The 144,179-nt window shown below is 47.0% G+C and overlaps 5 protein-coding genes and 2 non-coding genes across 7 annotated transcripts; 5 read left to right on the top strand and 2 right to left on the bottom strand.

Annotated features, from left to right (window-relative positions):
• The first annotated feature begins 22,011 nt into the window (after window positions 1-22,011).
• On the top strand, window positions 22,012-32,678 carry LOC135400239 (procathepsin L-like). Its single transcript, XM_064632014.1, has 5 exons — window positions 22,012-22,288; window positions 22,985-23,137; window positions 27,586-27,965; window positions 30,882-30,992; window positions 32,558-32,678. The coding sequence occupies exons 1-5, from the start codon at window positions 22,040-22,042 to the stop codon at window positions 32,655-32,657; spliced, it is 993 nt and encodes a 330-aa protein (XP_064488084.1). The 5' UTR covers window positions 22,012-22,039; the 3' UTR covers window positions 32,658-32,678.
• Window positions 32,679-49,448: 16,770 nt separating this feature from the next.
• On the top strand, window positions 49,449-54,945 carry LOC135400240 (procathepsin L-like). Its single transcript, XM_064632015.1, has 5 exons — window positions 49,449-49,784; window positions 50,446-50,598; window positions 51,916-52,295; window positions 53,359-53,469; window positions 54,818-54,945. The coding sequence occupies exons 1-5, from the start codon at window positions 49,536-49,538 to the stop codon at window positions 54,915-54,917; spliced, it is 993 nt and encodes a 330-aa protein (XP_064488085.1). The 5' UTR covers window positions 49,449-49,535; the 3' UTR covers window positions 54,918-54,945.
• Window positions 54,946-69,888: 14,943 nt separating this feature from the next.
• LOC135399572 (glutamate receptor 2-like) lies at window positions 69,889-91,190 on the bottom strand. The gene is made up of 5 exons (XM_064631304.1): window positions 91,035-91,190; window positions 88,890-89,025; window positions 88,017-88,237; window positions 80,093-80,382; window positions 69,889-72,728 (listed from the first exon to the last, which is right to left on the bottom strand). Exons 1-5 carry the CDS (start codon window positions 91,179-91,181, stop codon window positions 72,341-72,343), a joined length of 1,182 nt encoding a protein of 393 aa, XP_064487374.1. The 5' UTR covers window positions 91,182-91,190; the 3' UTR covers window positions 69,889-72,340.
• Trnal-uag (transfer RNA leucine (anticodon UAG)) lies at window positions 81,830-81,909 on the bottom strand. The gene has a single exon. It is a non-coding gene; the product is annotated as a tRNA-Leu (tRNA).
• Window positions 91,191-96,211: 5,021 nt separating the features above from the next.
• On the top strand, window positions 96,212-101,496 carry LOC135400483 (uncharacterized; the record flags this gene model as incomplete). The annotated part of the gene is made up of 6 exons (XM_064632315.1): window positions 96,212-96,265; window positions 96,344-96,447; window positions 99,007-99,067; window positions 99,143-99,275; window positions 100,284-100,504; window positions 101,290-101,496. Coding segments are annotated over exons 1-6 (780 nt in total), but the record flags the coding sequence as incomplete, so codon positions are not given.
• A 10,852-nt stretch (window positions 101,497-112,348) lies between these two features.
• On the top strand, window positions 112,349-112,440 carry Trnai-uau (transfer RNA isoleucine (anticodon UAU)). Its single transcript is given in 2 exon segments — window positions 112,349-112,386; window positions 112,405-112,440. It is a non-coding gene; the product is annotated as a tRNA-Ile (tRNA).
• A 5,128-nt stretch (window positions 112,441-117,568) lies between these two features.
• On the top strand, window positions 117,569-138,625 carry LOC135399571 (leucine-rich repeat-containing protein egg-6-like). Its single transcript, XM_064631303.1, has 6 exons — window positions 117,569-117,664; window positions 123,640-123,806; window positions 124,336-124,545; window positions 129,259-129,560; window positions 138,133-138,272; window positions 138,345-138,625. The coding sequence occupies exons 1-6, from the start codon at window positions 117,652-117,654 to the stop codon at window positions 138,479-138,481; spliced, it is 969 nt and encodes a 322-aa protein (XP_064487373.1). The 5' UTR covers window positions 117,569-117,651; the 3' UTR covers window positions 138,482-138,625.
• Window positions 138,626-144,179: the final 5,554 nt, after the last annotated feature.

Genomic DNA, 144,179 nt, shown 5'->3' with positions numbered 1-144,179 from the left:
ATCCTCACGTAAAATAAAGCTCTTTCTTTCGCACAAAAGATTTTTGAATGCATGAGACGGTTTCGAACGTCCAGCCTACCTCATTCGACGTATTTTTTTTTAAATTGCCACGAGGGCTAAAACAAAGTATGGGGAATAAGGTACTTTCGAAGCCTGATGTGCGAAGATACCCTCCCTCTATATCTGTAAATAGGCAACATGCTGTGCAATTCCAGCTCCCACCGCACACCATTCGGGATAGCACATCGACACAGCATGGTGTTTGATAGAAGAAGGGATAAATCGATTTCTTGCCCTCTCTTCACAGAACTGACGAAAATCACATTTTCTGTAGGACGCGCGGTCCTCGATGTTGTAACAACCTTCTTTCAATGGATACCTGAACAGGAAGTGCCGGAAGGAATATATGAAGCTTTCATCAACAAAAGATTCAGCGCAGATGACAGGGTAGACAGCGCCGTGGACAAGATCTTACGCATGTACTACGTAATCGAGCGAAAGCAAGGAGTCTCATTTCTATTCAAAATACCACGTAATCTCGATGAAGTCCTAAGGAGGTCGAGCTACAAAGACATTGTACCGGTAGATATTCTTCAAGCTCTCCTTCTGCTACGCATGCTGGTCTATCGGTGGAATCAATGTTGTTGTTGTACGATTTGCCAAGTGAGCGGTCGGTTTATATTCCCAAGAATTGAGTGAAACAGCACGGGCTAATTATCGTTTATTTGCATAAAAAATCTGTGGATGATCTCAATCTATGTAAACAATGAAGATTTCGCGCTGTCACTACATATCTCCTCAATGTGGTCAATACGCCGCGTAGTTCGCGAGGTGGATTTGTTTTACATAATAAAACTATAGTGGTTGCTTCATTCCCGCATTTATTCCGTGCGAACTTTATGTCACAAACAATAAAGTAAAGTAATAAATCATAACAAAGATCATGAAAAAATTGTTTACAGTAAACACGGTATTCACAACACTTTAGCGAGGACGTCTTCTAACGTGGAGACAACACGTTCCTTTCCCTCGACGACGGTAATGTCCAAGCTCGTGTGGTTCTTTTTCCAGTAGTCATGCACCACGGGGATGGAAAACCCGGCATTTATGATTGTCTCGCTGATGGGTTCTGCGTTTCTATGTCGCTCCAACAGTTCCAACTTGTATCTCACAAACTGTCTTATTTTATGAGTACTCCGCACGGGAATAGCTCTCAAAATGTCACTAAAATCACTCTCTTCTCCGTGTCCATTTAAAAAGTTGTGGAGGAATTGTAAATCTGCCAGCATGCGTTTGCAAACGAACCGATCCATCTCACACGACACACTGGGCCTTCGCACTTTTGCGGTTGTCAAGTCGGTGCTCATCACTTTTCTCCTGTCGGAGGATCATCCTCTTGAATCTCTTCAGTGTTTCTTACAAATCTGCACCATCATACGACCACAAAAGCCAGAACTTGTTTGAGCGCGCTGAAACAAGTTATGATATGAAACAAGTTATGATGGCACGCGCGTGGGAGCGGGACTTGTTTGATCGCGCAGAACAGTTTACGTTGTCGCCTGATGCGCTGGAAACACCATGCAGAACCCGCCTGGGAATCCAAAACTACTTCTTTTACTAATAGCCAGAACTTAATTGTTTGAGTACGCGCACGCACCGTGATGCGTGAAACGGTTTTCTTCTTTCCATAATGCTGTTTGATCGCGCAGAACGTTTGGGATATGATATAAAATGACTTTAAAATAGCGTGGCGCTCTCCACAAACTATACTCGCTTAGTCGATGAGTACGTGCTATACAATCCTTCTCCTTATCACCTATCTATATAGCTTCTCCATCACACAACACAGAATTTTCCGTCCTAAAAACAGGAAATACTGCCGAATGAACTGAAAATGAGAACTTTCCTCGTTGTGCGCTTGACCCACAGCCGACTGTCAGACGGAACTCAAATGCGCCCTTGGAGGATGGTGCGATTCTGTTTACACAATCATGCCCGAGCGCTCTCGCCCGAAGGACATTTGGAAACTGCATAAGCGAACCCCTTGTTCTTGGTGCTTGTTTCGGCAATGAGCAGGTGGTCGCATAGCGTGGTGTGATCACTAGTTTTAATACGTGCGGCCTCGGAAAACATGATTTACGAGGTGACCCAGTTTCTCGTTACATCACCTTGACGCAACATTTTTTTTTCCGCTAGGGTCCGCCGCAGAGTTTGGCCATGAAGTGCCTCTTTGATATAAAACAGATGGCTCAAACACATCTTCAAGGTGACCCAATTTCTCGGGCTTGCAACCTTGCGGAAACCAGCGAGCACTGATATAAAAGAGATGGTCCCAACCGGAGGGTTATATTATGCGCCTGTGTTTCGGCTATCAAGTTTTCCGTGCGGCTGGCACGGTAACGGGTGCCTGGAAGGTGCGCGCGACATTTTGGTATGTCATCGCATGTTGTGAGGTGTGCGCGGGCAGGCTGAAATCGTGTGAGCTGTCCACGCGCCCGTGTTTCCCTACCCTGCTGTACCGCGCCGCGCCACAAGAATCTACGTGCGTCATACCGGTGTGATGAGGTGAGTCCATTTTCTTGATGAACTTGTTCATAGTGCGACGATCTTAATATTGCTGCTTCCAGTATAGAGAAGGAACGAGGAGGTGCACGGGGATGTTCGGGGAGAGAGCAATCTGAAATTGTGTTTCTTCATACTCAGTTTGGGTTGAGTGTCCGTTTTTAACATTGAGTACGAGCGAAGCTTCACTGCATAGGATTGTTTAATAAGCGTCACTCACGACATAGCATCACTGTGCTTTGTGCTTGATTTAGTTGATTTCTTATGTTGAAGTCTAAAACCGCATGGGCAGGCTAAAGTCGCGTGAGCTGCCCGCGCGCCGCATGTTTCAGATATTGCTGCATGCCGTCAGCGAAGGTGAGCACATTTTTTTGCGAGATGAACCTGTTCATTGTGCGACCATCCTAATATTTCTAATGGTGCTTCCAGTTGTGCTCTGCGTGCGCTGGCTATGTTTGCACGTAATGTTGTGGGAGAGCAATTGTGTTTCTTCATACTCAGCTTGGGTTGAGTCTGCCTTTTTTTTTTGTTAGCTTCAGTACGTGCGTGCATAGCATTGTTTAATAAGCGTTGGAGTGTCAGTGCGACTTGAGCTTCACCACATAGCGCCACTATGGTGTTGTCATTCTGCTCGATTTGTTTAATTTCGCGTGTTGATTGCGCGCTGTCTAAAATAAAAACAAGCCCAAGCTCTATAGGGTTTATTGATCATACAAGCTGTTTCTCTCTCAAACCAGCTTCTCTGCACAGCATCAACTATCGTTGTTTTCTCGATCATGTGCCTCTTCTTGCTTATTTCGAACGCATGCTGGCTTTCCTGATTAGCACCACGATGAGTTTTTTGCACATTGAAATGTTTTGTTTTGTTTATGTTCTGTCACAAAATTCGTTCTCAAGAATGAACGCGCTCCATTGCATCATTTGCCATTCTGCTTGATTGAAACAATTTTTAGGTTGAACTGCAAAGCACACGCACACACACATCCTAAACGATCCTAAGCTTGGTCTCATGAGGTGGGCTTGACCTAACGCACGCATGCAACCAGGGGAAGCCAACTTTACTCGTGTAGAGTGTGTTTTGAGATGTGTACCCTGAAAAAAAATTTTTTTCCAATTTCCAACTGTGGCTATGTGAATGGCGGGAGGCGGCGGCATGTAAGCTGTTCAGAACGCTGGCTCACTTGAACCAGTTGGATAGAAATGAGTCACCAATGCAATGGCAGCTGTCCATCTTTGCAAAGACAAGCGACGCCATCTCTTGTCTGTGTAGGGCAGAGCATGTGAAAAAGTTTCATTGTGAACCAGTGAGCAGCCAGATGGGACGGGCTTCACCTAACGCAGGCATGCAACCTGGGGAAGTCAACTTTACTTGTGTAGCGCGTGTTTTGAAATGTGTACCCTGAAAATGTTTTTTTTTCGACTACGTCTATGTGAACAGGCGGCGGCATGTAAGCTGTTCAGAATGATGGCTCTCTAGAACTATGACCCAGTTGGATAGAAATGAGTCACCAATGCAATGGCAGCTGTCCATCTTTGCAGAGACACGCGGCGCCATCTCTTGTCTGTGTAGGGCAGAGCATGTGAAAAAGTTTCATTGTGAACCAGTGAGCAGCCGCGGATGGAGGCATGGGCCGATAGTAGTTGGGGCCTGTTAGGGAGCTCTAGACATAAGTGACCAATGAGAGGCTTGTAGTCAGATGGGCCAATGAGCGCTTGCAGTTAGATGAGCCATATGGTGTCTATCGAGGGAGCTGAGTGACCAATGAGCGCAAGAGATGACCGGGATCTCTCTGATGCAGCTGAACCAACCCACAGCTGGACCAGCAGGCTGTTGTACCAAATAAAGGTTGAAATCAACAATTGTCGTGTGTCTTGTCTGAAGCTGCTGCATTGTGGTTTAGGAGCGACAGGCTAGCCAATCACTGTTCAGTAGGCTTAACGTGGACCAATCCAGGCCAGACATCGGTAGACTTTAGTGTGAAGGGACAATCAGTAGGCTTAGCGTGGTTCGGCTTAGAAGTCAGTAGGCTTAGAATGGACCAATCAGCATGAAGTAGGCAGAGCTGGTGAAGAGTTGCGCCATCTGGTGTCAGTGGACTTAGAACGAGGGCCAATTGGTAGCGGCCAATCAGAGCGCTGGTAGAGTGATCAGTAGGCTTAGCGTGGACTGGCTTAGAAGTCAGTAGGCTTAAAATGGACCAATCAATGCGAAGTGGGTGGAGCCATTAAAGAGTTGCGCCACGAAGTAAGTAGCATCAGGGCCAGCCACAGCAGAACCAAGCCGTGCCCTATGACGCAGCTGGACCAATAGCATAATTTCTATTAAATGTGTAGGGAACCTTCTTCGGCGCCGTCAGAGCATGTGCGTTGTGAACCAATGAGCATCAGGGTGGAGGCACGGGCCAATGAGTGGCTTGCAGTTCAATGGATCAATAGCAGTGACCACTTGCTGTTAGATGGACCCATCGGAGTTGGAGCCTATGAGGGAGCTGTGACCAACTAGAACCAATAAGGAGCTGGGTGAGCGGCCACGTGCAGTCAGATGAACCAATAACAGTTGGAATCTAGCGAGGGAGCTGAGTGAGCGTGAGAGATGTCCACATAGAATTATGGACCGATGATCTCTCTGATGCAGCTGAACCTACCCACAGGCTGTTGTACCAAATAAAGGTTGAAATCAACAATTGCCGTGTGTCTTATCTGAAGCTGCTTAGGAGCGACAAATTCAGGTAAGCGTTCATAGGCTTAGCGTGGACCAATCAGGGCCAGCCATCGGTAGGCTTAGAATGGGCCTATCAGCGTGAAGTGGGCGGAGCCAGTAAAGTCCGGTGTCAGTGGGCTTAGAACGGGCCAATCGGCAGGCTTACATTGGAAGGGTGATCAGTAGGCTTAGACGTCTGAATCAGACCAGTCAGCATGAAGTGGGTGCACACCACAAGGTAAGTTTGAACATCTGAGATAAAGCCGCAGTGGAGTCGCCGCCATCTGGCGGGCGCCGGTGAAGGCTATGTTCAGCGGGCCACCCGCTAGCCCGGGCCAATCGGCACGGGTAAGTTCGAACATCTGAGATAGGGCCGCAGCGGGGCTGCTGCCGTCTGGCGGGCGCTAAAGAAGGCTATGTTCAGCGGGCCAATCAGGGGGCTGGGAGAGTGATCAGTAGGCCTACAATGGACCAATCAGCCGAGCCAGTTAGCATAACGGGGGGTGTGCTCAGCGTGCACCAATCAGCGTGAAGAGCCGAGTAATTAGCATAAAGGGGTGGAGCTACAGTCAACCAATCAATGATCAGTAGGCTTGGCACGGGCCATTCAGCACGAACTGGGTGGAGCCAAGCCAATTAATTAGCATAAAGGAGCGGAGCTACGGTCAGCCAATCAAAGATCAGTAGGCTTAGCAGGGGCCAATCAACGTGAAGTGGGCGGAGCTAATGGCGGCCAATCAGATGGCTTTGGATTTGGCTTGTGTTGGATTACAGGTGGATTGTGTTGGCTTATAACTGGATTGTGTTGGCTTAGAACTGGATTTTGGCTTAGAATTAGATTAGAATCGGCCATCTTGGATTAGAAAAAGGATGTCGTTGTACGTAACGATTATTATACCGCTTATATCTATACTACTTGGGCGTAGATGGCTATTTGGGACCTAACGCGGCAGAAAAATGCTTGCTCGCACTGAGGGGATTTAGCGAACAAATCGATAGGCTGAACCGTCTTCCCTCACCATTCGTCATGAGTGTGGTAGACCTTGTTCGACACGAGTGCACGACGCACTGCGAATTTTGCGGGTGCGAATTTAATCGACATACGCGGAAGGTGTCGCATCACGACCACACCCGTTTCCTAGACCCCGGTTCCTCGAATTTTGTTGCGGCGCTGTGTGATACGTGTAACCTTACGTGTCGTAACACCAAAGAACTCGTCGTCTGCGTGCACAACCTGCAATATGATTTGAGCTCCCTTCACCGCCACATGCACGTTCTAAATATGGGAGAACCGTGGATCTTAGCGTCTACCACAGAAAAAATACGAGGCTTCAATAATGGCGAGCTCCATTTTCGTGATACCATGCAGTCTTTTAACCTCTCGTTGTCTAACCTGGTAGAAACGCTCCTCTCCAGCGGTGGCGAGAGTGCGTTTCATTGCACCCGTCAAATGTTTGGTGACCGTTTCCGTCGCCTTCTCGGGAAGGGAATTTACCCGTACACCTTCGTCGACAGTTTCGAAACCTACAATTTGCCCGCACTACCGCCAAAGGAAGCTTTCAAAAGTGACCTGAACGACCAAGAGATCACGGACGATGACTATCAGTACGCCCTCGAGGTTTTCCAATTGTTCGAATGTAAGGACCTAGGAGATTACACGCGTCTCTACGTCACGCTCGACACCTGTCAGCTGTGCGACATCGTGCTGTATTTCAGAAAGATTGTGCTAGAGACGGATGGGATAGATATCTTACGCACCGTGTCCCTCGCCAGTTACGCGTGGTGCAGCGCTCTGAAGCTCACCAATGTCAAACTCGAGCTCATAAGCGACCAAGAGATGTACGAAACGATCGAGAAGGGAATCAGGGGAGGCATTTGTAACAGCTTCCACAGATACTGTCGGGCTAATCACGAGGGGTGTGACGATTACGACTCCCAGAAAGAAAAGACTTTTATCCAGTATCTCGACGTCAACAGTTTGTTCCCGTACGCGATGACTTTCCATTTCCCGACAGGTGCTTTTGAATGGGTCGATCCTTCGAGGTGGAGCGAGATCGATTTTCTCAACATTCCTCACGATTCGGAAGTGCGTTACGTCTACGTAGTAGACTTGTCGTATCCCGAAGAACTGCACGCGCTCACCAGGGATTTTCCCCTGGCACCCGAACACAGGTGCGTGGACGAGAACGAACTGTCCCCCTACCAGCAGCACTTGAAAGATGCGTTGGCGCTGAACACCCCTCCCACAAAAAAAAAACTCTTGCTGACGTGTTACGACAAAGAACGCTACGTCGTTCATTATGCATTTCTCGCACTGTACGTGAGGTTGGGCATGAAAATAAAACGTGTTCACAGCATCATCTCGTTCCGGCAAGACAACTTTTTGCGAACCTTCGTGCAGAGGAACGTCGCGTTGAGGAATGCCGCGTCCACGAAATTCGAGCGACTTCTGTACAAAACCATGTCGGACAGTACGTTCGGTAAGACGATACAAAATGTGAGACGCATGAAAAAGTATGCCCTAGCCTACGACAAAGAAACCGCGCTCCGAAAAGCTAGCTCCGTCGACTGCCAGCATTTTCTCATTCTGAGTGACAAGTACATCTTATACGAGATGAAACAGCGACGCATCAAATGCACGCACCCCCTTTACGTGGGCTTTGCCATTCTAGAAATATCCAAAGTCCGAATGTACAGTTTCATCTACGAGTCTCTCTTTTCTCGCTTGACGTGTCCAGTGCAATTGATCTATAGCGATATGGACAGCATAATTTTTTATCTCACGTGTGAAAGCCTTGAACAGCAGCTGATGAAAATTGAGGGTGAGCTAGATCTGTCCTCCTATCCACCGGACCACCCACTTTTCAACGACGAGCATGCGAACAAGATGGGGTACTTCAAAGACGAGACGGGAGGTGGTGTTATTCAGGAAGTCGTAGCCATCCGAGCGAAAATGTACAGCATTCTCTTGGCTGGGTCACACAAACAGATCGCGAGAGCGAAAGGAGTTAAGAAAGACGTGGTGAGGAAACATATATTGCACGAAGTATACCGAGATTCTCTGTTCAATGAAAAGGCGGTCTCTCAGAAGCAGTGCACCATCCAGAGTATAAAGCAAACAATGTACACCATTTCGAAACTCAAGAAGAGCTTGGTCCCCTACGACGACAAGCGCTATCTCGTGGATGCCGTACATTCCTTCCCTTACGGAGGCTGCGAATACGGTAGGCTGTGATGACGATTTGACGCGTACAGGATTACGATAGTCCTCTTTCTTTGTGCAGCATCGGAAAACCCGGAAGAGAGCCCGAGAGTGTCGTCGTCAGGGATCGAGTGACAGTGGAACAAAGAGCTGCACACGCGTATAATCGAGAATAAACGTTGTAGTCGAGACATGCTTCTCTCTCTCTCTCTCTCTCGCAGACAGGAGAAGCACGGGTCATCGTGGCAGTGTGGTAGCGGAATGGGTGTACGAAAAGAATGACCATTCCGTCATCGTGCTGGTGCAGTGACCCGCGCAATGACGACGCTGCAATGAAGATTCCCCATATCCTTTCTGTTGAGGCAAGTCAGGGAGGGTGCAGGCATCTATCGGCCAACTATTTTGTATGTATTCAATAAACATGTTTCAGTTAAAGAAAACTCACGAGTCTCGTCAAAGTTATTCGGACTGTTTAATGCGTTGCATGTCAATAACCAATCGGTGTTTCAAAAAATCGGTAACAAAGTTGACGATGTAGACTGCTTGCAAATGTCGCTGCCAACGTAGGGCGTGCTTAATATGAGCGATGGCACGAGCGAGAAGGTCCACGATGTCTGCAGCGATGTAGTTGAATTCTGCGTTGGCCAAGCTCACAAATTCGCTCATCAGTCCCAGGGGTCCGTCCGGAACCGTTATGCAGACGTTCTTGTAACGGGCGTAAATTCGACGCACCATCTCCTGCAGCGGCCCCGGCGAGATCTCTCCTATATTGCCAAAGCAATGATGACGAGCTCGTTGCGGCGACTTTCGCTGTTGAAACATTCCTTCTCCACTTCTTCCCAAGAAGCGTGGGTGCGGGAACAATTTTGTAAAGAGTGGTAGCTGAACATCTTCACGTATTGATGGCGCGAGCGCGGTGCGCGCTGCCTTTATACAGATTGTCGGGTTTGGAGATAGTGACTTATCTCGCGGCCGGTGCAGGCGGTTATCGCCCGCTGATATCGTACACGTGCAGTAGTAGGGGGCGCTGAAGGCTGTCATCGATACCCTTAAAAAGGCGGGCGTGTTTGTATTGGGACACTTCCCGGGGGATCCTCGAGCTGGTCACGGATCGTTGGCATCGCAGGGTATGCAAGTATGGTAATAAATTCTTGTTTCTCTGCTATTTGAATGGTTGTTTTGTACTACCTCCGGCGAGGCGAACGGATGCGGAAGGCCCCGAGAGTGGGAGCCCTGTGCCCAGTTGGGCAGGGGCGGTAGTTTTCCCACAAGATAAACGCGCGCGCGCGCGCAAAGCAAGGAGAGTGAAACCGAAACTCAGAAGGCACCCGTCGCCGCTAGGAGCGCGCGCGCGCAGCAGAGAGTCGAAACCGAAAACACCCGCGGGCGGCGCAGAGGGCGCTAGGAGCGAGCGCGCGCATGCGCGGTCGGGTGGAGCAGAGGGCGCGCGCGCATCCATAGCTGCCGCGGCGCGTCGCCTCAGTCAGTTTCTCTCTGGCTGTCGTGGAAAGCAGATGTGCGCTCCTCGCGCTCGCTGAGTTGCTGGCTGTCTGTCTCAGAGAGCAGACGTATGCTCGGGTGGTCCGCGCTCGCTCAGTTTCTGCCTGGCTGATAAGCAGTCGCCGCGGGGGAAAAGGTGAGTGATTTGACGCGCTCCTTTTCTCGCATGTTTGCCGTGTTTAGCGGTGACCAACGAGTGATTTGACCGCGCTCGTGTTAAGCCTTTTCTCGCATGTTTAGACTTGTTTTGCAGTGAGCAAGCCTTTTGATGCATGTTTAGCGATGTGTGCCCAGTGGTTCCCGCCTTGTGTTAGCTGCATAGTGTTGTGACGCTGTGGTTAGGCCTAAGCGATCGCCCCCCCCCCCCCCGTAAGCCTTTTCCCCGGATGTGTACTGTTTTCTCCGTGCTGTTTTAGCAGTAGCGGTTAGACCTTTTCTCTCGCATGCCTAGACTTGTTTAGCAGTGCTGCCATTTTTACCTGCCGCTAGTATCTTGTTCTGTCTTTCTCGTCTAGAGCTATGATGGTGGCGCCATCTGGTGTGATGCCTTGCAACTAAGTGGCCACCTGTCGTCGATCTCTGCAACTGCTGGGTGCCAACTACCAACGTGGCGGGCGCTGGTCACCCCGGAGCCGTTTCTTCGCCGCGGCATCGTTGATTTTCGAATAAATTGTTTATCTCCACTCTATTTCTATCTTTTTATTTTATTTTCTGCCTATGTTTTATTTTTTATCAGCTCAACAGTGGTCTAGACACGTCTTAGATGCACCCCAATTAGTGTAATGACTCCCTGGAGGGTCCTGATTACTGTGGGGGGTCCCAATTAGCTCTAATTGCTAATTAATGGCCTCCAGGCCACTGTGTGAGTTGTGGGTCAGTTGAGCTTGTAATATACTACTGTCGTACCTACACGTTAGATAACATCCAGTATTTTAACTTGTCTCAATTCGAAATTCCCTCAGGGACGATTGCTCTCGCGGACGAAACGGAAAGACGTTTACCGTTGCGGTCCAAAGGTAGAACCAATTTAACGTTGCATTTCAAATATGTACCGTTTTTCCCCCAAAATAATTCCCGTGTACACGGGACCCCTTTTCCAACGAGGGGGCGGTGTGTTGATCAACATATCCAAGTTTATCGTTCCCATCTGGCAGCAAATAAAACCGATCGCCAAGAGACCGTTGAAGCGCTTGGCGCGGAATTTGGCCGAAGGCGAAGGAATATCGCGCGCAGTAAAAAAGACTGCCATAGCAACGGGGAGAGACGTGCTGGATTCCATGGAGGGTTCTGGAAACAACAACAACAATGGAAAGAAACGTCGCAAAAGACAACAAAAGGCGCCTACAGTCGACGCACCTGCAGATATCTTGGTACGCCGAGAAGGTCACACATCCGCTGCGCGCTCCGTCCATCATGACGTCAACGAAAAGAAAAATACAGACGTAACGGTCACCGCATTGTCTTACGAGTGACGTGATGATAGTCGAACCCCCTTCCATTCAATATGGCGTGGAAGATACTTCGTACCAACTCTTTTATCCGGTCAACGGGGTAAATAATTCCGTGATCGAATTTTCTATTCAAAATTTCCAAAGGGCACACTTGGATCTCTACGGTAGCTTCGTGTCTTTGACCGCGCGCATTGTTAGCGACGACGGGGAAGAAATGGACGAGAAAGATGTCATTTTCCCAAAAAAACATCTGTTGAGTGGCATATTTAAGACGGTCACCGTTTATGCGAACAAAAAGCTCGTCAGTTCCTACGAGTTGTACGCCTGCAGGAGTATTTTGGACTTCGTGCTTCATTCCACGCCCCTGGCTCAAGAAACAGTGCACGCGGCTGGACTCTATGTCGAGGACGACGAACATTTAAAGAACGATTATGGCGTCTCGTCTCGCGGTCCGAAGCAACGTTAGAAGAGACGAAGGTTGGAAAATACTTTAACCTGGTCGGACAGATCATTACCGACCTGTTTCAACAGCCGCACCTGATGGTACCTGCCGTCAAAATTCGCGTCGTTTTCCTGTTAAACAACGACGAATTTAAACTCATATCGGTCCAAAACGACAAGAAAATTACGAGGTGGACATTAAAGAAATGACATTACAGGAAGACGAAGGCGAAGACAAAGCTATCGGACGTGTTCTTTTGTTGTTCCTTGTGATATTTGAGTATATCTCAAAACCATCTAAAGAGAAGTTTTCTCCACTTTCCGGCAGGGTAGGCTACAACTTGCAGAGCCAGCTGCCGACTTTGCTTGGACCCACCGCGTCCATGGCGACTCCTCGCCACGGCTCCGAGGTGGACTCCACTATGCTAGACGTGGCCAACATGGACGATTTTTCTGATTCGGATTCCGCAACGGTAATCGACGCGAATGAAGGCTGCTCTGCACCTCCTGAGGCGGATGGGGCGGCTGACTTCATCACTCCTCGTTATCATCGACGGCTCAAGAGGATCCGACACAAAAGCGACGACGGTTGCCCTGCTGTCCACGAAAACCAAACAGTACTTCTCAGGCCCATAAAAGGTTTCACCATTGGACCCCTCAGTCACCTTAAGGTGACTGGCGATGCATCCAAGGTAGCCCAAGACGACACCCTTCAAATCAGGACTAACTGGCGTAAGAACGTCATCGTCGTCGACCTTAGAGGTGCCGCAGGTGTCCAGAAATTACTCGCCGTAACCTCCCTCTGTGGCGTAACTGTAAGGTCCTTCCCACCACTGGACAAGCAAGCCGTGCACGGCATCATTCGCGAGATTGATGTCGACCTCTCTGACGCCATCATACTGAAGAACCGAGTGCTTCGACTCCCATCACAGACGCTCGACGGGTGGGGAAGAACAGCAAGCTAGCGAAGGTGACGTTCGCACGAATGCCTCGGCCGGAAACCCTGCAGTTTGGCCTTGTGAGCATTCCCGTATACGATTTCAGGGAGAGACCAGTTCAATGCCTGAAGTACGGAGGATTTGGACACATCGCTCCTGCCTGTAACATACATACATACATACATACATTCACATTCATTCATTCGTTCGTTCGTTCGTTCGTTCATTCATTCCGTTTACTTATTTCGTTCATACGTAACATGAACGCCGAGTGTCCGACAAAAAGCAGCCTAGCTACCCCAGACAACCATCAACGTCCCGAGGACATCCATGTTTTGTCATAACGTCCAGATCCATGATGGACATTCCATGGATATCCAAAAATATCCATAAATTTCCTACATTCATCCAGGGGGTGACGTTGCAAGAGGGACGTCCCCTGGATGTCCTGTAGATATATATTTCGGACGTGTCGTGAAATTGACAACGAGGCTAACAGTTTTAAGGTGTGGTGCATTCTGGTCACAGCTAATATTAACTACATGCCTGAAATTACATAATGTAACTTTTTGTTGCCCAATATTAGCAACTATGTTCAGTTTGGATTGGCGTCGTGCGAGAAATATTACTCCAGCTTCATTTATTCAATACCTCCATAAACTAATCTGCATATAACTGCGACAGTATTAAATCGGAGTACACGCTAGGTTCGCTGGAATCAAAGAGCAAGAAATGTTGCCTGCTGTCCACTGCTGAGCGTCGTCTGCTACGCTAACTGCACCGCCGCGACCAAGGCAGAAAGCGCCATGGATATCGACAATAGCGCCCACATTCATCATCATCATCCGCTCGCCTGTGCCGGCGTGCTTTCTCCAGTGGCTCTTTCCGTTGTGCTGTTCCAAGTTTGAAGGTGGGCTTATTAAATGTGCACGAAGTTGCCGTGATGCCGAAAGTTAAGGGTAAAAGGTGTCTGTACATGAAGGCACTATACGGGCTGAAAAAAAAAAGGCTCCATGCGATTTCGGCTGGCGCCCTGAATACGCTACGCGAGCAACACGAGTGTCATGCGTCTTGTTCACGGGATCAAGATCAAGACCTTTGTGTACATGTTGATTGAAAGTGATGAGAATTGTGTTCTCAGCAGTCCCTCCAGTCAGCCACCCGTCGCCGAGGAGATTGAGGAAACTTATTCGTCGACGTCAGAGAGTACAACAACTTGATTGTGAGATGATGAATGGCGTCCGAACAGTTTGCTGTTCAACAGTTTGAAACACAAAGTACTCAATGTGATTTCCAAGGCAGAAGAGAATCGAGCCTGGCTGTACATGGTACGTTCACGCCAAATGTAAATGAAAAACCGCATATTTTGACTTCTTTGAGGAAGTGGGCAGTGGGAAGTGTATAGCATATATGCTTTACATTAAGCATATGCTATCAGTGCCATATCAACCCGAATGATATCGTTCTCGCTCGTGACTTGGTGAGAACGGGAGGCGTACGCCTTTTTTGTACCACTTATCAATTGCATAATTGATACAAAAAAGGCCACGCCTCCGGTTTTCAACAAATCAGGGGCGGGAACGCTGTCATTCGGGATTAGCAGGCTATGAGGTAAAGTTCGTTTTTAAGAGTGTGCTGGTAACAATCTTGTGTCAGATTTACTTCAGTCTGCTCAAGACAAATTATTGTTGATATAATATTGTAATCATATATTTTGAGCCGATATTCTGTGAATAGTGGATTGAAATTTTTGACAAAATTTAGTTGGAGCCTGTCTAGGCAAGGGAGCGTGCTATCAAGCGAAGTTTGTACCGTAAAAGTTGATTTGAAAAATTCCTTTGTTACACTCTAAAGACAGAACTTCACCACATAACACGCTCTGCGCCACCCATGGCCACGAACGATAGGGCTAGCCTCTAATTCCAAGAGAGAGGAGGGCGTACGCCTTTTTGTGTCAATTATCATATAACCAAATTGACACAAAAAGGCGTACGTACCGCTCTGTCCTCGAATCAGAAGCGACAACCCTATCATTCGTAGGAATGGTTGGCGCAGAGCGTGCTACGCGGGGAAGAGATGTTTTTCGAGAGCGGCAGGGAATATGTCTACCAAGACGTAGCAAACATAAAATGAAACTCAACAGTGTCCACCCTGTGTTCCTTTCTACTGTGCTTTTTTGTGTGAAATTTTTGATTTGGAGTATTGTTACACGTACCAATAAAAGAGAGAATGCTATCTTGGACTGTAGAGTTTTAGAGAAGCAAATGACGTAGGGTACCGTCATGGGGTGGTGATTTTCTTACACTCTTAGAAATGAACCTCACCGCATAGCACGCTACTAGCCAACCATCATCTCGAACAATATCGTTAACTGCCCTGATTTGTTGAAAACGGGAAGCGTACGCCTTTTCTGTGACAATTATGAACATCATAAGTGTCACAAAAAAGGCGTGCGCCTCCCATTTTCAACAAATCAGGGCAGATAACGATATCATGTGAGAATATGGCTGGCTAGGAGCGTGCTATGCGGCGAAGATCCTTTAAAGTGTATTGTGAGAGCTTTATTCGATAGGTCAGATCGCCAGGGATGCTGATCAGCAAAAGCGAGCGAATCTCGCGCCGCGGGCTACAGGGCACCAGTCGACAATAGCGATGCGTCTGCACCTAATTCATTCTCACAGTATATCTGTAAATGTGTTCTTATATGCTCACATAATTTCAACTTCTTTTTTGTTTTAGCGAGCTCTGATAAACAAGCTACAGTTCAGTCTGCACTATGTTACAATTACTTCATTGAAGTGCTCCTTATGATTACAATCTCTAAGAACTTTATTTATTTATTTATTTCTTCATGTAAGCACAAGCTGTGATATTTACTCACTTCCATGAAGTTTATAGAAGTATGTCACAAGGCTATAGTGACATTCCTAGGAATGTGATGTCATGTGTTTGCTGAATCAATTTGACTACATTCGTTAAAGAGTTTTGGTGTGTCTTGTACTACCAGTTATATTGCGAAACATATATTGCAGACATTACAACATTATACACAGAAACATGATTGTCTGGGAGTATTCTGATCGGCAGTTGTGCATTGTTTCAGGATAAGTGAGCTCGTGTATATAAGGAGTGTAATACTAGAGCATACTTCCTCGAATAACCTAGGTGTACTTCAGTGGAGCCATCATGTAATTTGGCAACATACATAGCTTGATAGTCACTGTAAATCACATTTGTGAGGGTGGGCTAGGATGACCCTACAACATCCTTGAAGCGTCAGTAAGGACATCCACAGGACTGACCTGGGACATCTACGGATGCAACTTTGGCAGTAAATTTGACGTCCACAAGACGTCATAGGGATTTTTGTGGACATCCCTAGGATGTCCAGATGTCCCCAAAACGAACGTTCGCAGGATGTTCCTGGAACGTTGGAACACCCACTTTCACAGAACAGGACTGATCACATGCCGGCAACGACCAGTAATTAATTCTTGGGAAATCATACTTAACAATGGCTTGAATCCTATCTTCGCACCCATTATCAGAGAGTCACGAGTTGCTCGTAGTGATGAATCACCCTTTTGTCCATTATATTTTTCCGTCAACAGGCAATTGATAGCACTGTGTACTCAAGTGCTTAACGTTATCTGGCTTTCAGCAATTGTGGGTTCACGTGAGGTGTGACAAACAGTCACAAGGGTGGCCCGTTCACGTGTCCGCAGAATAATGGACGAAAAATGGGACGATTTCTATGACGACCGGTTTTAAAGTAAAATGCGAGCGTGGGGTGTCCGTTGACCCAGAAAAATCAACTCTCGGTTCATGAACAGGTAACGTTTCTGGAAAATCCGTCATTAATCGAGGTGTGAAATGAGGAAGGGGATTTGTCGGAATGAGGGCACCGTTCATAAAACGAGGGAATTCATAAATTGAGGGTTAATTGAGTGTGCTCCAGAGATCCGCTTCTCAATTTGCTCTTATTCGACTTGAACAAAGTAATGAGACGAACTCGACGAACGATGGTCATTTATTCCATTACATGCCAGTAACCCAGAAACCATGTACGTCCAAAGAATGTCCAGTCCGTATTAGCATATGGGAAGCCAATTACTGCACTTCCACTGCACTTCAATGCAGTTCCACGGGAGAAGCATTTTAACCTTGTTTTGGTATACACTGAAGGAAGGTAAAGCTGGTGGGAACACTTTATTACAATTAAAATGAACAAAGCTTTCGAGCAGAGCCTGCACTTCATCGGGTTAAAGAGTCGCCATATAACAGGACGTATACATACCAGCAGAAAGGGAGGAAAGAAGGGTAATATCCAAGAAATATATTAATGCAAAATACAAATCGAAGACACTCCTCTAGCCAAGGGAGCTGAAAGAACAATAAGTAAAACGCGAAGCAGACCGGACAAGACCCGCAACTGCAACACAGGGCCATGTGTCAGACACGTAACAGGGGAAAATTGACAGCCGAAAAACGCAAGACGATCTTTCCGATGCTCCCCCTGCTCCGGGAGTTTTCGGGGAGGGCACAAGGTCGCTCTGTGGTCCCCAGCCGGCCGCGTTACCCCCACCTCGGTCTCCAGACACGTCCACCCCCAACATCCACACTTCATGAATAACGGGAGGGCGACTTACTTCAAACATAATTTAAAAATGAACAACTGTAACGAGCCAGCGTATATGTTTAGCCCATGTGGCTGCAGGGAACAAAATTTAGAGATCAGGTAGGATTCGCGACTTTTTTCGTTTTATGCCATCTGTATATCCGTATTCAATGAGTACAATTTATAGTTGGGTGTTAAAGTCATGTCCCGATGCATTAAAGTGTATCGATACAGGGGTGGGGCGATTACTGAGTATGTCGGATTTATGGAGATAAAATCTTTCTCGCATGGAGTTTGATGTTTCACCAATATACTGGATGTTGCATATTTTTGGACATATTCAAATAGCAATAATTAAACGCATTGCTACGTAGACAGTGTCGTATCCTAAATGTAAAGGAATTAGCGTTACTAGAGATAGATGTACAGGGGTTTATGAAATGACATGTTTGACAGCGTGTTTTATTGGAAGGAGAGCAACAAATATTAATAATAGTAATAAATAGTAGTAAATAGTAAGAAATAGTAATAAATAAACGTTTTTATGTGGTTACTGAAGCTTTGTGTTCCATTATTCTGACGTGAATCAAATATTCCGTTATGTGTTCCCGTTGGGGAACATTTGGTCAGTGTACATACTTCCTGTGCCAAACCCGTTGAATGGCCAATGTTTCCAATTTGCGCAAATGTCTTCGCAGTCTCAAGCTTTGGAAGAAGAAAGGTAGAAAATCCAGCCAACCGGTAAGGAAGTATGAAAGGAAGTGCCTCAGGAGTAGAGCCGCCGATATTTCGAACAGAGACTGTTCTTCTTTTGGGCACCGTCCTCATCATTGGCACGGTATTTAAAGGGTTAGGGAGGACATGTTAAAGGTTCATGCGAATTGTGGGTCAACAGCACGGGGGAACAAAAGGTCCATTCAGTCTTTTACGACCGAGGTGAATGGGCCGCTTTGTTAGAGTGTGGAGGGGGTTACCTGCAAAGATGCCTCGAGCTTGAGGAGGTGGTAGGGACAGCAACACAAAACGCAAGTAGACAGGGTTAGACCTCGCCTTGTCCCATTAGTGCTCGATGCTCAACTCTCAACAGTATTTGAGTACAGTACTAAATACCCTCAAAAGTAGCTCGTTACTGCAAAGGTAGTACGTTGACAGACAACAACTTCTACACACTCCCAGTATTAACTGGGAAAGAAGAAAAGGAGGCGCCCCAGTGGCACTTCGACAGAAGAGAGAAGCGTTGGGCAAGTGACGTGAGGGCAGGAGGTGAGCTGTAGCTTCTTTGGAGCCACGCTAGGGCCACGTTACCTGAATAGCCCAATGAGGTCGCTCTGCACACGCCACCTTGGGGGCCACTTCGGCGCGCTACCACCACACCTCTCCAAGTACGTATTCCGAAACTATGCGTTGGGGGTTCCCATAGAGATGTACGTAACGGAAACCGGAAGGCGAGCGGTGATGTCATTGGAGTGGAGTCCCCAATCTCGGCTTCACTTCTCAGAGCAATAGGGCTCCTCCTCTCTTTCCTTCCTCCATGAGCCCAACACACCAGCACGCCGCGCTTAAACCTGTGGCGCTTCTCCAAACTACCCATTTCCGTACAAAGAGCCCGGCGCCCATGGGTACCCCGAAATGTATTTAAGCTAGATAGTAGATGCTCACTTTTAAATAATATCTCAAAATAATGGTAGTAATATACCGAGTTAGTTACCGAGTTATACCGAGTTATACACAGTAGTACTTGATGTATAGAGGACCTTGAGTATTCACGAATTCACAGATGTGACTTGACTTGAAGGCGCATCTTAACTTGTGCAAGTCTGCGCAGGGACCTGTCTTCGTTCAAGATGGTCTGCGTGTTTCCTGAATCTTCCCGCTGGCTTACTTCGTCATGTTGCAGCCTGGTAACTCTAACTGCGTCTGGGAGCGAGATTTTCGTATAATGTTGCGCTTAGTTTTGCAGAATAAAAACGCATTTTGTAACAAACTGAATGACGCATCAAGACAAGACAAGATTCTGAGTCTCATGTGGCTTGCCGAAGCTCCTGTACTGGAGCGCTATCCAATTCGGGTTCAAGGCAGCCGTGAGCGCTGGCTTGAAATTTGCATCAGACGTGTCAACTTGAGCTCTCTACGTAAGGACACTTCAAGCCGAGGAGGGTTTCGGAAGTGCACTGGCACTCTTCCAAGGCAGCCTGAAGTCAAGTCGAGATAAAATCACATCTATGAATTCGGGCGTTAATGTGCGTGAAGTGTGCCCGAAAGCGTTTGAATGTCTGATCGAAGAGCCTGTAATGTGGGTACTTCTAACTGTGTAGGCCGGCACCATTGTAACAATGAATTATTAGTTTGAGCGTTACTGAAATTATTACTAACCAAAGATTTGTGATCCCGTGCCCCACGTTGTGGACCTTTCCTTCCTTAATATCAAATCCGCTTCTTGTTCACGCGAAATTATTTCGGTGTTGGTTTAAATCAACTCGAATATTAGTGATTTAAATCGTATTAAAATCCGTCGTTTAAATTGAAATGGTTTCCCTGCAATTTCCGGCTTGTGGCACGCACTGACCGATCATTAGATCTTGAAATTAAATTACCACGCATAACGCTCACTGGAGTATACCACGCACAAGCTCAGCCAGTCTGTCCTTACGCTTCGAAGTCAAGGAAGCATCACGTAGAGATGAATTATCTCGTTAATTCGTGATGGTTCGTGACTTTTTGTCGTAAGACAACTAGGATCATGGGCTACGCCAGTGTTTATCGTTCGTCGAAATCTCGGCACACCGTATTTAACAGCTGCCGCGGAAGACTTCGTGTCTACGTACCTGGTACCCTGCCGTCAACTTATTGGCGTCCGAACCCCCAATCTACGAATCACAGCGTGCGGCCACGACAGAAAGTTCCACGTATAACGCGCACCGCTGCATATCCCGCAGGCAGACTTGTGCGTAACGCGTTACTAGTAATTGCGTTACTTGTAATCAATTACTTTCCTGAATAATCCATTACTCAGTAATTGATTACTTTTCCGGCAGAGATTAACTTATCTTTCAGATGTTCTGCCCAAAGTCAAGCACCCTGTGCGGTCAGCCTTTGTTGGACTGGTCTACTATAGCAAGCGGAGGTGGAATTTCAGGGTCTCTCTCCCCAATCTCTTCCTCAACACCAGTGTGCTGGTAAATGAAGCTTTTGAAGTTTAGTGAGTCATGGGGAAGTTCCAAGCAATGTTCTTCCACGATCGGGTCAACGTCTTCCCGGGCGATAAACACAGTAGACGTATATATCTACTTGTCCTACGCGTGTTTGTTCTTCGTGTTATTTCAGCTGTTCCGCTGTTGAACCTTCTCTGTCTCTCTCTCTCTCTCTCTCTCTTTCTTTTGAGGCACACAAAGACTGGTATAATTTGCGCGTATGCAGAGCAACGACCGGAGTAACGCGTTACTTTTCTACTAGTTACTCAATTACATTTGGAGTCGAGTAATTGGTAACGGTAATCAATAACTTTTTTCCGTAGAAGTAACGGTAACGGTAATCAATTACTTTTTTCGAGTAACGGGCACAAGTCTGCCCGCAGGAAGGGCCCGGACGCCAAATTTGGTGACGCTGACACAACTGAAACGTCTGTCTACTCCGCAACAACAAACAACGTTGGGCTAGTTGGTAAGGATACGGCATGGTAGAAAAGCGCACAGAAGACACGGACAAAAGAGCGCAGGTGGTGTCGTCTTCTTTTGTCCGTGTCTTCTGTGCGCTTTTCTACCAGGCTGTCTACTCGCTACACCATCACCGCCCTTCTACTACCAGAGACACAATAAAGGAAATGAAAATGGAAAGCTGGTATCAATAACGGAAATATGCCTGTTACCCTTCCCTACTTCCCAGACGTTTGAAGGCGATGCACAACTAATTCCCGCTGTTCTCTCTCTCTCTCTCTTTCCACGCCTACTCACCGCTCAATGCCACAGTTGCTTTGTACAAAATAATAGTAATTCGGGGGCGTTACGTCGTGAGACAACTGCGTTCATGAGCGACGCCACAGTGGTCGGGTCTGTGGATTAATTTTGCCCACCTGAGGGCTCTTTCACGTGCGCCGAACTCTCGACACACGGCACACCACATTTACCGTCCCTGGCGGAAGACGGCGTGCCTGAGCATCTTGTACCCTTCCACCAAGTTGCCACGGTCCTGGACCGGGTTTGAACTCGCGAACTTGGGATATCGGCATGTGGGCAAGCTACCGACTGAGCCACCGAGGGCGGCGTTTGTACAAAAGTAAAACAAGTAAAAGTACACGCAGTGAGAGAAACAAGTTTCGCATTAAAGCAAAAGGAACAAGTTGCACTAGCGTTTGTACGTTGCATTTCCATCGCGGTGAAAGTACGCGTAACCCACATTTTTTTCTCACACACAATCAAGCTCTGGAAACAAAGGTTCGTATCATTTGAATTGTTCTCGGAAAGGTCCATTCAAGTCCACGTGGGCTTCGTACTCGACGAACGATAGAACGGTCGATATCGCTGACCACTTAGCCCATTGAATGAACGAGATAAGACTATATCGCGCACTTTGCAGGCGATATAAATCTCGCATCCCGCATTCGTGTTCTGCGTCCTGGTAACTGAGGCAATGTCTTTTCGGGTTCTTGCACTCTCTGCAGTTCTTTGCTGTGCCCTGGCACGGACAGTGCCCAGGCCGCAGTTAGACGAACACTGGGAAATCTACAAGGACATCCACAACAAGAAATATGCCCCGGAAGAAGAGCCCGTCCGAAGACTCATCTGGGAAGACAACTTGGACTTCATCCAGAGGCACAACCTAGAGTATGACCTGGGGCTTTGGACGCACACGGTGGCGGTCAACAGTTTTGCTGATTTGGTGAGGGTTCGTTTGACTTTCGATAGGAACATCGTAACGGGAAGTGAAACGCTGTTATGAAAGCTGTTGGTGCTATTGGAACTATTGAAGCCGTAACCAGTTGTATGGAGGTGGTTCAGAAGTAACCATATAAGGATCACCCTTGCGTAACGTAAGAAATAAGAAGCTAGGAACTAATATATATATGTTATCGCTCGTCTAAACGAGCATTCATGCAATCCTTCCATGTATCCAGGTGCTTTGACATATTGACGCACGATGCGGTATTGGAAGAACCTCTGACGATTTCCTTAGGATTTATTTAAGACTCGCCAAAATATTTCTCTCAGGGCACGCGTTTTGCTTCGCGTGTCGATAGGTGAAGCAGCACAACGGGACGCACCACGAAGCCTCTAGCTTGCGCACTGAAATTGCTGCCTCCGACGTATTTGCGTGTGCGTCGTGGTGGTGCTGGTACTGGTGCTGGTGGGGAGGGGGGACTTTTTAGGCCGCAGCACAAGACGGAGAAGCGGCCGATATACGGGAGCGCATTATTTCAAAATTTATTATTACATTACACGCATTATTTCAACTTTTCAAAAGTTATCAATGCCAACTACGTACGTCAGAGGAGGCGGTGCATATAACTCTGTGGAGCAAGCTAATAAACGTGACACGTAGAGAAACGCGTCCTTCATGATCCCTTATTTGTTGCAGACATCAGAGGAGTACCGCCAGCTTTACCTCGGCTACCGTTCGAACCAGACCAGGAAGACTGCACTGGGTGTACACAACGAAGCTTCATTGTACGACGTTCCGGACGAGGTCGACTGGCGAAAAGAAGGCTATGTAACTCCCGTGAAAAATCAGGTACGTCATTTTCAAGAGTTCTGCTGTTCTTGTGTGGGAGAGATTTACCAAACGAATTTCACATGGGTACTATACAACACGAACAAGCTGTTCTTTCTTCGTCTCTTTCTCTTCAAACTAAGTCACTGCAGCGCTCACAAAACGCGAGAAGGAAAATTAAATTCTCATCACCGAGATGTACTCAACTGCACTAGGGCACAATAATACGTACGACGTTCCCAAAGGAGCGAGGTTTACAGCGAGAGCTGCAAAGCGACGCGAGGACGAGGCATCGCTATCTCTGGCTACGGCTTAGCGACATAGCGTCCGGTGCCTCTCTTCCCAAAGGTGTACTTGCGAGAAACGCTGGAGCAGAAGACTGCATTCATATAATGTTGTCCAAAATGTGTGTAGTTCGTCTAAGTTATCTCACATAATGCCATTATAGATATTTTAAACTTTGTACACAATAAGAAACAGGCGCAAACGTCACTATGAACGAAGAATTGTCTGTCATCAGTGCATGTATCAAGCGCACAAATTTATGCACTGATTTCTGTGTTCTGCAATGACAGGTCCTAATACTCTTTGTGTCTTTTGCACTGGCCCTTGTAACCTCGCACACCACACGCATCCTCACTACGGCGTACGTTTTTCATAGATTTACCCAAGTTTCCTAACATTTTATCTCCGGTTTTGCACTCACAAAGCATCGCATCACAAATTTATTTACACAAACAGTGAAGATGGCTAAAGATTGACCAGGTTGGTTCATGATTAAAACGAATAAAAACGCTCAGTACAAGGGAACAAGTAAGACGAAGAACCGAGCGTGCATTGTTCGTGTCGTTTCGTCCTTCATTCTATTTGTTTCCTTGCGCCGAGGGTTTTTATTCGTTATTTACACAGTTGTTTGTTTGAAATAGCGCCACGCATGTAAAATGGCCTCGATTTTTGTGCTTGATATTATGCTCCCCATGATCGCAATTACTAGCCGTATTACATTTCTATGTGCCATCCTGCGCGTATGTTTTCGTTTTCTTGACCGCCATCTTGCATGCGTGAGCGAATATATCAAGGGGCTGCAGATATTAGCGAGATGGCGATTTTAACGTTCGCGCTACGTGGTTCGCTAGTTTGGGAATACTCGAGCGAGAGCGATACAAAAGTGATATTCTCACGCTCGCGCGTGTCATAATCACTTTTTTTTGGGAACGTAGCATAAGAACGTTAAAAGGACATCACAAAAGATGTCGTGGCCATTCGCATGACAATTGAAGGATCGTTGTAGGCGCGACATTGGTGAGCTGGCCAGCCGATAAGTCTAGGTAAAATATATCCATCGATCTAGTTCTGCCCGAACAGAAGAATAACTTGCAGTTATCAATAGATCAGCGAGGAAAAGTCGTTTCTCTCTCTCTCACTCTTTCGTCTGGAAATGGAAAGTCGTTGCCACATGCTTTACACGTTCCGCATTACACGTGATTTTTGTTTAGCTCCGCCGCATTTGTGTGTGTGTGAAGCAGCGAGAACAGCTAACATCTGGAACATAAAAGTGTCGGAAGAAGTGCAAGGGCGCAGGCGAGCTGGTACGTGATAATACGAAGGGAACCCAGAGACAGGGGAAAGGAAACACGAAACACACACGATCTCAGACACAGCAACCCTTTTACTGAACAAACATAGAAAGTCAAGTTCCCAACAGTCTCCCTATTGGTGGCAAAGGTGAAATAGATTCTGTCAAAAAAGTCTGTATGCAGTGTTTCCCATAGGGATCAGTTTGTCAATTGCAATAATCGCGTGGTATACTCTATCCCGCTCGCTTGCGGTTTTTGTTATGTAGGGCAAACCGGGCGTTATTTAAACACAAGGCTGCTTGAACACAGAAGGAATGCGCTGTCACTTTCCGGGAACTCAGAACTTGTTGCCCATTTGAAGCTGTGTCACAATTGTGAGCCCCTCTTGGAAGAGACGACTGTCCTTGGGAAAGTGCTTGACCCGGTTGGCCGCCTTTTAGCGGAATACAAGCAGATTAAGGCGAGAGGGAATTGTGTTAGTGTTGCATCTATTTCACCTTTGCCACCCATACGGAGACTGTTGGGAACTTGACTTTCTATGTTTGTTCAGTAAAAGGGTTGCTGTGTCTGAGATCGTGTGTGTTTCGTGTTTCCTTTCCCCTGTCTCTGGGTTCCCTTCGTATTAACATATAAGTGTCTTTACCATAACGGAGCTTCTTGACGACGCTCTCGAGCCTTCAGTTAAAGAATGGCAGTTAATGAAAAGGCTCCAGTAGTGGGGTACAAGCGCATGTTTCCATGCCACCCCAAGTAGCACAATGTACTGAAAGTCGAGTGCAATAGGGGTGGACGGTATGTGTCTTATCAATGTTCTTTAGCTTCATGAGTGCGTTCAAGGCCTTCCACCTACCCGTCCATCCCTATTGCACTCGACTTTCAGTACATTGTGCTGCCTGGGACTAGTCCTTCATGACTGTGGACGCGGTGGACGAATGTTGTGTTTTGCTTAGGGTCGTGTGCAGATAATCTTCGCTACTTGGAATCATTCCACCTCAGTTTTATTTATGACTGCGCTATAAGCATCATGGCAGCCTCTAGTTGAAACTGAGCTTCTAGCAACTTGTAACTGTAGCTGGTTACTTATTCAGTAACTGGCTACAGCATAACGAGTTACTTTTCGAGGGAGGTAACTATAGCAACAGCAACTATACCAGTTTCGTTGAAAACAGCTGTCAAACGTAAATGGCGTACAGTTACTCAGGCAGTGGCATATTTTCCCGATGTGTCGGTTTCCAAAGGTCGTTTCGCAGTCCTTCAGAATAATATAGCGAGAAAACACGGGGCGATACTCTACCACCAGAGCTGGTGGGGATGCGGGGAATGAAATAATGAGCCCCTTCACAAGAAGGATCGAAGTCCTATGGCATCCAGAAAGGTGAAGCGAGCGTCAGAGGGCAGAGCGTTGGTGGGCTGGATGTGGCCAGGGACCAAGCGATTTTGCGCGAGAGAGGGAGCGAGAGACCAGCTGATTAAGAAACCCTGAGAGTGCGGTTCGGGAAGGTTGGTAGTGTGGGCAATGAAGAAGAATGGGCTCTAAATCTTCCACAGCTCTGCAGTGACGGGAGCTTGGAGAGTCAACTTGTCGGAAGCGGTAACGCCACTGAGCTGTAAAAGCCACATCTAGTCGCATTCTATGAATTACTGCAGCATTTTGACGATAGGTGTTTCGTGTCATGCGCAAAGCGAGCGTTGGATCAAATCTGCTCAGCATACCGATATTACTATTATACTACTGTTAATACTAGCAGGGCGCTTAATAATATTACCTTCGAAAAACTATCACAGCGTATGTGCAACAAGCATGTGATGTATTTTCTGCTGGCCGCCACATGAGCTGTTATAAAATAGTTGAGAGTCGCATTCACCCAGACGTTGATATGAAATGATAATTGTAAAGTAACGAAATATCGAGGCAGAGGTGTGCAAGGAGCAGCTGTTCTTCCAGTAGAAGAACAGTGTCTGTTCGAAATATCGGTGACTTTCGGCCTAAACCTTCCGGTTCAATTTGCCATCAAAGGATAGCTGAATATTCCACTGTGTAGTGTAACTAAGTCACTCTAGATCGGTAGCTGTAATAAAAAGTAACTATAGCTAAGTTACTGTTTTCGCAAGCCAGCTCTAACTTCGCTGCTCTATAGTAACTTAACGATGACTGGACTATTGTTTGTAATTGGGTATCGCGCCCACCATCCTGACATCGCACTAATTTCCACAAGGAGCAGTCAGTTATTCCCTTTCCTCGTAACGTCAACGTTCATCAGCAGCACGATCGGCTTCATCCACGACTCGCAACCTTTGTTGAAAAAGGAACACATATTTAAAAAAGAAAAGAAAAAAACTGAGTTCACACGATGAATATCATTGAAAATGTTCGACAATACATACCATGCTATGATACGGTATGACCTCTCATCGCTTACCAACGGCCTGCACTAAAGTCGTTGCTAATTCTGGAAAATGTAGGGCTTTAATCCTCATTATGATATTCATCATTGTACTGTATGGGACACGGTTGTCTAAAATCTACAGCCCGTGGCCGAGCAGTCCCCTATCGGCGATGTCGCGCAAGAAGGAACTATACCAACATCCTCCACGAGGGGAGGCCGCGCTCAACTGCTTTCCCCAGCAGACGACGCTGAGTATATGCGATGGCACTCTCTCCCGGCAGGTGTCGCTGCGTGGTCTTACCTCGGACACCGTATTGGTATAGTTCCTTAGTGCCCGACATCGCCGATAGGGGACTGCACGGCCACGTGCTGGAGATTTTAGACAGCCGTGTCCCAAACAGTACTTTTTTACCAAAATAACACCAACATTTGATTATAGTATCGCCTGCAGCGATGAAACTTCTCGTCCTCAGAAATAAGGTGTACTTGTCGACGTGTTACGCAGGGTCAGTGTGGTTCCTGTTGGGCATTCTCAGCGACGGGATCTCTGGAAGGGCAGCATTTCCGGAAGACGGGCAACCTTGTCTCTCTCAGCGAGCAGAACTTGGTGGATTGTGATACAGCGTCAGCAGGCTGCGGAGGAGGAATCATTGACAGCGCTTTTGAATACGTTCAAAACAATGGTGGTATCGACACGGAAGAGTCATATCCGTACACAGCTGTTACTGGAAGTTGCAAGTACGATCCAAGCCATGTAGGAGCTACTGACATAGGATATCATGACGTCGAATCGGGCAGCGAAGATGCTCTAAAGAGTGCCGTGGGCACAGTGGGACCTGTTTCTGTAGCTATCGATGCCTCTCATCAGTCCTTCCAATTTTACAGGTAAGTTGCTCATCGTTCAATGTTTCAAATGATGTTCCTTCAAGGGTCGTGGCTCTGCAAAAGATGTGGCGTGGCATTATGTACCTGCTGCCAAAGTTCCCCACTTGTGAGCAGTGAGTCGCTAAAAATTGTTCTTCGCTCACAATTGTTAAAAAAAGTGTTCCGTGGCAGGCGGAAAGCGATCGTTGGATCAACTCTTCTTGGCATAGATGGGGGGAGAATGTCAGAATACTCCATTGGCCAGGACACGAGCCAGGGGAGGCACGAGGCGTCGAAGTATGGGACGTCGGCCACCTCTCAGGAGCGCAGTACACGTCCGTCTCCGAGACGACAGAGCTGCTTCTGTGGCGCTGTCGGCCTATTCATTCCCCACGACACCACAATGGGCTGGAACCCACTAGGGAACCAGCCTGTGCCCTGCTTTGTAGAAAAGGTGGCAAGCTATTAACACATCCAGGTGCGGATAAGCCTCGCATGCCAGATGCTCAATAGCTTGCAGTGCAGATTTTGAGTCAGTGAACACTGCCCATTCCCGCGGATAAAATCAACCATGTGCTGTAGGAAGAAAAGGATGGCATATAGTTCCGCAGCTGTTGATGAGGTTTGACGGCGCAACGGATGGATGGCGCTGACTGTCTCTATTATGGCGTCATTCTGAAGGCGAAGGTGCCTATGTGAGTTAAGCTACCTGTATAGTCATACCTTTTTTAAAAAACCTATCACCTCGGCAATGCGCCTCGACCTCAAAGGCCTATCTGGGCTTCCGAGTGGGCTTAATCAAGGCAGTTGACTCCCAACCACGCTCGCATCGTCCACATCATGCCCGGTTCACACTGCAACCTCTCCGTTGCGGTTACAGTACGGATCCGGTGCGGAGGCGGTTGTCGTACGACACGCTGTTCAGATATATAGGTTCTTGACGAGGAATACGCTCGTGTTTGACGAAACACGACTCCACTTCCACGCGTGCATTCAGACAGCATTCAGACAGATGTGGTCGACGAAACTATAAGTTGTATTGAAGCGTATCATGCGGCATACGGAGCAATTAGAGCTTCTTGTTTCGCCAACGTGCTTTCAACCAGGGATTTCCCTACACCCCCCTCAGGGGGGTGTACACCTCCCTGCGTTTTTGCAACACCCCCCCTGAAATTTCTCAGGTGACCCCAACCAACTCGGCCACCAGCACGTTCTAGCTGGTAGTGAGTCCGGCGCAGCGAATTACATCATGTACTGTCAAACTTCGGCTGTAGGACCACAGCCATGCAGATGATCGTAGCATGCATTTCTCTAAAATCATTTGAAAGTGACTGTTCAATATGCATATATTGCGCGCATATACGAGCAAAAATGCGTGCGGGCCCGCAAACGCAGTGCCACGATTCTTTCCGTGTCTAAGAAAAATTCCGTAAGCGGAACCTTGACCAAGCGTAATCCCCCACCCCATTGAAAGCTCGGCACCCCCCCCAGCAATGAATTTCTGGGGAAATTACTGCTTTCAACGTAGGCAACCATGTTGGAAAACGAACCGCGACAGCAGAGCAATGAAGAGCTTGCGCGGTGCGCCTCTGCTCATTGGTAAGCTGCATAGCCAAAGGTAACCCGTACCGCATGGAGTTCGGTTGAGCTCAACTCTTGTGGTACGTATGCTTTTCGGTTCGCAGTGTTTCGTTGCCATGACAACCGTGCCGCGCCGCATCCGTAACGCGTGAAAATGCAACAGCGTGAACAACCGAGCACAAGACGTCACAACGATCGGGTACTGCTGTACCTGGCTATCGTTCCTGCCGTCAACAGCGATCAGGAAAACTTCCCGTTTCAGCGCGCTTATCATGCGCTCTTGTGCCATTTTTTGCCATTTCACCGACAACTGCAGCCGTGTTAGCCCGAGCACACGCGTACTGCTTTGGAACGTCGGAAGTCGGATCGGGCTCGGTTGTGGTATCCACGAACGTGCAGAATGCATGATGCTGCTTGAGGAAACACTGTAGATACTGCTTTCGCTTACACATTGCCATGACCGGCGACATCCAAGGCAAAAACACAGCAAAGGCCTACTGCCGCAGTAGCCTTTTGCTGTGTTTTTGCCGTTACCACGAACAGCACTGCCTGCACTCGTCGTCCGGAAACCGTAAACCGATCAGGAACTGATGGCGATGGCAATCAGGCTGAGATTCTATTAAAGTTTACATCTGCGTGGCCAGACCAAAAGCAGGTACTTCGATACATACAGAGGGAAACTGTGTTTCAAGGAAGGTTTATTTCACGATCGTACAACCGTACAAAGGGTCTGAAACCGAAAGGTGTATCAGTGTTCAAGAGGGTGTTGGAAGTTCACGGTCGCACTACAGCAGTGATGGTGATGGTATGATGATGGTGGTATGGTATGGTGGTGATGGTATAGTGATGGTATGATGTATAGTGACGGAACCGCTTGCCGTAGTCGGCCACGCTGGGTCTCGGGCAACGCCACGACTACCTCAGCGGGGGATCGTGCGTGCTGTGCTGGCCTGACAAGGAACCGTGCCGACATTGGTCTCAAAGCGTCTACGGAACCCGCCCAGACAACACAGACAGCGCCCGGATTCGAACGGTTTCGCCTCCAGGCAGGGCCGGTGCTAGGTGTGTGCGGGGCCTGAGGCAGGGGGCGGGGCCTGTTTCACACGATGAAGTGCATACTTGATTTATAAAATAATCCCTTGTTGACGGCTTCGTGCGCGGGGCCTATGCAAGCGAGGGGCTTAAGGCGGTCGCCTTACTCGCCCCCCCCCCCCCCTCTATCGCCGGCCCTGCCTCCAGGTGCACTAGAGCGTGACTCCTCCTGCTCCCGCATAAGCCAGCCACCTGCGATTTCAGATTTATGGGCGGACTTGACATGTCCCGTACTATAGATCGGCACTTCATGTTTGATTGCAGTGGCGGCGTTTACAGCGAACCTGACTGCAGCACTCAAAGCCTCGACCATGGGGTCCTTGCGGTTGGTTACGGTACAGGGAGTGATGGCGACTACTGGATAGTCAAGAACAGGTTAGTGACAGCACTTTTTTTTCTGTTAATGGAAGCTGATACATGACATTCGCATGCGACGTCACGTGCACTCTAAAAACAGAACTTCACCGCATAGCATGCTGTGCGCCACCCATTGCCAAGAATGATAGAGTTATCGCTACTGATTCAAAGAGAGAGGTGGGCGTACGCCTTTTTGTGGCAACTATCATATATCCAAATTGCCACAAAAAGGCGTACGCCCACCTCTCTCTTCGAATCAGAATCGATAACCCTATCATTCTTGGCAATGGTTGGCGCAAAGCGTGCTATGCGGTGAAGTTCTGTTTTTAGAGTGTGCTGAATGTTGTACTGGATCCCTTTGACTGGCCGAGCGTTGAAATGTACGCACCAACGCACGCAATGTACAGGGCGCGTGCGGTTAAGGTATACATTGTGACGACGGTGTGGCTTCATACCACGCGCTACCGCTCTGGTTCGTTTGTTCTATCGGCAAAGTCCTGCCCAGACAACACGGTGACGTCCAAGGAATGTCCTGCGAGCATACGTTTGGGAGATATGCGACTACAGGTTCAGATATGCGAGGTACAGCGCTATCCTATTATCACTCCAGGGACAAAGATAAGCGATATGCGTCGGAGCATTAACCTGCGCGTCCCATCGCAGAAACTGTGCAAAAAATGCATAGGATTTTCCTTCAAAATCTGCTACCAGCTGCTACCAGCTGGACCAGCTAGCATCCTCAGCACACCTCAGTTGCAGCCCATCCTTACCAGTTCCGGCCTACACCGACAGGCACATGGCCGTCAAACAGCTAGTCAAACACCCATTTCTGCTATCAGATAATTATTGCATAATTTCAAATACACAATTGCATTGTCCCTTCGTGAAGAAAGCACAGGACAAGGGTACACAAACCGAATTGGGAAAATCACTTCTACTCGCGCAGCATAATACGATATAAGCTGAATTTTTTTTACGGTGAAAATTGCAATAAGAAGGCGCTGCTATGCAAGTGCAACAACCCTTATTTTTATACCAACATTTCATGCAATGCCAGATAAATTTATCACTCGAGTCGCACGAAAAGGCATACACAAAGCACTTAGTGGTTAAGTGGTGTCACAGCTGCACAAACACAAACACTCACTAACGTTTTTCACACACACAACACAGACACAACGAGCGACAGTGAAAAATAAGAAATTACACGCACTTCTGGTCGAATAGCAAAGTGTCAAGCATGACAAAACACATTTTTTTGCTATAGCCGTGACGATGCCCACCTTGAGTGTGGCCAACAACGGCAAGCCACTCCCCCCCCCCCCCCCCCCCATATAACGGTTCCAAAAAACAAGATAAATCATTCGCCCTATTATTTTAAAGTGGCTGGACAAAACGTTATTGATCTCTGACCTGGGCGCTTCCTTGATCCTATCGATTTCGTAGAGTTTCATTCCGATCTACTAAAACTCCCTCTTACTATGAATTAGAATCTCGTTGCGTCACTGAGTTGAAACACGTGACGTGACATTTAACAGGAGTGGATGCTAAAGTACTTGACATCTTTTTTTTTTTTTTTTCAGCTGGGGAGAAAGCTGGGGAGACAACGGCTACATCCTCATGAGCAGAAACCAGGACAACCAATGCGGCATCGCAACCGCAGCATCTTATCCCCTTGTTTAGTGAAATAAAGGCTGGTATCACTGGTAGAAGGATTGCACGTAACAGTTGACATATAGCGATAAGTTACTTTAATTCCAGTATATCTAATTTCCTTGAAACGGGAAGAATGAACAGTTCACGCATGTCCCAGTGGGTCTTGGATCCGACCCACGCTTGTCATCCAGATCAAGAGAACAGAAACTCCAACTTGTCATGATCACAAGGGTATTCAAAACTCTCCCAACTATCTTCGCGGTGCCTGGGTTCCCAAAGCCCGGGATGGTCTCTTAGACCGAACAGCTCCAACGTGCTTGCTGGGTATCTGAGTAGTACGCGCAGGTCCCCCAAGGTCGCCATTTTCCCATGTATTTGTTCCTATCCCGATGCGTGCAATGCCGGAGGCCGCCCTTAGATACCCCATTGTTACCAGACGTTGGCTTGCGTGGATTGTAGCGCGCTAAAGATCCAGTTGAAGCACAATCCAAGCCGGGCTAAGTCACCGAAGGAGAAATGGACGACTGCAGCGCCTGCGGCGCCCGGTACGACAGGTACGCTATGTGATGCACGCAGCCATGCACTAGATCCTTCCGATCGCTCAACACGTTTAAAAACAGACCAAAAAGTGAAACACGACAGAGAAAGTTGTTATACGCGTTTTATTTGGACATATAAAGACTAGATTCATTCGCAGAAACAACAAAAACATTTTGCCGCTAAACTAAGCGCGCTGCAGTGATCCGGAACGGCAACAGTGGGGTATCTAGTGGCGTCCTTCTTCATTGCACGCTTTTCCGAGGTGAGTTTGGGGGACCTGAGTACGCGTATGTTCGCGCAAGGAATGCATTTCCATATTCTAGTGGCTGTGTATGCTTACGGACGTTGTGTTTCGATGCGCTTGTTATTGCAGTGTACGCAAAAGGGAGGTGATGTTTTAGTGTGTTTGTTAATGTATATTGTGAGCGTTCTGTGGTGTTTAGTGGTGTGGGTCGCGTGCTTTTTGCTGTGTATTGTTGTGCTGCTTTTAATGATGTTGTGTTGTGTGTAGTTTATTGTGACTCTGCCTATAGACGGGGGTTTGGTCCCCTTCTGCAGATCACTAATACATAAAACAAACAAACAAATTCCAGTAAGCCTAGCTAACGTTACAGAAAGTGGGTTCAGTCGTAATTTCAAGCAAAGGGACGCTTCGTCGCGGATCAACACGTACTAGCGCTGGTGAAACTGGCCCTTTGTCAGGCAAATCTTCGTCGCTTTGGGCATGGTCGTGCGATATGTTTTACACCGCAATGTATTTTATGCGAAATAAAATACTGTGTGACCCGTACGTGCACCGCGCACTAGTCTGTCGGATGCCAGTACGCAACGATGGAATGATGTAGCTAAAGTTTGAAGCATAAGAACGACAAAGCACGATTGCCCGTATTCACCAAGCGACTTAAACCATTGTTTAGTGACGTCGGGTTTAAATCGATCACGTGGTCCTTCCGGCTGTGAGGAACGGTTGACCACAGCGCATGCGTATTATTCACATTGTCACGAGATGGTTGAGGGGAGGAAGAAAGTAGCAAACGACAGAAGGATTGCGGAGGGGAGGCCTCCCGGCTCCGTTTCTTTTTTTCTTTTTTTTCTTTTTTTTGTGTGTGTAAGGTTGTTAACGGCAGAAAAGTTCAGGCGGCGCATGCGCTGCTATAGCTACAAGCGGTTGCGTACGGTTAGGGCTACCTCTGTGTTTGTTAGTGAAAAGCTAAGAGAACAATGAACAATGTACATAGAGCGCGTTTGCCATGTTATTATCCTGAGGCCTAAAGAGACAGCAGAACGTATTCTGAGGAGGTGATCGTTGTGCTTTTGTCGGTGTTTGGTCGTCGATTGTGGTTGCGCATAGGGTGTTTTCACATGACGTCAAACGAACCCGTTTGGCCACCATGGTGGTGGTCACTTTTTCGGAGCAGCTGCCGATATTAACTAACTTTTTTTTTATTTATGATTATCTTATTTATTTATTATTATTTGTGTCATACCGAGCAGCAGCACTGATCATTGTCTGCTGGCTTTCTGTATTGATATGTACTGAACAATAAGTGGAAGTTTGCAATGGTCAAATGGATGCGATGCAAATAAGCTCATATAAAGAGAAGACTGCAAGTTGAAATCAGGTGCATCTTAGCTACAATGTGCTGCTATTATTTTTTAGGAAATACAGGATTGTATATCTTTCTTGCACATTTTCATTTATCTCTTGAGCCACTTTGTCAGTTGTCACATTGCAGAAGCCGACATATTCATCCAGCTGTGTAAGCACGAAGCTACACAATCGGACCGTATATTAGTGTAGTGAACACGGTGGTATTGCATCATCAAGGACAAAGTCTGGGAGCAGAAATGTGGAACATATGCAGCAAAATAACATAGATGCCTTTGCATGGCTGACCACCAAACTTCAATCATGAGTGATGAACATGCGATGTCTTCAGGTGGTGCATTCTGGAAATTAAGGGGGTGCAACACCCTCCTGCCCCAATGACATTCCTCATGCATTTTCCAAACCGCATAACTCCGCAAGGAATAGCTCAGTTTGTATAAAAGCAGTCTTGAATGGAATATCTCAATGGGTTCTAGTACTTAATGGTGCCAGAAATTTATCCTTTAGTTTGGAAATTTTTGCGCGGACGTCAGAAATTGCGTTTCGCGCTTCCTTCAATTTTGTGGGCCGGTCACAACATAAATGGACCTGAGGTGAGAATTTTAATCCCATTAAGTACTAGGAAAATGTGTCTAAAACTGATAGGTCCTGATATCGTTTATGTTGAAGCGTAGAGTTCCTACACGCATTCTTATGAGCAGTGGGTAGCTCATGCAGGCCCGCTGGGAATTTGGCTGTGCGCGGTGGTGCCACCTGTCTGCATGCCACAGAAATCTGCGTAAGTGGGCAAAACCAGATAATTGTCACAATCTGTCTTTTTGCATGTGATTATAATTGGAGCGTGGACGGGCAGCTGGCGCTCGTTATCTCGGAATGCTTCGTTCCGTGGTTGTACTGTGCCTTGTCAGTCACGGTTTTTCGCAATGGGTAGCAGGGAACCTGTCTGCAGAAAACGGAACAGACGCAGAGAACAAGGCCCGCTTGCACGAAACGTATTTAGTGTAACACTTAACGAGTGTTCCACTTAATGTAGTGCTGGGGCTATTAAGTGGCTTGCACGAAACTTTTAGAGCACTAAAGTGGCTGCGGTAGCTCCGCGCAAAGTAGGGAGCCGGCCGAAGGTTCTCGGAGCACCCTAAGCTGCCGCACTAAAGCTTAGGACTAACATGTCAGCCGCCATAAGCCATGCAGCGAGGGTTCTTCGTCGGCACCAACTGTATCTCTCATTGTCCCTGTCACGACAGAGAGTGTATCGGGACTGAGAGAACCCGCTGGAGTACCTGGACGACGGTGAACTGCAACGATGGTTTCGATTTACGTCCCTGCTGGAAACTGTCTCATTCAAAATCTTATGAAAATCACATTGAACCTGATGGATATCATGCAATAGATGATTTCGAACAAATATTGTGTTGAAAATGGTGCAGTACTCGATGAGTCCTAATAAGAAATCACAGTAAGTGTTAATGAGACGTAATGAGAAGTGGTGGCTTAAAACCCATTGAATGTCCCCCTCATATCGCATTGAACCAACGAGCCAGAGCAGCATCTTTCTTATCGGAGTGGTCCTCCATTTCCATTTGCTAGTGGGTTTTTTTGTGGTATAGTCACATTAGATGTGCAGTTTCCAATAAGTGTAAATGAATTCCCGCAAAAATGAATGAGACTCAATGTGACTTGGAAATTTATTGGATCAATGCACTACATATGGCAATTTATCACCAGCACATATTCCAGCTGGGGTGTAATATATTCAATTGCACTGTGCCTTCACAGATGCGCAATGTTTAGCTAGTAATAGTGTCTGCATCATATGGTGATAAATAGAAAATCTAAAAGATGTAAGTAGCAGTAGCTGGAAGCGCAAGCCCCTTCACTCCTACTCCTTTTCCGGAGAGCACCTGATGAAGCGCACACTGCAGTGTAAACCGAACACTATAAAGAGGTTGCCACAGGTCACTGCACAGAAGTAAGAGGCAAACAAACTTGAAGGTATCTTGGATGGAGTAAAGTATGAGACATGCACGTTTAAGTTTTTTTAAAAGTGTTCTTAAACGTGCGCGTTTAAGTGTTTCTTAAACATGAACTTGCTTTCGACGATGAATACTTCCCGTTCTGTTATTTCGCTTTTTGTGCGGAATCCGCTAATTAAAGGAGTAATGAATTTTTGGAAATTAGTGACAATGTAGTTGCATGATTTCCTTCCTTCTTTTTCTTCTGTTTCCTTCGAGCGAATGTTCGCTGTACAGGTATCTCGATAGCGTATCTAGAACTGTTAAGATGTACTTGTCTTTGTTAAATTTCTGATATTTACGCGTATCCAAGAGATTTGCCTGGCTACAAATCCCTCACGTGATTTGTCATGATAGATTGTGTTTTGAATTGTCTTCTTCACCTGCTTGTGAAGGATGTAAGCATCTTCTCCTTTCAGCTGTTCAACGGTTTCTCTCCACGTGAGCTTGTGATGACGTTGATACCGATTCACCCCCTCCTAACCCTTTCCCCTTGATCTTTCTATAAGGTCCCATATTTGCTCCAGCGGGCGATTTGAGGTATTCTCAGAGCACTTATAATTTTTACACGTTTTTAATACCAACTGGGTTTCTTGATGAGCATGCTATGCCTCGCTAAGTAGCTCACGAGAGCGACAATGTTTGAGCGCTTTATTCGCTTCCCTCTATAAGAATTGAAGTTTTCACACTAGCACCTTATTGGCCTGCCACATGTGAAAACTTCAATTCTTTCAAATGAGCTTTCACACGTGCGTTGTCAAGCCCGAGGATAGAAGATTAAAATCGAACTGTATTGGGATCGGGCTTATTGGGTTCTGGTTCCAAATCCGGTTCCGGAGGAGGAGGGGAAGGAGGATGATAGTGTGTGCGCTTGAGCAAGTAATATAGCTTCAAGTATTTTGCCCACTTGTATATCTTCTGGATCGCGGGTTTTCAGAACTTCACCTAATTCAATTTGATGAGCCGTGAAAGATGGTTTTTGATATCTCTCGCCCTGCGACGGCCGCTACGCGACTTAACGACCCTAGTGCCGCTATGGGAGTATGGGAATGAGGCCCCTTGTTGTACCCCAATATATTTCTTCAAGCGTTGGGGGTAGTTATAAAGTGACTTGTATGCGAGGAGGCGGATGATTTTTTTTTTCAAGTTTTTATGAAGTTCCCTCGAAAGTTCGATGTTTCCACGTAGTATGTTCAGACAGATTTCTGAAATGATTCAGATGTCGTCGCAGCTGAGCTCTTTAAGCAACTCTGTGTGGTGCGCCGGTTTGCTGGTGGCCAATACATTGAGAAGCGTGAGATGTCTTCTAACATCTATCATTTCGCTGGAATAACCAGGTAGCACCGCTCATGCGGTAAAATACCCGTTCAAAGGCATGCGCGTGTTTACGAGTGAAGATCTACGACTAAATAACCGTGCGCCTTTTTCGTCGCCTGGTTATATCCATCAAGGAAGTAGGAGAGTCGTTGTTTCCTGAAAACTGGATGTCCGAAGGTTTCGATTTGTTCTACGAACCTGGCGTCCCGGAATAATACGATATAACTCGCGTTCAAGGATAGCGTTCTAAAAGCGGAACTGCGATAGAACGAGGCTTGTGTGATCAGGATCACAAACACATTCTTATGGTGGCTAACGCACACAGACGATTGGGCTCTAGTTCTGACAGGACCCCCCTTTCTGTAAGTTGATCGTTAATAACTATGAGGGTGCGATATTGCTCATCACAATCTACAGGTACCCCATCCATAAATTTAAAGTGTTTTCCCATCCAGCTGCATACTTTCACAGATAGAGTATATTCTGTTGTGGAATGCTAAATAATTCTGGGTGTCTCGTTATATTCTGTGTGAGCATTGTCTTGCTGCACATGGACGAACCCGAGATGAGGATTCGAGCAGGATGCTGGAACTGCATGTGCATTCTGTTAGAGTGAATAACTTGACAAGACTGTGTAGTAGCATGTGATGCACTTCATTTTCATCAGGTGGTGTCATATCCTCTAGCACAATTAATGATGTTCTTCAGGACTCTTATTTCTTCCTTACATATTTCCTAAAGCTCACGTAGTGAGTACTCCCTGTAAGCCGACACTTACTCGTCCAGGACTTCATGATGATGTCCATCAACGTGCTTTAGCATAACAGGAACACGATATACGGCAACACATCTCGGTGTAGTTTTCTCGCTTATGACATGTCAGAATGGAAACAAATGGAGTCGGTGTACCATCTGGTGAGTTGCTCCATCTGCTTGTGAACTGTCTAGCAGGGCAAGTTTAGCATATCATGACATATGCGTCCCATCTGAGGTAGTGCCGCAGTAGAGCGTGTGAGAGGAGGAATTTATCAGAAGGCTTAGAAATTGCGAGCTGAAGCCGTTGCCGAGCGGCTCGAGTGCCATCTGGTGAGAGACCAATCAGTGAGCCAAGACCTAGAAATTGTGGAGAAGGGGTCTCTATGGAACCAGAGGGGGAGGTGGTGGAGGGGGAGTTCTGGCCTCTAAGAATGCCTAGAAATGAGTAGAAATTGTGGAGTAGGGTGGCTGACCAATCAGTGATCTTAGAATGGACCAGTTAGGGGTAGAGCCGATCAGCTGGCTTAGAAGGGGCCAATCAGCATAAAATGGGTGGAGTCAACCAGTGAGCGATCAGTTTTTTAAAATGGGTGAATCAGTGTGAAGTGACTAACCAATCAGCGTTAGTTTGGCGGAGCCAATCAGTGATCAATAGGCTTGCAATAGACAATCAGCATGAAGGGGCTGAGCCAATTAGCATAAAGGGGCAGTGCTATGCAAACCAACCAGTAGGCTTAGAATGGACCAATCAGCGTGAAGGGGCAGAGCAAAGCCAGCTAATTAGCAGAAAGGGGTGGAGCCGACAACGATTAGTACGCTTAGAATAGACCAATCAGCATGAAGGGGTGGAGGAAAGCCAGCTAATTAGCATAAAGGGCTTGAGCTACGATTAAATTGGGCTTAGAATTGGCTTGCGTTAGATTAGAACTCGATTGCGTTGGATTAGAAGAACGTTGGAGCAGAACTGGCTTCTATTGGATTAGAAAAATCTGGTTGTAGTATGCGGCGGGATATTACTACTAGTATCAAACATAAGAATAAAAGGAGTCTGTTCCCCCTGAACTTCGAGCTACCAATACAAGGTGTATAGTAGTGTAATCAAACATATGTTAAGTACGGTGAAACGTCTTTATTTCGCGTCGGCGCTTGCCAAATAAGCTGACGATTCCAAACTACGAGGGGCGTTCAAGTCAAACCGGGGCTTTTCACTTTTCGCAAAAGTAAAATGAACTTACAGGCGAGAAATTAGTTTTATTTTTCAACGTAATCTCCAGCTGCACTAATGCCCTTGTCCCAGCGTTTCATGAGTGCTTGGATGTCAGCAGCGTAGAAATCCTTACCGGCACGTAGCAGCCATGATCATAAAGCATTCTTGACTTCATCGTCACAGTTGAAGTGGCGGCCCCCAAGGAACGCCTTCAGTGGCCCGAAGAGAATGAAATCGCTGGAGGCGAGGTCTGGACTCTAAGGGAGATGTGGCAGCCACTCCCAGCCAAGTTACTGTAAGTTGCGCATCGTGAGATGCGCGGTATGTGGGCGTGCATTGTCCTCTAGGAGGAGGACTACTTTGGTGAGGAGGCCCGGCTTTCCGAGACTGGAGGTGTTCATGAATGATAGTGTTCAACGTTCCCACAGAAAGGCCCGTCTTTCGAGCCAGTTCGAGACATGTTATCCGTCGGTCCTTGACGATCAGGCGCTCCACAAGTTGGATGTTTTCAGGAACTCTGACACTGGGCTCTGAGCCGCCCCGGCCGGGATCGTCCTGCACTGATGTACGGCCGTCTCGGAACCGTTTGCATCACTCAAACGCTTTGATGCGGCTAAATGTATCGTGGCCATACTCAGCCTGAAGTCTTCTGGGAATTTCAGATGACTTTACGCCTTCATTCACGAGAAACTTCATGACAATTCGCTGTTCGATGTGCGCGCTCACCTCGTTGTCGGGCATCTTGTCCAGCACGTGTCTTGTCTTTTGCACAAACTTTGGACCACCACGTGGTGAACGCGGAGGCCTGTTGCGTGTGAAAATCACTAAAATGAAGTAGCGCGAGCAATTTGTACACTTAGGAGACAGAAAGTCCCGGTTTCACTTGAACACCCCTCGAACTACGACCAACAAGTATTGAAGCGCTTCCAAGAAATCTTAGTAAGAATACCTGTGGTCCCCGGCTTCTGACGCGAGGTGATGTCCCTGTGACCGCTCGGCAGATATCACACATATGTTTGTTGACTAATTCTGGGACATTCCTAATCTTAATCATCTACCGGATGTCAACCCGACTTCCCTATCTCTTCCGGATAGGAATGCGAGTTCGTTTTTCTTATTTCTACAACGAGTCAAGAGATTGCTTCTGTCATCCAAGCCCTGAAACCGAAACGTTCTTGCGGTTACGACGGCATATCGTCCACTTTCTTAAAACAATATGCTCGTTTCACAGCGGAGCCATTGTCTGAAATAACAAATGACTTTTTTCCTGAATGGGGTCCTTCCCCATGAACTGATGTTAGCCAAGGTAATTCCTGTGCACAAAAAGGAGTCAATATCTGAGATAGGCAATTACAGGTCTCTCTCTGTTACCTTTGGCAGGTAAAATATTTGTATAGTAAGTAACAGATCCCAACGTCGCTGGCTCGATTGAGGGATCCGTGGGGATGCCTTCAGAACTTCTACTTGCTACGTCGACCAACGAGGTCCCAAAAACGTCCCCATGGGAGCATGTCAGAGACCTCTGTACGAGTGGAGGGGGAACTGATTCACGGCAATGAGAGGAGGAGGGCGAGACTGCTGACTGCGCGGTTCAATTTTCAACGGTCTTCGTGCGATCGCATGTGCTCCAGCGAGGCCTTGTCAATGTTGCTGCCAACGGCGTTATGTCAATGAATTGTAAGTATACTTTTGATGTGTTATTCGGAATCGAGAGTGAAGCTTGCTGTTAGTTTGAAAACATGCAAAGCGTTGTAATGCTCAAACGCGTTTTTCTTCGTTTAACTTCGGTTTAGGAACATCGTGAGCTACTCCTCGATCAAAGTGTGTTCATCATGAGACGCAGCAAACGAACATCAAGGCGAACACTTCATCGTCATGTGAGCCAAGCTGTAGAGGGAAGCTTTTGCGTGATAAACTGAAGGAGCATCATATGACTGTCGCAACGATGGTGACGCCGGCAGTGAAACGCGTTCGATGTTTGTGAGCCAGTCAAGCGAACCGCTTTCGATGTTGGTGAACACTCCTAGTGATCATGAGCCACGTCCCGTGTTGGTAGATCAAAGTCTTGGCGACCACGGGAGCAGTAATGTGGATGAGGTTCGTGACATTGACGGTGCGAACTTGACTGAATCGCGGCCTTCCCACCCGGAGGAAGTACTTCCAAAACTGACTGCAATTTTCGTACCTGAAGCATCATGTGTGCTTCAATATGTGGCTACCTACACTTTTTACGTTTTACAAGTCAGTATTTTTTCACCTTTCACCTTTTTTTTTTCACCTTTCACCTTCATGTGTTGTACATGCAGATAAGTGCACAGTGCTTGGAACTTTGATACATTTGAGATTATCTCATTGTCTTATTGGAACCTGCCATCGCCTAAGTACCATCATTTATTCACACTCACACACTGTTGCGAGAAGAACGATACCTGGTCGCCGCATCTCATCAACATGCTCAGGTGAAGTCAGTCTTTGTCATTGGAGTTTGTCTTAGTGTTTGAATGCCAGGGTATTATGAAAGGTCGTATTTTCTGTTTGTTTTTACATATTATTTTGTGGGTACCTTGTAGTGTGTTGCAGTCTTTGGTGCCATGATATTTTTATGGTCATTTTTCATTTTTATTCAACACGGATATCACAAAGTTCATGTGACATAGAGAAAGGAACACTCTCTAGCCAGTTCTTTCATAAGGTGATATGCCCAGCGATTAATTTTTAGGTAATTAGGTTATGTTTTAAGCTTTCTCTTTTGACTGTGCTACATGTTTGATAAACATTTTGGAGCATCTCCCTTCCAGCAGTGCAATCTGTTATTGTAAGGCTGAGTTGAGTAAGGTAAGTTGAGACTTGACTGAGAAAGTACTTGTACAACAAGACAAGACAAAAGTACAACAACAGGAAGGCCACAACAAAGCTGATCTGTGATATACAGTTTATTACTGTGGATTGCTCTTGATGCTGTGATATTGTGATTTACTGTTATGCCAAGTGCTTCAATTCCGCATGCAAATGATGGATGTAGAATTACACTTGCGAGTCTCAATAGTAAGAATAAACTAGTTCTTTTCTGAACTCCCTGCTTGACATTTTCAATCGTCGTTGTGCAAGCGCATTTAGTATTGAGTGCGCATTTTTTGTAACGGGGCCAAGCAACGCAGAAAAATGGAGGGGGTAGGAGAGGAGGAGCGCCCTTCGGGCACATCCCATTTGTGTACCATGCTAATCCCAAAGAAAGCCCCATGGGACCTGCCAGATACGTCCCAGAGGCATATCCGGGTGTGCCATTGTTACGTGACAGGGATCATTTGGGGCTGTATTTCGGATGTTATAGGGATATCGTCGTCTTCCCCAAGTGACGTCTTAGAGATGTTTCTCGGACCTGCTTGTGTTGTCGGGGAGTATACTGAACCGCAACTACAGCACTCTTCCCCAATCAGATAGACTCAAAGAAATCTTTCCGGAACACCCCCGGGGTAACTTATAGGCATGCCCGCAATCTCTACGACTGCTTAGTGCAATCAAAGGTCAGCAAATCAAACATCATTCCAGTAGGATGCCACCCATAGAATGACAGAAGGTGTCAAATACGTTAACGCAGAGTACGCGTACACTAATAAGTTGAAACGATAGTGACTTTTAGTACATCGGAAGGTGTTCATGATTACAGTTCCGAAATCATGATAAGCCAATCTCCCTCTTTATTTGAAGCGAGTGACGTCACATTACTAAGCTTGGGCTTGATAACGTCTTTGATCGTACCGTTTTCGTAGAATTCTTCTGATGCACTAAAAGTCGCTAATAACGGGAATTGAACGGTTGCCATATGTTCCACGTTATACGTAATTAACAATATCGAAATTTTGCTGAGTACGTTTCTTAGCGAAAAAATTCCGAATAATAACAGCAACAATATGTCATGTAAATGTGTATTTTCTTAAATTTTAAATATGTAAATAAATGCAACGTACGCGTAAACTAATAAGCACATACAATAACGGGAATCGAAGGACTCGCTTATGTTCAACTCCGCCGTAAACGTTATATTTAACGATATTCAAATCTTGCTGAATACATTTGTCAGCAATAAAAGTCTGATAATAGTAATAATAATAATGTAAATACACAAATGATTTCATTTTAAATATATAAACAAATGCAACGTGCGTCTACACTAATAACGCAAACAATAACGGGACTCGAACGATTGGGTTATGTCTCCATATGCATAACCGTTGTATTTAACAAGATTCAAATTTTGTTGAGTATATTTGTCAGCAACAAAAACGTAATAATAATATTTCACGTAAATATGTAAATTATTTTATGTTACATATCCAAATAAATGCAAAGTACGCGTACATTAATAAGCACAACAATGATGGGAATCGAACCATCGCCTTATGATGCACTCCACATACACGGTATATTTAAAAGTATTCAAATTTTGCTCAGTACGTTTCTCAACAATAACAACTTAATAATAATGCTACTTTATTTTCTCAACATAGGTGTACAGTTCAATAACGGTCGCTTAAGCCGAAACTTTATTGTGAAGGATACGTTTCTCGTAGGTCATACAATTTTGGAATGTCCGCACCTAACTCAGGACAAGGTTGGTCACATGCAGGCAACGACCAGCCATGCATTCTTGTGAAATCATAGTTAACAATGGCTTGAATCTTATCTTTGCACGCACAGCCAAAGGGTCATGAGTTCGGCATAGTGAATCACCCTTTTGTCCATTATATCTGTCGGTCAACAAGCAGTTGGTAACACTGTGTACTCAAGTATTAACGCTATCTCACTTCAGTCGTGACAACAATGGCCGGGGCACGTGAGGTGGCACAAGCTGTCACGAGGGGAGCTGTGGGCGTGTTCGCGGAACAATGGACGTAAAACAGGACGGTTTCCATGACGACCAGTTAAAGCAGAATGGAGTGTCCGTTGACCCAGTACAATCAACCCTGGATTTACGAATGGGCAACGTTGCTACAAAATTCGTCATACATCGAGGTTTCAAATGAGGAAGGGATTTTTTTCCCGAAAGAGTGCACCATTTAATAAAACGATGAAATTCGTAAATCGAGGGTTGACTACTGTCGAAAGGTCGGCCTTTTATTGGAATTGGAAATCAAGGAAAAATATGGAGATGTTGGTCCCCACTCAGTGAGGACTGGCTTCTCCAAATGGGCCTTTCAGTTTGTTCTTATTCGACTTGAACAGTGCAATGAGATGGACGTCCGCCTTCGCCGAGAATTTATTAGTAAGTAATTTATTTAGAGTATTTAGTAATTTATATATTAATTTATTCTAGCCAGCAATCCATCTACGTCCAAGATATTTTGGACATTAAATTCCGGGTATCTGCATATTCCGTGGAGTTTTGTGAGCATCTGCCTGGCATATACTGGACATCTACAGGATAAGCACTTTAATCCTGTTTCGGTATCGAAGAGATGTTCATGTGATGTATTTCGTAGACATGTGAGCGCACGCTGGATGTTATAAACAGAGCGAACCTGGTGGCCAGTCCCAATCACATTCATGGGCGTACCAAGAGTGGGGCAAGGGGGGCCATGGCCCCACCTGGAGCTCCAAGGTCGCATGTGAAAAAGTGCGCTCTTTAGTCATATGTTGTTGTAGAGGAGGTGGTGTTCCTCTACATGAGTCCCCGACCGGCGATGATGGAATGTCCCAGCGAGCAGATGGACGTGGCCTCACGCTAGGATGGTGCCGGCAGAACTGGCTGCCAGGCGCGGTAGCGCGTGGCAGCAGAGGCGCGTGGTCGTCTTCGAGGCACGAGCCGCCATATCACTCCCCCTCTCAGACGCGGAGCGGTGCATGCGGATGAGGTCCGCGTCGATACCATGAAGAGGAGAATGAGGACGACTCGTGGATGGTGGACGACTGGACACACGGCTTGCGATTGTGGCTGTTGATGCAGCAGCAGCGGAATGGCGGGAACAAGGGCGCTGCGACCCTGCAGGTTCCAGTGAGGAGATGCCAATGTCGAGTGCTTGACTGCATGGATGCTTCAGTGGTTGCTGATTGGGTTGAGCCGTTGTTGAGTGCGTTGAGTGACTGCTGCTGAGCGTTGATTGTTGCTGAGTGGGCGACAGTACCGCGACCGGTACGACAGCGTGAATGCTGGTTGTCGCCACAGAAGTGCCGGGGAGGACCATCATGAAGTTGGTGGAGGCCGGAAAGTGAACCTGCTGTTATCTCCCTGGGGGTCCCCGGAGGAACTGGGGTCCCGGTGCGACTTGCCTGTGGTTCGCTGCTGGTTTGCCGCCGAAAAATTTAGGATGGTAAATGGTCGAATTACGTCTAACATGGTTGTTCGTTGTTCGGGCGACCAGTTCGGGTCGGGTAGAGGAGGTGGTGTTCCTCTACATGAGTCCTGAACGGCGATGATGGAATGTCCCAGCAGGCAGATGGACGAGGCCCTCACGCTAGGATACTGCCGGTAGAACCGGCTGCCAGGCGCAGTAGCGCGCGGCAGCAGAGGCGCGTCGTCGTCGTCGTCCACACTCTTAAAAATGAACTTCACCACATAGCACGCTCCTAGCCAACCATCACCCCGAATGACAACGTTCTTGCCCTAGATATGTTGAAAACGGGAGGAGGAGCCTATTTTGTGCATTATGCACGGCACAAAATAGGCTCCTCCTCCCGTTTTCAACAAATCAGGGGCGAGAACGTTGTCATTCGGGATGGTGGTTGGCTAGGAGCGTGCTATGTGGTGAAGTTCATTTTTAAGAGTGCACGGGCCGCCACATTGTCATGATTATTCTCAGACTGCATAGTGGGAACCTCGAAACACCCGCACGGTCCGCATCGTCTGCCTCCAGAGAAAGAGGTGAATGGTTGCACGATTGCCCCTCCCCTTTGAAAAAAAATCATAGGAACGCCCATGAACACTTTGCTACGTATTTCGCTTTTAACATGACTCCGTACACTGTTGCCATTCCAAACTTTGGTTTTAAGTTTAGGATTAAAACTACGGCAAAATATGAGTCCAGTGTCCGAAGCACGCTGCTGCACACTGCAGCTGATGTGGGTATATGAACCATGAACTGCTACCGTATTCGCTACTTTTTTCAGTAGCGGTAGCGATCGCGCTACATTTCAAATTGGTAACGGAAGAGTATTTCCGCTACAACAATGGGTAGAATTATCATTCGTTTCGAAAAAGAACTTGCGCTAACGACCTCATGGTAATTGTGCGTTGTGATTTTCACGGTAGCTACACACAGACTAGATAAAAAGCGAAGCAAAGTGGAAATTCGCATCAGAAAAACACGGGAAAAAAAGGTGTCAGAACATTACGTCGCGTAGAAACATTTTATTTCGAATTGGATTAAATCCTACTTATGGCGCTTGGTGAAGAGACTTCGGCAGTTAAGATGGAATACAGTAGATTGTCCTGCGGGAGCGCCGTTGCCCTGCTATCTGAGTGTTGTCACCAAGGCCGTATTGCTGGCTGTAGGGCCGTAAAGCTGGATTCGCACATGCGTTTCTTGAGGCGGCGCCGCGCGCTCCGAGACCGCGAGGCAGCTGTCGCGAGGCGTTTCCGGGCGGTTTTCGAGAACCGCTGCGTGCTGCATCTCCGCAGTGCTGCTCCACAAACGCTTTTTCATCCAGCTAATCGGGGCGCTCGGGGTGGATGAAGTAAGTGAGTTGAACAGGTGCGCCTTGCGTTCCCGTTGAAAACACTGTTTATTTATTTATTTATTTTACCAATAAATAAAATACCTACCTACCAACCTAAAAAAAAAGAAGTGGCTCCCTCTTGGCGCCGGCGGGCGACGGCGGGCGTCCCGATACCGCGCTGGGATCTTTTGTCATTTGTGAGTGTGTGTGTGTGTGTTTCGTGTTACCGCGTGAGCAAATTCTTTGCCAACAATAGTTGTTTGGGATCTGCGCTGCTAGCGATACGCTGGGAAATTGCGTAAACTACGGAATCGACGAAGATAAATACGACTTGCGTGTGACCGTGTGTTGGTCGTCGGTAGGTAGACATGTGTCTCGCTTCTTCTGACGTTCTTTCTCTGCTATTGCGTCACGTCTGTCGTTCCAACGATAGCCGATTCCAGCAGAAATGCTTCACAATAATGCTAAAATAGATAACGTGCTTTACAATGTAAATTTTGGAGGAAGAGAGCTGTAAGTGTCGGTACGATCTTGATGTAGCAACAACAGCGAAGCGCGTTTTTTTTTTTTTTTTTGGATGGCGGCTCGGCTATGTGTGACAGGCAACTCCCGGCGGCGCTACGAACGCTGAGGTGGCGCCGCCTTTTGAAACGCATGTGTGAATGAACTTTAAGGCCGTCTTGCAAGAAGTTGATAACAGTGTGCACTAACGGCCGTGATCGTGAAGGCCGTAAGTGCGCTCGTCAGACTGGGGTATAGGTCCTTGGAGCGCCCAGGAGGGAAGTCCTGTCTGGGAACGGATCTCCTGTGTGCATCAGGGTTAACACTTACAAGAGGGACTACGGTTGGCATGTGTCCTGGAGGACGTACTTACACAAAGTATCAGATGACACTTCTATAATTTGACTTTCATGGTAAAAAAATAGAAGTCTCAACATGGGCCCTGTGCAAAAATCGGCGAAATCCTCACAGACGCAGAATATTAAAATTCATTGGGCAAGGGTGCCCTAGATCTATATCCTGTTAGCGCCTTTCATGTTTCCAGGGGTTCTTTATACTGTGTTCTTCCGTGTTATGGGATGACATCTTAAAATTATTATTCTGCTTCGCTGTTAATTGGCATAAACGCAATTAACCGCTGCAAGGCCACTTTCCGGCATAGCAGCGATCGCGCCGACGGGGCGGTTGACCGCGAAAACGAAAATGGGCCTGGAGGCCATGTTCGGGGACGCTATCCGAGTTAAAATGATGTCTATCGCTGTACCATAACAGTCGTAATAGTACTACAAGCAGAAAAGGTAGAAACGGAAGGCTGGCATAAGAAACGGAAATAGTTCAGTAACGAAGAAATACTCGTTGGCCTTCTCTACTTCCCAGGCACATCACCGCGATGCACGTATACTAATCACTCTTTCCTGCTGTGCTCCCTGTCTCTTCCCTTCACGACTGCACACTGCTCATAGCCACGGTTGCTGCGTCGTGTCCGCACAGAATATGCAACGAAATATACAAGTTCCACATTAAAACAAACGCAAAAAGCTGCGCATTTGCACTGCCGCTAGAAGCATGCGTCGCCTACATTTTTTTCTCCCACAAAATCACGTTGGAGACAAAGGTTGGTATCATGTCAATTGTTTTGAGAAAGGTCCATTCAGACCACTTGGGCTTCGTACTGGACGAAAGATAGTACTATCGATATCACTGGCCATTTGCCCGTTGAATGAATGAGATAAAACTACCTCGAGCACTTTGCAGGCGACATAAATCTCGCACCTTGCATTCGTATTCCCATTATCCTGGTAACTGGGGCCATGTCTTTTCGGGTTCTCGCACTCTCTGCAGTTATCTGCTGTGCCCTGGCACGGAGAGTGCCCAGGCCGCAGTTAGACGAACATTGGGAAATCTACAAGGACATCCACAACAAGAAATATGTCCCGGAAGAAGAGCACGTCCGAAGACTCATCTGGGAAGAAAATTTGGACTTCATCCAGAGGCACAATCTAGAGTATGACCTGCGGCTTCGGACGCACACGGTGGCGGTGAACAGTTTTGCTGATTTGGTGAGGGTTCGTTTGACTTTGGGTAGGAACGTTATAACTGGGAGTGGAACGCTGTTATGAAAGTTATTGATGCTATTGGAACTATTGAATCCGTAAACAGTTGTATGGAGGTGGTTCGGAAGTAACGGCCTAAGGTTCAGCCCTTGCGTGACGTTAGAAATATGAAGCTGAAAACAAATATGTACGTTATCGCTTTGTCTAAGCAAGCCCTTAAGAAATCCGTCCATGTATTAAGGTGCGCTAATATATTGATGCACGATGCGGTATCGGAAGCATCTCTGATGCTTTCTAAGGATTTATCATACTACTAGACAAAAAATTTCCCTAAACCACGCGGTTTGTTTCGTATGCCGACAGGTGACATGTGAACGACAAGCATGCCATCTGGCAGGGTCTTAGTCCGAGCGCAACGCAAAGCTTCTAGCGCGTGCACCGGGATGGCTGCCTCTACTTGTTTGGGAGATGGGGCACAGATGTTTTAGGTGCGATCACAAAGTGAACAAGATGGAACCGTTATAGGACGCGCATGATTTCTCGACCTTTTTGAAGCTATTAATGCCAACTGCGTACGACAGGGGAGGCTGTGCATATATCTTTGTTGAGCAAGCTAATAAATGTGATGCGCAAGAAGAGGGATGTTTCACGTTCCATATTTTTGCAGACATCGGAGGAGTACCGCCAGTTTTACCTCGGCTATCGTTCCAACGAGAGAGAGAAGACCGCACTGGTTGGTCACAACGAAGTTTCATTGGACGACGTTCCGAAGGAGGTCGATTGGCGTAAAAAAGGCTATGTCACTCCCGTAAAAAATCAGGTACGTCATCTTCAACTGTTCTGCTGTTCCTGCTTACTCTTCAAAGTAGTCACGTTCTTTACACGTTCCGCATTACACATGTTTTTAGTTCAGCTCTGTCGCATTTCTGTTTGTGAAGAACAGCTAACATCTGAAACCTATAATTGACGTTAACATCGCCTTGAGCTTGAGGGGAAAACACAGAACGAACACAGGAGGAGATGAACAGATAGACCCACGAACCAGCAATGAAGCTTTAATACACAAAGCGCAAGGGAGACAGGGTAAGTGTAAACTTCGGCGTCTCAGCGTAGGTGAATATGAGGCGCGTAATACGAACCTCTTAACGGTCGGTGGTAGCATCGATAACTGCACAAGGGAATGTGAGTGCTCGCGTAGAATGGCAAGGTATTTCAAAGCAGTACAAATTGCAGAAAGGACGATAAAAAGTAAAAATGTTAAAGTAACAGTAAAGCATATAAAAATATAAACATACAAGTAAACCTCAGAAGTGAATAAGGTACAGAATAACATGTGTTTGGGTCTCTCACATGGAATTAGTCAAGATTAAAAAAAGTTATCCGGGGCTAACGGGGCTAAGAAGGGTGACTAAGCCATTTGGGAGGACAATACTAGGTTGGCTCACACATCCTTTTGTGGTTGCTATTAGGGAGGATTCTAGTAGAGTGCGGGACAGTTTGCCATTGCAGGATATTAAACAGTTGGTTCCGGGAAGGTCTGCCGAACAACCTGAACAGGCCTCCAGATGTTTAAAAAGTTCAGAAGCATTTGATTCGTTTTGCACATTATTAGCGTGTTCCCGAAGCCTATCGTTTAGGCAACGGCCACTCTGGCCAACGTAGGAACCCCCACACCGAAGGGCTATATACGGTACACGCACGACGTTTTGCAGTCTACGAACTTTTTTTTGTGTGGGATGTGGTGCATCGCTGGCTTTGACCAGATTTCATGGAGGTTGTGAGGGTGGACAGCTGGTTGTGAACAGAATAGGCTACTCTGATTCCTTGCGAGGTTGCAAAAACTGAGTTCACAAGATGACTATCACTGAACATATTCGTCAATACTTATCATCTTATGATACGGTATGACTTTTCAGCATCACCGATTTTCCGCCCACTGTTAAATTTAGCTTACCGACGTCCTGCCCTGAAGTCGCTGCTCGCCATTTTTGAATAATTGAGGACTTGGGTGTCCATCGTTTTATATATCATTATAATTTTTTTACCAAACTAACTCATTTAATAGGAGATAGTATCGCTGTCACGATGAAACTTCCCGTTCCCAAAGATAAAACATTCTTGTCGACGTGTTATGCAGGGTCAGTGTGGTTCCTGTTGGGCATTCTCAGCGACTGGATCTCTGGAAGGGCAGCACTTCCGGAAGACGGGCAACCTTGTCTCTCTCAGCGAGCAGAACCTGGTGGACTGTGATACGTCATCATTAGGATGCGAAGGAGGATCGATGGACAATGCTTTTGAATACGTCAAACGCAATGATGGTATCGACACGGAAGAATCCTACCCTTACACGGCTCGTGACGGAAGTTGCAAGTACAATCCAAGCACTGAAGGAGCTACTGTTACTGGATATGATGACGTCGAATCGGGCAGTGAAGATGCTCTAAAGAGTGCCGTGGGCACAGTGGGACCTGTCTCTGTTGCTATCGATGCCTCTCATAAGTCCTTCCGATTCTACCAGTAAGTTGCTCATTGTCAGAAGATTTCATGTAATGTAATGTAATGTAATTTCACACGAGAAGTGGCTTGGTATACGCCCAGCGGTTTACCCAGAATTTCGTCCATGGGGGGGGGGGGAGGGTTCGGCTCCGCGAGAAGGTGAATTTACGTGCTTTTGACGAGATATTGTGCAATCTTAAAAAAAACTTAGGAGGGTCTACCCCAGATTTTTTTTTTTTTTTTTTTTGGGGGGGGGGGTGTTAGGTGTGTTCTGGATAAATCAGTGATTATGTCCCTTCTGCCAAAGTTATCGACTTGCGAGCAGTGAGTCGCTCAAAATTGTTGTGGCAAGTACGAAGTTCCTGGTTTACTCCTGGTGAAGTACACTAAAAGCACCATATAGAGCAAATGTACTTAAAGTTGCAACACACTTGATCGGTGCATACATGCTAAGTTGGAGAAACCCGAATTCGGGCGGTTTCAAAACAGGGGCACATGATGATGAGGACGAGGACTGCAGTTTTATGACGCACGAGCAACTAAGGCTATATGCGCCAATACAGAAAACCGCGGCACCCCAGGGTGTGTTACGTTGCAGAGTAATGGACATGATATTTTAAAGAAGGGAAGGACGTCCATTTTCCTTCAATAAACACACAACAACACCAAACTCGCAACACGTTACTGCAAAAGCTTTGTAGCCGCAGACTGTGCCCTTTGCAAAAAGACCTCTGAGTAAGCCTTGCCGAAGAATCTTGTCAGGTATCGGAGGCACGAAACTGCGTTCTTCTTTTCCCAGAGAGCTTAAATAAAACAGTTGGCTCTCTATTCCATTATGTTCACGTCCATGTGGCCAGACCGAAAGCAGGTGTTTTGATAGATACAGAGGGAAATTGCGCTTCCCAGAAGTTTTGTTTCACGATCATAGAACCGTACGAACTGTCTAAAACCGGAAGGTATGTCTGCGTACAAGGAGTTGTTTTAAGTACATGGGAGCACTAAAGCGTGACTCGTCCTGTGCCCGCCCAAGGGTGTGTTTGAGCTGTCCCGTACTGTTAGATCGGCACTTCATGTTTCATTGCAGGAGCGGCGTCTACGACGAGCCTAACTGCAGCACTAAAGATCTCGACCATGGGGTCCTTGTGGTTGGCTATGGTTCTGGACTCAATGGCGACTACTGGATAGTCAAGAACAGGTTGGTGACAACATGTTTTTCTGTTAACGGAGGCTCACATTCGAATGCGACCTCATGCGCTCAGTGTTGTATTGGATCCCTTTGACTGGGCAAGCGTGGGAAAGTACGCACCAACGCACGTATGGTACAGGGTGTGTACTGGTAAAGTATGCATTGCAAAGACCCGCCGATGGGCAACGACGATGTGGCCTTGCTTACAAGCGCTACCTCTTCGGCTCTTTTGTTCTCCTGGCAACGTCCTGCAGAGAAGCCACGGGTCGAGAGGCGCCCCACCACATCCGGCCCTCCGGGACATTTCGTTATCGGTGATCAGTGCTCATGCAGAGGGGCACCATCTCGTCTACGACGTCAACTCGATCCGTACACAGACGTGGGCTTTATCTGCACACGACTTATACATGCTATACATTATTATCCTGGCCCTGTCACATGTTTTTCAAAAGCTTACTTTGTCAGACAACACGATAACAACAATATTGCCGTTTCTATTGAGTTTTCTTTGCAGAATCGAACTCTGTGCGGTTGGGAAGGTGAACAATGTGATCTGCACACTGTTCTGTAAATACCAGAGTTGAAGGGCAACATCGTTTGTGGGTCGCTTGAAACTGTTATTCGTCCCGATTCGTTACGACACATGTGCATAACATCTCAAAAGCACATTTTTATCAATTTCTCCAAAGTATAGGACACCTGAAAACCTGCACACATACTTAGGAAGATATACATACAGGAACACATACTCGTCTTTCAGGAAAAAGTCACTGAGGGACATGATTTACAGGATAAGGGAGTTGTTTTGGCCATTCAAATAAACTGGTCGCTTGTGCAGATGGAGTCGCTTGTCGTGCGGTAATGCACTCTGAGCAGAAGAAAAATAGTAAATGGAGTGTAACTATCGCTTTTACTCTCGGGGTACTCTTTTTTATGATTGTCTTTACTCTGATCACCCCGCCTTAATCTTCCAGGAGTCTCTTTATCATGCCAAGGTTCCAGTTGCACATCAAAGAGCGTAATCTATATTCTCAAGGGATGCAAAGGAACAAAGACAGGAAATGTTCCTCTCTTGCATTACACTTTTACTACCGGATATACGGTTCTCCTGCAGTTCATTGCATAACTTACCCTTCTGTTATTCCCTTTCCAAGTATGCAATTTTGAACATTTGTTTATGGCTTGCAAATCATTTGTTATAGCACCCAAGCAGCAAACACGGTTCATGTAGTAGAAAACGTGGTTAAAAACTCGGTATGATTTTCCCCGTAGATTTTCTGGACAACAGATTGAGTTGGAACCCATAACGTGACACTGCACTAGAGTGTATGCTAACGTACTTGACGTCTTTTTGCAGCTGGGGAGAATCCTGGGGAGACAAGGGCTACATTTTCATGAGCAGGAACCGAGACAACCAATGCGGCATTGCAAGCGAAGCATCTTACCCTGTTGTTTAGTGAAATAAATGCTGGCTATGTAGTAAGAGGGAATATGTTTATTTATATATTTGCATATACTGCGGTCTCGATGGAGACTATTGCAGGAGTGCCTGAAAGAACTGGTTAGAAGGTAGCTCGGGAGCAGTACCTTCTAATCGTCAACACATCTCGAAAAAAAGCTAAACTTAAAGCAATCAACTCTATAACAAAATGGAACGATATTTAACACATGCGCACTTCTTAGAGAGGAAGGACCAGCAAAGGTGAGATAATGATCAGTCGGTATTCTTACGTTCCGATTTACAATAGCGTGAAATGTCCGCATACGAATCGCACGGAATCTAGTCTCGAGTGGACTCAGAGAAAGCCCCGGAAGCGCAGCACTGGGAGAACATGGGATGTGGTTTATTGTAAAGTAAAAGAAAAAAGAGAAGGTAAAGGTTAGCCACGGTTTAGGCTTGCTATTCCCAAAAAGCTATCAAGCAAACAAACGAGGATACAACCAACTGAGACACAGAAAATTATGGAAAAATACAGAATAAACAGCTCCTTCTCTAATCGTTGCACATAGGACGCGTATCAGTGCATGCCCAGGAGTTTAGATTCTCGAAGGAATCGTGTCAGCGCAGAGGTGACTTCAGCGTGCTGAGCAGGGCCAAGTAGCACCGCGAGGAGTCGCGGTAGCCTCGGTAGTCTAGATGAGCAAGGTGGCGCCGGAGACTCGACTGGTGATCTTCATACCGCTGGCAGTCAAGAAGTATGTATGGCACGCCAGCTTCTACTTGGCACGTGGGACAAAGAGGCGATGGATGCTGACTCATCTTAAAGAGGAGGAGTGGGATTCGTGCCACATTCAGCTACAGTCGATGAAGCAACGATAGTAAGGTTTCACAGTAATGTTTAGTTGTACTTGTTTTACGTACAAAAGGGGGCACCCTGATTGTTTCGACATCTCGCAAGCACTCGTCTCGCCGGTCTCGCACATTTTTTAGGGCTTTTTGCTGGGTAGCTATGATGCGCAGATTGCTACAGCTTTGTCCTATAACGTGTTCACACCCTATTGGGGAAAAAAAAAATTGTGAAGGACCGTCAGGCTAATGGTCCTGGTGTCTTACGGGACCCACCAGGTTCATCAGGTCCAGTGGGCCATCAGGTCCAGCAGACCTTCAGGTCCAGTAGGTCCACAAGTCCCATTATAGTCGTGTACATCCACAAGAACCAACAAAAATAGGGACCGCCATTTTGGGTTGGATGGGTGAACAGCGGTAGAGAAAGCATCATCTCATGTCATGCACTCTAACCTTTTTCGTCATGTTTCATCGTTTCTCTCGGTGAACACGATTATAGCTATTATACTTGTGTATAGCCACTATAATACCACTAGAGGATCATCAGCTGAATTTGCAAAACAGACACTGCTCACACTTGTTTTATTCTTATGCAGGCCACACAGCTTCTGCTCAGCACGTGGCAAAAAGGCTTCATGCTTGTTTCGATTTCGCGCGCAGACGAACCTGTGCTGCTGATGCAGCTGATGATGAATCGACCATTTTAAAAAGATGCACGTGCCATCAAGCGAGTGGCGAAAAGCAGCATGGAAACTTTCAGGGACACTGCTCTGTCGTCAGCTTTCGTTATGGTTTGTAGAGGAGGTGGTGTCCCTCTACATGAGTCCTGACCGGCGATGATGGAATGTCCCAGCGGGCAGATGGTCGTGGCCTCACGCTAGGACGGTGCCGGTAGAACTGCCGTGCCAGAGCCGTAGCGCGTGGCAGCAGAGGCACGTCTTCGTCATCACGCACGGGCCGCCACATCACTCCCCCCTCAGACGCGGAGCGGTGTAGAGCTAGCGGTTGGGGTCCGCGTCGATACATGAAGAGGAGGAAGACGGGCGACACGTGGAAGGGACGACTTGTTCAGAAATCGCAGTAGCAGCAGAATGGTTGGTGCGGGCAAGCGCTGACCGGGCGGGTTCCAGGGGCGGTGTGAGGGCAGGTATGCCGAAGTAATTCAGAGAGGGGCGACAGAACCGCGACCGGTTCGTGAGCGCTGGGCTCGTAGTGTTGTCGCAAAGGAGACTGCGGGGAGGACCATCGTGAAGCACGGGGAGACCGGGAGTAAAACTCACTGTGGCCTCCGTGCGTGTCCCCGGTGGAACGTTGGTCCCGGAGCCTCTTGACCGCATCTGGACGAGCTGCCAGTGTCTTGTATGGAAGCCTGGTGGGAAGGCGAGGCGGGCAGGGTTCTTGGACCGCAAGCGTAGCGGATGCGTGTGGGGCGGTCGACAGCGGCGTACCGCGACCGGTACAGGAGCGTGATGCTCGGGAAGGTGCCGCTGGTGGAAGCCAGAAGAGTGCTATCATGAAGCGTGTGGCGACGTGACGTGGAGTGTGGGACCATTGCGACGTGAGCTGGGTAGATGGGTACAACCACGGTGTTTCGCGGCCGGGCGTTGCGATGAGTAGAGCCGCGGTGGATTGGCGTCGTCGCCTAGCGGTTCCTCGGTTGAACGATGCACCGCACCTTCGGAGATGACTTCAGAGGTGGGCTTGCAGGAATTTCGGATGGTATTGGGCCGAATTACGCCGAACATGGTGTTCATAGTTCGGGTCACCAAATGTGGAGGAGGTGGTGTTCCCCTACATGAGTCCTGACCGGCGATGATGGAATGTCCCAGCGGGCAGATGTGCGTGGCCTCACGCTAGGACGGTGCCGGTAGAACTGCCGTGCCAGAGCCGTAGCGCGTGGCAGCAGAGGCACGTCTTCGTCATCACGCACGGGCCGCCACAGGTTTACCCCGGCTGACGCTGCTGCGGCGCACACCGGGAATGTTGTTGTTCTTCTTTTACCTCCGCCTCTGACCGTCTCGTAATGCTGTAAGACGCTCCAAGTTCCCATGAGCCCTTGCGTGCCACAGGTGGCGCTCGCTTTTTTAAAATGTGTATTCTGAAAGACAAGCGAAAAGCTTTTATTATGAATCTGCGCTTCACGGCCATCAAGAGCCCATCAGGATGTCCTGATGTTGTGTGGTGAGACTCAAGACACCTTATGGACTCACTGAAGGAGGAATATAGTTCCATCAGGACCCACCACGGGGTCTTGATGGGTCCATCAGGTACCATCAAAATTTTCTCATGCGCCTTTAGACATTTTTCCAATAGGGTACATCTACACATGTGTGGATAACTTCCTGTTTTTTCATAAAGATGAAGAAAACGTGGATGGTATCGTCAGTGTCTACAGGGAATATATTGCGTGCCTCAACCTCATGTATCAAGTGCAAAACCAAGGAGAGCCCCAGTTTTTGGACATTTGCCTGAGATAGTTGACCAGTAGAGATCTAGGTCTTGTAAGGGCGTTTTGCTTTTCCCCTCGCCCCTATTCGAATTCTCCATAATAGCCCAGACTAAGAGAAACATTTCTAACAACTAGCCTACAAAAGCTTATTGCAGTTTAGTTCTTTGTGCTAGCTGTGTTTCTCGACCAGCTAAGCTAGGGCAGCACCTGACGGTCAGTCTGGATTTCAAGTTTCACACCATCCAGATATAGGACGAACTTGTTGAGTGCGACCATGTAGCTAGGCACTCCTCTTTAGAGGTAGAGTTCCCCTCCGGCGAAGTCAGAATGCAAGCTCCATAAGCTACTCGCCGGAGTTCACCTTGGTTTTGTTGCAACAATGCTGAACTGAGGTCAAAATTGCTGGCCCACCATTGAGGTCCACAGCCTACACGCAATTCCTATAGCAGACGAAGAGAATGGCTACTCCTATGGTTCACCCCAAAACCTGCTTGCACCATTCTGCCAATATGCGCACGTATAGAGATCCGAAGCCCCAGAAAAAAAACAGAAATTTTTGGAAAAAAAGACAGTTTTATTTGCTTTTTTCCTCATCTCCGGAAAAATTGTCCAAAATTTCCAGGCGACAAAATTCAAAAATGTAAATTTTCGTGCCTTCGATGCTTTCCAACCCGACAACGGTGCCTTAGGTGCCTATAATCTGCCAACAACCATCAATTTAGAACTCCGTCTGGCTGCTCCAAACGATCGCCATCGCGTTCACATAATGTTGGATTTCTGGTGGGAGTGGACGGGTTGATGCAATTACCTGTCGCTGAGTAGACAGCAGTCTCATGGGATGCTCTGTCCTGCATTTATGCCTAGAGGGTGAACGCTGCTAAAGTTTCTAGCTCATTTTATGCTGTGGCTTGGCCAGCAATGCTTCGACTCAGCAGTAACTGACTTTGTTTCCATTTTTTCGAAACCCCCCCCTGAAAAAAAACGTTTTTTTTTTGCGATTCAAAATTTCCGGAAATTTTGCATCTCTATGCATGTAGGAGCACTCCGGGTAATGCGCACTGCACTATGTAGGAGAAAGTGAGGCAAGATGAGACAAAAATTGAATATGAATTTTTTAACGTTTAAAAGAAACTAGCCATATGCATATTCTCAGGGGTGTAGAGCTTCTGACCTGTAAATGCATCTGACAGATGTAGCCGGTCTAAAATAAGCAGAGATCAAAACCACAAAATTCTAGGCCCATGGTGAGCACTGCTAAACGTGCTACAGCGCGAAGAAAAGGCCTTCTCCGTGCTGTCGCACGTTTAGCGATGTTCACCCTGCGCCTAGTGTAGTGGAATAATATCTTGCGATATCCCACTCGTTACACAATATATGGATGACACCGTGAAGCTGTCGTTGGCCCGGTAAAAGGGGACCGATAAGAAGACACGTAGCACAAAGACGTCTTTGCTCAGCGAGGTTTATTTTGCAACTAAAAACTAATGCCTTTTCCTGGGGTCCAGAGACCTCCAAGTGCGAACAAGTAAAAAACAAGAAACGCAGTTAAGACACAGGAAAAAAAGGGAGACAGTTTCCCCTCTACTTCCAGGGAAACTGGAGTTCCGTGCCCCCCTTCTCATGCGTCATGACAGCCACTTATCACTCCGTGTCGCAGCCGTCCAGCTGCAGACCCGTTTTTTGGCCGAACACAGTTTTACAACACCTAGCATTTTGTGGTTGTCATCTTGCGTTAGCTGTTGTGCGGTCACGTTACGCGGTGCTTGCACTCCATTGTAGAATAGGTATGAGAGTGACGAAAATTCACCGAATTCTAAAATTTCGCCAGACACCATTCCTGTATCCCTACATCAAGGACCATGTTGCCAGACGCGTTGCGTCGGACACGACATTCGAAAAAAATTTCTATAAACACTCAAACAATGCAGTCTTCGGGAGAACACATTTAAATTAATTTAACATTCGTGATATTCGAGTAGCCTTCGATGAGGAGACGGCGAGTTGTCTTAGGTGTCGGGCAGAATGTGTAAGGATGGAAATTTTGTCCCCGGAGTATGACGTGTACAAAATGCGCAAAAGAAAAGTGCAATGCGATTTTCCTCTCCAGATTGGCTTTACAATTTTAGAACTGAGTAAATTAACCATGTACTCATTCGAACTATGAAACCCTGTTGAGTAAGCTCACTTGTCCAGCGATTATCTGCTACTTTGACACGGATTCTCTTGTCCTCAGCCTGTTCTGTAATAATCACGAAGATCAAATATGTTCGATCACTGACGACCATTTAGACCATGGTCCCGCCGAGAGCATGCGCTGTAGCACCCCGCGTATGCGTTCATGGGGAGTGGAAATCTCCATGACGCCAGCTTCCGCGCGATGGTCACAGTCTATCGCAATCACATCCCGTGGTTCTCGCCGACATGCCTTGGGTGGTTGGTTGTCCTAATTCATGTCAAAATTCGCCGGGCATCCAATGTCACATGCTTCCCAGTGACGAGACGGACAGCTTTTGATGCCACGAAGCAATCGAACCGCCGGAATGGAAAGACGGTGCGGTGCCACCGACTGCTCGTGTTTGTAACGAACATATGCATGATTCCGATTACGAAGGGGACGCTGAATCTCTTTAAGTACTGGATAACGAGCACAGTGTTGTTTGAATCAAGGTGTAGCACCATCACAATGCCTGTCCACACCGGGAAAAAACATCCACCTAAATGGCGAATACTTTTCGTTCTTGGGGCTAACAAAGATCTCTGAGGTCCGTGTGGTCCAAATGGTATCGCAGATTTCGGGATTCCGTAAATGGATTAATTCTCATCTGCGCGACTTGGAACCTTGTGGCCGCTTATGGCACACAAGAGGGAGGAGAGAGTAAGAAAAATACAAATAGAAGTTTCGGAATCTAGTCTCTAAACTCAGGTGGTGCACTGTTGATAAAAGCAGACTTCGTTTAGCATGATCTTAAAAACCATACTTTAACAGAATATTTATGTAATATATTGAACTTATGTATCCGTTCCTTTCTCTTCACTCATCTGCTTTCATGTATGCAGGTAACTTCCTCAGCGGGGCCTGAAACCCCTGAGGTGAGACAGCATGATCACTGCAACCCGCTTTTCAGAGCAGGCAATTGTGCAGCCTCCTTCCAGATTCCTCTTTGCAGCATTGTCTTGCCTACCATTCGGGCTCTGTATATTGTTCACAAGATTGCTTTTCGATGCTTTCGATTGCTTTTCGATGCTTTTCGATTCGATAAGCTTGGATGCCTTTAAGAGGTTCCTTATCTTATAATCATTACTCAGGTGGATTACATCCATTTACATTCACCGGAACTAGAGTTGCATACTGTGTTATTCATTTTCTTCTCTCAAACCAGGGCGACCCATGTGTATGGCAGCTGAAGTCTTTCACCAGGGTAACATGCCAGAAAAACTACAGCAAGTATACTCTACAGTTCACTTCTAACATAAAGGAACCTAAGCTGGATGCGCTATGTCCTCGGGAGAATTTGTTCCTGCTACAACTCTACACTCCGTTTTACATTACAAAAAATAACCTTACCAACCATTACCATACCAGTGGTGTACTGCTGCGTTCAACCAGTTCAGGTTGCTCTGGGCATTCTGTAAAGCCCGTGCAGCTACTTCAGCCTTTATTTTTTCTTACTTTGCATTAAACATATTCCCCCCTTATTTGCTGCTAACGTTGTTGCCAATACAGTTGTAAAATGAGCTGTGTGACAGTGTAAAATAGAATACATACTGTGTTTGCATATGCAGAAAAGTTATGCATGTGTAGCACATAATGTGTATATGTAGATGTTTCAGTTATTATGTCTTAGGTATTTTAGCTCTCGTACTATTTGAGCTAAATGCCGACATTTCAGCTGTTTGCGTCAGGTGCCCTCATCCTTGACGCATGTACAAGTGGGTCTACATCCTCGGTGGAGCCTGCACATCTGAGGACTCTCTGTTCAGGTGGAAAATTGGGGCAGTCAAAAAAACAGTTCTCTTACAAAGAAGGCAGATCTCCGGCAGAAGACCAAAAAGCAGTTTATTTGAAATAGCACCAATTACTGCTCGTTCTTTGTTTGTTGCAAAATCTAGGGCATGTTACGTGACAACTGGGGCTTTTTGCTTCTTTCCAGGTACCTCAACTGTTGACTTAAAGCTCATGTAACACAATAGTATAAGGTGGCAATGAAGCAGGCGAGCTGGTGTCGTTAGTTTGCGTCCTTCAGTCTGGGAGTTATGGATGTATTAATAGTACTGGAAACCTGGTTGAACAATAAATGTGTTAAACAACAAACAGTTATCAGAAATAAATACGATACGCAGAATACCCTTACAGAATACGCTGCATTTGAGTTTCTGTAGGCATGGTTGTTGTTAATGCTAACTGTTGAAATTTACGACATGCTCAACATTCAATATCTAAAAAAAACACAAATCCTTGCGTGAAACATATTCTTAGGAAAGGAAGGAAATACAGCCAGCCCGTCCCATCTGTAGACCGCGAAATGCAGAGTAAATCAGAATCGCTTGAAAGCGCGAAGCTGCTTTGAATAATAATAGTAATGATAAAGAAGAACACGAGTTGAAACAAAGTAAAACAAAAGCATTAGACTACGCAGACTCGTACGATAATTCGTGGAAAGAAATCGAGCAACAAAGGGGGACAGCTTCCAAATATCACAGTCACACTCCACAACGCAGTTGCATTCTTGTCAGATTGCCAACACGTAAATATAACTGCAACTGACGTAAATATAATTGCAACGCCAGGCATCCACCAGGCACTTTCCATTGGTGACGACGACACAACCAATACAACGTTGCGGTGAATCGCTAGAGGCCCACGTAACTCGTCAGCAGAAGCCTCGTAGCTGCGGGGATACTTGGGTTCCTTGTTGTGAACGGCAGCTGAGCAGAAGACGATTACATTCAATGAAAAAGTGCAGCTCACATGTCGTACCGTTTGCTGCAGCAAGTGCAGCAAACGATTCACACACAAAAAGCTGTTCATGATAGCATGCTATCCGAACGCCTCCGACCAAGGGAAACGTAATGCTTCAGCCCTCTGGCGCGAGCAGAGACCTTGTGACCTTCTTTCTAGGTGCGACTGGCAGGCGCCAACGGACTCACGGCTGCCTATGGTGAGCATTGCTTGGCATTGCGCAACACTGGTGACGTAACGCAGGCCAGAAAACAGTCCGTACAGTTACTCAATCTACAGGAGAATGCGCGCGGGAGAGGAGGAATGCAGAAGAGACACTTCAGGGCGCTTCTCTCTTCCACCAGCTCCGGTGGCGCAGCGGTAACGCGTGCGCTTGGAGACTGGGAGGTCCGCGGTTCGAATCCGCGGGCCGGCTGTGCCGTCTGGGGTTTTTCCTGTGTTTCCCTCAGATGTGTAATAGGCGTATGCCGGCGCAGTTCCCCTGAAGTCGGCCCATGGACGCAGCTATCCTCCCCCCGAGCGGATTCCGCTCGGTCTTCCACTTCACCCTTTCCTCTCCTCCTCTCCACCACCTTTCCCTTCCCGAGAAACATGCCGCCTAATCAGGCAGGCGGACCTCTCGGTTCCTCCCAACGACACTCCTCCTCTCCTCCCTCCTCGGCGCGCGCTTCTCACAGAGTGGAGCGATTTCGCCCGAAAAAAAATTTTTTGCCATATTCGTTTCTCGGCGGGAAGAATAGTTTCCAGCAAAAGACATTGTGGGGGGTTCGGGAAATTTCATAGTCCCTTTAAAGAAAGCTGCAACACGATTTTTTATAACACTTGACGTTATCGTGCAAACTATTTCAGTTAATTTCCCCACCAATTATTTCTAATCAAATTTTACAACCACGCCTTTTGCTGCCATGACGTCAGTGTCAGTCGCTTCCGAGTCTTTGTAGTGCCGTGCAATCAGTCGTCCAATTGGATTGAAAGCTTGATGATTACGTTGTACCATATCTCGAACAAGTCCTTGGTCACGTTAATCTCAGTCTCACTCCCATGTGATGACCTCCAACGTGGTTTCCAGCGAGCTTGTTGAGAATAGAACCAGTGATTTATTCAGAACCCCCTACATCCCCAAATGTTCAGTGACACGCCCCCTTAACTTTTTAACGTGTGTACCCCCTGCAGGGGGTGCCCTTGCGATTCCCCCCAATTTTTTTCCAACATCCGTCCATGCTGTAGGGATTTCCTTCCCTCGTCATCCTCTCATATGAACCTCTTTGGAATGGGGTAGGGTCCTGCACTCAACGCAGGGAAACATCCCACATCATCATCATCCATTCATCTATGTTGTTGTTGTTGTTGTTGTGGATTCTGGGTGAACCACTGAATAGCACACAGGACGACTGCTGCAGCAGTGTATCCTATCCTTTCTGTCATTGCTTTGTCTTGCTGCTGTTATACCACCGTGTAACAGTATACATTGGTCTTAGTTTTCACAGAGACAAACGGGTGTGTCCTAATATGTCACTAGTATTATGTGACGTGTATGGAAATTTTACGGCAACATGTACACAATGGCGCTTTGAACACTCCGGCATGCGCCTCCTGTAGGTATCGCACTGTAGATTTCGAAATAAATGGATCTTGTCGTTACAGGAGGCACTTTGGAGATGACGTTCACAGATCAAACATGCCGAAGCTCCGTCCTTTCTTGATGGTAATAAGTCACGGGAAACAATTATCTTTATCGCATTCACCATTTGTCTAATTGATGAACCGCGGTAGTCTTATCTGAACATGCAAAACCGTGTCTACTGTAGCTCGCGTATGCCTTAGCTTTTCAGTCGGTATCAGTCCGTTGTGAAGCGCACAAAACCGTCGCAGACAGAAGTATTGAACACATCCCCCTGTGGTCTCGTCCATAAACTCACAGCGTTGTCATGTACTGTTACACGATACTGGACAACGTTACACTCAGAGCCTCCCCTAGATATGTAAGTCGATGTGACGCCGAAATAAAATGATTTAGAAATAAAACGTTGAAGAATAAAACATGCAAAAGTCCATTTCTCAACATAGGTTTTCCAAAATAAACTCTGTCAATTGAGCTGTTGAGCGGCCGAGCGGCTTGAGAGTCTGTCTGTTGAGCGGCGCTACTAGTCGCGCCGTATTCGCTACTTTTTTCAGCAGCGGAATAGCGATCGCGCTACATTTTAAATTAGTAACAAGAAAAGTACTTCCGCTAGGGTAGCGGCTTCCGCTACACCTCTACTTTTCATAATTTGGAAGACATGCAACACGGAGAGATAAAGTGAGATAACGGTGAAGCAGACTTTTTTCTTTGTTAATCAGGAAGACTGGCTGTGACGATCTCCCGGAATTTCACAAACTTTCCTAAGCTAGGCACAATCGAATAATGGGGAATATAATTTGTGTTATTCTGTACATTTTTTTCTTAAAACTTTCTTAGCCCGCATTTGCGATACCCAAATAGGTGTGTATACCACACCGCATCATATTGGCTAGCTAGTTTCCGTCATACAGTCAGTTGTGTGAGCGTGTTGAAAGCACATTTAAAGCTCCGTTTTGCAACTTTATTTTCCGGAGTAAATAGGCAAAGCATCGCGTCTTTTGGTACAGTACGGCACAAGGATATACTATCGTCATTGCATTCTCAACGTACTTCCGACATGGCTTTAAGGTACTGTGCCCCAGGTGAAGCATTTCTGGCGAGTGGTGAGATATAAGCTTACACGGGTTGTCTAACGGGGTCTACTTATTGTCTCACATTACATGCGTTACATTGTAGGTATATGAGCCACACAAAATGAAGAAATAATAATATTATTCGAAAGTCAGTGTATGCCAACATGCTTACTAATGCTCCTTGCGCACTTGCTTGGTGGCGGTACACGGCAATTGTTGGCAGCCTAATGATAACAGCGTTTGGCTCGTTCAGGCTAAGTTACATGATATTTCGTTCCTCGAAATGCTTCATTGCAGAGGTAATCTCGAACGGGTAGACTCTTCCTCATGGACTCATACTCAGGGAAAAAGATTATTTAAACGCAATTTCTGGTATAGTCAAACGCTTCGTAACATTTTTTTTTAATAATTGGGTGTTTACGTCGCGAGACAACTGAGATCATGAGCGACGCCACAGCGGTCGGTCTGTGGATTGATTTTGCCCACCTGAGGGTTCTTTAACGTGCGATGAAAGGTCATCACACGGCACCCCGTATTTAACGTCCCTCGCGGAAGACGGCGTGTCTAAGCAACTTGTACCCTGCCACCAAGTTGCTGGCGTCCTCGGCCGGGTTCGAACCCGCGATCTCGGGATCAGAAGGCGAACACGCTACCGACTGAGCCACCGAGGCCCGCTTCGTAACAGAAGCCGTCGTGTGGCTGGAAGAATGGAAGCACGGGGTAGGTAACCACAGTAACTCCCAATTCCTATGATACCTAAGCTTTGGTGCAGTATGCCAACAGTACGGCATTGACCCTTGCGAGGACAAACACTATGCAGTTAATTTGACCCTTTCACCCCTTGTAGCCAATAATTGATGGCTCGGTCAGTGGTCGCTTATGATGGTAGTTATGACACATGATCACAGGGAAAACTGATCAATCCGTCGACAGGAAGCACACGGCAGAGCTCTAGGTTGGAGTTAAAGCGAAGATTTGGGCAAGTTGGTACACAACTACGTAGAAATCAGCGCAAAGTCGCTCTGTGTGTGCGCTTGTCTCTTCTTCGTGTCCCTTCTTTGCGCTGTTTTCTACGCATTTAGGTTGGAATCCGCGGATATCCCGGACAAAATGCTGTAACTACATAAAAATCGTCTTGTGTTATAAACATTCTGAGAACTGGTATTAAGGCTGAGACACATGTACGACGAAATGTGCGACCCGTCGTGCGACGCGTCGCAGCGCAAAGCATCCTGGGACTGATTCTGGAGAACTAGGTCGTCGAAGCAGCGCTCTGCGACAAGTCGCAGCGCGACAAAACTGCTCAGATATCTCCGCTCCCGTCGGCGGGTTGTCGTGCGGATGTATGACGTCATGAACCAAGCAGCCAATGATGCTGCCTCTCTGGTAGATGCGACGGATCCAAGAAAAAATGGCGGACAGTGTGTGTTCTGAATGCGAACAGTGGCTGATTTCGTCGTGTTGCGCCTTGACAGACACGTGAAATAAGGAATGAACTGTTCTCGTTTACTGTGAGCACATTTGGTTATGTTAAATAAAGCGTAAGCGAGTGTATCTCTGGCCGCGCTGTTCTAGCAACACGACGGTTCAGAGCGACATGTCGTAAGGATGTCGCCGCCCATGTGTCTGCTCACGCAGCACGTGACAACTCGTGACACGAAACTGTGCGACTCGTCGCGCGACGGGTCGTGCATTTTGTCGTACATGTGTTTCGCCCTTTACGCTGCTGAGAGGAGATCGTCGTGCCGTACTCCAACGCCTCGCGACTCCTCTGGCTTCCCGCCAATGGACCGCTGACATTCTCCCCCCAGCCATGCTGCGCAGAGTTGATCCAGCGCTCGCTTTCCGCATGCCTCGTCATACCTCTCGTCAAGACGCCGCGTAAGTTCGTGGAATGCGCCTCGATGTGGCTTTTGCAGCGCAGTTGCGTTACTGCCTGAGACAAGTTGACTCTCCCCAATTCAGTCACTGCGGTGCTGTAGAAGATCTAGAACACATTCTTCTCCATTGCCCACACTACCAACTTTCCCGAGCCGTACTTTCCGGATCCCTTAACGAGCTGGACTCTCGTCCCCTCTCTCTCACAAAATTGCTTGGTCCCTGGCCACATCAAGCCCACCAACGCTCTGCCCTCCAAAGCTCTCTTACCTTTCTTGTTACCATAGGACTTTGATCCTTATTGTGAAGGGGCTCATTATTTCATTCCTCGCATCACCACCAGCAGGAATGGGGTAGAGTATCGCCCCTGTCGATGAAACTCCCCATTCATCTTCTCGCAATAATGTTGTTGCTGTTGTTCTGACGGGAAAATTAGTAAATGCACAAATCCGCTACGTGCATTAAATTATATCTTAAATGATCATCATCTCAAGGTCAAGATCAGTATGAAATAATATATATTGGCTGTACGTATGGTATACTGTATGCTAGATATATGTGCGGGGACTTAAATATTGTACATTCTTAAGACACATTCGACAACGGGATGCCTACGGTAAGGTGCTGCATAGGGAAGGGTACGGTAGCGGATAAGTAGAGGCATAGCATTTGCGTTACTCTTATTCGGTATGGCGTTACTTTTTCACATTTGTAGCAACGCTAATATTGCGCTACTTTTCTGTGGAGTAGCGGGAATCGGTAGTTCGTTACTTGGATTTGGTAGCGGGTACAACACTGGTCAATATGAATTGCGGCAAAATCAACTCATAGAAATACATCTCATGAACCCTTTCGAAAACTCTCAAAATAAATATTTCGAAGTAAATCCTCTCTGATTGGTGGGCGAACAAAGCTCCCTACCTCCGCCACGGAAAATAGTACGGCTGTCGTACTTGGTATAGACCGAGTAGGCGTTGGGCTGAAAACGAGACTACTTCAGTGTACCAGATATCAGCTTTCTCTACATTATCCACGGCATTGCCATACATGTGAGTGCTGTGACTCCGTACATAGTTGTACATTCGCATTAAGCCTCGTTCACGGCTTAACCGCTCAAGCAGGCTCAAGGGTGCGTGCATCCGGGTGCTTGTTATTCCTGATTTTTTCTTCTGTTATTTCAACGGGGCAATACTGAGAAAAAAAAGTAAATAAATAAACTAGAGCACCCGTGTTGTAGAATGCTGGGCTCCGTAAAACGATGATTACCTTTATAACTGTGTGTGGAACATCTGCCCCGTCTATTTTAGAAAGTCCCTGTTTTCCCCGAATAACGCAGCTATGCGCGAACTACGCATAGTGGCGTAATATTCCCAACAGTCCTGTATTTCATTCATGAGAGAGGTCCTCACGCACGTGCTTTTCTTTCTCGGCCCAGATGCACAGATAGAGAGGTTACCCGTCAAGAAGAACTCGTTACGAGTTAAGTTACCATGTGAAAAATGTAACGAAGTTAATAAAGAAGTTCTTCAGCCTGAAGTGTAACTCGCAGTTACGGAGTTACTTAAAAAAAAAGAACGAGTTACTTCCAAGTTCCTTCGGGCACAAAATAGCACGACACAGGTGCAGCGCGCGTGAGCAGTTGAGTTAGACCATGAGGTGCCTGCGGAGGAGTGACACACGCTTAGATCGTTTTCGTTTATATCCAACAAATCGAACGAGCATCCTACTCTCTGCTGGCACACAATGGTTCAGCTTCACTTCAATGGCAGCGGTTCTAACTTCCTGAATAGAATACAGTAATTGATTGAATATCACGCTCTATGGCATGAAATGCCACAAAAGAACGGAGAGAAAGCACGAAAATATGTGGACGTGAATGAAAAGCGAATTAAATGTAACTTGGAACCTAGCTGAAGTTACTTTGGCAAAATTACCTGCTAAAGAAACGAGTTTCCCTGAAAGTTACCACGGCGCAAAGTTACAAAAAAAGTTTAGTTACAGTACGTTAGTTTTAGTTACTTGTAACGAGTTGCTTCGAACTCTGCTCAGATGACAGACGGCTGTAATGTCATCGCAGAGAGATAGTTCCCACTGAAAGTAATAACAATGACATCATATGTGTAATAAAAAGCTTTATTTTTGTCAAGCAACAGCCAATGATCTATGTTCTTTCACTAGCGACCCATTTAGCCATTCACTGTGTGGGATTTAAAGCGACTTGAAGTGACACTGCGTGTACCTCTTACTGTTTCGGATTGGGGTAACAGATAGGACAACATGTCCATGGAAAGAGAAAAGGCAGACACAGGTGCCCGAGCGTACAGCTAGGTGTAACCAACCATTCGTTGTAGCGGAGTGCTTGAAGCGTGTATGGCGTTTTCAATAATCAAAATGCTGTCCGATATTATTCTGGCAGTGCTTGCTGGCTGTGGCCGTGCTCTGCTGTGAAGTTTTTAGAGTGTATCATTTTTTTTTATAGATTTCCTAAACCGGGGTAATGGCAATTGGAGTAGATTTACGCGTAAGGTGTGTCAGCCCAAATCCATTGGAACAACAGTGAGTTTTAGTGTATTGCACGATGTCGCATTTACGTACGCAAGGAATAATGTAGTGTCTCTGCGCACTGTGCAAAGCTCTGTTTATCTATTGGTCAGTTTCACGTCAGATCAGACAGACAGGCACCGTCAACCTCCCGAAATTTCATTAGTTTTATATATATATATATATATATATATATATATATATATATATATATATATATACAATATTTTGAAGCTCATCGTACATGGTAATCAACAGCGGTAAAGTTAATAACTTCTACTGTATAGTTTTCGTGCAAAAAAAAAAAAAAGAAAGAAAGAAACGAGAAAATCCGGCCCTGAATTCGAGTGTTTCAGTTTTGGCATCTGTGCACTCGTATCTCGTGCGTTCCTCTTCAGCGACTGCCCAACCCCTGTGTTTTAAAAGATATTGTAGTGAAAAACTTAAAAATATATCGTGCATCGTAGGAACTTGCGGCAACCCCGGAAAAAGCAACTCCTAACTCGATACTCATTTGTACAGTATGCGTATCACCGTGTACGCAGCTTGCAAGAGAGAGGTTTTGCCTTTTAGTCCCATTTAGTCCTTGAAATATGGCTTTACGGCAAAGTAGGATTTCATTCAGATGCTTTGGGGGCAATAAGGAACTCTCAGGCGTGGATTCTTTGTCCAGCAGGGCGTCGAAAGTTTGCCGAGGAATACGCTAAGGGCAGACAGCCTTTCCCAAACAAAGGACGCATCGGCAGGAGGCTCGCCATTCCGCGCACCGCCAGCCGGGCTCCGACACGTACGCTCGCAGAGTAGGGCGCCGCGTTTAAACGCGCTAATCGCCAGTGTACGCCGTTCCAAGCAGATTTTTTTTTTTTACGTCAGATGAAAGGTCCAACATCTGGTCATGCCCTGGCAAGATATTAATGAACTCAAACGGGGCCTTTTCTAGAAGCGGACGCGCAAAATCCTTGTTTTTTCGAAATATGCCTAGACATTTACCTGTTTCAGGAGGTATACCCACGATTGACATATCAGATGAAAGAGCATTAAAAGCTGAGAGAACTGATATCAAGTATGGTAAAGGAGGACATCTATAGCCAGAGCAAAAAAACAAAAAACGCTATCCCTTGCGTACGCAATGGCAATAGCGTACGATGTACTAAAGCTCACTAATTTCTTATCGGAATCTGCTTTCTACGTATCTCGGGAACGTACAATCTTCCTATTGCACCAATAGGGTTTATGCACATGACGTCATCCGCAAGAGACCGCCACTGTCGCTTGCAGGCAGATGTGCTGCATCGGCCGCCATATTGTAGGTCCCATCCAAGCCGCTACCCATATTGCACCCACCGTATATTTGGTGTTTCAGAGTTATTGTGCAGTGTGATTTGTAGCATATCCAAGCAATTTCCATGTTTTCGACGTTAATAGTCACCCAAAGAGCATATGGCAGCGAACTAATGAGGGAACATAACTTCGAGGGACCTACAGTACACTCTAAGGAAAAAAGGAGTACTTTTACTCCTTTTGGGGAGTAATTGCATTGCCACAAAAAATAGTCCCTTTCGGGAGTAAATGCACGGGAGCAAATGAATGTCACAGAGTGAAGACCGCATTTCACGCGCTGTTGTAAGAGTCCCAGGTACATAATTGGTGCGCACGCATGAAAATACTTTGAAGCAAACCGTCAACCGTGATAAATCGAGTGATATAAAATCTTGCGCCATACTAGGGCACAATTTGCGAAGAAAGATGCTTACTCTGTGTGGCTGGAAAATTGCTACGTTGTCTGAGTTATACAGCCTTATGTCGTTCAAATTGACCAAGGGCACATATTTACGTAGACTTTTGCATTCAGGAGACCATTCGCGAACTTTAGTGACAATTTGCAGTCCTGGGGAGTATATGTCGGGACTAAATGTTGTGTTAGGGGACCAAAATGGGGAGTAATTGCAGACTAGGGGAGTAGAAGCTGCAATTACTCCCCGTTTTACTCCTTTTTTTCTTAGAGTGTATGGCGGCGAGGTGACGTCAGTGAATAAACCCTATATGATTCTCACAAATGTGTCATGTACTTCTACCTTATTGTTGAATCCGTGCGTCCATTGTTAGTTGGTTGGTCATGTGTCATTGCCATGCGATCTACGTGCCAGTGTGGCGCTATCAACAGGTGTGCCGACACGGTTCCGTGTGACGTGTGCCCAGGGCGCACGGTTCCCCCGTGCATCCAGCGCCGCTCCAAGCGACGAAAGCGCGTCGTAGTATGCCTCGTATAAAGGCACTCGACAACGGCAGCAAGTGAAGCCACGACTGCGCCGATAGCTAAGACGGCAAAAACACCAGAGACGTCTTCAATCGCCAAGGCACGTACACGTTCGTGAGATGCACCGTGATCATCCAGTCCTTTAAGCAGAACGTTCTTGGTGTACAAGTGTGCGAAGCCTCCTTCGAGTATCCAACGTTGTCTGCGTAAGACAAAGAAACACAATGAAAAAATGGCTAGGAAGCAATCGAGCTGGTGAAGATGATGAATAATGTAAAAACGCCGAGACTAGGGAACACGAAGGGACAGACACAAACACGAAGTCTCAAACACAGCTGAAAATTTTACTTCCCATACACAAACGGGGGAAGAGAAACCACCAGTTGAGGACAAAAAAGGGACATCAAGGTGAAAAACCGGGCGTGTTGGTGTTGATCTTGCATGACGAACTAGCACTGGGAATGTTGCCAATAAATTCTTTTGTTGGAAGTCTAGCACCTGTCTTGTCGTCTCCTCTTTCTGTCCCGTTCCCAGTGCTAGTTCGTCATGCAAGACAAAAAAAGGGTCAGTTCGGCAGAAAGAGCAGTCTGCCCAAGGCCGGACCGAGGATTATGGATGGGTTGCAGACACAGTTCCCACAAGAGGTTATGTAAAGGGTCTCTCTCAAAAGCCTTCTGTGAAGGTCCATTTCGGAAGCCTTTACAACTGTTTCTTCCCATAGAGGGAAGCAATCTGAGCATTCTATCAAATGTTTGGCAATTTCGCAGTTTGAAGCTTTATTGTTTACTTTTAACGAGTGCTCTGAAGCGATCATTTAAGCAACGTTTTGTCCGGCCAATATAACAAAAACCACGAGCTAGGGGGATCTGATAAACAACGTTTGATGAACAGGGGACATATTTGTTCCGGTGATTCTTGCAAGTAACTTCAGGTTTGGCGAAAAGCGTGAGGCGGTCAAGGTGGAAGTTGTTCTTGAAAACAAGGTTGACTTGAAATTTATTCGTAACGGCCAACAAGTTGTGAGACACATTGTGGAAGTAAGCTAAAACCACACGTTTGGAGACAGAGGGCTAAGTTCCAGGAGAACCAGGAAGCAAGGTGTTCAACAAAACATTTCGTGTTTGTGTCTGTCCCTTCGTGTTCCCTAGTCTCGGGATTTTACATCATGCAAAGAAACACAGTTAACGCAGCAGCAGGAGGCAAGCGATCCAGTGGTATCCTGAAATAGATAACGTCACTGAAATTGGGGAAGGTAACAAATAAGGGGAAAGGGTGACGTGGGGATTGGAGCGGTCTACCTGCCTAGATTGGCGGCAAGTTGCTCGGGGTAGGGATGAAAAAGGGTAGGGGAAGGACAGCATATTACGACGGTCAAGTAAGAACTTGTCAACTTCCTCTTCGTCACATTCCTCAGACTCAACGAAATTCTCTCAGTTCAAAGAAGTAGATTGCACACTGAAACGATAACACTGCACTCTAAAATACAACTTCACTACATAGCACGTTCAAGGCTACACCATACACTTCCGCCGTTATAACCGGACTTCCTGTTATCTCGGCCACATCCGGAAACCCAAGCAGGGAGCACGAAACCGGTACCACTATGTTCGATAATGGCCGACGATTTACTTGGCTATCTTTTTTTCATCCCTATACAGTACTTCGATATTAAATACACGAATTTTAAATGTCAGCGCCGCTTTCGCAGAGCTCCGGCGGCCTGACGTCACTCTCTATGCGGAGGAGTGAGAAGTCGGCACTCAGACGACGAAGTAACTTTTGGCGAATTCGGATGGTCATTTCCTGGCAACTTGTTTTCCCAGATTTCGCCAGTTCTCACTAGTTTTGCAAGATCTCGCATGTAGGCGCCTTCCGAGCACCACGAATTTGACAGCTAGCACTTTTTCCCCCGGCCTCGAAACGACCGGGCAGAGGATTACTCAACTATATCCTTTGCCCTCACATTCGCACCGCGAGGGTTGCGAGGCCCCTCATATTGGCCCGCACGTCGAAGTTCACGTGTGTTAGCAGACGACGGAACCCAAAGTCGAGTGCCCCTAGCGTGATCCGAGCAACTAAAACCGCTAGGTTCCTGGCACTCATGTTCGGGTGGCAAAGACCACGTGATCCAAGCGGCCGCCGACCGAGCAATTTCCAAGCGCTAGGCCGTGTTGCCATGAAATAGCCACCAGAATTCGCCATCTGCGAGACGCCTGCACGGCCGCGACATTCCTTTCTCAGGGTCGGGCACTGATTGGTTCTGCGGGAGTGACGTCTTCAAGTTTTTTTCAGAGAGGGAATTCCAACATACCCTCAATATCCGTCGTCCGTTCTTGTCACGTGTTCCATGGAATAACAGTCGAACTACGCAACTCTTTCCCGTGGGATGTTCGGTACGGTGGTCAGCAGTCCACGTGGAATAAAACGACACTGTAGTTTCGAAATCGACTATAACGAATGCAACTGTCCCTTTAAAGGGACTGTCATGACCTCATGAGCCCGTGTTTCGAATCGGACCCAAGAATTCGTGACCGACAGTTCTGATGCCTTCTACAAACTGAACCTTTATTCCTCTCTCGCGCTCCTCGTCTTCGTCCACAGCTGAGCCTAAGAGCCCTCTCCTCCTCCTCTTTCTTCCACATCCTCCCGGGCCACGGGTGGTGCGATATCCCCTTCCAAGCGGTGCAGCAACTGCACGGGACGGTGAAGAATGGTCTTGTTGGCCAGCATGACCGCACAGGCACGAACGACACCGTCGCGTCCGGGAATGGTCTGAGTTACGCGGCCGAGCTTCCAGAGTAGCGGCGGTCCTCTTTCGTGGATGATGACCACGTCTCCGACCCTCAGTTGACTCTCCGGGTCCCGTCTCGCCATATGCGCCGATCTCAGCTGGAAGAGGTATTCCTTGCGCCACCTGCTCCAGAACTGCTGGCGAAGACTATCCTGTGCTTTCAAGTAATGCTTGAGTCTCCCAGCGTCCAACGGCTGTGCAACTTCGCCCGGTGTTGGGGTGGCAGTCAAGCGCTTCCCTACGAGGAAGTCTGCAGGAGTCAAAGGGTGCAGGGCAGCGGGATCGGAATCCACATACGTCAGCGGCCGGCAATTCACTATGCATTCTACTTCGCATAAGGCCGTTGTGAGATCTTCATACGTCAAATGGCGCCTTCCTAAGCAACGCCTGAGGAAGTCCTTCACGCATCTGACCATCCTCTCCCACCACCCGCCCCACCAGGGTGCTCTCTCGACAATAAACCTCCATTTGATGCGATTCCTGGAGGCAAAATCTTGCACTTCTGAGGACGCGGTGGAGAGAATCCGTGACGTCTGATGGAAGGTGCGAGCGTTGTCTGGCATGATCAGTGACGGAACCCCGCGTCGGGACGCAAAACGCCTAAATGCGCCGAGGAAGTGTTGAGTGGACATCCCGGTCGCCAATTCGAGGTGGATCGCGCGGGTAACGCCACATGAGAAAAGGACGATGTACGCCTTCCGCTGTTCGTTATTGTCAAATGCATAGAGCGGTCCAGCAAAATCCACCCCTACTACGTCGAAGGGACTCGTGGGTGTGATCCTTTCCCGCGGGAGAGGAGCGACAGGTGCTGTTTCCGGATCCAGTCGTCGTCGTTTGCACTGTAGACATGTATGAAGAGCGCGACGAACCGTCTGTCGACCCCTTACAATCCAATACTTCTGGCGAATTTCACAGAGTGTGTCTTGAACTCCTGTGTGGTGTAGACGACAGTGCATGTCGAGCACGAGCAGCTCTGTGAATCGGTGTCTGGACGGCAGAAGGATGGGGTGCCGTACGCTGTCGCTTTCGTCGGCGTACCTCAGACGACCACCGACGCGGAGTAATGAATTCTCGTCGATATACGGGTTCAATAGCAAAACGGCCGATGAAGAAGAGATGGGGCGTCTCGTCTGTAGGTCCTCGATTTCAGTGGGGAAAGATTCCAACTGAGTCCAACGGACCCAGAGCAGCTCTGCTGAGTGTAGCTCCTCCGCTGAGAGCGAGCCACTGTGTTTCGACTGGGGTCTCCGGGTGTTGTTGATGTACCTGAGCACGTACGCTGTCACACGGAGCACGCGGTTAAGGGAGCTGTGATCTTCGAGTTGAAGAAGGGGGTCCCGATGCTGAACGGCGATGGCGCAACAGGTCTCCTCGATCCGGAAATGCGGAGATGTGTTTTGGGCCGCGACGAGACCATCCACGTTGCCAAATAACCAGGGTGGACCGGTCCACCACAGCTTGCTGTGGAGCAGCTCAGTCGCGGTGATTCCCCTCGTGAGCAAGTCAGCGGGGTTGCTTTTCCCGTCGCAGTGACACCATCTAGCCGGGTCCGTGAGCTGGCGAATCTCTCGTAAGCGCCCCTCGACAAACTGAGGATTCTGCGACTGAGTCATCTTCCCATTCTTTATCCAGTGCAGTGCAATCTGAGAGTCCGTCCACAACGTGACCCGTGACTGCAGGGCAGGCATGACGTCGCAGATGCTCTTGAACAGTCTAGCGGCGAGAAGGCAGCCAAGGAGCTCTAAACGCGGAAGAGTGACCGTCTTCAGTGGTGCAATGCGACCTTTGGCGATGAGCAGGTGGGAGCTGACACCCCCGGGAGCCTTGTGGGTGCGTACGTATGCAACCGCTCCGTAGGCCCGCGGGCTTGCGTCTGCAAAGATGTGAAGGTCTGGGACCGTGCCGGCCGGATTGAAGGGAGATCTCGGTGCTTGCATTGTGGAGAGCGCGGGAAGGCCGCGTACCCATTCGCGCCAAGCTTGGTGTGTCTGGGGGTGCATGGGTTGGTCCCAAGAAACTGCTTCCTTCCACATTGCTTGAAACAAGAGCCTCGCGGTGACCGTAAAGGGAAGGAGCAAACCCAAAGGATCGTACAGTCTAGAAAAGGTCCTGAGCACCGTGCGCTTCGTGGGCTCATTTTTCTGCGCGAATTCGTGAACCGCGGTGACTGGTGCTAGGATGACGTCCGCCTGTCTGTCCCATGGTACACCTAAGATACGAAGCACTGGGTTTGTACAACCGACGTTATCGTAGGCAGTTTCGTCTGCGAGAAATTTCTGTTGAAGTGCGGTGGCGTTCGCTGCCCATTTTCGGATTTCCATCCCTGCGTCCCGCAGGACAGCTCTGGTCTCGGCATATATCGTCTCGGCATCTTGCACGTCGTCGCAGCCAATTACTAGGTCGTCAACATAGAAGCTGGTGCGGAGGCGAGCTGCGGTGGCTGGGTATCACGAAGCGACAGCGTCGAAGTGATGGTGCAGAGTTGCCGCGAGTAGGAAGGGGCTGGACGATGCTCCGAACGGGACTCTGGTCATCCTCCACTCCTGAGTCGCAGGATAAGGGTTGGATGATGACGGTAGCTCCTGGATCCACAGAAAGCGGAGGGCGTCTCGGTCCTCTGGTCGGATCTGAATTTGAAGATACGCCTTGCGAATGTCGGCGGTCAAGACAATGGGAGAAGACCGAAACGTGATGAGGAGATGAAGGAGGTTGCTGTTTAAGTTGGGACCCTTCGACAGAACCTCATTAAGAGACGCTTGGCCGGGAACATGGGACGAGGCGTCGAAGACTATGCGGACCTTGGTCGTGACGGCCTCCATACGTATAACGGCATGGTGGGGCAGGTAGTACACGTTCCTGGTTGGGTCTGGGCCAGAGACTGGTTCGGCATGCCCTTCGACGAAGTATTCGCGCATTGTGGCGTCGTACTGCTTGAGAACGTCGGGTGCCATTCGGAACCGCCGGAGTTGAGCGTTGAGTCTCGTCTCGGCGGTTACCCGATTGTGTGCCTCTGGTGGTAGCCCAGGCGCCTGGATCATGAGGGGAACCTCGTACCGATCTGTCTGCCACTTGATGTTCTCTTGAAACATTTGGAGGTCTGCCGCTCCGGTGGGAGCAGCTACGTCAGAATCCGTGATACCTAATGCATCTAGTCGCCACAGGTTGGTCAGCTCATGCTCGGGCGCGTCGTTCGTGCAGCACAAAAGTGACGTGGTGGCGGGATAGTCTGGTAGCGAGGAACGCAGTGGGGCAACACCTTGGACGATCCACCCAAATACCGTTTCGACGGCTGTGATATTGTTGGGAAGGCGCTCTATTCTGCCAGACACAAATCGCCAGTAGTAGTCCGCGCCTATCAGCACGTCGACGTTCTGCGATAGACAAGTCGTTGTGACCGGAGAGAGACCACGATCGTGTAGCATTTGCAAGATCCGGGCATCCACAGGTGGGCTGAGCGACCTGCAGATCTTTGGTATAGCGATGGCCTCTACTTCCAACGACTGATGTAAGCCATCGATACGCAGGGACACCTTCTGGTATGTGCGATGCGTGGACGGTTGCGTGGAGCCAAACGCAAAGATCGACATGTTTTCGGATGCCAATCCCGGGCATCGAAGCCGCTGAGCGAGTTCCTCGGTGATGAATGTTCTCTGACTTCCGTTGTCGAGAAGAATACATACGGACGCGGATCCGCCAGGGCCGGCAACCTGAACCACAGCGGTCTGCAGAAATGTGACAGTAGACGAGGTTGACGCGGTGGTGGCTTGGATTTCAGGTGTCTGCGCTGGCGATGATGAAGCCGATCCAACGATCCCGGCGGTGCGCTCTCGCGCTTCGCGTTTCGGTTGTATGTCGCAGAGCACAGTCAGATGTTGTCCGTGGCATCTGGTACACGTGAGACTAGCTGAAGAGCGACACTGACGGGCCAAGTGGTTCCGCTTGGCACAGCGGAAGCATCGACGCGCTGACGTGAGGCTTCTCCGTTTTCCCTCGGGTGTGAGCGGCGCTGGACAAGTCGCCGTGCGGTGATCGCACGCCCGGCAAAGGGCACACGAAGGGAGATCGGACGGCGGTGCTGGTGGAGCTCCATCAGGGCGTGTGGAGTCTGTGCGCACACCAGCTGGCAGCGCTGCGGCCGAAGGAAAGGGGGCTGGCGCTTCGTCTTCCGCGTGGACCGGAGGCGTATGCCGAGGCCGGTGAAGAGCGACTTCTTCCCTTGCTTCCACTTGAATGCGTAGGAAATCCATCAGTGCACGAACCTCCGCGGCAGTGGGCGATATGCGAGTAGACTCTGTGGAGGGGGCTGTCCCGCTCTCGCTAGGAGAGACCAATTCCTTCCTTCTCTGCCGAAACTGCACGAAGAGATCGGGTGGAAGGCAGCGAGTAACAACCCTATAGAGCACGACATCATAGCCAGACTGCGGAATCTCCAGTGATTCCAGGGCCCTCGTGTGGCGCGAGACTTCGTCGAACAAGTGACGTAGCTGAGTCACGTCCCCATAGAGACGAAAATCTATGGAGACGAATATCTAAGACTGAGACGAAAATCTATGTACAAGGTCTTTTAAAAGGTTACAAAAGTTACCTTTTGTAACCTTTAGTTTAAATGCCAGCTTAATAAATAACTTCCCCCTACTCCCTACTTCAGTCCCTGTGTCTTTTCTCCCCTATATATATATATATATATATATAAACAGGAATCATCATTCACTTCTTATCTTCTTCGCGGCATATTGCTGAGATTGAAGTGGAGATAGGACTACCAGCGTACCCACCTGATGTGAATGCTCTTCTTGATATATTCAGGAAGCTCTCTGCTGATGTGTATGGAACCAGAGGCAAGCACTAATCTGACTTTCCCGAAGTAGAACTCCCCCTGAGGAGGCTTATCCTTGTACAGCTCCCGCGTCCAGTAGATCAAAATACCCACGCTTGCGAAAATAGCCTTCCTGCCGTCCAGGACCTCCTCCATGACCTTCCGCACGAACACTTCCTTTTGTGGGATTATGCTTCTGTACTTCACAATTCTGTTCCAGACGGCTTGGTAAGCCGGGTTCTTGTTATCCTAGAAGCGCACCAAAGGAAATACGCACTTTTCAACTTTCAGTATTAATCAGACAGAGCTCCTTCTGATCAGCGCGTCACTTAACCTTCACATCAGGTACACATCTGTTGAAGGCGAATTTAATAAGTATAGATCCATGAAGAAAGCTGAGAGACGACACACGTAAGTTCTCACACTCTTTCGGTCTCAAGTCTCTCGGTCAAGACTCTCTCAAGTCTCTCGTTCTTCTTCATGGATCTATACCAGCTAGCGTGCACCCTTTCCCTTGTTTCATTCGTAAGTATAGGTCGCTGTCGTCCGGGTTGAACCGGCTGGCGCCTGTTTCGGTTGGCGGCTATACCTGCTGCGAGCTGGACTGGTTGGTGCAAGTCCCTCCTTCACACGTACGCAGACACAACACAATACACGTCGCATCATTGCGGCATGTGTTGTGCTGTGTCTGCTTAGCTGTAAATTTGTCGCCAGGGACTCATATGTAGAACGCGGGTTTTCATGCAAATGCATGTTTTTCTCTCGATATGGTCTCTTCGCTTCCTTTTTGCTTTCATGCAAGCCACTGGACTCCTCGAAGAGCTCTAAACAGAACTCCGACCTGTCGTCGCTTCACTTTTACCATAATTCATCCTCTCATATTAACACCTGTGAAGTGGGGTAGGGTCCTGTGGCTACCACGGGGAAGCATCCCATGTCATCAAATCACTTCTCCATTCATTGTTGTTGTTGTTGTCTCGATATGGTTTCGTATCTGGAAAATTAAGAAGGACTTTTTGTCTTGGTTGGGGACCGATCAGATGGAAATGCATGTTTGCGTGTCTTGACCGATGGGCCGTACTTCACCTTAGCCAGATTATCGTTGCGAAGACGGGCGTTGTTCGCATTTTAATCGGCATGATACAGTGCTGAATGCGAAGCCATGATGAAAGAAGTCTGAGTATGGACAACACGAAATGTTCGTGTTTTTCCTGCTTTCCATACTTATACTTGTTTCGTCATTGGTTTCGTTCACCAGATAGCCTGCGTTTACTGTATTTTACCAATCACGAAGAAGCCTTCAGCTCCATGATTTCAACTCTGGCGCAAGTATATGTTTGTTGCGTGCTGCAGAACGACTGCAGCTCTATTTTAGCGCGCTATCCCAAAGGCTCCGTACCCACATATGCGGTACACATGTGCTGAAACCGGCTGCCGCTGCGCGTTAAGAAAAAGTGCCTGCCGCCCACCAGTTGCTACCACCTGTGGTTTCCGCGGTCCTAAAGATACCGACGCTGTCAACGTGCTGCGGAAGCGGCTTCTCCCACAGCGCGGTAAGAACTGTACCAGCCAGTTTGAAAAACTTTTCAGTTAAAATACGCTGTAACTTAAAAAGAAAAAAAAAACACTCTTCAAACAGGAATGTATTGCACCAATGTGTGTGATATTGCTCAGTATGATCATAAAAAAAAAACTTTGGCAGCGGTGGGATTCGAACCCACGCCCTTTCAGACTGGTGCCTAAAACCAGCGCCTTAGACCGCTCGGCCACGCTACCACGGAAGAAAACGAGTTCAAAACGCATATCGGGTATATCACATGATCGATAATGCTTTCCGCTCCGCATACGCGTTACCACCCGCCTTTGCCGCATGTGGGCACGCTGCCTAATAGGCATTTGGTACGTTGCTTTCGTACCGAGAACAATGACATCCATTGCATACATTGACATTTATTACTGCACATTTCGCAGATATCAGTGCATAGTTGGTGCATATTTCGAGAGTTGTTAGTGCATCCGCGCTCTACACATGTGTATTGCTTTGGCCTAATGTGGCTTTCATTTCGTGCAATATTATTCAGTTACAAGTCTTGTGGTGCACCTCGGAGGGATGAGGCACCATGTCGCGTAAGAAGCACCGTTTAGTTTACACCGCTGAGATGCGTTCATCTACTCGTTTTATGTGTTTATTCAAACACCTACAGCGCCTAAAAGGCAGTAGCTTTAGGCAATGGCAAAGGCTTTATGCTACTGGGAATATAACGAACACTAAACACTACTCCTGTCTGCTTGTGCTTTGTGTCCTGTCCCTACCACCACCTCAAGCTCAAGGAGATGATACCGTCAACGAATAAAGTCACCTCAACCTGACGTTGACTATAACGTGTGACCAGGACAAGAAGGTGACTTTACCACAAGCGACCGATTGAGGATGGTGACGACAATGGCGTGTGGACGACATCTATCTGAAGCGGAAGACGCGATTTTGGAGGCGCAGGGTTGCCGGGCGAGAGGTACATTGTGCACATTGTGACGTCACACTTCTCACAAAGTAGAAACTACAGCTTTTTCCGGCGTTATTAATCCTCTTGTCGTACATTTTAATCCTTATACCACGACATTTATTCCATTTGCCATTCCGATGGCAACCGGAATGGAAGGAATCCATTCCTTCCTTTCATTCTGATGGATTCCTCCTTTCATTATATTTAATCCTCATCTCACATAATTTAATCCGTTTCTCACGCAATTTAATCCAAGTGACTATGTGTCCGCTACATGACCTTTTTTTGTATTTTGGGACAATTCCCAAGTGTACGCATATTGCACATGCTTTTCACTAATATTGTGGGTTTCTGCACCATAACGGGATACTGTGAGACTGTCAATCTGAATTACGGTGTTGTGGGACTATTCCCATGTCTACGAGTATTACCCATGGTTTTCATTAAAAACGTGGGTTTCTGCATTGTAATGGGATGCTGTGGGACTCTGTATATGGATTACGATATTGTGGGACTATTCCCAGGTGTACGAATATTACCCATGCTTTTCATTAGATATTCGGGTTTCTGCACTATAATGGGATATAATGTGGGACTGTCGACCTTCATTACGATATCCTGGGACTATAAGCAACTCTACGGTTATTCCCAGTGCTTTCCATTAAAAACGCGTTTTTTGCACTGCAATGGGATATTGTGGGACCGTCAATCTTCATTACGATATTGTGGGAGTATTTCCATGTCTATGGGTATTACCCAGGCTTTTCATTCAAAATGCAGGTTTCTGGAGTACTGTCTATCAGGTTTAGGATATTGTGGGACTATTCCCATGTCTGTGGGTATTACCCATGCTTTTCGTTAGATATGTGGGTTTCTGCACTGTAATGGGATACTGTGGCACTATTCCCATGTGTGCGGGTATTACCCATGATTTTCGTTAAATATGTGGGATTCTGCACAGTAATGGGATACTGTGAGACTATTCCCATGTCTACGGGTATTGCACATGCTTTTCATTAATAATGCGTGTTTCGGCACCATACTGGGATACTGTGGGACGGTCAGTCTGGATTGCGGTATCGTGGGACTATTCCGATGTCTACGTATTTTACCCATGGTTTTATTTAAAAATACGAGTTTCTGTACCGTAATGGGATGCAGTGGGACCGTCAACCTTGCTTGCGATATTGTGGGACTATTCACATATGTGCGGGTATCACCCATGCTTTTCATTAAATATGCGGGTTTCTGCTCCTTAATATGATACTGTGGGATCTTGATTGCGATATCCTGGTTCTATATGCATGGCTATGGGTATTCCGCTTGCTTTCAATTAAAAACGCGGTTATTTGCACTGTGATGGGATACTGCGGGTTTGTCAATCTGGATTACGATATTGTTGGACTGTTTCAGTGTCTATGGGTATTACCCATGCTTTTCATTCAAAATGCGGGTTTCTGCGGTATAACAAGATACTGTGGGACTGTCTATCTGGTTTAGGATATTGTGGGACTACTCCTATGTGTGCGGGTATTACCGATGCTTTTCATAAATTATACGAATTTCTGCACTGTAATGGGATACTGTGACCCAGGTAGACAGTCCCATAGTATCCCATTATGGTGCAGAAATCCGCATTATTACTTAATAGCATGTGCAATACCCGTAGACATGTGAATTGTCTCAAAATACCCTAATCAAGATTGACAGTCCCGCAGTATCCCATTAGTGCAAAAACCAGCGTTTTTAATGAAAAAGCACGGGGAATACCCATAGACATGCTTACTTTCCCAGGATATCGTAATCAAGATCGACAGTCCCACAGTATCCCATTAAGGCGCAGAAACCCGCATATTTCATGAAAAGCATAAGTAATACCCGCACACATGGGAATAGTCCCACAATATCGTAAGCAAGGTTGACAGTCCCACTGTATCCCATTACGGTACAGAAATCTGTATTTTTAAGGAAAACCATGGGTAAAATCCGTAGACATGGGAATAGTCCCACAATACCACAATCCAGATTGACCGTCCCACAGTATCCCATTATGGTGCAGAAACCTGAATTATTAATTAATAGCATGTGCAATACGCGTAGACATGTGAATTGTTTCAAAATACCCTAATCAAGATTGACAGTCCCGCAGTATCCCATTACTGCAAAAACCCGTGTTTTTAATGAATAGCACGGGGAATACCCATTGACATGCTTATATTGTCCCAGGATATCGTAATCAAGATTGCCAGTCTCACAGTATCGCATTACAGTGCAGAAACCCACATATTTAATGAACAGCATGGGTAATACCCGCACATATGGGAATAGTTCCGCAATATCCTAAACCAGATAGACAATCCCACAGTATCCCGTTATACTCCAGAAACCTGCATTTTGAATGAAAAGCATGGGTAATACCCATAGACATGGAAATAGTCCCACAATATCGTAATGAAGACTACAGTTCCACAGTATCACATTATAGTGCAGAAACCCGCATATCTAATGAAAAGCATGGGCAATATTCGTACACATGGGAATAGTCCCACAATATCGTAATCCATATACACAGTCCCACAGTATACCATTACAGTTCAGAAACCCATGTTTTTAATGAAAACCATGGGTAATACTCTTAGACATGGGAATAGTCCCACTGTATCGTAATCCAGATTGACAGTCCCACAGTATCCTATTATGGCGCAGAAACCCAGAAAAGCATGTGCAATACGCGTACACATGGGAATTGTCTCATAATACACACAAAAAAGTCACGTGCCCACACATAGTCACTTGGATTAAATTGCATGAGAAACGGATTAAATTGTGTGAAATGAGGTTTAAAAATAATGGAAGGAGGATTAATTCCGATGGCAAATGGATTAAATGTCATGGTATAAGGATTAAAATGTACGACAAGAGGATTAATAACGCCGGAAAAAGCTGTAGTTTTATGCTTCATGGTCCTTAATGATATAACACTTGCGCACATAGGGAAACGATATTTCGATCGATATTTCGAACGATAAAGCGATAAAACCCCCAGTGCTGGGCCTAAAAGAGGGACGAAGGATGAGACGAGGAGCGACACACAACAATTGTACAGCACTAACAGCATCCCTCTAAAATACACGGGAAAAAAAGCCCATATAAGCCCGAAATGTCAACATACAGGAGTGTCACACCGCCGTACTTAATTTCAACATCCACTGGAGATAAAAATCCTGCCAACTATCTGCTGCATCGTCCTCGCGCGGAAGCGAGGAAGGGAGGGTAGAGCGGAGCAGTAGGAGAGGCGTTGAAAGAGTTGTATGTAGAGATGAGTTCGGGCATGAAACTCGGGCCCGTATCTGGGCACCGCACCCGCGGGCTCCCGGTCCGCATCCACAGCTGCAGCAATGTCACTGGTGCAAACCGCACGAGCACCCACACGCCCCGATGCGCACCCGCATACCGCAGACGTACCCGCTTCCCAACGCGTACGCATGCTTCAGTCATGCCACATGATCATCACAGCACGAAAGGATATACCGATGGTGGGGACACTATCCGTTAGCGAGCGACTTTGTCCAACGCGCCAGACGCTGTGTCGACTGCTGACATGGTTGCCAACTTACTAAAGCCAAGCGAAGCAGTCGTGGTACCGAAATGTAGCCAAAATTAGCCCCATACGGCAAACATAGTGGAAGGGCAAGCATAGAATTCGGTGCCAGTAAGTGACAAAGCTGTCATCATCTGACGTACCACGTAAGGTCTGGATGTGGGGGGAAGGCGAAGAACGTTTTGTAAAGTATTTTGAGCCAAATATTTGCAATGAGTCGGGTCGTGCACGAAAAGCCGACGGGCTGGCTTTGCACCTGCGGGTATTGCGGGTATACCCAAGTAATCCGCCGAGGCAATGTAGGTCTACCCGCGTCTTGCCCGCAACCCACAATGACACAGAAATGTGTAGCCGCAAAGAATAAACTTGCGCGGGTATCCGCGGGTATACCCGCACCAGCACTCATCCTTAGAGTCATGTGTAGTAGTGTGATTGTCGGCAAAGAGTCTTTCCTATCCAGATGCTCCGTAATTCTGCGAGACACATGCACGGCCGCGGCATTCCTTTTCTCAAGGTCGAGCCCTCATTGGTTCTTAGGCAGTGACGTTTCCCGTTCTTCCAGATAGGGAATGCCGGCACACTCTCAACATCCGCCGTATGCTCTTCTCATGTATTCCATCATCGAATAAGAGTCAAACTACGCAACTCTTTCGCGTGGGATTTTCAATACCGTGGTAAGAGGTCCACGAGGGAAAAAAATGACACTATAGTTTCAAAATCGACATGAATGATTACGACCGTCCCTTTAAAGGAGCAGTCTAGAGGCACAACACTTCGTTTCTGTTTTTGGTCGGTATGGAATGTTAAGCGGCCGAAAACACTTTTCCCACAAGTAATGCAACCGTAGCGAAATTGGGACGCCTGCAATAGCCCTATGAACCTCCCGCGCGCGAAACACCCTTCTTCGCCTTCACGAGAGACACGTGATGAGCGCCGCCACACGCGTCACTATGTGACGCGAGTGGTAGGGATGCTCCTCATTGGACCTGGTATCACATGATCGAGGTGAGCAACACCACGCAGGCCGGAGCGTCTGCTACCGCTTCGGAGACGCCACGCGTTCTCCGGCTGCGTGATGTCTGAAACGGAGGATTTTTTGGGACCGCTGATACCACGGGAAGAACGAGTAGTGCAGCCCGAAATTAACTGTCTGTTGCACAGCGAAACCGCACTGCTTCCCGACAGTGTGCAGTCTCTGTGACCGTTTTCGCCACATAGTTTGTCCAGTGGCTAACAGGTGGCGCCACAATACCGCTGTCATCAATTGCTTTCTGCTATGGTGAGTTCTGAGATTGCACAGAAGCCACGGGTATAGTACTCTTGTGATTCCAACGTTATTTCGTCAGGCTGCATATACGCTTTTTTTTAGAAAACGTGATATAAATCATATAAAGAATAGAAGTCAACAAAAAACAGCTCGTAATGTTCGTAGCAGACGGTTTTTACGACGAAAGAATGAGGGCGCTCTCTACCACAAACGTCACACTAGAGTGGGTGATTTGATAGAGTGGGTGGGCGATTTTGCGAATTAATGATGCCGCGAAGAAACAACTTTGGACAAAAATATTTTTTGGGAATGATTTTCACGTACCGCTTTACAAGATGACAGCAGTTTTTGGCTATGTTTAATGTTCCCTTTAATGCTCCTTTAAGGATGGGTGAAACTACGCTCGGATCTACGAGCCTTCTGCCAAGACAATTTAGCAACATTTCTTTCCCTTGTGGTTTCAACATTCTTCAGCATTTTACATTAGTAGTTCTGAAAGAGAGAATATCACCTTGAGGAAAACGTCATATGCCACTCCTTTGGTGATGACGGGCAGGACGTTAGGATTTCTTGCCAGGTCTTCCACGCTTTCCATTTTAGGAATTTCCTTCTTCACCGTCATGCTGGCCTTCATAAAACTCGTAAACGCCAGACCGAGCAATATGACTGCGATCCACCATGTTCCAAGCAGAAGCCGATTACTCCCTCGCCGCGCAGAGGGAACGGTGTTCGCTGCAAATCGAGAAAATCGTGTAAGCTGCTCTGATTCGATTTCTGGTATTACATTTGCTTAGAATGGGGCATGTCCCTCCAATTCATACAACGCAAAAAAATGTGATAAAACTTCATTTTACCAGGAATTCGGCAACCGCGTTCATAATCTGTTTCATAAAATATATATATATATAAGTTGAAATAAACGAATGCAGTTGACCACGAAAAATAAAGGTATTCAATAAAGATCAGAAGTGGAGACGGTGCTTCTACAGGACAAGGAATAAAAGGGGAACTTTATTAAAAACTAAGACGGGGTATTCGACGTTTCGACAGCAGCGCTGCCTTCAACAGGAATGGGATATTATGGTGACGCAAGACAACTGCAAAGAGTGAGAGGGGAATATGTACAAGAGGAGAGGGCAGCACACGTGCTTTGTCTCCTATATATATATAGGTATGGGTTATATATAGTTTACATATAGGTATAGGTTATATATAGGTATAGGTAAATATATATATATATATATATATATATATATAGGTTCACAATTCCACGTCAAGGCGGAAAGGCCGGTGTTAAAAACACGGTTTGACGTTGACAGATTGTTTCCGGGTTCGCGATATATTGGTTTCTGGTTTTCGAGCATCTGGACTGATCATTTCTTACCTTCCCAGAAGAACATCGCGCTCAGGTAGAACAGGTGGTCCACGTAACTTTTCACAACAGCTCCATTCCTCTTCCTGCTTATTGTGGTGAACACAGCGCTGATCAGGAGGATGCTAACGACAACACCAACCCATACCTGGAAATATCAAGTATATCAATATCAAACAACAACAACAACAACTTCACTTCCGAATGATGGGTGGGGAGTTTCATCGGCAGGGGCGATACTCTACCCCATTGCTGGAGGTGATGCGGGGAATGAAATAATGAGTCACTTCACAATAAAGACCGAAGCCCTGTGGTGTCCAGAAAGGTGAAGAGAGCCTTGAGGGCTCTCTGGCTACAGGGAAAGGAACACGAGTATATTACTTGTCGTGCTATAATAATACGGTTCACTTCAACATCTTCATGGTACAGAACTTACCCGGACGGAGTGCTCCGTCATTGAGATGAAAGACGAATATAACTGCGTTGGCACATTAGAAAACGGGACCGGCCGTGCGTTCGCATTTCTCTGTCACGATATTAATGGAAATCTAGTCATAAAGACTTTAAAAGGAGCAGGGAAATAAAATTTGAGATTGCTATAAGTCCTATTTGGCTAGAAGCAACAGTGTAAAATATTGTACTTGACTGCCACCCAAAATGACGGAAAGACAAACACGGAAAAGCGGGAATTTCGTAACAAAAATGTCTCACAAACTACTCTGATTTTACGCTGCAGATATATTGTTGGGGACACGGTTAGCTAAAATCGCCTGTCAGTACTTTGTCGTCCCATATTATCTCTGTTGGTTACTCAAAGAAATAGCCTTGCAACACCTGGATATTTGAGATAAGATAAACCATGGAGTGCTGATTTTAGACAGCCGTGTCCCTTAGGGTACCGTAATTTCACGCGTATAAGGCACAGGACCCCTTTTTAAGAACGGTTGGAAAATTTTCGGGCAGATTAGCCGCACACGCAGATAAGCCGTGGGCGATACGAGGCGACTGATTTGTGCGACAAAGGAGGATATAGAGAAGGCCAGAAACTATGTGGTTCATACTCCGACGTCGGCATGGTGTACAACAAAGGAGGTCCCGGTTCTAGTGTTCTACTAAGGTCGAATTGTGTCCTCGTTGCATGCTTTTCATAGATCGATGGGTCAGTGGCCTTCCAGAAGACGCGAATCACCATCACCTCTGTCACGTTAAAGATGCTTGGGGGAACGCACCAGGAGGATAAATCTACTCGAATGTGGACAAGGCTCTGCTACGTACTGCTCGTGCATCGGCAGGGCGGTGCTGTTCCAGAGGCGCTGTCGGCTCTTTCGTTTAAACCGGCGTATGGGGAAAATACAAGGGAAAAATAGTCATCAGATAAGTCGCATCGGTGGATACGCTAGAGAGAGCCCCTGAAGAAAAAAGGTTGCGCATAAGCCGCGGCTTATACGCGTGAAAATACGGTACATCCTCTTATAAGTTTTTGGAAAACTATTTTCAGCTTATGTTCCGCTATCGATGTCTGACCGAAAATAGTATGTGTAACCGGATGTGTAACAGCAGGTAGTGTTGCCGGCAGCGGAAAAAAACGACGGATGGCGGACTACAGTTCCCGATGTGTCTTGTGTCCACTAGTTGGCGTTCATCAAACTGGCACAAGAATTCCATAGTTTTACAAATCCCAAGAAGCGTCCATTTCAATCGTGTCCGATCCACTTGCCAGTAGAAATGGCGCTGCCATGTAAGACAGGGGGACTGATTGTGAGGATAGGCTGATTGATAATGCCCCGTGTTTGAAGGCATCATTGGTGAGACAGCTGGAAGAGTGGGCGGAGTTACAGGTATAGGCACGTTTCATTAATATGAAGTAGCAGGTATAGGAGGTTCCATTAATGGCCGGACTCCCCTTTAATATACGACTCTGGGAAAGATCGCACAGGAGCGACTTCATGGGAAACTGTTTATTCAGAGCATGTTACTTTTTTTTTACTTTCTTCTGTTTATTTTCTTACAGCTCCTTTAGCTTTATTTATAGGGCCTACACACACCACCTGGACACCACCTCCAACAAGAAAGAAACATATCTTAGGTTGAACACGTCTCTACGTTGTGACTGGCTTTGCCAGGGGCTCATTCAAAGAAACATTTCATTTCTTTCACCTGCCAAGTGAAGCACTGTAAATATCCAAATATGTCAGAATCGTACAGCGTCCTCCGGCCTGCAAAATGACCAACGTGTCCATAGTAATAGCTCGGCATCGGGTACAGGACTTTCCAACGATCCATCGTCAGCACCATAGGACCCATTGTTAGGTCGCACTCCTAGAAGAAACATACTATAGCTGCTTAAGTCTGATAACTTCCAGGAGTCTATCTGTCTTACGTTCCGTACAATCATACCGACTTGACCACGCCATGTTCCATCAGGCTGGATGGTGCCCCAGATGTTTTCTTTGTCAATGAAGACGTCATACCTACGCCAGTCACGACATGACGATATCGAACGCGGTACACTTTCCACGTGAAGGAAAAATATGCGTCAACATTTCATTGCTGAAGTCAACAAGATCTACGGACATTATCTGTAACAGGTTCGTGACGAGATCATGGCCTTCAAGCGCTACTGGAACAGGACAGGGAGCTACATAACACTTTGGCGTTCTCTATCATGCACCTCTCTAGTTCATGTTGAAGGAGCACTTTAGGACGATGATCTCGTAACAACAAGCGCAGTTCTCCTCGGTGTTCGTTAAGATTTCCTCTTTTTCTGTCTTAGGGCCGCGAAACCGCTGTTGTTGAGCGGCTTACAGACGTGGACCGATGGCGACAGGACAGCAGGAAAGAGTGGGGTGCAAGTTGTTAGTCCGCGTCTCGAACCAACTGTTCGTTAAGAGTTTTCGTTTTGGGAATGACAATGAAAAACTTACTTGAAACCCAGACCACTTTGAAGCAAGTCCAGCATGTAACCAGCGAACCCCTTCAGAACAACATTTCCGTTTTCCTCTGCCGTCGGCACCGAAAGCGGCGGAAGCTTCCCATAAGGAAAAAGAATCGAATAGCTGAAGCTGCTTTCAAATACTAAATTTTCGCAAGTACAGACGCATGGTTACTCACGTATGTAGCAGCAATTCTTAGTGTGATGTTGTCCAACCGTGGGTATTTACTCATTGTATCTTGTTATGTTGAACCTGCACTGTGGGTCTGCCTAGGAGTGGGCTGGTTTCGCCTTTCAAGTAAGGCAGGTCTTATATGCATAGATAACATCACTTCCTTTACAGTCTTGGCCTAACATGATTTAGGACATTCAGAATCGTGTCGTGTAATCGAGTAGCTGCAAAGTCAGGGTATCGCATCTGCATGACTCACTCTATTTTAGAAGGACAAGGCTCCCACAAACATTGTCTTTCTGTCGGGTATGTTACGTTACTAAGTCAATGGGCACATGCAGCTCAAAGACTTTAGCTTCACTCTGTATTCGTGGCAAGAAACATCACCGACATAGCGTGTAACGTCGACCATTTGACTCCAAGTGGAACCTGTTGTGTAGAGATAACATACGGATAAGACCACGGTCGGTTTGTACGTTGCTGGACAGGATCTAATCAGTGAACGCACTCGGGAAATGTAGATGCGGTGTTTGATCACAGCAAAAGTTAAGCTGTACGATTCGTGTCCACTGCCGCGTTCAGAATGAGCCCAGGTTTGAAACGTTGTTCGTTACTTTCGCCAGAGTCTCGCTACCCACAGCGATTTGCTCAGAACATTCTACGGGGCGTCGCGAGAGATTGTCGAAAGATTGTTGTGGTCGAGTGCACAGGGAGGGCACATAACATAGAACATACCAAGCTGATACTCAAGAGAGCTGGTATAAGCTAGTAGATGGCAACATTTCTCTGAGCCTGAGGTGGAACTAGAGACGCGGATAAGCAGGTGGACAGGATGAGTCTCCTCCTGCGTACGCGTTTCTATAGAGGACCAAGGAGCCGCTTCAGTGGAGCCAACGATGACATTTCGTGCTCACAAGGATGCCTTCACGTCGTTGCCGGAAGAGCAGTTTGTTTCCTTCTTCCGACTGTCCAAAGCCCCGTGTATACACATACAGGATGTATACGAACATGAACATGACATCGAGTGTTTCCCCATGTTGGGAATGTTATGCACCCGCATTAGCCAAGTTAGTGTGTTTGTAACCCACCACCGTGAAATTAACTTCGTCGTGCACAAACATGACATTTCTTTATTTATGAAATATTTGGGCACTGCAATACCAAAAAAAAAAGGCTATCAATACTTGCGCTATCCATAGACCTCTACCTGTTTGTAAACAAATGACGTCATAATGTTCGACAGCGCCACGAATTTGGTAGAGTTGAACTACGTTCAACGCTAGTGGCGAACAAGGTCGCGCCTGAAAGCCACGGCCTTGAGGGGATTACGATGGTCTCTGAAAGGGACGCGACCTTCGGTCCTACTTTCTTTCAGCGAACAATTGCTCATTCGTAAAACCCAGCTTTCCCCTTCCGATCTGTTTTGGTTTCGGTCTGTCTACCAACGTCATGATGACGTTTGTCGGGTAGAGGTTTATTTGTATGCATTTTCTGCAGAAACTTGTGTGCAAGATATTGTGATATTGGAGCCAGTGCTTGCGGGAATGGGCAAACACATACTTGATTATCCGTATTGTTAGGAACTCTTTGCTTGGGTGTACCTGGCATAGGCGGTCAATGCTTTCTGTCATTGTCGTTGTTGTAATGAAATTACAGTAATGAATTACTTTTTCTGGTAATTTGTAATGTAATGCATTGCTACTGACATTATGTAATGTAATTTAATTGCATTTGGGCAGTAATTTTAATGGCATTACTTTAAAAAAAAGAATCGAGTGTGTGTTCCGTTCTGGTACTTGGCAGAAAGAGGGTTGTCGACTCACCAGTTAAGGAATTCAACGCCCACTATTAACGGTGACGCACTCAATTGGCACAGAATAAAATATGTCTCGTTTTTGCAATATAGTGTTGTCTGACAATGAATTTCCGCATCCTCAACATCGTTACGATTAAATTCGTAGTAATGAGTTTGCAATCTCATTACTTTTTCGTAGTAATTGTAATGTAATTTCATTACATTCCAATTGCAGGAATGAGTAATGTAATTTAATTAAATTCAAACTGGAGTAATGAGTAATATAATTTAATTACATTTCAGAAGTAATTTACCCAGGTATGCCCGCATCCTCCGTCGATATCTGCCTCCGCTCTGCACATTCTGAGCTTGGCTGCTTCTTGTAGCCGGGAACTCTCTGGAAGCCTCAGCAGGCTGTGTGTCGTCCTGAGCTAGTACCCGAATCACTGCCTACTTTAGTTGTACAGCTAAAAAGAAGGAGGAGACCACTCGAAACTCTCAGCAAGCTCACCGTAAGTCCACCAAATTACATTATCCTCGTCAGTATAGCAATCTTCCAAACGGCGTAAAGTGCACAGACCACCGTCCTCGTCTTCTACGAATGTGATGTTAAAATAAAATACGGAGTTAGTCCTCAACACGTGTGTAGAGTGAAACGAAAAAGAAACAGCTCCGAGGGCGGCCGAAGGATTCCCTTCGAGCCGGCGACGGCAGCAGACGATACCGCACTGCATTCGCATTGGCTGATTCATGTGTTACGTGCTGGTTTAGCGAAGCTATGTGCGAGAAGGTTTCTTTCCACGCTGTGACAAAGTTTATATTTTTTAGAGGTAAATACGAAGTAAGTTAATGTCGTCAAATTTAGGCTTTTTGCTTGACAGACTTGCGTCTGCCATCGAGAGTAGCGTCATTGCTCCACGCGGCGGCGAGGCTCGCCTACCCAGCGGACGACGGTGACCTTACTGACAACTTCCGACCGTGCGTCGGCATCGCGCGCTTACACGACGGCGGACGTTGCCACGTTAGGCCGACGCACCGATGCAGTGGCCAGTAATCCACATGGTTGCACTCCCCATGTTGGTCCAGTATTGGCAATCTTGGTAGCCCATGTGGGTCCAATATTGGACTAATACTGGCGTGCTGCTTGGGCTGTCACGCAACGACTCAGTATCGTGCACATTTACCGTATTACATGTACCGTTTTATCGATCGTGCACATTTACCGTATGGTCGTACCGAAAGTCAATCGGTTGAAAATCGTCTACGACTTCCACTTGTAGAACACGTCGTTATGGCAAAGGGTCAGCCTCGTAAGGATGTCCGATGTACTCCTAATTCGGTCGATCGATGTCAATGATCGTCCCCGCTGAACGGCAGGAATTCGTCGCAGTTGCTAAATTCGCTGAGCTGACTGCGGGCAACAATGACCGCCGCACCGGTTTTCCAACACAGTCCAAGGACACTCGAATGACGATCATTCACGATTTGTACATAAGAACTCGATAAACCGACATCAGCATTACAATCCAACACATGACTTCAAAACGATCTCAGTTGTCTCGCCACGTAAACCCCCAATTAATATTACATTACTTCAAACTCTCTCGTTGGGCACCAGGTCCCGTAGCATACAGTGGTTGCGTTACGGTGATTGCTTTGGATACTAGGAGGTGACGCGCGTTCGTATACCTTCTCAGCGACTGTGGTATCTGACGCTTTCCCTGGGTTTTCCGGCAGACCTTCCGGATGAACGTCGGCACAGATCCCCCTGAAGTCGGCCCAGGACGGATACTACCCCCCCCCTCCCTGTCCCCCGCTCCTTTCTGTTGCCTTCTATCCTTCTGTCTATATGTCTGTACGCCGCTGATAGGCACAGCTGTTTCGAGGCGCTAGCACGAAATTCAAAAATAAATGAATAAAAATCATGGGTCTTCAACCATGGGACATGGTTTGATTTCATTAGATTTCATTAGCTTTCATAAACTAACCGAGTGCGTCCTTAGTCATCGACAATGTATCGGTGAATTTTTCTGCAACATGTACACAGTGACGGCTATAAAGCACCCTGATGTACGGCTTTTGTCGCTATCTCGCTATTGCTTTCAGGAATTTAAATAAATGGCTTCAGTCGGTAATGACATGTTTCGAAGGCAACGTTCACACTTGACAATGCTGAACCTCCGCCCGTATTCGTAGCTAATAAATCACGGGAGACGATTGTTTTTACCACATTAATCGCGTTCATCTTTCTTCTAATGGATAAAGCAGAATGATGTTACTTGAACAAACAAACGCCTATCTGGTGTCGCTTGCCTGTGGCGTAGCTTTTCAGTCGGAGTGCGTCTGTTGTGGAACACAGGAGACGCTGCCAGACAAAGGCATTGAACACAACTGCGTATAGACTGGTCTTGTCGTACACTCACATTACAGAGTCAATGGCCAGGTACGCGAGACTGGACAACGTTACACTACGAATCGCTGCAACATACGTAAGTCCATGATAGCCCACTTTGAGGGTTAATTCCTTGGAGAATTCTGGACCCCTGATATTGTGTTTCTTCGAAAAGGTTCCACCGGTGTCAATGCCTGTCGTTGATGCAAACGGAACTGTTGTTCTGAAAGGTTTTGCTGGTTACATGTTGGCTTTGCTTCAAAGTGGTCTTGGTTTCAAGTAAGTCTTCACGCCAATTCTTTGAGTGAAAGCGTAGTTAAAGGGGCACTAAAATGAATGCAAAAACAAGTTCACTTCAAATTACATTATACGCCATCTTAATTTCGTAGTTGTTGTCGTAATTCGACTTTGATTCCGTTACGGAGCTACAATCAAAATTATACCGGACTCTTTCTTGCTTAGGCGCTAAGCAGTGAACCTCGTTTCAGCTCGTGCGTCCGTGTAGTCTATGCTGCGCGTGCACGCGCCTACCACGCTATGGAGCAGTCCCAGTGAAAAACATAGTGCGCGTTGGGAAGCGGACTGGCGTCGCTTTCCGAAGCACGTGAAGATATACAGGGTGTCCCACCGAAAAAGAGCCAGGGGCTAAAGTAAAAACGGAGTGCTCTACACAAATGGAACCAACTGTACGTGCTTGGCAGTTGTGTGGTCTATCCAAAAATATATTTTTCGTCGCCCCATGTCAATTTATTAGCGGAAATTAATTTTCTAAGTTTTTAACTATCGGTTTTAGCTCTCAGATGTCAATGAGGAGGTTGTAGTACATGTCGAAAAAGACACAACTGAAGTGGTTCGAGGTTGTTATGGCTTGTGGTTTCGTTTTTTCCCGAGTTTAAAAATTGGTTTCAGAAGCCACGCGCACCACAGAGCGCTGCCCATAATTCGGCGCCCGCGCGCGACGATTGCAGTGCACCCTGATAGGTGTGCTGTGAAACAGGCGAAATATCTTCCTCGTGTGTGACGTGGCCCAAGGATGGTCTCCAAGCGCTAATCTCAAGGTGCCGCGCGGGTGCCGTATTGTGGGCAGCAATCAGCGGCCCGCCCGGCATCTGAAACCAACTTTTAAACCCAGGAAAAAACGAAACCACAAGCCATAGCGGCCTCGAACCACTTCAGTTGTGTCTTTTTCGAGATGTAATACAACTTCCTCATTGACATCTGAGAGCTAAAACCGATCATTAAAAAGTTAGAAAATGAATTACCTCTAATTAATTGACAAGGGGCGATGAAAAAAATATTTTCGGATAGACCACACAACTGCCAAGCACGTACAGTCGGTTCCATTTGTGTAGAGCACTCCGTTTTTTCTTTAGCCCCTGGCCCTTTTTCGGTGGGACACCGTGTATGTTGTCAGGGGAACATTCGGCGAGAACTGTTGTGGGCTACAAACAGTGAATCGGTATTCCAAAATGCAGCAGTAAGCATCATGTCGCGCATATACGGAACACTACGATCGATCCCGTTCCAAATCCACATGCAACTGATAGGTGTTCGCACGCTTCTCCTGCTGCCTCATTGAATGCCGGCAATCTTTGCCTCCTGGGGATACCATTCGTTGTCGCCAAAGACGGCTGTGTTTTCATTGCGTTTTCTTCGAAACGATAGCGCTATGCGAACTGATTTTGCTTGCATTATACTAATTAATTCAAATACGCGCTTTCATTTGAGAGGAAGTTGCTTTTGCATTGTAGTGCCAATTTAAGAACCTATAGTAGACATATGCTTGCAAAGTTGGCTTCGGCAGCTGAATGTGTTTCCTCCGATTGGAAATAACCAACCAATGTCGTATTGTGGCGAATCACGCAGATATGAGATACACATTGACAAAGAGAACGAGTGGGGTACAATCCAGCCTGATGGAACATGGAGAGGCCAAGTCGGTATGATTGTACGCAATGTATGTAAGACTTCTCTTGTAGCCCAGTTCTGTTGTATAATTACACACAAGGCCACTGTTACAGGAGTGCGATCTAACAATGGGACCGATGTCAATGACTATGGATCGGTGGAATGCAATGCACATGATGCCGAGTTATTACTACGGCGACGCTGGCCATTTCGCAGGCAGAAGGAGACTGTATGATTCAGATATATTCGGATATCTCCAATGCTTCGATTGGCAGGTGAACAACAAATAACGGTTGAATGACTTGTTTTTTCTGATTTGCTGGTAGAAGCACACTGTAAGGAAAAAAAAAGAGTAATTTTACTCCTTTTGGGGACTAAATGCATTGCCGCACAAAATAGTCCCTTTCGGGAGCAAATGCACGGGAGTAAATGAATGTCACAGAGTGGAGACTGCATTTCACGCGCTGCTGTATGAGTCCCAGGCATAGCTCGGCGCGATCATGATCGAGGCACAATTTAAACAGAGAGAAACAAATAAGGCACAGTTTGCGAAGAAAGCAGCGCTGTTTCTTACTCTGTGTGGCTGGAAAATTGCTACGTTTGGTGAGTTATACAGCCTTATGTCATCAAATTGACCAAGGGCAGATATTTCCGCAGACTGTTGCATTCAGGAGACAGTTCAGTGACAAGTTCAGTCCTGGGGAGTAAATGTCGGGAGTAAATGTCGGGGTTGGGGACTAAAATGGGGAGTAATTGCAATCTAGGGGAGTAGAAGCTACGATTACTCCCCGTTTTCCTCCTTTTTTTCTCAGAGAGCACTGTTGTTTGAGTGTTCGTTCAAATAACTTGACGACGCACAAAATTTCTTGTACACTTCTCAAAACGGGACCGAGCTACCCATCTTTGTACGACCCTTGGTGTTTACATCAGGGAATTTGTGAAGTCCCGAGCCAGCCCGGATGAGAAGCAGGCAAGAGTGCTAGCCGATAGAGTAAGCTGGTGATACCATAATGTATTCTTAAACTGAGTGGCATTATGCGCTTACGGTGTGCCGTCCCACTTCCAGATATGGGTTGGAGTCGTCGTGAGCATCTTATTGACCAGCGCAATGTTCACTCTACTCAGTAAGAAGAAAGAAGATCCCGTAAAAAATTACGTGGATTACCTATTCTATCTAAGCGCTATGTTCTTCTGGGAAGGTGAGCAATGGAATGTCGATAAAGGCCGGTAACCAGAAAGACATACAATAAAAAGAAGTCCTTGAAGGAACAGCATGAAATAACATTTCTAATTACCCAAACCCCTGCTTAATCAATCTATTAAAAGTGACCACGTAGAATATATTGACCATGGGCATGGCCGAGGGGGCAAAGGTACCCAGTAGCGCACACAGTACCCACACGTGCGCGTCATAGTTTCGCGCGAAGGTTTCCCATCTTCCTTGTTCCTGCTAAAGTGCGAGAGATATTCGGCGTGGTTAGAGTGTTTATAATTTGTACAGGGAGCGCTTATCGGTCCAATTTACTCCCGGAACCGCAATCCCTTCGGGGATCTCATTCCGGAGCCGTTGCTTTGCGGGAGTACTTTTCGCGTCTTTACCGCGTACGTTCCAAAGCGGTGCGCATGCGTCCAATTACTGAATAGTTGAATTACTAATGTCTGTCCACAGCCCTATTTCACAGACAGATTGGGACCACTCCACTTTTCAAAAGAACCGCTTTGGAGGCGAGACTGCCGCCGCGTCCCGGCTGGTGCTTTGCGCTCTTGTTCCCAGTGTCGCGCCGGACGAGAAACGACCCAAATCTGGCAGAGGCGGTCGCTTGCGACGTTGCGGAGGAAAGAAACACACCGGCGTCGGTGGCCCTTCGTGCGACAAGAGTCGCGTCGCGTGACGCGAAAATCGCGCAAGTTGTTGCTTCATGCGGATCACCTTTAGTTCCAGAGGTAGTCGTACCATAGTTCGGCGCGATCATGATCGCGGCAGCCTTGCCAGTGCTTCGTGGTGGCACTCATGATCGCGATCATCAGGCTTTGATAAGGCATTGCGATCATGATTGCGCCGACCTATGAGTCTGTACAAACTCGCTGCAGTTAAAACAAGAACAAAAAAAAATGTACGGAGGGTCCTTCACTGTTCCGTTAAGAGTACAGTTTCTTTTTTCTTCAGGAGCGTGTGTAAGAGCCTAAAAGTAACACTGCATTTTCAGCAGACACAGTGTCTTCTGCACGCCGTAGGAGTAACAGGGTCCTGCTGGGAACTTGGTGGATGGCAGTCATGTTTTTGGGCTTGGCTTTCACGAGCTTTATGAAGACCAGCATGACAGTGAAGATGGAAACTGCTAAGATGGAGAGTATAGAGGACTTGGCGAGAAACCCTAACATCCTGCCCGTCGTCAGCAAAGGATTCGCACATGGCCTTCTCATCAAGGTGGATATGCTTCCCTAAAACTTCGTGTTGCGAGGAAAGATTTAAAAAAAATACGATGTAGTTCGTGCTACATGCGATTAAATCCCCTCCAATCCTTATACAGGGTGTTTGCTCTAACGCGTCCCGAAATTATATTTAAAGCGAGCGATAAAAAAAAAGCAGGTGGTACTTTTCTGCTACTTGAGTACGAAACAGGTACTGCTTCACTAGTAGCACCTGTTTCTTAGTCCTGAAAAGTAGCGCTCGTTTCTCTTTTATCGCTCGCTTTAAATAAAATTTCTGGACACGTTAGAGCAAACACCGTGTATAATTTTGTGCACACGCTACGTTTGATAGGGCGGCCAGTAATAAACCAGAATAACGGTCTTCAGGTGAATTACTAAGCAATTACTAGGGTGCAATAGATATGCGGTACGGTAGATAGAATGCACAACGCAGTCAAGAGATATATGTAGATCTGACATCTTTGTAGAAACGACAAATGTGTTCGCGCAGTGTGTCCCATTGGTGCGTGTCCCGGTGTGTCCGCATGTGTCCACTCTAGCAAGGTAGTCGGAACTTCTGAAGAAAAAAAGGATATGTTCTAGCCGAACACCAAGTGGGAATGGCACGGCAAATATTTCGCCTCTGTGTGCCGTACTACTGGAGACAACGATGGCAGAATAAATTACCCCGCCGGCATTGAATTTTCGGAAACGACAAATTCCAGATTTTCTTTCTCGTCCAGCCACGCGGTTCTACGATCAATCCTGAAAAATCATTTATGCTCTTTCGCACATATTCAGAATAACAAGAGACCCGAATACCAGACGGTGTGGAACAGAATAGTGAAGTTCGGAGGCATGCTTGATCCAACGGATACGTTCGTACGGAAGGTCATGGAGGACGTACTGGACGGCAAGAAAGCCATTTTTTCCACCCAGATCATGTTCGTCTATTGGATTCAGAGGCTGTATCAGGACGAGCCTCCACAAGGAGAGTTCTACTTCGGAAAAGTCAGGATAACGGGGATCTTTTGTGGTGTATATGTGAACAAGGGTCTTCCGGAACATATCAAGAGGAGCATTCACATCAGGTTGGTATGCTGTTTACTGTATTTAACCTCTGACGTTGCTCGAGTAGCGGTCAAAAAAGCGGATACAAAAAAGTTTTGGAGAAAAGCTATACGGGACGCGGGACAAAACGTGCAGTTGCACAGCACGTACTGAGCGATATTGCGCCTGTTGTCGGCTACAAACACCTTCCTTCCACACCGCAACCGCTACTTTGGACAATGATGAAGACTGATGTGGACGTTACGAAACATCGCTTTCGCCACATTTCTCCTTATTCTATCTGAGACGGCGTTTATTCTCTTTGGCAGGCTACGGTGGATCCTCGAAGGGGGCTTCGGATACTTCTACACCGAGCATGTTCTTCTGAAGGGACTGGGGAGTCACTGGGTGGCTGATGAGCCCGTCCGGGCCCTCGCAATGGAAGACGTTTCTGGTCTCTTTGCCGTCTTGGCTGTTGGGGCGGTCGCGGCCACACTTGCTGCCGTTGGCGAATGCATCTATGCTAGACACAGTACAACTGGAATAAGTCGTCTGTAGTCACCTGACATATAGGATTATGGTACCGCATATTGTATGTACGGGATCTTATATATAAGCAGGATCCCGTATCGTACAAGATCCTATATCATATGGGATCCCTTATCGCAGGACCATATATCATAGGGGATCCCCTATAGAATGCTGGACAAATGTTTACGGAGCACGCTCCAGCGCATTCCTTCATCAGAGTGACGCGCTAGCAGCAAATGGCAATGCCCGGTCTTACATGCATGTGCCAATAGGTAAACCATTCACCTGTTGCAAGTCCGTACGGTACCAGTCGCTGCTAGCGTGTTACTCTGAGGAATGCGCCGGAGTGTGTTCCGTAAACTTTCGTTCAGCACTGTACTACAGGAACCTACCTGATATGTCATCCTGTATCACTGTGAATGCACTACTAATGCACTAAATATAAGATGTCTATAGACGTAACGTGCACGAAACATTACATTTCTTACAATTTCTTTTTATATAGGTTATATAGGTTTATATAGGTTATATAGGTCGTTCAGCATGTTTGATACATATTTCCTGAGCAGATATGTCCTTGCTTTTGCTATCTCGGCCGTCTCCGTAGCTGGCAGCCCTCTTCAAAGTGTCTCGCCTACATATATTTCTCGAATGCGTCTGTGATGGATCAACGTAAAGTAAATTGCTGATTCCGCAAGCCTCTACTGACACATAAAATTAATTGCAGACCTACTCCAGCGAAAAGTTTCCAAAGTGAAAGTTCAAAGTTGCCTTTGTAGCAGATTGAAAGTTCACTTTTTACGGCTGTACAAGACGGCTGCCACCTTGTGAGACCATAATTCATTATGTGTGTCACAAAGCTCATGTGTTCTTCGAAGTAAAAAGAGTGGCCTACGCATAGAGTCCGAGTAATTGGATTTTCTATTGTTAACAGTGCCCGTTTGAGAGAGTGAAAGAGCACAGTGCCGCCTCATGCGTCGAAGATTAGCTTTAACTTGCGGAAACAAACCAAAAACACAAATCTATCGGGTGACTCTATCGCGACTGCCCTTATCTTGGGCTGCATTTTCTGTTTTCTTTTAATCTTTTTCCAGGACGCAGGAGGCGATAGTGTGCTTTTTTATCCTCTCGTATTGGGGGCGAAGGAAAGACGCGTCTCTAGAGATGCGCAATGAATAAAATAAAGAAAAAATGGCGTTCCTTCACGAATTTTTTGCGGACGATTTATCGAAACGGATTTTTGTTCTGAAAACGGCTTTGGTATCTGGTGACCGAAGAGATCAGATGTTCTCATTGGAGCAACTTCGTAGCTTTTATAATTAGAAAGTTAATTATTGAAAGTTAATTAAGACATTGCCTTAGGAGACTGTTAATGCCCCCCTAGGGAGTGCCCTTCAGCATATGCTATATTGCAATTGATTTCATCTCCGAAAAAGTGATTGATATATTTTTAAAAATCTGTTCACACTTAGCGTGGACACCCTGTATATATGTACAGGGTGTCCCAGAAAACGTGTCATTGAATTATAATAAAAAAAGCTACACCACCTAGAGTCATGCGGTCAATGGCATTTGTTCTTACTGGGTTTTTGCCACCTCCTCATGTGAATGTCGTGTAACGTAAGATTAATTATGTAAATTTTTGCGACCTTAAGTCGGAAATTTGCCTAGTAAGTGTCACTTTTTTACCCCACCAATGTGAAGAGCGTGTCTAATTTAGTCAAATTAATGATAATTGACAGGGATATTCAGGAGCTATCCCATCGAAAAAAATAGCCGAACATCATGATCTACGGAGGTGGCACAAAATAGCGCACGATGAATTTTTCAGCGCAGTCTTCGTCAGTCCGACGAAAGGAGGTTGGAAACCCAGCCCTCCCCGACATCGCAGAAAGAGATAAAACAGGCACGGCTTATGACGTCCGACTTTCGCTGGGATAATGCTTTCCCTCTCCCAATTTTAGGAACTGTTACTTTTTCTACTATCACTCTGTGGGCTGGCTTCCGAACCTCCTTTCGTCGCACTGAGAGCGATTGCGCTCAAAAAGTCAACGCGCGCTATGGTCCGGTGCTCCGAAAAGTATGATATTCGGCTATTTTTTCGGATGGGATAGCTCGTGAATATCATTGTGAATTATCATGAATTGGAGTGAATTCGGCACGCTCTTCATATTGGTGGGGTAAAAAAGTGACCTTTACTTGGCAAATTTCCGAGTTGAGTTCGCAAATATTTACATAATTAAACTTGGAGTACATGAAATTTACATTAGGAGGTGGCAAAAACCTAATAAGAACAAATGCTCTTGACCGCATGATTCTAGGTGGCGTAGTTTTTTTTTTATAATTCAATGACACGTTTTCTGGGACACCCTGTATATATATATATATTACTTTTTCTCCTCGGATTTGCACGATTTGCGTGGATCAGCCTGTGGCAGGTGGGGGGGGGGGCTAAAGCCCCCCCCCCTAGCCCCCCCGTGGCTACGCCACTGGCAGTACGCTCCAGCGAAGGCACACATACTTATCCTGCACACGCATTATTCAACACGCACACGAGTACACGGCTCAGGAGGCACACACATTATTCAGTCGGACACACATATTTGGCGATGGGGATCGCTGTGCTTGCTATTTGATAACCATTACGGCTCTTTCCAGACGTTACGGCTGTGTACCGGCTGTACTTCCTGAGGGAACTTCTTTAACCGGCACATGTTCGTCACAGGATTTAGAGTGTAGACTCAAAATTTCCAGCGAGGTGCCCCATTGTATGCATCTGTAAGGAACATGAAGCATATCATTGTACTTTCAAAAGAAATACAGTTCATGTACAAAGCTCTATGCCCGCTACACCCATTTTACGCCTCTTTTACACCCAAGCTCAGTGGATGTTGTAAATAAGGTGTTAAGTTATTATTAAACCCATTGAACACCCCTCATCCGAGGGTGTTTCTTCGAGCTTGTGTAATTTGGGAGTAAAAATCAGTTTACACCCGGGTTACACCCTAAAGGGAGTTTTAAATTTAAGATTCCAAGGCAGTCGCCGAACACTTTCACGTTCCTGGTAACAATTTTGACAACTATAAACTATATATTCTAGAAACCGGGTTCAGGTCCACACGTGACAGACGTGAGAGGGAGTCTTAACGCATATATACAAGTTCAACGCCCTTCACCCATTCGGTATCAACAAATCACAAGGCACACTAGAAACACTTCACAAATAAAATGTGCCCAGACCTTTTTCCTCCTATTCTATCCCCTTTATCATCTGTCGACACTCTTATATTCTGCATGGCCACTACTTTTTACTTTCTTTATTGCATGACAGAACTCTGTATTACAAATATATATGTTTAAAAAAACACTTCGCTTGCTCTGAAAATTTCTCCACGTCACCACTCACCTGCTTATCTTTCGGAATGCTTGCCCATTTCTGCCTGTTGTCCCGTTTCGTCCCGTTGTTCGTAAACCTCACATATCTGTAACCGGTCTGGAGCAAAGATGGCTTCATTCATTAATATCCTCCACACTCTATAACAAAGTGCCATTCACTTCGGCCGTAAAGCGTGAACGGACCTTTTCTTCCCCTCGGGCTGTTTACCCACAATTCGCATGAACCTTTAACACGACATACCTAACCCTTTAAATGCCATGCCAATGATGGGGACGGTGCTCAGAAGAATTCACTGTTAGAAAAAAAAGTATAAATAAGGTATGACAATGTGCTCTTATACCCCTTTTATACCTTCTGCTTCAGACATATACCTTTGGAGGGTATACAAGAGGTACAAATTTCCTATTTATACCTCCAACCCTTCTCAAGGGTATGAAAGAGGTACAAAGGGGGGCAACGTACCATATTTATACCTCATCACCACACGTTTATATCCGGTACCAGGAATAGATCACCGGGCTATGCCCTTCACGGTATAGATGAGGCTGCTATACCTGCTGTTTCTTTATACCTTTACGTTTTTTTATACCTTTGCTTCCGCAACGTGCTGTATCACATCATTATTATTTTTTCTTGAGACAGTGTCAGCTGAGTTAAACGGATATTTAAATAAGGAACACAGTCATCAGTGCAGTACTATCTGAATCCACATGGTTAGTTTATGGCTGTATGATATCTGTATTGCTGTAATGTTGAATCTAGATGTCCTCTCCCTTAGAGTTGCGTACCAGACGAAAGCTTCTCCACAGGTTGTCAAATCGCTGTACGGGTAGATCAGTATTTGTTGTTCTGTAAATGTCTATCATCGTGATATGCTCTGGTCTCCCTTCAAATCCGCGTATTGATCTTTCGATCTTTCGCGGTGGAGGGCGGCGAAAGGGAGCCGGTCCTTCATATTTCGAGAAGGGCCCCTTGATAACGCGGTCCGCCCCCGGGTGGGCCGTGTCTTGGAATGCGCTGCCCGTAAAACGGTCGTCGGGGCAGCATCGCTTGCGGTGTTGTTTCCGGGAAGATTTTTTCTAAAGATCGTGATATATCGTGACTTGATGACTGTGCAGAGCGATCTTGCTCCTTGAAAATTTTCTTTCGTTTTTAACTCCATATTTTCTTTTCTTTTTTACATGGGGAGTAATGTGCACGAGCTTTGGTTTCTACTTCACAACCGTTTGCGTATGTTTGTAGTACGTGTGTGTATGTCAAAAACTTTTCTTCCCTCCACAGGTGGTTTTTCTAGTTCCCTACTCTAAAAATGTCTATGCCTATAGGTGTGATTTAATACCATGATGGTACTCGTGCAGACGCTTACATGGGTATAGAGCTGTACCCCTAAAGGTATGGCATATAGTCCTTTGTTTAGGACTATTTTTTATACCTGTAAGCGGGGTATAAAATAATACCTAAGAAGGGCTAAGTTATTGAGCAGGCGATCTATACCTCTAAAGGTATAGATTTTTCTCTGAGTGAACAGTCTCGAACTGCGCGATATATCGGCGGCTCTCGTCCTGAGGCAGTTCCCTTCATACTTGCCTACCGGTTCGCTGGATTTCTACCCGTCTAAGCCCATGCTCAGGCTTGCTTCAGCGTGGAGTCAAAACAACTGTAGATTTCAGAAATAGTCTGTAGATCTGTAGATGCTGCCGAAAATCTGTTGATCTCAATACAAATCTGTAGACGTGGCAACGCCGCTGCGACCGCCTTGCTGGCGGCCTTGTCGTTGCTGCCAATGGAACGATGGTGCTTCATGAGATTAGCGAGGGACGCGTGCAGATCAGTTTCGATTCCAAATTCACTGCTGTTGTTTTTCTTTCTTCTGCTACTTCGTCCATTAGGAAATTGTGTAGGCTTGCGTTTCTTCCACAAGTCAGAAAGCAGTCTTGAGATAATGTTCTTTTTTCTTGTTTTCTGTTACCCATGAAACCCTGAAGATATACGCATAAGTACCATTTTGCAGAAATTTTATCTTCTATTGCATAAGGCTAGACGCTTTAATGATGGTGTGTGTGTACAGCTTGGGATAAAAGTTCACGGAACACCGAGGTGTCACATTTCTCCATTGGAGCGACACCCTAACAGCAAACAGGAGCGGACACACATACTGAAAGGTGGATAGAACTGCCGGTCACCTGTTTCTTATTCGATGTGTTCCTGGTAGCCAGCAGGGAGCCACTCCGATGAAGAAATATGCCAATGCTGTGTTCCGTAAACTTTTGTCCCAAGCTGTACTACTGCATGCAATGCTGTTATAGATTGCAATAAACTTGGCAAACAGTACCGTGTGTTCATTCCAACGGTGGTGGTGGCGATAATGATGAAAGGTCTCGCCGTTGTCGGCCTCACAAAGGTGGGCAACGTCACGACTGACGCCCTGGGGGAATGTGCGTCCTGGGCCGACTTCTAAGGGAACTGTGCGGACATATGTCTGAAAGCGTCTGAGGAAAATCCAGGAAAAACCCAACATACTAGCACTAAGCTGAGAGGGCACCAATACAAACCATACCACGTTGAAATATTAAGCTTAAACGTGCAGACGACGACGCGTGTATGAATAGAGGAATAACGAGGGCCCGATATAACAAAATCACTGTCTCGAAATAAAAAAAAAAAATGGCCGAATGCTTCGCAAGATGATATGCCGTGTTTAAAAGATACCGATATCACGAATTAACCGATCGGGTTTAGGAGTTTTCGATGTCTGCGAAAGTCGTTTTCTGACGATGTCTGTGAAAGTCGGCTCTTGCACGACTTTATAGAAGCAGTATCGTTAATATAGGGAGGAAAGAGGGGTCGTATGTTCTTAATGTCGTAGTCTACAAACCGGAGGATAGCTTTTCCGCAGGAGTGCTAATACCTGAAGTAATGGGTCTCCCGGGATTGTTTTGATGAACCTTAATAAGGAGGTAGAAATAGCCCGGTCTGACAGTATTTGGTCGCGAGAATTTAGAAATATGACCCGGGTACCGTGGACGAGTTCGTTAATTTTGTGATTGAAAAGAAGGCAAAACGCGGTCTCGGATACGTAGCTAGTGTTAAAGAATCTACTTGACTGCACACTATGGGGTCAACGCTATTTATCTCGGGAGAGGTTTTGACATGACTAATAAGCACTTTTATCAAATTTAATTCGCGAGAAATTTCAATTTTCCCAATTGAACTCCGAAATTTGACAAGTCATCCTCACGATTTTTTTACGGTAACAGAAAGCACGTGCCGGATTGGCCCCATTCTGCTGAAAAATTCGTAACTACAGCGATGGTGATAGTCGGAAAAAATTGCGAAAACCGTCGTTTCGAAGCGCACGAATTACCGGCTGCGGCGAAAATTTCTCCGAAAGGAAAGATGCGAGGAGGACATGTACCAGCAGTTTTTTTTTTTTTCAGTTTTTGCTGATAACGAAAGCATGGTTGTAATGCAAAGTTATCTGAAAGGAGAGCGAGAAAGAGGAAGGGGCGGGTAACCATTTTTCTTCAGCACATATCGCATTACTTTGAGAGAGAACTGACCTCGGCCGACAACTAGCGCGCATCGAAACGACGTTTCTAGCTTTTTTTAGCTATTATCAGGGCAGTAGGGTATGTATTTCATAGTGAAATTGCGTGAATCCGATATGCGGTTTCTCTCATAAAGGCGTGAGGTTTACTTTAACATTTCGGAGACTAATTTGGGAAAATCAATTTATCGGGAATCAAATTTGATATAAGTTTTCTCGAGTCATGGCAAAATCTCCCCAGATCAATAGCGTTGACCCCATAGTGTTCAGACAAGTCGGTTTTCAATACAATTACTTTTCCCCGTTTTGTGGAGTACCCTGCATCAGTATGTATAACAAAAGTAGCATATACAGGGTGTCCCAGCTAAATGCGAACATATTTAAAAAAAATATATATATATATATCACTTTTTCCGAGATGAAATCAATTGCAATATAGCATATGCTGAAGAGCACTCCTTAGGAAGGCATTAGCAAACTCCGAAGGCAGTGTCTTAATAAACTTTCAATAATTAGTTTTTTAAGTTTAAAAGTTACGAAGTTATCCCAATGAGAACATCTGGTCCCTCCGGTCACCTGTTACCAAAGCCGTTTTCAGAACAAAAATCCGTTCTATAGATCGTCCACAAAAAATTCGTGAAGGAACACTATTTTTTCTTTATGTTGTTCATTGCGCATCTTCGGAGACGCGGCTTTCCTTCACCCCCAGTGTGACAGGGTGAAGGCGCACACTGCCGCCTCATGCGTCAAAAAAAAAAAAAAAAAACATGTGTCGGCTGACTCTATCGGAACTGCCCTTATCTTGGGTTCATTTTGTTTTCTTTTCATCTTTTTTCAAGACGCAAGAGGCAATAGTGTGCTCTTTCACCCTCTCACATTGGGGGTGAAGGAAGGACGCATCTTCGAAGATGCGCAATGAACAAAATAAAGAAAACGTGGTGTTCCTTCACGAACTTTTTGCGGGCGATCTATCGAACGGATTTTTGTTCTGGAAACGGCTACGATATCAGGTGACCGAAAGCAACTGATGTTCTCATTGGGCCAACTTCGTACCTTCTATAACTAAAAAGTTAATTAATGAAAGTTAATTAAGACATTGCCTTAGGACTTTGCTAATGCCCTCCTAAGGAGTGCCCTTCAGCATGGTGAAAAAAATTGTGAAAATGGTGAAAAAATGGTGTTTCTTCACGATTTTTTTTGTGGACGATCAATCGAACGGATTTTTCTTCTGAAAACGGCTCCGGTATCAGATGACCGAAGGGACCGGATGTTGTCATTGGGACAACTTCGTAGCTTTTATAATGAAAATGTTAGTTATTGAAAGTTAATTAAGACATTGCCTTAGGAGTTTGCTAATGCCCTCCTAATTCAGCGTATGCTATATTACAATTGATTTCATCTCGCAAGAAGTGATATATATGTACATATACGAGGGCGTTCAAGTCAAGTCGGGACTTTTCATTTTTCGCAAAAGTAAAATGACCTTACAGACGAGAAATTAGTTTTATTTTTCAACGTAATCTCCAGCTGCACTAATGCACTTGTCCCAGCGTTTCACCAGGGCTTGGATGCCAGCAACGTAGAAATCCTTACCGACGCGTAGCAGCCATGATCGGACCGCATTCTTGACCTCGTCGTCGCAACTGAAGTGTCGACCCCCAAGGAACGCCTTCAGTGGCCCGAAGAGATGGAAATCGCTGTGGGCGAGGTCTGGACTGTAAGGGGGCTGTGGCAGCAACTCCCAGCCAAGTTCCTGTAAGGTGCGTGTCTTGAGATGCGCGGTATGCGGGCGTGCATTGTCCTGTAGGAGGAGGACTTCTTTGGTGATGAGGCCCAGCTTTCCGAAACTGGATGTGTTCATGAATGATAGTGTTCAACGTTCCCACAGAAAGGTCCGTCTTTCGAGCCAGTTCGAGACATGTTATCGGTCGGTCCTTGAGGATCAGGCGCTCCACAAGTTGGATGTTCTCAGGAACTCTGACACAGGGCTCTGAGCCGCCCCGGCCGGGATCGTTCTGCACTGATGTACGGCCGTGTCGGAACCGTTTGCACCACTCAAACGCTTTGCTGCGGCTAAGTGTATCGTGGCCATACTGAGCCTGAAGTCTTCTGTGAATTTCAAATGACTTTACGCCTTCATTCACGAGAAACTTCATGACAATTCGCTGTTCGATGTGCGCGCTCATCTCGTTGTCCGTCGACCATCTTGTCTTGCACGTGTCTTCTGTTTTGCACGAACTTTGGACCACTACGCGGTGAACGCGCAGGCCTGTCGCGTGTGAAAATGATGAAAAAGAAGTAGCGAGAGCCATTTGTACACTCAGGAGACAGAAAGTCCCGGTTTGACTTGAACGCCCCTCGTATATATATTTAAAAATATGTTCGCATTTAGTTGGGACACCGTGTATTTTCTTGTCCAAGTCAAAAATACGAAATGTAGTGTGCAACATAGAAACTCATGTTAAAAGAATACGTGCAATAGATTTCTGGTACGACTAAACGGGGAAGAGGACGACACCCGGGACAAGGAGAAACAACACAACACAAACACAAAATTTCTCAAGCACAGCACTAAACGGGAAATGGTAGCCTCGTTTATGCCAGAATATATTTGCCAGAACGTCATATATTTAGGGATTGACCTTTTCGCGTTAAACCCGATTCCGCCCAGTTATTCCCCCCCCCCCCCCCGAACTGACCTCCGACCAATTCGGGGTAAACCCGATTTCTCCCCGAATTCCAGTCACTACGAAGTCCGCAAGTGACGTCTCCACTGAAGAAGAACAAAGGTCGCCACGTGTAACACATGTAAGAATGGGCCACTTACGCTCCCAGCAATTCACCCATGTGTGTCAACACTGCCTATGCCTTCGGGGATTACCGCTGGAAGGTTACGACCCCGCAAAAAAAAAAAAAGAAAGAGAAAGAGAGAGAGATTAGGAAAGGACGTAATAGACAAGAGGAGAAACAAAAACACGCGATAACACCCGAAGGCACAATTATCCCCGATTTCTCCCCGAATTACTGATCTAAAAACATTTATGTCAGGAACCGATTTTTACCCCCCCCCCCCCCCCCCCCCCCCCTCCGAATCTGAGAAAAGCATTTAACCAGAAAACGTCACCCCAACATATATTTTGCGTTCGGGATTAGAAATTTTTGGCAATTTTCCGACGCCAACGAAACAACCCGAAAGAACCGTTTCTTTTTAAGGCTGTGTATTAGACTGAGAAGATGGCTCTTTTAAGCCTAATTCAATATCAAAAGCAGTACGCACAGAATTTTATGCCTTTTGTGGTGGATTCGATGACATTTTAACGCGTTCAACGTTGTGTTCCCCAGTGGCGCAATTGGTTAGCGCACGGTACTTATATGACAGTACTTGTGAGTAATGCCGGGGTTGTGAGTTCGAGCCTCACCTGGGGAAGTTTTATTGACTCGACTTTTATTGACGGCGCAACACGTCAAGATGAAATAGACACCTCACATATTTTGCACCGCTTAATATTATAAATACAAGTGTATGACATGGGGAACTAATTATAGATTCGTCACAAAGAGAGAGAGAGAGAAAGAGAGAAACGAATAACCCGTATCATGGTATGCTTTCCTTGGTTGATGGAATCTAAATTATATCAAATAATGTGTTCGATTCTACGTTCGTGGAGGGGGATATATTTACGAGAACAAAGAAACAGTGGGGAGGGTTATTTCGTTGGTACCAAATTACTACTCAATTGTTGTCGCGTTCTAATATGTCGCTTCAACTTATAGGTATATATATATATATACACACAATGAATTTCGCAAAGGTTACGCATTTTGATTGCGTCGAAAAAATAGAAAATGCTTTTCTGGCGCTTCAGACTTTGCAGACTGATAGTCATTTGCATGAAGTTTTATCCATATTTTTTTCCAAATGGTATCACTTCGCAGAAAAAAAAAGCAGCAAAGCAAATTCTCACCCCATGCATTTGCTATCGTCTATACCGCCCCCAAACCGCCATGTTTTCCTCTGCCTGCTTCACGTTCACATCACCACGTATAGGTAGCGCTGCCTCGAAACCCTCCACCTGGTCCATCTGGCTGTTGGTTGTTCCATAGGTTTTGGTTTTGCTTTGTCACCAGGCTATTTTTTTCCCTTATATACTTCACTGGCTCGTTCCCAGCGACGACATAACAAGGGTGGACTGCCAAAATATCCCTTCCCATTGGGATAAATACTCGTTGCCGCCGTCTTTAATGATTATGACGGACGATAACGCAACATTCCATATAACTAGTCATCCAGTAAACATCTGAGTAGCGTATCAACGTTCGAAAGACCAAGCAAAAAGACGATTGCTTGTTTCCGCGTGCGATATGCACAATTGTGTCGTGAGGAGCGCTGGCCGATGCGATATCTTTTCTACACCCGTTCCCGAACGGGAGAAAATAAACCGGCACGAAATGAACACGAACGGACACGACAAAGAACGAAAACACACACGGCAGAATGAAGGAACTAACTCGGCAAACGGCAGTCCACACGTGCACAGTTCCCGTGACTACCACGGGGTGGCAACACTAATGGCGGCGCCCATTCCTTGAATCGCGTTTTTGTGTATAGCACGCTCGTTGCCAACCATCATCCCTTCATCCCGAATGACAACGTCATCGCCACTGATTTGTTGATAACGGCAGGCGGACTTTTTGACTCCGACATGGCCGTAATTTTCGTGCGCATTCCTTATTGCTTCTTTGCGCAACGATGGTGGTACAAGGGTTTTACGTAATCCCTCCTTGCGCGCGACAGTGATTCCTTGCTCAGGGGTTCCATTTATCTCTCTGTTTTCTAGTTCGGACTGCGCTTGCCGAATGTCTTCAATATGAAGAAGGTTGATAACAGGTGTTCTGGATAACGTGCACGTTTCGTTGTTTTCGCTATCTTTCTCATGTTCAATATCCATATCGTAGACAGAAAGCTTGAGTGACCAGCGGAAAAGTCTTCCTTTTTCTTTTTTTTTATGGTCTTCAGCCGCTTGAGTGCTGCGCGGTCTGTCACTACACGGAAACGGTGTCCATGGAGGTAGGAATGTCATTTGTCAATAGCGTCGACTAATGCCAAGCTGCCAATGCCAGTTCTGTTATGGCATAGTTCCTTTCGTGGTCGTGAAGCTTACGGAAGTGAGAGGCAACAGGGTGTTCAAGGTAGTCGTCGCCTATCTGTATTAGTACTGCTCCAATACCTCCGTTGCAGGCGTCGCGTATATTGTACAGGGCTTGGCTAGGTCGTGAATTGTCAAGATCAGTCGTTTCACCAAAGCATATTTGAAGCGCTGGAATGAAGCAGCATAGTCTGACGTCCAATTCCATTTAGCAGCTTTCTTCAAAAGCTTCGTTAATGGTAAGGCTGTTTCTGTAAAATTATCGATGTACCATCGATGTACGTCCGGTAGACGTTTACAGCTCCTAGGAATCGCTGAACGTCTTTTATGTTCGTTGGTGTCGGGTACCGTGTGATTGCGGTAACGATTTCAGTTCGTGCTTGCAGCTTCCCTGCGCTGATGTTATGCCTGAGGAAGTCGATGCGTGTAGTGGCAAATTTGCATTTCTTTCTTTTGAGCTTAACGTTCTAGGACTCCAGGGCCTTTAGGAATGCCGCAAGATGCTCGAGATGTTGTTCTTTTGTCTCAGAGTGGACGATGATGTCGTTGAAATAGTTCAGTACATTTTTGAGACGGTGTTTCTCAATGAGAGTCCAAATTACACGTTGCAATGTAGCTTGAGTATTCCGTAAGCCAAAAGGCATAACATGCCATTCATAGTCACAGTTATGAGTCACGAAAGCTGTTTTTTTTTTAATGTCCTGTTTTGTCGTATGCATATGCCCGTATCCTGCCCTCACGTCTAGTGTGGTGAATATCCTGGAATTGCCCAAGGCGTCGAACAAGTCGTCAAGTCTGAGAATTGGTTGGTGATCGGATTGCGTGAGTTATAGTTTGCGCTAGTCCACACACAGTCTAGTTTTCCATTCGTCTTTCTTTTTCGCAAGTACCGCTGGGGAGGCGGGGGGCGATTGGGATGGTCAAATTAAGTTTTCCGTTACAAGCGATTCCACCTGTATGCTTATCTCTTTGTCGGCCAATGATGTTCGGTAAGGCACATAACAAATTGGGGTGTTGTTCGTCAGGTTGACGGAATGTTTCTTGAGAGATATTGATCCGATATAAGTTTGAGGTTTTAATAATAGTGACGGATGCTTATCGAGAATTTGTGTGATATGTGGGTCGCTGTGTGGTTGCAGTGGTGACTTGAACTCACAGGTGGGTTGATCTTGGTTTGGTGTGGTGACAGTGGTGATCTGCTCGCATAACTTCTACGGTCGTGAGGTCAGCGTGGGCGTTGATAAGCCCAGAGAAAGATTGAAGACTGGCATCCTGCCCTCACTTCGAACACCAACGCCAACAGTATTTCACCGCATTCTACAGATACCATGTCCCACTCCACCCAGCCCTTCTACTGGGTGACACTCCTCTTGTGCCGTTTGATAATGTCATCTAATTTTTGACCATGTGTGGGCTACTAAGTCAGATGTAGATGTTAAGCATTGCTCCGCTTTTATCCAATATCACCGAACTCCTCATGTAAATATCTCATTGTCACACTTGTAGATAGCTTTTAACTGTCATGCTCGCTTGTTATCGTCATCCCCCTCTCTCTCTTATCCTGGTCAATCTCATCGCTCATCGCTCATACCTCATACCTGTAGATAGGTTTTAACTACCACACACTCTCTCACATCATCTTTCCCATAATCATATCCGACACACTCACCATGGTTTTGGCGCTCTATGGCCTTTGTTGCCTTTGTGCCATTAAACACATAATCAATCAATCAATCAATCAAAGATTGAAGAGCACCGCACTGGTCCAGTTCAAGCAAAAGTTCGTGTTGCATAACTTGAAGAACATGGGCGGTCACAGTCTTGGTTGTGTTTCCAATGGTTAACTCGGTGGTGGTGCGACCCAAGGTGGTGGTTGTTGAATTCACTTGTCCTGCTCTGATCTTCGAGTTGTTGATGGATTGTTGCTTGAGTCGTCGAAAACCAGATTCGTTTATACAGGAGATGGTGGCTCCTGTGTCAAACACAGCGCACGGAGTGAATTAGTGATGCCTTGGGTCGCCTTCCTCGTTTCCCGAGTCTGTCTGGGCGTTGGCAACCTGCACTTTGTTGGGGCATTCGCTGTGCCAATGCATCCTTCTGTGGGTCCCCCTCCTGGCACAGATACCGCACTCGCTTGTGGGCACGTTACGGGATCTGTCCCTCGTCGAAGGCGCTCCCCTGGATGCCACGTTTTGTCGTGTTTTGGGCACGAGACGCTATTCCAAACCTCCTCTGAGATGCCTCGATACCTTGAGCAACGGTGAGCCACTCCAACGGCGTTTGGATGCAAATACTCGCAAAAGTGATCTCGATATGCGGAGAGAGTCCATCAACGAAGCCAGAGTAAATATGATTGTTCTTTAGCTCTGCAACATTGCTCAATTTACATTTTGCATCATAGTACCCTTTGATACTCTGGTCCTTCCTGAGTTTCGGGTGAATAAATTCACCAAAAGGATCGGTCACTACAGCTCCGAAACGATCCCTCATGTATGTCAGTGTCAAAGACGTCGAACAAGTAGCACTTGAAAGCTTCCCCCTCAAGGTACTTATGAAAGTAGCTCACCCTGTCTTGTTGTGACCACACGAGCTCTGCTGTCTTCTTCTGAAACAGACGAGGTCACTTTTCGATTGGGACATCGTCTGGTGACCCAGAGAACTTTGCGATGTTGAGATACTTCTTTCACGGCATTGCGGCACTGATTGAGGATAATCCTGTCGACTCGTGTAACTCTCGCGTGGCGGTGGCTTGAGGATGGCGTGAGATGGTGCATTGGGAGACTGTATGATGAAGGCGCTACGGGTGTATTTACATACTATTTACAATGCGTACAAACTGGATGAGACGATGACTGAGTTCGGACTGCTGGGAACAGTCGAAGCGTCGATCCCAAATTGTTCTTTGACGGAGCCCTCTCCCCCATTTCGTTGAACTGAGGGGTCGCCCTTCGTGTGACACAGCTATGGGGTGGGGATGATTATGTTTTGGGGATGGCTATGTTACATATATAAACTGACTATGACAAAATTATTGGTCAAATCCAGCCCACCTACGCTCTGCCCTAAAAACAGCACAAACCTTTTTTGGAAAACGTAGTGCTTGCGTCCCCACTGCGAGCCACATAAACCATATTACCGCGGGCGAAGGGGTACAGTATCGCCTCTTGCGATGAAACACCTCAATCATCGTCACCAAACCGCAGTTGTTGTTCTTGCTGTTTATTAATTTGTATTTGTACCTCCCCCTCTGTAGCGTGGCTGTCACTGGACACTATTGCAAAACTGAGAAATTGGATAAGAAACTGATTGTGGATGTTTCTATTCTATCTAGGTTTCCGCAACGTCGCCACGCCAGACGCTACAATTCCAGCCCGTGATATCAGTATTCTGCGTATCTTAGCAACGTGCTCAATACCGTGTCTGCCATATATCATACTTGTGCCCTTGTCCACTTTCCCCTTTATTCGACGCACGTATGCACGCTCTACAACATGTCATTCATATGTGAGTAGCCCTCTTTACGGATCTTTTAAATTGGAATAGGATCTCTTTTCTTTGTCTTCTTACGTGTAACTGTCGAGAAAGGAAACTGAAGAAATATGTAGAAGGCGTGTCATTGAAGAGTTGCATAGAAGAAAGAAAAAGGTCCCTTGATTATAAGTAACGTGCTGTCCCGTGCTGCTGACGCGCAATACCGAAAATTAACGGAATTTCCAATGTCCTATGCTTTACGCGCACCAAGGCGGTGGAATGCAGTGTGGTGCTCGCAACACGATTATCTGAAATAGCCTGTCAGTAGTTGAGTTTGAGTTTGATTATAGAAAAAAGTAGTTATGCAACCCGTGTTTGCTTGGTTGCCTTCGAAAATGCTGTGCCAATATTGTACTTAAAGGTGGACCACATGGTGCACGTGTTTGTTGCTCGAAATAAATAATATCACAACACCTGGAGGTTTGAGATGGGACAAAGCACGGTCTGCTGATCTCAGACAACTGTGTCGCACGCAGTATATATGCAGACATTATCAGCCACTAGAAATGTCACGGCTCAAGCAAAAACATAACTGGACGACAACAAACATACGAATTCACAGGACCTGTCGCAGCTGTCAACCTTTTATTACACTGACTGACTGACGGAACAACAAAAGACGCTTTGGTTTGACTTTGTTGTCAATGCGCCATTAAACTCCCAATCATCATCATCATCATCATCAGCTTTGGTTTGAATGAAACTCTAAAAAAACATTCGATAAACAGCATCCCTGTCCACGCCCGCACATAAAAGCAGGTTGCCCGTACCACATACGACAGTTGGGCAACGGAACCTGCTGATCAGTCACTGCTGCCGTTGGGCATCCAGCGCATTGCTCATCTACGTTTGTTATGTTGGTGAATTGAACGGCCTGCCGTGGGATAACTTCCCATAGGAACATCACTGTTGTCGAATCAAAATTTGGTTTGTAACAGCAACGTCCCTATGTGGCGCGCCAAATGCGTACCGGCCCTGTAAACGAGTGTTTTGTTTATTTGTTGTCAGCATACGGTGGATTTATACCCCCCTACACAATTGTTGTTTCATACCTGAAGGAACTATTGCAAATGGTTTATGGAGCAAATGAGCTCACCACTAGGCTCAACAATGGTTCTGCGATGGAACCCGAACATCGGCATCAACATGGACATCGAACGTTACACCTTTACGGTTACGACAGTGAACACCGCCCTCAAAGCAATTTACTTCGCCGGTCGCACAGCACGGCCATACCAGCCTCTGGACACCGCTGTCGCGGCCTTGCACACTAACTTTCACTAATTAAGCAGCACGGTTATGAACACAGCGAAGATCACGTTCGTAGGCTTCCAACAGCAGAAAAGGTTGAGCCCAGCTGCACGTACAGCTTGGGACAAAAGTTTACGGAACACGGCACCTGTGTATTTCTTCATCGGAACTGCCCCCTGCCAGATATCAGGAAGAGATCGAATAAGAAACGGGTGGTCCGCAATTCCATCCATCTCTCAGCATGCGTGTCCACTCTTGTTTGCTGATAGGTTGTCGCTCCATTGAAGAAATGCGACAGCCCAGTGTTCCGTAAACTTTTGTCCCAAGCTGTACCACTCCCTGTGACCACCAGGTGTCTCACGCGGCCACCATCTCGGTGTGGCTGGAACGTGGGCTGTTCGTTATTATACAGCCTTCGCAGATATCACTTGGAGCTTCCAATCCCTCAGCTTCTGGACGGGGCTTTCATATACGCCCGGAGAGCCAAGTTGAGTAGATAAAACGGAGAGACGAGGAGGCTCTTCCATGGAGCTACGACTCCAGAACTGCTTTCGATGATGCACCGAAAACGAATCCCTGGACGTCCTGCCAGGAACAACCACGTGACGTGATAATGGTGACGACACTATGGCTTCATGGAGATGTAGGCATAGCCGAGCGTAACAGCTCCATGAGCAGGTTCGGCTGTAAGACGATCGCTGTGGGAGTGCTTGACTCAGGAGCTCACAATTGTACGATGAGCAGGATTGCCTTGCGTTCAAATTGTGCCATCCGACACAAAGGAAGGTACAGGCGTAGTTCGTGTTATCACTGTATAGATATATATATATATTTTTTGTACTCCATCTGTATTTTCACAACTGACGTGTGTTTGTGTGTGTTGGGGGGGGGGTAACGTTGGGTAGACGTGGAAGTACAAATTTAAGATATATGCACGTTTCAGAACAAATGAACATGTCAGATATCTTTTCAAATACAAGCAATGACCGCTTCACATTGTTGTTTTAAAACATGATTTAGCGAATGGAATTACACGCAGGGCCGGCGAGATCGTGACAAGTGACAAGTGAGTCAAGTGACAGTGAGACAAGTGAGTAGTTAACGAATAGAGCCCGGCCTCTCCCGGTGGCTCAGCGAGTAGATCTCGGCCCAGTATTCCCTGCCGTGACGTACGCGTTTCTAGGGCTTATCAAACAAATTCATCAGTAAATCAGTAAATTTATAAGAAGAGAAAACAAGGCCGCAGACATACAAGTGCTGGCGGTTTAGCATCGCATCAGCACGACACAAAATTAAATCCAGAACGCAAGCCTGCAAGGGGGCTGTCGTTACACAGCTTTTTTTGCACAGCAAGTTTTTGCGGACGTAGAGGATGCTATCGATAAACTCCTTCTCCCAATCCCTACCCCTCTCACCAAGCTTTCCGAACGTGATTGTGAAATACGTCTGGAGTCAGGAACGTGGTGGTGATGGTCGTGGAGTCAGGAGAAATGTGAAGTGGCTTTGAGAATGTCATAGAGCAGTGGTTCTTAACTTATGTTATTCGAGGGAACACGTGATCGTGTCACGACGAGGAACCCATGGCACTGCGGTAACTGTGTAGATCGTACCATTTTCTGTATTTTCAGTCAATGTGGGGTGTACGCGGGCAATATGGGGCCCATATCGCCAGGATTTTCACAATATTGGCTCAAACTGGGCAATATGGGGCCCATATTGCCCATTTTCAGCCAATATGGGGAAAATCTTGGCAAAGCGGGTCCCATATTGGACCTGTATCACCAATGACCAGCCAATATGGGCCCAATATTGTGTGCTGCTTGGGGAGGTGGGTGAGGTGAACTATAGACGTCGTACGGCTAGCAAATGTTTGTTCTGTATAGCTGATAATTTAACTGCGTAGTTGTACTTCATTTAATTTTTTATCGTTTTTTATCGCAAGATGTCGCTTGATGTTTATCGAACATATTCAACTGTTTCACAATACTTCCACGCAGATAATTCGTTGTGGGTGGCCACTGATGCTTGTAAAGCCTAAATCCATACAGGCAAAACAGAAGCTCCGATGTTTCTCCCGAATAGCTCCGACTTTCTTAGTGCTTGTAAGGCTTCCGAAACATAAGAGAAAAGCAAAAGCGTGGCACGGAGATATTGTCGGATTCAGTCGCGCTGTTCGCGGAACATCAGGACAAGGCTCGCGAAACCCCAGTTGAGAAACGCTGCTCTAGAGGATCGAATCGTACGCTATAATGCAGTGCTCTTTGTTAGTCTTTGCAAATATATGCACAAGAATGTCGCACGCGTGTGATGATATGAACAAATAGTCCTCCATTGTGTGGAATTAGCTGCGTGACCCGGCCAAGCCTCATTCTCGGAAAGACGTTTGTCGGCCCGGGCCCGGCCTGGCCAGCGGAGTTGGCGTATTTCGTCATAATTCGTGTATCTTAGAGCACAAAGCCAATAACAAGCCCAGCCCGGCCCGCGGGTCGGGTCGGGGGCCCAAGCCGATGCAGGGCTGTAATGTGAACATCACCTTGTCACATGCGTTTGATATGACTGACTGCCCTGCAATCCTCGATCATAAGCAATTCATGTACGCATTGATGAAATAAATGTGGTTACAAGCGACGGCTACAAACGCGACTAGGTAGTTACGACATATGCCCAAGTCAAGGGACTGGCAAAGCGCTAATCCACCGATAGACAGAAGCTTACAGCTCCCGAATTGAAAGGGCGGTGCTCTACGACCTCGAGAAAGGATTTCATGGTGAATTCACACCGCCTCAGCCACAAACAGAGACAAAAGGCAGACACAAAACAGGACGAACTGCAACTCACGACTACTTTACTGTTGAATACACATACACTCTTAAATACCAGAGTAGGTACACGTTCCCCTATGTATCCTACCTATTTTTTAGGTACCACAATTCCTCCTGTATGAGGGCGATAGAGTGAGCGCTGACACATTTTTCCCCTTTTTCCTCTATCATAAATGCTTCATATATCTCTCGATCCTGCTGCGATCGGAGATTAATTTCTATTGAAGTTTTATCAAAGGCAGGCGAGCGTCCGCATCTATCACAATGGAATGCCAAGTGACCCAACGGTGGCATCCCTTTCAACAACGTCGCGTGCTCACGTAACCTAGTATTGATACACCTGCCCGTCTGGCCGATGTACACTCTTCCACGGGATAACGGAATACTATAAACCACACACTGTCGGCAATCAACCCACCTGTTTTTGTGTTTGGTGTTACACACCTGTCTTTTTTGTCGCTTGTTCACCTTAGGCCAAAGACTATACAACTTGCAAGGGGCTGAGATCACAACAGGGGATTTCATGGTGGTTTATGATATGCACTCGAGGCAAAGCAAGGACTACGAGGTTCTTTACAAGTATGACCAGAAGTGCAGATCTCATGAGAAGATCGGTTGCCTGTCGTCAAACGGCTCCCCCTCTTGAAGCCATGCGTTATTCGCAGTGCAACGACAAGACAAATCCATTTCCACCGATGTCACCAACGCTAAGCTCGACGAGCCCAATACGCCTACATCTGATTGCATGGAGGAAGGAAACACAGGAGCGGCCGTTTCGAACAGATTTCCGTGGGACCCCTCTGGCGGTCGCTCCTTTCAAAACCGCCATTACTTCCTGTCCACCACGTGATCCTCTGTAACGTTTCGGTTTAGCAACGCTATGATGCTCGAGCTGCTTTCCGTGCTTTTCTAAGGTCATTTACTCTTAAAATGTGAGCACCATTGCGGAAACAACGTTTTGGTAACGTGTGCTTACCGCGGTTACGGCTGTCGTTCAACCGAAAGCAGCTCTGTCACGGGAATAACGTTTCATTCGTAAGTACGTACTTGATCGGTTGTTTCGTACTCCTGTCTGTGACAGAGTCATCTTGAATCGTTTGTTTGCAAGCTGGTGCTGTGCTACAGTTGCAGATTCATCTGATTTCCTTCATTGTTGTACAAATTTGATTACTGGCATGCTTTACCACTTCAGCAACAAACACAAAACGTGGCCACGCCGTCACCCAAACGTCGCTGCCACGAATGAGGTTTGTAGTCCTGCATGCTTGTCCTGCAGACCCTGACCGGTCTTGTACCAGAAGGGTAAACCAAGAGCAAACCTCCGATCATACACAAATAAAACTGGACGCGCGGCGTCCATCACAGTGCAGATATCTGAGCTGCATTCATGGCTCCCGTCGTCTGCTTAGGCAGCCGGCCTGCGCATGCTCTTGGGGTCAGGTGAGCGATCACATGGTAGACAGGAGCATCCCAGAATGCAATGCGAAGCTGGCACGCTCGTCCCCATGGCAAACACATGGAAGGGCCGCTCCTGTGTTTCCTTCCTCCATGTCTGATTGGCTGGAAAGACGAACGCCAGAGCAACCGAATTCTTGGATCCGGGAACGCCTGGTGAATCTCGGCCGCTTCGGCGCTCCGGCGCTGCTGCCAAAAGCTATGAGACCGCTCCTGTAGCTGCCGCTGCGCCGCTGGTGCTCTGGCGCTGCAGCTAAAATTGCAGCTATGCGACCCGGTCTTACACCTACACCGCATTATTGTACTTGTGTGGTGTCATAGACACATTTCACATATTCTGAACTGCAACATATCTGTCAACAATTAATACCTCTCTCTCCCAGTACGTCTGACAATAGATTGTCTCCATGTATACCGCAGGTTGTCTTTTCATGCTGTGGCTGTGCGTGTCGCTCCTTACGCCCACCAGCGCATCCTGCCAGCGACCGTGTGTTGACCTAGCTCCCCAAGGCTGCTTCACCACACCCGACTTCGAGGGCATAAGAATGATATGCAGGGGCTTCCAAACTTCAAATGACCTCATCAATGTGCGTTCTGTTTTTTTTTACTCATTGAGTGAAACTTCAGCTCCATAACGCGAATGCTTCATTAACGCGTACAATATTCCTTGTAAGACTGCGCGCATGCGGCTTCAGCAAAACAATCGCTCTTTGCTTGCTTAGTGCTGTCTTGCACGTAGCGTGCCTACCAGTATCGCTGCCAGCATGCACGTTCGCTACTATTTCTCAGTAATGGAGTGCCGGTACCGCTACATTTCAAGGTGGTACTGGTAAAAGTAGTTCATGTGCAAAATCTTTCACGCTATTATTTCCTCTCGGAACTATCTTCCCCCCGAAAAGGCTAAGGATAAGCGTGGCAAACAAGTGAGAGAGAGAGAGAGAGAGAGAAAACAGACACAGGCAAATGCACATAGTACGAGCCTACAAATGTACGCATCCAAGGTGCACTTTATTTAACAAAAGGATTTCCGTTGAATGGCTGCTGAGGTTCCTTGGTATCAAAATTCAGCTATCTCGTAATCCCAACGTGATCCTTATTACGCGTTCAACTTTACAGAGTGCCAAAAGGACAGCAATAGGACAACTCGTGACGACATTCGAACTGCACCGCTTCACGGCAATTATGCTTCCCAACGAAGTCTTTCAAGAGATCTCGCAAGCACAGGAGGTCGTCCTGAAGAAGGTTGACGTTTCTGCCTTGGCTGCTCCTGATGGTGCTGAAGGAGTTTCGTTCCGCTCGTTGAATGTTTCGTTGAAAGAACTTACGGTAACTATTCCAATCGCAAGTGAAGGCAGTGCAACTGATTCAGTGTCGTGCCCCTACGATTTTTGTTGGATAGGTAAATATTGCCGTACCTATGGACGGACAACCGACGAGTGTTCATAACAACTGTGTGGCAGCCTGCACGCCCATGTGTCCTACCGAGCTACAACGCGAACGTACGGTTCGTGTACGGTACGTCAGGGAACATGGTACCAGGATTGTCCTCATGGCTGAACTCCATGTCGCTGAACTGAAGTGGTAACGAATATTTGTTGCGGGATATTAACTGCGTTTTCATTTCAAAACGCGTTCATGACAGTTTGTATCTGTTCAGCGAAGCGAGCCAACAAACACAAACTTCACGTCTTCGGTTCTGGTTCGGCGGCTCGCGTTACGAATGCTGAACCCATCGGTACAGCTTGGGACAAAAGTTTACGGAACACTAGGGTGTCATATTTTTCCATTGGAGAGACGCCCTGGCAGCAAACACGAGCGGACACACATACTGGGAGGTGGATAACACAGCCGGTCACCCGTTTCTTATTCGACGTCTTCCTTACAGCTAAGAGGGGGCCGCTCGGATGAAGGAATACGCCAGTGACGTGTTCCGTAAACTTTTGTCCCAAGCTGTACACGCAGCAAAAGGGTGCTACGTAGAAAATAAAGACGAAATGAAATTAGCTTGTGGTGGGTAGCTGTACTCGTCCGTGGCATCTGTCATCACTGGTTGAACATTGTTCGCCTCGAGAATAATGGTAACTGATGCAGACAAATCGTTCTGAATGGGATTGCGAAGGGGACAAAAAACTGTATTGGGGGGGGGGGGAGATATGAGCCGCGTGCGGCTCCTGTACCTTCTTATCCCTGGCAGCAAAAGATGGTGAAAATTCAATTCCTGAAGAAAATGCCTTGTCACCTGTTGACCTGTACAGGGAGTTCATTTCCATGCACTGGGTCGGCGGCCATGCAGTTGTGCGTATACCATCGTGGTATATTTACTACTTCCCTGCTGGAAATAGAAGGCATGGTCTCATTGAATTCTTTAGGCCATTCCACACTCTAAATAGAGAACTTCACCGCATAGCACGCTCTGCACCATGCATCCGTTGACCCGAATGATAAGGTTATCGCCTCTGATTCGAAAGAGAGTGTGGGGCGTACGCCTCCATGACTCTCCGATAACCCCATCATTCCTAGCAATCGTTGACGCAGAGCGTGCTACGCAGTGAAGTTCTGTTTTTAGAGTGGAATGAGATTCAATAGAGAGTTTTAGTGCATCGTATGCGCTATATCGCCTTTGCGTACGTAAGGGATTGCGTCGGTGGTTCTGCGCATGCGCAAAACATAAAGCGCAGTGTCCAGAACAACCACGCTATCCCTTACGTACGCAGCGTACACTAATGAGACATCAGACGGTCAATAAACCTCTGCCCGAGAAACGTCATCATGGCGTTGGTAGACAGACTGAAACCGAAACAAATCAGAATGGGAGGGCTGGGTTCCACGAATGGGCACTTGTTCATTGCTTCCTATATTTAAAGAAAAGGAGGACCGAAAGCCGCGTCATTTTCAGCGACCTTCATAATCCCCTCAAAACCACAGGGGTGGCATCCAATGTATTGCTCCGTAGACGAAAGCGTGCTGGGCGAACGCAATGCATCCTGGACAGGTCCTGGTCGCACGTCACAGCAAACGTCAAGGCGCACGTGACCTTAAAGATGGCGGCGCCCGTGATCGGTGGCCAAACCGTTTGTAAACAATGCGGTTGTTGTTTCTGGACGACGTTTTGGATGTTTTTCGATCACGGTGATTATTTTTATCCGATAATCTCGCAATAAAACGGGCAGTTTTACACATAAAGCCTCGTATTGTTGACAACTTCCAAAGATATGATGACGACCGCGCGTTAAGACTTACCGAACCGATGCGATGTACTTAAACTAAGCTGAAACGGGCTACCATGTTGCGGAAGAAGCACCGCATAGTTTACGCTGGCAAAATACGTTTATCCCTTGGTGTTATGACGGCGAAAATATGTCGGTAAGCGGCAAAACGACATGTAAACAAAGTCACATGACCTCAAAATGACGTTTTCTATGACGTGCGACCAGGACAAGATGGCAGTTTTGCCAAAAGCACCCGCTTGAGGGTAGTTACAACAATGGCGGGGTTGTGTCACCCCTGTGCTCAAAACCGTGGCTTTCGGCGCGACCTTGTTCGCCTCTAGCTCCGAGCGTAGTTCAACTCTACCAAGCTCGTGGCGCTGCCGAACACTATGACGTCATTTGTTTACAAACAGGGAGAGGTCTATTCCTTGAATGTGTACAAGCCCAGTATTGAGGCAATTGGGAGTTTTTCAGACCAGCTGCCTTCGCGACATCGTGCTCCGCCATGTTGTGTTTGCGAAGACCGCAACCAGGGACTAAGAAACCAATTCAATGATTTTTTTAACGGTTATCAACGAGGAACGCTAATTTCCAATCTATTTAAAAAGATCCAACATGTTGTGTGATACAGACTGCACCAATACAAGGAATGAGAAGCCAACTGAAGGAATTGGCATAATCGGTATCAATGAGAATTGCATGAGAATGAATCAATGAGAATGAGAATAGGAATTTGCATGATGGGAGCCAATGAGACACGATGATTCTGGAAGACACGATGATTGTCTGGAAGGACCGCTGCACGTCCCTGCAGAAAATGAGGAACCGATTGAATGAAGGAATTGGTGCAATTGGAACAAATGAGAATCCAGAATACGCATTGTATGTAAAGTTCGTATTTTGAAAAAAGTTGAAATATTGACACTGGAGCGTAGTGGATTATATAAAATGAAAATTTGTTCAAAAAACGCACCAAGTAAGTAACAAAAAAAAATCAACAAGCAACTACATATCAGGGTGTCTACAAAAGTGTAACCTTCAAATTTATCCTGACTTTTCCATGACTGGTCTGCTGGCACTGACTAGTCCAACAAAAATTCCTGACCACAACGGAAGGGAACTTGTAGATCACTCATAAAACAATTTACTGAAACCAAACAAAGAGAATACCAATTAACATGTTTCCCCTTACTGTTGAAGATAGGCAGTTTTTGCCTGCCCGGAATATGCCGATGTCGCCAAGGGGAGCGATTTGTTTGACTATCTCTAGCACGCCGAAAGACGTGTTCCCTTGTCCGCGTTGTAAAATAGTTCGCGTCATTTCAAATGTTCGTGAATAGTTCAACAAATGTACAGATGCCGTTTTAACTTCGTATTGCCATTTCTACTTGAAGCTATTGTTTTTGCAATCCGTGCAACATTGCACAGCACGTATAAGTGGAAGCGTTTCCGCCAGTCGCCAGCGGAGTTATCAGTCTATTATGAAACGTCGGTGTGTGAGGTCGTCGGCCGCGCACCTCAAGCAATTTGCACTTTGTCTTCAGGATCTTAGCGTTTTTTTTTAAGTTAAGTTGTCGATGTGTCAGCCATTCCCGTTCTTTTTACGCTTTTACCTCTGATCTCGCAGGCATTATGAACGCTGATGGGAAGATACCAACATGAAATGCAGTGAAACCGTTACCAACTGTCAATTTTTTTTTAGGGTGTAGTGACATTCGAAGCCGTACTGATGAGCAGAAAGGATGTCTTGGGTGCAAAAAGGAATTACACTCGGTGCGGTTTCTGCGTGAAAATCTATTGTTACATATGACAATACAGTAGATGTGAAAATATCGCATATATCGAAGCTGAAAGTTATTTCAGGTGCCTTGCGGAAGTGTGAATAGTCGCAATAAAAACTTGATTCAGCGCTTCGATGGCTTTCAAAGCGTACTTTCCATCATCAACACACATTGCCGTAATCCACAACGAGTAAACGCATGGGGCACGTATTTGCAAAGTCCGAACAACGAACTGCGACGACGACAAAATTTCCTGAACCACCCAGCTCCTCGGGGATCATATGCTTTTGTGTTTCGTACACCTGGTGACTCGCGATTTCCCGTCCAATTTGCCTTTCTTGCGCCATAACAGCGGAGAATGACCCACCACATCATCATCCCATTTATGTGTGTGTGTGTGTTGCGTAACAATAACGCCATCAAACTTCGGCCAGAATGTGTCTTCACCACATCGTGAGAAATGCCTTTTGTCTCTCTTGCCTGCCGCCTCCTATACGAGCTTCCCTGCAAGAAATACGGTCCCAAAAAACGCTGCTACAACAGCATGTCAGTGTGAGGTTGGCATCAAAACACGTAACATGCCGTTGGCACAAAGCACGGAATTTCAGGGCGACTTGAAGGGGAAATTCCTTGCAGCAGCACATTGGCTCAGGGCAAAACAAGATTTCTTTCAAGATTTCAAGCGGGTTTCTTTGGGTTTTACTATGTATTTGTGTTATTATGTTAATCTTTGTCATTGAGACGTATTAAAATACCAGTTGTTTTCAATATAATCTTTGTTCGAAATCATCAATGGGGAATTAGAATTTATGTGTTTCTGTCGATTTTCAATGGTATTTGTCTGCATGATATCCAATTGAATTCAATGAGATTTTCGAGGCCATTTCTAGCAGGGCAGCGACACATGGACCTGTTGTGTTTCCTTCACTTTTGATGATGCAATTTCCTTACAGCATTATGCGCGTATAAACTACAGCCCTCCTCAATTTATCTACAGCAGTCTGGCAAATATTCATACCACTGTGCTCCTTTCCCTTTCTGTTTTTCAGATAGTAAACTGCAATCTACTGTTCCAGTGGAAATGGCATCTTTTAGGCACCTTCACAAATTTGTACAGCATCGCCGTCAGGGACAGTTCCCTGTACAGAATCGGCGAAAGCCTGTTCGACATATTCGCACCTGAGCTTCGCGAGCTGCTCATCGATAACGGAAAGGTGTTTTGGTACGGGGCTGCGGCATTCAAGATGCTCGTTCACCTGCGCCGAATGTGCATCAGGAAGAACGTGCTATCAGCTATTTCTCGAAACCTCTTTCCCATCACTGCTGAGGAACTGGAGTTCGTAGACCTCAGGTATGACACGATGCCTGCAACCACGGAAATGTTCATATACACACCATGCTGTTCATATACACTCTTAAAAATGAACTTCACCACATAGCACGTTCCTAGCCAACCATCACCCCGAATGACAATGTTCTCGCCCTAGATTTGTTGAAAACAGGAGGAGGAGCCTATTTTGTGCCGTGCATAATGGGCACGGCACAAAATAGGCTCCTCCTCCTGTTTTCAACAAATCAGGGGCGAGAACGTTGTCATTCGTGATGGTGGTTGGCTAGGAGCGTGCTATGTGGTGAAGTTCATTTTTAAGAGTGTAGGAGAGCAGATGCTACACTGTTAAAACAGAACTTCACCACATAGCACGCTCCTAGCCAACCATCATTCCGAATGATATCATTCTGTATATTGATTTGTTGAAAATGGGAGGAGGCGCCTATCTGGGACAGCTTATCTTGTCCCAGATAGGCACCTCCCCCGTGTTTTGAACAAATCAGGACACACACTCTTAAAAATGAACTTCACCGCATAGCACGGTCCTAGCCAACCATGATCTCGAGTGATATCGTTATCTGGCCTGATTTGCTGAAAACGGGAGGCGTACGCCTTTTTTGTGACACTTATGCTGTTCATAATTGTCACATAAAAGGCGTACGCCTCCCATTTTCAGCAAATCAGGGCAGATAACGATATCATTCGCAATGATGGTTGGCTAGGAGCGTGCTATGCGGTGAAGTTCATTTCTAAGAGTGCAGAATGATATTATTCGGAATGATGGTTGGCTAGGAGCGTGCTATGTGGTGAAGATCTGTTTTAACAGTGTATGGATTCGCGTTGCCGCAGGGATGGCGACAGTAGGGACATACAAAACAAGTAAATGTGAGGGAGAAAACAGGACACATCCTTTTCACTCTTAAAAAAAGGGTGTACTTTAACTCCTTTTTTTGCCACATATATGACACCCTTTTGGAGAGTACAATTACACTCAAAAGGGTGTCTCCTCACTCCCTCAAGAGAGTAGCATAACCCCTTTCTCCCTACTGGAGAGTAATATTACTCCCCGGCAGGGAGAAGGTGTTATGCTACTCCCTTGAGGGAGTGAGGAGACACCCTTTTGAGCGTAATTGTACTCTCCAAAATGGTGTTATATATGTGGCAAAAAAAAAGGATTTAAAGTACACCTTTTTTTTTAAAGAGTGTTGCTGAGAGACCAATTGGCTCTTTGCGCTTTTCAAGTCTCTCTTCGCTGTCATGGTTACGTATTTCTCACTTTCGAGCATTTCATGAAAATAGCGATTTGGCGCTTCGCATGGCCTATACGTACACCATAGCCATGGCAATTCCGCCAGGCTTAATGCGTTAACGCGCCCATACAGGTCAACAGCTCGAGCTGCTAAGAAAGACTAAGAAGGCGGCTACATCACTAACAGGAAACGGAGGGTGTGCATCCGCGAAATCTAGGAATCGCGGAATCCTATATCCACTGAGAATTTCGAATTCCTTATGAGGGTCCTCAATGAGGCACCGTCGAGGTTTGACTTGCATTCTTGACTCTCGTGGGTTGAGGGTTGACGCTTCTCTCTTCCTTCGCACTGTTCTGCTTGATACGAACCACGACGCTACCATCTACTAAGTCGTACACGATTTGGCAGCAAACGTTGAGGCCGGCCGGCATGGTGCGTACTTCATGCATGAGCTACGTTTTTACGCGCAGCGCAAAATTTCGTACATCACAGCTGCTCGTAGCGCGTAGTTCAGTACGTCAGAGCTGGCTTGGTATTTCACGAGACTGAGGGGTACCAGGGTTCGAATCCCTGAGTCGGCTGTGCTGTCTGGGGTTTTTCCTGGGTTTTCCTCAGACGCTTTCAGACATATGTCGGCGCAGTTCCCTTAGAAGTCGGCCCAGGACGCACATTCCCCCAGGGTGTGAGTCGTGACGTTGCCCACCTATGTGAGGCCGACAGCGGCGAGCCCTTTCACCGCTTCCACCACCACCTTGGTATTTCACGCAGCACTGGTGGTGGTGGTGGTGATGGTGAAAGGGCTTGCCGTTGTCGGCCTCACGTATGTGGGCAACGTCACGACTGACGCCCTGGGGAAATGTGCGTCCTGGGCCGACTTCTAGGGGAACTGTGCCGACATATGTCTGAAAGCGCAGCACTGGCAGCAGTCATTTCACGGACGCCAATAGCAACCAATCAGAGCGCCGAAAGACATTTTTGCCTCCAGTCATAGAAGAAGAAGAAGATGAAGCGACCTACATCATTCTCATAGCAATGGCTGCTCGCACGAAAAGGATACGAAAAACGTGGGAACATGAAACAATAATTTCTGAGGTGGAATGTGAGTCCTGTACTGCCCTAAGGACAATGTTGTGGAAGGGTAAGTGTTATTAACCAGGACGGGATAACAATATAAACTAACGACGAACGAGGAAAAGGTTAGACAGCTGCAGGACTTGAAGCCACATCTTCCCGATTACCGGTCCAGTGCTCTATCAATCGAGCTAAGCTAACACGCCTCCCCAATGACATCCTATAGGTCGCGTCATCTAAAGGGACAAACCACAGCCACTCACTCACTCACTCAGTCCACTCTCACTCTCACATACATTCATACGACCCAAACTGACGTTCTGAGGCTGGAACACAGAAGAAAGGACGAACACACAAAGCCTTGGTAGAACCCCGGACTAGTAATCCAGAAGATGTGGGTTCAAGTCCTGCAGCTGGCTAACCTCTAACCTCAACGGATGCCGCTCTCGTCGCCCCGTCGTATGAATGTGTGTGTGAGAGTGAGAAAACATGTAAGAGTGAAAGTGCAATGAGTGAGTGAGTGGCTGTGGTTTGTCCCTTCAGAGGACGCAACCCAGGAAGTCAATGGGGAGGCGTGTAGCTTAATCGGTAAGGCCCTTAATCGGTACTCTACAGGATGCGCGCGTTCAAGTCCTGCAGATGGGTAACCCCATAAGTGTCTTCCTTCCTTCCTCGCTCATTGTTCTTAGGCCCTTGAGGCTCTGCGTGTATGTCCTTTCCTCTGTGTTCCAGCCTCAGAACATCAATTTCCATCGTGAGAGACTAACAGTTGAGTGACAAGTCCTATGGCGGCGAATTCTCGATGTCCTTCCCGCATGCAGTTCCCGTGGCTCTGCCTTCACGAAATCGAAAGGATCCGTTTTAGCGTAAAGCGGAGTGTATCCATGACTGACTATCATTCTACAGAGGAGGCGCACCAAGAGCGCTTTAACTGAGACCTAAATCTTGCCTCCGTTCACGTCTCTGGATGGAGGTCCCGGGGGTGGGGGGTGGGGTGGGGCAAGCTACACAATTGTTCTCCAGAACGCAGTACACGTTGTACTTTTTATTTCAGATCGCTCACGCATTGTCAAGTTAGCACGTGCGTCATTGTTTATTGTGATATCAAGGAGTGTATTTCGCAGTGTAATGACAGGCAGTAGGTGTCAATGAGCTCGCATGTAGATACTGCGAAACAACATGAATGAATTAGTTGAAACTGCAGGTACACTCTGTCACACTTCTATGTTCTCAAGCTCGCAGCATGCCTTCCTGTGCCAGAACCTCACCGCATGGCACAGAACTGCCACGTAATGGCAAACCGCGAACAGTACAGCGTTTGAGGATACTAGTACTACTTCGCGGACGCAAGTAGGTCGGGAACGAATTTTATTTATCTTCACTCTCTTCTTTTTTTCCTCCCTCAAGCTATCGGGAAGCAGTCGGGAAAATGTTGGCGATATCCGCAAGCTGTGAGCCAACGGTCCCATTGCGAGATTCCCCGGGCCGGCTGTGCTGCTTGGGGAAGTTATGCCGAATTTTATGACTGGGTAACGCGGTGAGTAATAAACCTATAGCAACGAAGTGGCCAAATACATATAGCTTACACGTGTAAGATTCTAGGTAACAAGGTCATTGTGGCGGCTGACGCAATCTGTGGGTGCGACGGGCGCCTGCGAGAGAGACACAAATGTAGGGTTACGGGTAGCACCTTGCGGGTCGTCCATCTCGCGGACGCGTAGAAAGCACTTGGGAGGTTCTACCTGTCCGTCAAGCGATATTCGCCTCAACAACAACCAAAATTTTAGAAATTCGCAAAGTTGAAATATGAAAATTTCGCGAGAAGGTCGGCATATATATGAAACTAAAATATGATTAGAATCGAAGGAAACGGCAATCAGAAGAAAGGGCGACTCGAGAGGAAACCAAAAAGACCCCAAAGTCGAGCACCGAGCGATCGAGAGACGCTATACGGAAGCAACCGACGATGATTAGCGGTGGAGGCAAATTCGACTGCCGGCGCCACAGGGGTGACACAAACCCGCCATTGTTGTAACTACCCTCAAGCGGGTGCTTTTGGCAAAACTGCCATCTTGTCCTGGTCGCACGTCATAGAAAACGTCATGTTGAGGTCATGTGACTTTGTTTACATGTCGTTCTGCCGCATACCGACATCTTTCCGTCATAAAGCCAAGAGGTGAACGTATTTTGGAAGCCTAAACTATGCGGTGTTTGTTCCGCAACATGGTAGCCCATTTCTCATTACATTGCATCGGCTCAGTGAATCGTAACGCGCGGTTGTCATCACATCTTTGAAAGGCGTCAACAGTATAATGCCTTTTGTGCAAAACTGCGCGTCCTACTGCGAGATTATCGGATAAAAATAATTACCGTGGTCGAAAGACATCCGAAACGTCGTGCAGAGACAGCAATCACATTGTTTACAAACGGTTTGGCCGCCGATCACGGGCGCCGCCAACTTTTGAGGTCGCGTGTGCCTTGACGTCTGCTGTGACGTGCGACCAGGACCTGTCCAGGATGCATTGCATTCGCAAAGCACGCCTTCGTATACGGAGAAATACAATGGATGCCACCCCTGTGGCCGGCGCCCTTACTCTCTACCAGTGGGGCAAGTTCGACTAGAGTCACTAAATAGTGGACAGAGTATCGCATTCCTTTTCCGCGCGGAAGCCGCCGTTCGGTGTCCGCGATTGGGCCCGATCGTGTCACGTGGTTTCTCCTTCCATGAACGCGTCGTCATGTTGGGTCCCCTCCATCGAAAAAAGGTTTCCACTGTTGCGAGCTGGCTCGCCTGCGCGCTGTTCACCGGTGGAGAAGGGGGCGGTTGCCGTACCGTTGCTAGGTGACGCAGCCGCGCCGGACCCAAGATGGCTGTCTCGCTCGCCGGCGTGGCTCAGTGTCGCTACTCTGCTCCCTATTTAGTGACTCCAAGTTCGACATGTGCGAGCGCGAACGTGACCTACAAAGACATTGAGTGCAATTGAGTGCACAGAAAGGGAGGCACCTCAGCGTCGCGGAGGAGCCAGAAGCGAGCAAAGAAAGATGAGATTGTGATGTTTTGATGTAAAACACTAGAGTTCGAATACCTCTGAGCCCGTTTCTTTCTTGTCTTTATCTTCTTCTTTTCTTTTTCTTTTGTTTGTTTGTTTGCTACACAGCCCCCCCCCCGCCTCCCCCTTAGGGGTTGAGCACTCGTCTCTTGACCAACGTTTGCACACGTGCCCTGGCAAAAGTGGCACTGCATCTCTTGTACTAAATGTTATAGACACCCAGACGCAGATACGCAGACGCGTTTCGTAAATTGTTAATCCGATAAAGCGCACTGAAAATGGAGGTTATCGAACGTGTGGTAGTGCTGTTAAAGCTGCAGTGCGGATCCAAACTAAAGTTAAGAAAACGATGCTGTGTTACGATGGCCTGCGCTGCGTAAAATGTTTCAACTAAATTCGTATCCAATTATTTATTGTCGCTGTCGTGGTCCCAGGGTCAGTAGCATCCCATTTCTGTTTTGCGGAGCAGCGCAAGCCACCGATTCGAAATAAAAATTCGTTGTTACGTTTTCTGGTATCTCAACGATGCGATCGATCACCTCGATCTCGGTCTCACGCGTTCACGACGTCCGCAAATGTGCGGCAATCCAGGCTCACGTCACACGAAGACCGCTACCGGACGTGAACATACCGTTCGTTTGTCTTCTTTCCTGATTTCTCTCGAGCTACGACATTCTTGTGGATGAAATCTGGCAGAGGCCAGCTACACAGATTACACAACCGATTACAAGTATAATCTTAAAACGGTGCCAGACTGACTTATGAACGGCATTTCAACATTAAGATGCATAATCAGACGACCGACAAAGAAAAAAGACTAGCACCTTGTCTCACGAAGCTCAATGAATACCTAGCACACAGATTGGGCAAATCCATGGTACGATCATCTGCATGACTGTGGTCCTACAGCCCATGTTTGACAGTACAGGGCGTAATTCGCTGCGCCGGACTCTCTACCAGAACGTGTTGGTGGCCGAGCTGGGTGGGGTCACCTTAGAAATTTCAGGTGGGGGGTTGCAAAAATGCAGGGGGTGTACACCCCTCTGGTGGGGGGGGGTATAGGGAAATCCCTGGTTATCTAGGCGTTCTTCCCGCGTTTACCCCAGACGCTGTGAGGCAAAAGGCAGTTACTGGTGAAGACGTACACCTCTGAGAAATATACCGCCACACGGCTGGCAAGTCAGTGATGGTGGTGATGACGATGATGGAACTGCTTGCCGTGTGGACGGTGACGCTTACCAGTTGGTGGTGGTGCTCATGAAAGTGCTTACCATTGTTGGCCTCACGGGCGTGGGCAACGTCACGACTAACGCTGTGGGGGAATGTGCGTCCCGGGCAGACTTCTAAGGGATCTTTTCCGGCAAATGTCTGACAGCCGTTTGAGGAAAACACAAGAAAAAACCCAGGTAATAGGTATAACAACACTGTACCAACCAACCGTTGCTCAGCGCAAGCCTATACATGGCGCTGACGGCAAATTGCTCGTGACGTCGCATTTCAAGAAGGGCATCGGCCTGCCACAAATTAAAGCAAAAGGAGAAAGGGGAAAGAAAACTCGCCCGTCACCATTAAACTACCCCTATACCCCTACGATGTCACGTCCCTTCATGATTTACACGAGTAGAATGGTGATGACTAGGTAGTGCGTGACTGCGAAGAGGGCGGTACCCAAGACAATGGTCTCGGTTATGGTCTTCTTCGCATTCCTTCGGGAGGCCTCCTTTGTCCTCTCGGTGCTTTGGCCGTGTCAAAACTGCTTGACTGGTTGGTTGGTGGCGGTGTGCTAGTACCGGCGTCTACTATTCGCTTCCGGGTGCACAAGGAAAGTTGCGCCCACCTTATTCTTGCTTCCCGAAAAGTGTCTTTTGCGCTCCTTAGGCGGGCTCAGGGCTGGCAGATGTATACACCCCCCCCCCTTCCTCTATAGACGCGGCCGTGGTTGGTGGCGCGTTAATTATTGCCGAGTGACCTGTCTGCACACTGTGTCAAAACTAGTCCCCCTGCCCCTCGCAAAACTACTGCCCGTCAACTACGTTGTTTTTGTCCAATTTGTCCAATCATCGCGAAATATCGTTCAAGGAGACCAACCCAAGGCCCCTTCGCATTGCAAGCTTCTTGAGCAGAAGAGGGGAAAGGGAATCGTGTATTTAGTGTTGCTTTCGCTCCATAGAACTCTCATAATAACTAGAAACCAAGCCAGCGAAGAAGTCCATCTCAACAAGGAAGCCACCATTATAGATACGGTAGACCTAGCGTGTTGCGGACGGTGTCTCCTACGAGTTCCGTGCGCCGTTGTCGGATGTTGTAGCACAAGGTTTAAACGTACGATCCCGTACGATACATCGTTCCTTATGGGACATGACTCAATCGAAGCGCACACGATGAGAGCAGACAAGACAAACACACTTCGCACACGGCGTGGCACACGGATCCAGCGGGAAGCAATCACGACTTCGATTGGATTGGATACCAAGGCGCCGGATGCGCCTGGTCTTCACGGCCTTCTTTCTTTTCTTTCTCTTTTCTGTTTCTCTTGAGGCTAGCCAAGCTAGGGCTGGCTTGCAACGGTCTTCATGTGTCATGGTCTTCACGTGTGGAAAGGTATGGGACAGGTCGTGGCCGAATCCACACCATCGATCTCGGAGCTTCCCGTGCTTGTACGCTAGAAAGAGGTCTCGCATCCGTACTCCCCCCCCCCCCTTTGCTCTCTTCCATTACTCTCTCTCTCCTAGCTTTTCTTCTAGCCTCTCTCTTTATGATGTCTATGTTTCGCTCATAAATCACGATTCACAAACGACGCAACGGATGAACCTCGTTCCTTTCATGTTGGCGTCAAAGTCACGACATTTTTCATACCGTGAAGAGAAATCATTCCACTTGTTGCCTCTTTAACTCATGACTGTGTGTGTCTGCGGTCTTCGCTTTTCCAGAGCATGTCATCTCTCCATTTGATTAGCTTTAACTAGGTTTTTGTCTCACTGGATTTCCGCGAGGTTTACTGTTCATTGTGTATTTTTGTGCGTGTCTATTTCCCCGGACCACGCGTACATATTGGTAGCCAATCCTGAACCAGTCGGAATTCCATGTTTTTTTCTCTTTCGTCTAATCTAGTCTTGTCCATGACCTAGTGAAAGTAGCTTGCGGTACATTAGTTACCATGCATACATCTCTGGGGCGTTTCCGTGATGGAAGTTTTAACAGAGTACCACACTTTTAATGCAGCTACAACAACATTCTACTAGTCGAGGAAGGAACTTTCCACGGCATGCCTCGGCTGCGATTTCTCGACTTATCCAACAACCTTCTCAAATCCCTACCAGTGGGTGGATGCTGGACGTCATTGGAGGAGATCTGGCTCGATGGTAAGGGCAAGGATGGCAAGGGATGAAAGCAGCTCTTCCGTAATAGTTGCTCAATGTTCCGTTTCGTCCCAGGGAACAGTTTTAACTGCGCTTCTCTCTGTTGGATGAAGACCCAGTGCAGCTTTCCAGTGACGGCTAGAGTGACAACATGCGAGCGCGATATGTACTTATCTGAGTACTGTTGTCCACCTGCCATATCGACGTACTAGCGCTAGTACGCTGTTGTAGTTGTTTACCACTGTGTTTTTGTTTGTTTGTCGTTGTTGTTTTTTGTGCTTTTTTTACTTGAGAACAAGCTTTGTATCATGTCTGCTGGTTGGATGTGGAATAAACTTTCTCTTCGTTTGTCCTTATGTTTTTTTTGGAGACGAGTTTCTTTTCTGCTGCCTTTTCACTTAAAACCAGCGGTGTATAGTGACATACGCATCGGGACTGTGACGGTGGGACCACTGACTTAAGAATCATGTGGCGTTTGGGCGTCGTGCCGGCTACAGTACATAGCTCATAGAGAATTCCGGAAAAGAATTAGCGAATCCCCGTAGCGTTGTGAAGTAAGCGAGTGACTGATATTATCTCCTCTCGTATGGCTTTCTACCTAGAATTATCCTTGCTGCGCGAGAATGCTACTGACCGCTTCGGCGTGACGATCGGGTTGTTTTCAATAGATCTCCTTCGGCTGCTCCCGAAAGATATTGAAAGCATGGCGGACTCGAATGTGATCCCGTGTGCTCAAACAGCCTAAAGGCCGACCCGCACACGACGATTTCGCGACGGAAAACGTCGAGGACTCAACGGTTTCCGCTCGGCTCCGAAAACAATAGGCTCCGACCTATTTCGCTGACTTCAAGGGGAGAACAGATCTTTGAGGCGAACGGCGGAAGTGACGCGCTGCATCGGTCTGTTGCTGCGGGTCGGAAACTGTCGCCGGAACAGCAGTGTGCTGGCGCCGGCTTAGGAGGACACGCAGGAGCTTTCCGATTGTGGAACCAAGTTGTCCCAGTCACAAAGCGCACAAATTCTCGCGACTGTTGCTTCCCCCTATCCTTGAACAGATTAGTACAGTAACTTGAATAGAGTATTTAAGGTGCGTATCTTAAATGTTTTTGCGAGTAGCTTTGTATCTTCCAAATACTTTCAAAGGTCAGTATTTAGTAATCTCACCTAAATACTTTTACAGCGACAGCTGTTAATGCCTTGTTTCTCGCGATCGCGGCGTCGGCGTCGTCCGCAGAAGGAAGGAGTGAGCGGAGGAAAGTGGAAAGGATGACAAAAGGCGCGCCGAGGGGAGTGGAAGAAAGTGGCGATTGAGTAAAAAGACCTTTGGTGACTCTGCTTCAGACGCCATGTATAGAGATACCGAGTCCTGCTCACGCACAGGATTTGCGGCGGGCACGACAACGCGAACGGAAGTGAAGAACTCGCGAGGACCCAGCTTGTCGTGCAGCCGAGGCCGCAAACAAGAGAATGCGACGCGAGGATTCCAACGTGCGTGCCGCCGAACCTAAGGCAAAACAACATAGTCGCGAAGACCGCCGCAGTTCGTGCCGTATAGAAACAGAGGCACAGGCTGGTTCTCCAATGGGTTCCAGCCCATTGAGGTGTCTAAGGGGATGAACTGGGCAGAAGTAACTCTCTCGTCTCGGAGACGGAGGAGATCGTCGTTCCGTACTTCGACGCCTCGTGACTCCCCTGGCTACCCGCCAGTGGACCGCTGACATTCTCCCCCTAGCCATGCTGAGCAGAGTTGATCCAGCGCTCGCTTTCAGGCATGCCTCGACACACCTCTCGTCAAGATGCCGCATTAGTTCATCGAATGCGCCTCGATGTGGTTTTTGCCGCGCAGTGGCGTTACCGCTCGAGACAAGTTGACTCTCCCCAATGCAGTCACTGCGGTGCTGTAGAAGATCTAGGGCACATTCTTCTCCATTGCCTACACTACCAACCTTCCCAAACCGTACTCTGCGGATCCCTTAACGAGCTAGACTCTCGTCCCTTCTCTCTCACAAAATTGCTTGGTCCCTGGCCAGCATACCATAGGACTGGATACCTGGATACCATAGGACTTCCATCCTTATTGTGAAGGGGCTCATCATTTGATTCCCCGCATCTCCACCAGCAATGGGGTAGAGTATCGCCCCTTGCGCTGAAACTCCCCTTCTATCATCTCTCAACAAAGTTGTTGTTGAAACAGAGGCAAGGCTGACTCAGCGCTTCACGCCTGGACCTCTTGGGTGACTGCGGAGCGGTGGGTGAGGTGCGATGCAATTTGGGAGTTGACTCATCGTCGTGGCTGCCTCCTTTGCCCCCCACCGCAACAGTTCCGCGAATTATATCATACCTCACCTACGCCGTAATAGTCCACATGATATCGCCGATACTGCGACTGGGGGACTTAAAGGAGCATGGAAATAATTTGGAACATATATTTTTCACCGCTTGATATGAACGTAGTACGTTCATAAACTGTCACACAAAATATTTCCTTTGAAAAGCGCCAATTTCCTGGGAAAATTTGTTTGCAAGAATGCGCTCCGTGGCGACAGTCTCCCCAAAGCCAAGTCTCGCGTGTGGTGACGGCAGGTGGCCGACCACTTCATTGGCTGCCGGAAGCGTCCACTCCCCGCCAGAATCGTCTGCTAGCTCCGGAATCGTGGCGACTTACCGACTGAGGCGCTATTGCTATTTATTTGTGTCTGACATTCACTCGCGTACTTACATGATTGGTCTCGTACGTTTTGTATAAAACAAGACTGCGGGCAGTGTAAAATGTCTGGCTAGGCCTCTGTGTTGTCGAGACGGCCCCGGTTGAGGTGGATCGTACGCGGTTGTGGTTTCTGTTCCGATTGTGCTGAGGTGTCGTTACTTAGGGAACAGTATTGTGCCCGTGTGTCCAGCATATATATGATACTACTAAATACATTCCTGATAGTTGAAGATTTATTCCATGTGCCAATGTTGTATGCTGCATATGACCATTAAAAAAACGCTTATTTGGCAATGTGTTTTGCGGTTTCCCACAGATAGCGAGCAGATGAACTCTACTGACTTTACTTTGGTATCCATATTGTTGTGCTTGTGGAGATGTTGCGCTCCTAGTATCAGAAAGATATGGTAAGTGCAATGTTACACAGCTATGCATTCATCGGTCCGCACTTTCGCCTCGGAGATGCCAGTGTGCATGCGGTTCAGAGCCACAACACGAAGTACACTCTTAAAAATGAACTTCACTGCATAGCACGCTCCTATCCAACCACCACCTGGAATGATATCGTTGTCTGCCCAGACTTGTTGAAAACGGGAGGCGTACGCCTTTTTTGTGACACTTATGCTGTTCATAATTGTCACAAAAAAGGCGTACGCCTCCCGTTTTCAACAAATCAGGGCAGATAACGATATCATTCGAGATGGCGGTTGGATAGGAGCGTGCTATGCGGTGAAGTTCATTTTTAAGAGTGTAGTCATGATGGTCCACGACCTCTTCAAATGAAAGCACTGGTCACTGTGCCACGTGTTCATGACTATGCATTTGTAACCAAGAAGAAGCACTATATTTCAATCCGAATATTTGTTCACACTTAGCAATATCGCTTCCCAGTCTCCGGGACATTCGTGTGGCGAAATCGACGCTGGCGGAGCTTATAGGCTCCAACTCCATAAAAAGTTTCGTCAAGAAGAGCAGACGTGTCGCCTGTAGAGTGTCCACTTCATCACCTGTCCTTTCCACGACGTTCGACGAACAACAACGCTTCCTGCTCGGTTGGCTTGCCGACGTCGGACAAATCGCAAAAAAGAAAGAAAAAGATGGCGCGGCCACATGACGTCAGCGGCTGGCGGCCCAGAGAGGGGGCATTTCTGCCGCCAGATTCAAAGCTCCCTCGCGCGCCAGGATTGCGCGCTTCCCTCTAACTTTTTGCGCGAATATGTATCACAGGGCTCGGAATCGTAATTTCCACTTCTCCCGTCGTATTTTATTCCGATCATTTCCATGCTCCTTTAGCCTTGACGTAAGACCACCAACTTCATGACAAGTCTACAAGAAGAGTTATGCTTTGAACTGGTCACCAGGACAGGGGCATTAACGGCCTCGGGAAAGCCCTGCATTGGTTTGGTCCCCCAAAACCGAGACCTCATCAAGAATATCACTTCACTTCATGGATTACAAGGCAGTGCTCGTCACCCACAATTCTTGTTACACAACCGTAACCGTCTATGATATTTTTGTTCAATAACTTCTACTCATTTTCCAAGTTACTTTTTAGATACTTCTCTCTGCGTGACAAGGAGGTCGAGCGAAAGAATCTCTTGTCTCGTCAATGCGCATTGTGATGTAGATATGTTTTAGCGTCTGAGGTATTCGGTACCTGGGAAGGGGTACCGTGCAGTGCCTCGGGTATGAGAGCGTACAGGAGTCCGTTATCCTGAAAGGTATGCAAGTAAGCCATCGAGACCCCTATGAGATAGGATAAAAGATCCGTGCCGAAAGCCGGAGCGAGAAAGGGCACGTAAAATATTAATAACTCTTTACGGGGTTCAAGGAAAGATAAGCAGAACAACTGCCGTAAATTTTGTCGTTTCTGTAGAGCAGTGTTTCTCAACCGGGGTTCCGCGGTACCCACGGGTTCCGCGAGCCTTGTCCTGAGGTTCCCGCGAACAGGATACTGGTGTTGATGGTGGTGGTCAACTCAGGTCCCCCAAGGTCGCCATTTTCCCATGTATTTGTTCCTATCCCGATGCGTGCAATGCAGGAGGCCGCCCTTAGATACCCCATTGTTACCAGACGTTGGCTTGCGTGGATTGTAGCGCGCTAAAGATCCAGTTGAAGCACACTCCAAGCCAGGCCAAGTCACCGAAGAAGAAATGGACGACTGCAGCGCCTGCGGCGCCTGGTACGACAAGTACGCTATGTGATGCACGCAGCCGTGCACTAGATCCTTCCGATCGCTCAACACGTTTAAAAACGGGACCAAAAAGTGAAACACGACAGAGAAAGTTGTTATACGCGTTTTATTTGGACATATAAAGACTAGATTCATTCGCAGAAACAACAAAAACATTTTGCCGCTAAACTTAGCGCGCTGAAGTGATCCGGAACGGCAACAGTGGGGTATCTAGTGGCGGCCTTCTTCGTTGCACGCTTTTCCGAGGTGAGTTTGGGGGACCTGGGTCAACTGGCATTGTCGAAGTAGCTTGCCGTTGTTGGCCGCACTCAAGCGGGCATCGTCACGACTATAGCAAAAAAAAAAAAAAAAAAAAGAGAGAGGGGGAGGGGGGGAGAAGAGAGCTGACGACTTCAAATTGAGGCATAGGCAGGATGAACGATACTTATGGGACGGGAGGTGCACTGTAGATGAGAGGTGCACTAGTGTGGTCTTTCCGCGAGGCCCGTTTCTTAAAGGGAGCGCACGAGGACGCGAGTTTTTGTAAGTCGTTCTGCATAAGAACCTCCGGGGAAGAGGACGTCCGTCAGTATGCCAGACCTGGAGTGTGACAGACAGGTGAGTTTCCCGCATAGTATGATATGCGCGGCATTCTGTCAAGATGTGTTCGGTAGTTTCCGGATGAACTTAAAAATGAACTTCACCGCATAGCACGCTCCTAGGCAACCATCATCCGGAGCGACATCTTTCTACTCCCTGATTTGTTGAAAACTGGAGGCGTAGGCCTTTTTGTGACACACATGCAGATACGTTAACTGTCACAAAATGGCGTACGCCCCGCGCTTTCCACAAACCAAGAGTGATAAAGATACCACTCTGTACAATGGTTGGCCTTCAGTGTGCTATGTGGTGAAGTTCATCTTTAAGGGAGCACGTATGGTAGGCTAGAAATAAGGGGGAATGGGGGGGGGGGTCCCTCAAATGAAGGATAGATCGAGTCGTCGCTCGCAGCGAACCATGCGGATTCGCC

This window comes from Ornithodoros turicata, chromosome 7, assembly GCF_037126465.1.
Source record: "Ornithodoros turicata isolate Travis chromosome 7, ASM3712646v1, whole genome shotgun sequence".
NCBI lineage: Eukaryota > Metazoa > Arthropoda > Arachnida > Ixodida > Argasidae > Ornithodoros > Ornithodoros turicata.
The sequence above is the reverse complement of the archived record's forward strand: the minus strand, read 5'-3'. Positions and strand labels throughout refer to the sequence as shown.

What these genes read in the sequence shown, in the direction of transcription:
- LOC135400240 (XM_064632015.1), top strand. Translation starts at nt 49,536, where the DNA reads ATGTCTTTTCGGGTTCTCGCACTCTCTGCAGTTATCTGCTGTGCCCTG. An exon ending in TGAACAGTTTTGCTGATTTG is followed by an intron (nt 49,785 to 50,445) that starts GTGAGGGTTCGT and finishes ATATTTTTGCAG; the next exon opens with ACATCGGAGGAGTACCGCCA. An exon ending in AAGTCCTTCCGATTCTACCA is followed by an intron (nt 52,296 to 53,358) that starts GTAAGTTGCTCA and finishes GTTTCATTGCAG; the next exon opens with GAGCGGCGTCTACGACGAGC.
- LOC135399572 (XM_064631304.1), bottom strand. Translation starts at nt 91,181, where the DNA reads ATGGGTCCTATGGTGCTGACGATGGATCGTTGGAAAGTCCTGTACCCG. An exon ending in TACAGTGCTTCACTTGGCAG is followed by an intron (nt 89,026 to 91,034) that starts GTGAAAGAAATG and finishes TGATATTTCCAG; the next exon opens with GTATGGGTTGGTGTTGTCGT. An exon ending in CGCGATGTTCTTCTGGGAAG is followed by an intron (nt 88,238 to 88,889) that starts GTAAGAAATGAT and finishes CTCGATTTGCAG; the next exon opens with CGAACACCGTTCCCTCTGCG.
- LOC135400239 (XM_064632014.1), top strand. Translation starts at nt 22,040, where the DNA reads ATGTCTTTTCGGGTTCTTGCACTCTCTGCAGTTCTTTGCTGTGCCCTG. An exon ending in TAACTCCCGTGAAAAATCAG is followed by an intron (nt 23,138 to 27,585) that starts GTACGTCATTTT and finishes CGTGTTACGCAG; the next exon opens with GGTCAGTGTGGTTCCTGTTG. An exon ending in CAGTCCTTCCAATTTTACAG is followed by an intron (nt 27,966 to 30,881) that starts GTAAGTTGCTCA and finishes GTTTGATTGCAG; the next exon opens with TGGCGGCGTTTACAGCGAAC.
- LOC135399571 (XM_064631303.1), top strand. An exon ending in CTGGAGTTCGTAGACCTCAG is followed by an intron (nt 129,561 to 138,132) that starts GTATGACACGAT and finishes CTTTTAATGCAG; the next exon opens with CTACAACAACATTCTACTAG. An exon ending in GGAGGAGATCTGGCTCGATG is followed by an intron (nt 138,273 to 138,344) that starts GTAAGGGCAAGG and finishes GTTTCGTCCCAG; the next exon opens with GGAACAGTTTTAACTGCGCT.